Genomic DNA, 141,528 nt, shown 5'->3' on the forward strand with positions numbered 1-141,528 from the left:
CCGTGTTGGACGTTGGAAAAATAGCCCAGGAATTTACATTTCTCCCAGCCCAGCCAGGCATAACCTGGGACTCTTCAAAGCCATATCCTGTGACAATCACAAGGGTTTTCTCCGCCCCGTCGGTGACGGAAAACTCGTGACTCGAAACTGAGCGCAGGGCGGGCGTGGAGAAGCCGGGGGCGGAGCTACAAGTCTGGATCGCGAGGAAGCCCCCGACGGGCGGCGCGTGCGCAGTCTCTCGCCACGGGACCTCCTTCCCGCCGCTGAGACTAGGAAGCGGGACGCCAAATCTGTCCCCGCGCAGCCGCCGCCGCCGGGCGCCGAGCGGGGCAGCCGCCCTCCCCAAGTCGCGCCTGCGCACGTTCCCACGCACGCTCCGGCGTACGGCGGCGGCTAGGGGTCGCGAGCCGGTGGAGGACCCGTGCGCGGAGGAGCCCGGGGAGTCAGCGCTTCTTCCCTCCCTCCCCCATTCCCCTCCCCGCTCCCTCCCCCCCCTCCCCAAGAATGTTCCGCTACGAGGTGAGCTGTGGCGACCGGAAGTGACCCCTCCCTCCCTCTCTCCCGCGCCCCTCTCTCTTTTTCTTTCTCACCCCCCCCGCGCGTCCGTCCCGAGCTCCTGTGGGGGAGGGGGCGGGCGGCGGGACCCGAGGGACCGAGAGGAGTGCTTAGGGTCTGGGGTCACAGGTTTAATCCGAGGGCTGGGAGCTGGCTTCGGGGGGCGGGACTGGCTTATCAGTTGCTGCTGGGGAGAGCTGACCTCTGTTTTGGGGTAGGGAGGGCCGTTAAGTGCTGTAACCAGACCACCCCCCCACACCCCTGGAGGATAGCGGAGTGCAGAGCATTGCACCCACCTGGTGTCTCTCGAGGAAGAGTCACCCGTGAGAGCCCAGAAACGTGTTTCCCGCCCTGGACCCGAAACCACCTCCCCTCCAATTACTTACACCCTCTACACACAGACAACCATCGGGTCACGGGGGCCTGGACTTGCCCTTTGACTGGGGCCGAAGACTGTTTACTAAAGAGGCCTCCGAGTTGGGAGGGGGCGTGTCCAGCAGAAGTTCTTCTGGGCAAGTGGAGGGAGACGTGGTTTTGGTGCCGGTCCCGGGGATGTAGCAACAGTCGAGAGCCCTGACGTCGTCACTAGTTCGCTGTATGACCTTTAGCGACTCCTAATCACTGGACATAGTTTCTGGATTTGTAGAATTAAAGGGTTTGTCTAGATGATCCCTAAGAATCTTTCCAATTTAAAACGCAGTGCTTTGATTAAGTAGATCTTTGTGATTTGGGAGTGCTTTTGAAAGTTGCCTCTGATGTGAAAGTAGTTGCATGCTTGCTTTATGAGTTTGGGAGGACTTCAGATGGGTAGAAGGGCCCTTTGGCCTAACCTTTCCTTTGGGAACAGCCTAGCTAAGAGGTAGCCAGGCAAGATACATCACAAATATGCCTGCAAAGAGGGTGTGGAATTCCTATTCTGTCTTTGAAAACTGGGGACACATATACTTGATATTTGATAGGGATGGCCCATGATTAAACTGACTTTATATATGCATGGAGAGAGGTGATGAGATGCCTTAGGCAAAGTTGGCAAAAGACAAGAAAACTGGGAAAATAAATCAGATTAAAACTGAGATGGAAGGGAGGGCATATTTAAAATAGAAAACACCTAAATTGTTATGGTGATACCTAGCATTGTTGAGCGATACACACTGCCTAAATATTTGCCTCATTTGATCCTCACAACAGCTCTCCAAGGTGGGTGGTATTGTCCCTGCATTACCACTTAAGAGGCTGTGGTTTAGAGCCTAACACAGAGCTTGAGATGCTCAAGGGGTATTTAATGAATTAATCAGAAAAAATGTGACTTGCCCAGGTTGGCACCACTTGTAAGAGTAGAGCCAGAACTTGAACTGGCCACAGCACAGCTTTTTGAGAATTCACTTAATTGTGATTGAAAACTTAGCTTTCTGTTTTATCACCAAAGTTTGGACCCATAGGAAAGCAGAAGGGAAGAAGAATGAAAAGTGAAAAGAAAGCTTTAAAAGGGAATAATAAAATAGTTGGAAAGATGACATGAATATGGGGAAGATGAGAATTTCATTGAAAAATACATATAAAACTCGAGCAAAATAGTAAAGTGTTCATTTTTCAGTTGCCATTACTATTCTAACCAATGATGGAAAGGAAGTTGCAGACCTAATTTCTTGGTTGCATAAGGAAATGCTATTATTAGTCTCTTGATAAAGAGAGAAATGAAAGTTTGGGGTGGGGGGAAGTTAACTGAAATAGGATAGGCTAGAAAAACTCAAAAGATACCAAAATCTTCCAATGTCAGAGAAATTGGGGGATGGAAAAAATGCCATCTTTACAAAAAGTCATAATAAAGCTATTGTGTTGACTGGGAAGGTAAGAATATTTTTATAACATTTAAAAAATGAGATTGTGAACTTCATAAGTAGCTAATAACCTCTTTCCCTTTGTTTTAGTCTTTGGAGGATTGTCCTCTGGATGAAGATGAAGATGCATTTCAGGGCCTGGGAGAGGAAGATGAAGAGATTGATCAATTCAACGACGATACATTTGGGTCAGGTGCAGTTGGTAAGTGACATATTTCTTTTCAGATGTCATCTTGGTCTCTTGCTCTTTTCAAATACTTCTTTCATAAGTGCTTTTGTCTTAGAAATAACCTTGTTCACAGAGTTGGCAAAACTGTTCTGTTCTTGGTCTCAGTCAGAATAGTCTAGTCTTGCGGGGGAGAGTAAAGCTCAGTGGTAGAGTTCAATCCCCAGTACTTCCATTAAGATAAACAAACAAATAAATAAATAAGTAAGCCTAATTACCCCTCCCCAACCCCCAAAAAAGAATAGTCTAGTCTTCACTCAAAACACCTACCCTGCTCCTCTGGCCTCTTTTTGCTTCACTTATAAAACCAAGTGTTTTCCAAGCCTTGACCCTTCCAACTTTGTGATCTATGGCTCTAAGTTGATACTATAGGAATTCAAATGGTTAGGGAAGTAGACATTTTACAAAGGCTTAAAAGAATTCTAAAAGAGGGATATTTTTGTTTGTGGAACATGTAACTTAAGGAAAACTAATGGACTAGGAAAAAGCTTAGATTCAGATATATATGTTTTAAAATTCAGTTGATCAATAGTATGTTGCATGACCCAGCTCTTGTCATATAATATATTCAGTAGAGTAAAGTTTTTTATTCCAAGAATTTTGGTGATGGAAAGTCTTCACGAGTTAGAAAAGTGCTATGCACAGATGAAATTTTCTCATCCCTGGATATAAATAAATATTCTGAGAGTTGGAAAAGTTTAAAAAATTAAAGATCCACACTAAACTAGAGGCCACAGAGTTATAATTAGAGATGGGAGATTTAGGGAGCCATCTTACATGATAAAGATCGAGAATTAGGGATCCTAGAACAAGTATACTAATTAGTTAAAATTAAACTGTTCTTTTAAAAAATGAACAGGTGAGGGTGAATGCAAATATCTTTGACTTTGGTGTTGAAAAGCAGCAGTAATTGTGTTTATATTGGGTTGTGTGAATATGTGGGAGCTCTTTGGAATATGCAACAAATATTCAAAGTTAAGTAATAAGGAAGAAGAGGAAATTTAGCAGTAGTAGGGTATCCTAAAAGTTGAAATATCAAAAACAAGTAAGAGATCTTAAAGGTATTGTAATGGTTACTGGTTTTGCAGCAGACCTAAACAGTTTAAATTTATTAAAGCTTAGACTGAGTTGAATTACTTGGCAAAAATGAAAGTGTATACTATTTCCAATCAGGGTTTACAAAATTCAGTGGAGAGCTAAAACTGCCGCTATTGGGAACAGCAAGAGAAGCATTTAAGGTAGAAGCGAGACTCACTACAAAAGGGAACCAAAGACCTTTTGGATTACTGCCATAGTTTAAGAGATGAGATCGTCCAAGAGGATGACATGAGCTAAGATGCTGTTCTCTCTCCATGGAGATCACAGGGAAAGGGACGTAGAATAGAATTACAAAAGCAGGGAACTGATGTGAATTGCAAATGTATTTGAAACTTGAGTAATAACCTATAGAATACAATAGAAGCTTCAAACAGTGTGTGCTTCTTTCTTGAACTCTTTTTCTCAAAATACTATACTGAATGCTACCATTTTTCTAGTAAATTTGTCTGTATTAAAATGAAATTTGTTCAAATGGAATATATTAAGATTAGGCGACATAGTAAATGTCCTCAGTCTTGAGCCTGGACAGAAGAGGAATAGTCTTGCCCTCTCATTGACTTCCAGAGTGTTGCAGATGGTCTTTTTTTTTCCGAGTTTCCACGTTTCTCACAAGGTGGGAAAACTGTTGCCTTTAAAGGATTTTAGAGTGTGCAGAACTGTGTTTTGTATGATGGAAAAGAGAAAAGTACACATACATTGAAGAAGCCCCCTAAGGTTACATGGTAAAAGAAAAGGTGTTAAAAAGTAAAGGCGGTGAAATAGCATACGGTTGGCCCACTTGGTGGCCTAAGGCGTAAGGGTGATTAAGGACTTCTTGGTCAACAAAGTTTATAATGGAGAAAAGATTGCCCTTTCCATTGAGAGTATAATATACTTAAATTGTAAAGTTAAGATCTTTGTTTCTTACAACATCTTGATGTAAATACTATACAGATTTATAAAAAGAAAATTACTTTCTAAGCCACCTATAACTTGTGTAATATACCTCTACAGGTATACAGCTGGTATAGAGAATTTAAACCAGGAGGTCAAATGTCAGATGGATGACATATGTTTTGGCCTAATGGTTTTTAACTCAAGGAGTGAATGTTTAAATAATTCCTGTTAGAGCAGTAGTTATTTAAAGTCATTGCCTACAAATGCTCTTGTCACCTTTCCTTAAGAAACTAGTCACTGTCTTCTGCGTAGAGAAGTGTTTGCATCATCTTTGAGCAATAAATGGGCCACAGTAATCTCAACTCATTTTCCAAAAATAAAAGCTTACACTTACGGGGTGCTTATTATATGCTAGGGACCATTCTAAATATTCTACGTATATTTTTAACCCTCATAGCAACCTTGTGAGGTAGGCACTATTATTATCCTCATTTTAACAAATGCAGAAGGAAAGTGCCAGAGAGGTTAAGTAACTATAAATGCAATCATTGTGAACTACCAGTTAAGTTTAAACAGTCGTTGAGGAATCTTTGGGAATCTCCTGCCTCTACTTGGAAGGGCTCCCTATTCTTTCTACTTCCCTTTTTTTGATAGCTACTAGAATCTTTGGGGACTGAGATTGCCATAAAATTAAATCACCTCTGCTTCTTTTTCATTTTGTTTTTATTCAGAAATCTTCCTGAGACAGACTTCAGGGAAATTACTGCAAGTTTAAGTTTATAGAAGCAGCCAGGAATTCAGTAACCCACACCAGGGTATAGGTTAATTAATTGAAGGAAAACAGGCATCTCTTTCCCTTCATATCTCTGTTATTTTTTTTTCATACCCTTTATCATTTTGACCAGTATGGGTTGAGATCAAGCATTGACATATCTAAGTAACTATATTTCTAGGTCATTTGAAAAAGATGGAGAGTTAAGTATCCTCCTATACTAAGAGCATGTGATCTCTGATATTATTGCTTCAGATGGTTTTTCACAAGAGCTAGAAGTACCTAAAATGGTGATGATGGTATTCTATGGCATAGGTTTCTTTGCTTACATATTTGAAAAAGTAACAGTTCACAACAGAGCCATTCTCACAAATTATGGCTATTTAACCAGTATTTTTTAAATTAATTATTAAGGACAAATAGATTACGCATCTTTGATAGGATCCAGTAAGGTTAGTAAACAGTACAAGAAGTGATGAATAAAGACAATGCAAATTAGAACTCTACTGCATTAGAATCACTCCATCAAAAAATAGATTTCTTAAATTTGGGAAATAAATGTTTTAAAAAAATTCCTAAATTCAGAATTATAAACTCCCATTTTTTAGCATTGCTGAGTCAGTAAAATTGCAAAAAACAATTGATCCTTCAAAACGGGACTTCCTTAGCAAAGATGACACAAATATTAATGTCACAATTGATTTTTTAATTACACTGTTCTTTAAGAATTTTTTTTAAATAACTGATGATTTAAATTAGTACTGTAATTTTCATCTAAAGAAGGTTTTTTCCCTTTACCACAAGTAGTATATTCAAATGTACCACAGTGCCCAAAGGCTAGACGGTGGTTCTGATCATACCAAATTACAGATTTGGAAGTCCCACTTCCCTCACTTTTTGGATCACTATTGTTATGTGATACATTGTTGTGTAATAAAAATAGCAAATTTTAAATGTTTATAATCTGACCCTGAAAGAGACTTAGCCTACTTAAATATTTGCTTATGATGTTAAAATATGTATAATATTCATTGCAGTATTAATTATTATACCTGAAATTAATATACTGCTGTAAATCAACTATACTGCAATATAAAAAAATTAATAAAAATTTGCAAATAATCCAAATTTCCATCAGTAAGAGATAAGTTAATCAACAGAATAGAATCTTATATAGATATGAAAAAGAATGAGATAACATTATTAATAGTAGTTATGTGTTTGCACTGTAAAAAATTTAACATACCTGTAGAGTTATGGGGAACTTCCAGTTTCTGGGGTATGTATTTGTGGGATGTTTAAATTTTTTAACAAACATGTATTTGTAAATGGGAAAAAAGAATAAAGATAATTTTAACAAATTGTGCATGAGCACCTCAGAAAGCCTAAGTCTTTTTTTTTTTCTAAGTGGCTACTGTTTATTACGCCCTTAATATACACCAGGCACTTTTTTCTTGTCTTGCTTCCAGTTCTTCCTTCTCCTTTAAATGAGACATACAGAAAAATTATATGGGAAGGATTGTCATGAAGGACACTTCTTCAGAATCCTGTGTTTCTATGTTAATTATGGAGGGAATTACCTGTTATCTCTCTCTGTTGAATTTTATAGGACGTACAAGACAAAACTAAAGTAAAAATAAAAATATGTAACATATACAAAGAATGCATGGGTTTGGGGTGAAAGGGTTCTGAAGATTTTCATCTGTCCTGTAGTGGGACTCAAAAAAATGCGTAATCAGCATTAAAAAACATTAGGAAGCAACTTAGTGTCAGTGCTTCAGACTATATCGTAAGTGTGTAGGAATAGCAAAGACAGTTAACATAGAGCAGGAGCTGACCCTGGTCGCAGTTACCTTCACCTTTCCCCTGGCAGACTTGCAGAAGCTTCCTAACAGACGTTCATGCTTCCAATATCGCTGCCTCTTTCCCCTAAAATTTGTTTCATCACAGCATCCAGAATGATTCTTTCAAAAAGTCAAGCCACATCCAAACCTCCAGTGGCCCCCATTTCCGAGTAGCTCTAAGGGCCTGAAGGAGCTCCCCCATTTTGACCTTATTTTTCTTCTGCTCTCCCCCCTTGATCATTCCAACCCAAACACAGTCCTTGCTGCTTCTCAAAATTGTCAGTCTCTGCTCTTAAGGCCTTTTTACTGACTGTCCCTCTGCCTGAGACACTCTTCTCCTAGGTATCCACATGGCTAATGGTCTTATTCTTGAATCTTTGTTCACATGTCACCTTCTAGGTGAGACATACCTCTGACCATCCTATTTAAAGTTTTCAATCTGCCTCTCTTCCCCCATGTTCCTGTAGTATATCATCTTCTAATATAGAGTCTAATTTACTTATTCATTGTGTTTATTGTTTGCTATCTGTCTCTTCCCTGCTTAAAAGAAAGTTGTAGGAGGGCAGGGATCCATGTGTGTTTTGTACACTGAGATATCCCATGCACCTGAAACAACACTTGTCATGTAATAGATGCTCAACAAATATTAATTGAATGAACTGAATGAATTTAAAAGCTTGTGAAGAAGATGGCAATTATAATCTAAGAGAAAGTTGTGTGCTCATGCAGTGAGCTTTTGCCTGAAATGTTGCAGAATCTCAACCCAACAGGTTATAGCGTACTTATCTATCACCAGTTGAGAAATCGGTTTCAGAATATGGCTTGGACACCATTGATAATATATTAAGCTATTACTCTAAATGCCTGAATTTTATTCCTGGTGGAATGTTAGTTGTTCTCAATAGTGAAAAGCCCACTTTAAGTGTGCCCCTTAGTTTAAACCTTATTTCATGTCTCTCTTCATTTGGTTAACAGAAGAATTTATGAAACTTTTTCATTCCAATCCAACATGAACTCTGTTTTTTATGGTTTCCTTGTAGATGATGACTGGCAGGAAGCCCATGAGCGCCTGGCTGAATTGGAAGAGAAGCTGCCTGTGGCCGTTAGTGAACAAACAGGCAATGGAGGAAGGGATGAGATGGACTTGTTGGGTGACCATGAGGAGAATCTGGCAGAAAGGCTCAGTAAGATGGTGATCGAAAATGAACTAGAAGATCCAGCTATCATGAGGGCAGTGCAGACCAGGCCAGTGTTGCAAGTAAGTCACTGTGATTTGAGAACTCTAGCAGAATCACAGTCAGAGTGAAGTATTGAGCTTTGCCATTTTATTTAATCTACCATGCTGAGAGAATTACATGTACCCCATCGAAATTTGGTGATATAATTCCTGGTGGTATAGCAAATCTAGAGATGAGGTTGGGAAATAAGGTATGTTCTAGAACACTATGGTTTCTTATTCTTAAGCTATTAAGCTCCCTTGGGGCACTGTTCATCAAAAGCAGAGAAGTTGCCCAGAGAGCCCACACTGTTCCAGACTTTGTGTATGTGTTTTCTTTTCCTGTTAGCCCCAACCAGGAAGTCTCAATTCCAGCATCTGGGATGGATCTGAAGTTCTGAGGCGAATCCGAGGACCACTGCTTGCTCAGGTATTAAGTTTTTCTCTTTATACAGAGTTCCTAGTTTCCGAAAGTTGGCTCCTGTTTTTACCCTGCCCTTACTGAAGCAACGTAGAGGTGAATGTCGTTTGCCAGTCTTAGGCTGAGTCCATCCCCCAGCACCCACAGCCGTGCCTGTCGGTTGTAGCCTCCCTCCAACTCTGTGGTGACGCTCACTTGACTGTGCTTTCCTTTGAATTGGTTGGAAGGGAGCCATTGGAACTCAAATTTGACAGCTTATGATTTGAATGACTTAAGGTCATTTTTAGGCAAAACTACAGGGATAGAGAACAGATCAGTGTCCACCAGCGGTTGGAGTGGTGGGAGAGGTTGACTAGAAAGGGACAACAGAGCGGGAGTTTGGGAGTGATGAAACTTCTGTATCTTGACTTTGGTGGTAGATCTATGACTGTGCATTTATCAGAATTCAGTTCTACATATCTAAAGAGGGTAAATTTTACTGGATGTGAAATAAAAATAAATGAAAGTTTAAAAAATAATCTCTCAAAATATTTGGCATCTGTTTTGGTTATTGAAACATTTCAAGCTAGCTAACTTTTTTTTTAACACTGCTTCCTCAATTAGGAAATGCCTACAGTGTCTGTATTAGAATATGCCTTGCCTCAGAGGCCTGCACAGGGCCCAGAAGATGATCGGGACCTTTCTGAGCGTGCGTTACCAAGGCGGTCCACGTCGCCTGTCATTGGGAGTCCTCCTGTTAGAGCTGTCCCCATAGGCACCCCACCTAAGCAGATGGCTGTACCCAGCTTCAACCAGCAGGTACCTCTCATTAACAGGCACTCAGCCCAGGATATTGGGAATCTGGGCAAAATTATTTGGGAAATCGGTGATGCTGGGAGGAGGGTGGAAGTTTTGGGTAGGCATTAGATTAGAAAGAAAAATAGCCAACTAGAGGAGAAGTTAGAGCAAGTAAGAGACACATTCCCCGATGCCCTGTGCTGGTGCTGCTCCTGTTGCTGCTGCCTTTTAATTGGGGGAGAAAAGGGTAGTTAGCCACATTTAGTGTAAATATCCTTTTTAAAGTGTTCTGCTGGCTGCCCAAAACATCGGCAGAGAGGTAGCTGAAAGCCGGGGGGAGCGGGGACACAGCACTGTCCACGTCCCTTTTTACCTTGAAGATGTCCCTGCTTTCCCTAGAGCCTGTGCAGTCCTGTTCCATAGACTTTCCTCCACCTGAAACCAGCAGCTGAAAAGGAAGGCCAATTGGAAGGTATGGGGGGAGGGTGGTGTCGGTATGGCCTAATGAGGCTCAGTGTCCTCTCAAGTGGTGGAGTCATGATGTATCACGAAGAGCTGAGCATGGCGGCCATATCACAGGGGCTTCAGAATAGGGCTTAGTTAATCCTCCAGCTCTCTTATCATTCCATCTCCCTCGCTGCTACCAAAAGTTATCCTCTTGGAGAGAATTTGCAAGTCAGAATATCTGCTGGCACCTCCCTCAGATAGCATGGAAGGGTGGGGATAACTGGAGAATTAGCTAAATCTTCGCCAGTTAAAGGTGGCACGTTGCTTGATACTCGTGAGAGGAAGTGACCAGAGGTTCTGTGTGTGAGTCCACAGTCATAGCAGTTTGCGTAGATGTAGGGCTTTGCATTGAGTTCTGTGTCTCTGCCAGTACTTGAGGGGAGGGAGTACAGGGAGAGAAAAACTCATTTCATTGAGTGTAGTTGTGTATATTTTTGTCCTGGTAGATTCTGTGTCCGAAACCTGTCCATGTTCGGCCCCCGATGCCACCGCGGTATCCTGCTCCCTATGGTGAGAGGATGTCTCCGAACCAGCTCTGCAGTGTCCCGGTACGTCTGTCCCTTCACAGCCTAACGAAAGTTAGGTGTGCAGCACCTGCTTTCTGGTTGCTACCGTGTGATCACTATTAGTATACAGACATCTCCCAAATTATACCTGTTATTTACAATCTCCATACTCGAGTTTCTGGATCTTACAGTCCCCAGGTCAGAAGACGTGGTTCATCCTGTTCAGCTGTTTCCAACCTCAACTCTTGTCTTTAGAAATCCAAACTTGAGGCAATCGTCTGGTTTCCTGCTACTACAGTCCCTCATTTTGTTGCTTTCTTTTTCGTGTTACATGATCATTGTGGTTTATAGCATCTAGCGTTACTCTCCTTCATATTCCTTTAGTGGGTGGCTCAACCGCAGTTTGAGAATTTTTCTAGCCAAGTTTATTCTGCATTTCTATTGCGTTCCCCTATTACATTGATTCACCTGTTTTCATAGTATGAATACAATTTTTTCTTTTCTAGAATTCTTCCCTACTGGGTCACCCTTTCCCCGCTAGTGTTCCTCCTGTTCTCAGTCCCCTCCAGAGAGCACAGCTTCTTGGAGGAGCACAGGTAAGCCCATGAAGAGCTTAACCCCTAAAGCACTTTCTTCCTTTCCTAAGGGTCACCAGCTGATATCCCTTTTGTTGTTGTTAATCAGTCACTGCTGCCTCTTATGTTTTAGTTTCCTGAACAAAATTATTGATGGGAACAGTATTTGTTTATCTGTGGATAAAAGCAAGGGGGCCTGCTGATTAACTAAATCTAAGAACTCGTCCCTCTCTAGCTACAGCCTGGACGAATGTCTCCCAGCCAGTTTGCACGGGTCCCTGGATTTGTTGGCAGTCCACTGGCTGCCATGAATCCCAAGTTGCTGCAAGGGCGAGTTGGGCAGATGCTTCCCCCAGCACCAGGCTTCCGTGCCTTCTTCAGTGCTCCACCCCCTGCTACACCGCCTCCTCCGCAGCACCCCCCTGGCCCAGGACCTCACCTGCAAAACCTGAGGTATATGGAACAAATGCCACTGTTTATCCATTGTCAGCCAAGTCTCTTGATCATTGACATTTAGTATTACAACATAGAAGTCCCTTGATATCTGCAGGTGATATATTTTGAAATGTTATTTGATCCTCCAGTTACCAAACACAGAAATGTTTGACAGTCTCCAGCTTTCTTATGAATCACATTTCCCTTGAGTCACATGCTTCCTTTGTACATTTGCACATTGCTAGTTAATCACCTTTTTTTATTTCTTGTAAAGTTTCTTATGTCTCACTTAAATCCATTTTACAAACACATGGATGCTTACATATATACAAAGTACTTATCACATAACAAGAATGATCTTGTACTAAGGAACAGAGATGCAGGTGCTGAGTTGTCAGCTAATCTCAGTGCTGGCTAGTTGCTTGCTTCTACTCTCATTTTATAACGGGGGTTCACATTCCTGCCTCAAAGAAATTATGTTTTATTACGTATCATACTGTATCAGTCAGGGTTCTCCAGAGAAGCAGAACCAATAGGATATAGATAAATAAAGAAGAGATCGACTTTTAGGCATATGGGGCTGGCAAGTCCAGAATCCATAGGGCAGGCTAGCAAGTTTGAAATTCTGTTATAAGTTGAAGTTGCAGTCTTGAGTCTGAAATTTGTAGGGCAGGCAAGCAGGCTGGAAACTCAGGCCCGACTTCTGTGTTCCAGTCTTGAGGCAGAATTCCTTCTCTGGGAAACCTGTTTTTCCTCTTAAGGCCTTCAACTGATTGGATAAAGCCCACCCACACTATTGCTGGTGATGTTTTCTTAAAGTCAACCAATTGTAAATGTTAATTGCATCTACTGAATACCTTCACAGCATCATCTAGACAAGTGATTGTCCAAATAGCTGGGCAGCTTAGCCAAGTTGACATATAAAATTAATCATCACACATATATTTTCAATGTCATTCCTATATAGTTAAAACTAAGTACATTAAATCTATTTAGAGACTTCTGTTTAACAATTAGGAGCAAAAAGAAAAAGAATTTAACTGCTTTACTGCTGATTCACTCAGATTTTATGATTGTCCTGTTAGGGGTTGAGAATCAGCATTTTTGGAAGACATTAAAAATACAGCTCTGTCTTCCTTCTGAAAGATCTCCTTAGAGTAGACTTCAGCATTCCTTTTGGGTGAACCTGTATGAAATCGCCCTATATTGACAACATTCTTTAAAACTGCAAATCATCAGGACAACAGAATTGAACATCTTTTCCCTTTTTTCTTAGATCTCAGGCCCCAATGTTTAGACCAGACACAACTCACCTTCATCCACAGCACCGTCGACTCTTACATCAGAGACAGCAACAGAACAGAAAGTAAGTACTTTTCTGCTCTTTTGTGGTTTCTTCATTTAGCTTTCCATTTTGACACTGTAACTGGGTGCTGATTTAGCTTACCTTTTTTAAGATTAGTATTGAGTTTATTTTAATTGGTGAAGTCAGATCATATATGCTGTTGCTTTATGATTTTGATGCACAAGCTTTAAATGATGAGAGCTTATCAACTTATTTCCAAATTACTAGAATTCTGAAATATAGTTTAGATCTGATTTTTTTTTTTGAGGGATTAACGTTTTTATACTCACTCCTTATCAAGTCCTTACCATACTTTTAACTACCTTTGTTTACCATCTCAGCTCACAGGTAATCTCGAAATAGTCTCTAGCATTACATTTGGGTCTTATGTAAAGCCTGTCTTTAGTTTTACCTCTAATTATTTAGTCCTCATTCAAATATGTATTTATATATGTAGCCCCAGCTGTGTACCAGGCACTCTGGTCAGTTTTGGGGATTGAAAGAATCAGACATATCAAATCCCTGCCTTCTTGGAGCTTGTAATCCATCAGTCATTCTTATATATAAGATAAGATTTCTTCAACCTTCAGTTTTATGATACTGAGTTGGAAATTTGGTAGGCATTGGATATGTCTGCTTATGCTAATGGTATCGCAAGTGTTTGCATACATCCAAACTTAACCAAATTCTACACATTAAATATGTGCAGTTCTTTGTATATCAATTACCATTAAATAAAGGTGTTTAAAAATATTTTTTATAAAATTGTAAAAATATATTGAATTTCTATGCAACAAAAGACATCATACACAAGCATGCAGTTTTCAATAGAGGAAGCCTACGTGGCTCATAAAAATGAGAAGATTTTCAAGCTCACTTGTAATCAGAACAGTGCAGATTGAAATTAGATAACCATGTTGCATCATCAGACAGGCAGAACTTGATGTGTCTCAGCACTGTCACTGCTGGCAGGAATAGACATGTAGCCTTTTGAGAGAGAATTTGGCAGTAAATAACAGAGTTTATCAACACTACTAGGTTACACCACTTCCTGACAGTTCTCCTTCTCAGTACATGCTTGAGTATGTTGTCAGAATGATTAAATATGGAAAACATGATGCTGAGTGAGAAGCAAGGAGCAGAATTGTATGTCCAGTACCATTTATATAAAACTTAGAGGCATGTGGAAAAGTTCTGTTTAATATTGAAAGGTGGATGCACAAGTAATAAAGATATAAAAACGTGTCAGGGAGCAAGCATACCGAGGCCAGGATAGTGGTTCCTGTAGGAGGGAAGGGGAGCTGGAAACTGGGATCCAGGAGGGCATACGTAAGCAGGCTTTCAGCTGTAAACCTAACACTTGCTGCTTTAATATTCCCTGTTAGTATCTGAAGCAAATTTGACCAAGTAACCTTTTTTCATTAAGTCTAGATGATGAGTCAATGGATGTTTTCATAGTATTTGCTGGGCTTTTCTCTATATTTGAAGTACATCATGATTTTCAATAGATTTTTAAGAAGCATATAGACTTGGAGTCAAATTGGCCTGTGTTCAAATCTTTAACAGAAGCAAAGGAGAATCTTCTTTTTTTTAATTGGCCTGGTTTACTCTTGTATCGTTACGAGGCATAATTCACGTATCCAGGGGAAGTGAATGTGGCATGTGTGTCTCTTTCAGTCAGCATCGGAATCTCAATGGTGCAGGAGACAGAGGAAGTCACCGGAGCAGCCATCAGGATCATCTCCGGAAGGATCCATATGCCAATCTCATGTTGCAGCGAGAGAAGGATTGGGTCTCTAAAATCCAGATGATGCAACTGCAAAGCACTGATCCCTACCTGGATGACTTTTATTACCAGGTAAGTACTCTGTGCCAGTTTTGAGGATGATCGTCTAGTCCCTTACCCTGGTGAAGACACTCATTTAAGTATTGGTAGGATTAAATATTGATGGAGTTTTCTTTTGAGGCCGTCTTCAAGTGGGTAAGAATTGACTGAGCAAATTCTGTCCTCTTTTCAAGCTGGAGAACCTCACACTGTTCGCTAGAAGGTCTGAATGTATGCCTTTTGTTTCTTACATACAGAAGCTCTCAGACCAATATTTTCAAATCCCTTTGTCATCAGTAATCTGGTTCTTTCAATTCAGAATATTGGCAGCCTAACATTAATGGTATTTCTGTTGATGATTACTTTGAAGGCTGGGGTTTTTGATTAAATTTATAGCAATCTGACAAAAATTAGAAGTCAGTACATTTGTAGAGTACAAGTAGTGTTACTACCAGGGGTATGAACTAATTATTCAGTGATAAGGGGCAGCCGTATTCGGTGCCTGTTGCAACTGAAACATCTCCTCCTGTGGTAGAATTACTTTGAAAAACTGGAGAAACTGTCAGCTGCTGAAGAAGTGCAAGGCGATGGCCCTAAAAAGGAGCGCACCAAGCTCATTACCCCTCAGGTGGCCAGACTGGAGCACGCCTATAAGCCAGGTAAGGTCCCCGTCCCCTCGCCCGTAAAGAGAAGTGTGACTGCTGCTGACAGGATATAATAAAGATGACTGTCCAGACAGTTGGATGGAGATGTTTGAAACTGATTTATAAAGTCCCATTGTCCTTGACGAATGCAGAGATAAGCCTGTTCAAGCCTGGGATGAATGACTGGACGGATGGCCTTTTGATCCTTTTCTACCTAAGATTCCATGACTTTTTAAAACCTGTTAAAATTTCCAGTATCCTTAAAATGGCTTAGGGGAGAATACTTCAGGTTTTTATTTGGTTATTATTGCAACTCCCCAAAATGGGAGAGGATGAATTTTGATAAGAGATTGCTTTAGATAATACACATTTTTGTAGTAACTTGTTAGCTATGAGTAGAGAATAGAGACTCTCAAGATCTCATTTGAAAACTGCCAACTTGTGTTGCTGACTGTTCATTTGTTGTAATTTTTTGTCCTTGCAGTGCAGTTTGAGGGCTCTTTGGGAAAGCTTACTGTCTCTAGTGTGAACAACCCCCGAAAAATGATTGATGCTGTTGTGACATCTCGGAGTGAGGATGATGTAAGTGTCCACAGGATGGTGTGTTCAAGCTCATCACTGCTTCTTTTGGGGTCACTAGAATCAGGCGAGGTAGACTTGTCTTTAGTCTAACCTGGACCTTCCCACCTGGCATGTCACACCTCCTGGGTTTCCACAGATGTGCTAAGATATTAACACCTTCATGCCTAAGGCAGCCAGGCAGGACCAGGGGTGGCAAAAATTTTTGAACTGGGCCACTCGCTGCAGACAGCATCAGCTTTTGGCTCCGGTTTTTAAAATTACCACTTTCTATGTGTTTTAAGATTTTCCTGTATGTGCATCTTCTACAGCATTCTGCATTATCTTTTGCCTATCTGTGAATTCAGTTCAGTAGTTTGTATGTGGGTATGTAGGTTGCTTCAGTCAACTCTGTGACCTTTGTCCACATTAGTTTGTTTTAGATTATTGACTTTCAAAGAGTCAAGATTCTCAAAGTATTATCACATGTGGAATTACATATGCACACTTAGTAAATTACTTTTAGCATGGGTGAAGATTTCACACTGAATAGTCTTTTTTTTTTTTTTTTTTTTTTTTTTAGGAGACAAAAGAAAAACAGGTTCGGGACAAAAGACGAAAAACCCTTGTCATAATTGAGAAAGTAAGTTGTGGAATATGTTGCTATGGTTTCGAGTAAGAAACTGTTAAATGTATGTGTGCCTGACAAGTAAACAATCGGTGTTCTATGATTTTAATGTAATGGATGCATTCATGTTAAGTGCCTATTGTGTACAGGGCACGCTAGAAAGAAAGGTGGTGTTTTGTACCTATGGCCTCACGGAAGGAACTTCGCAGTTACAGTTAGACGTCCTGGGGTTTTGTCCAGGCTTGTTCAGTTAACAGCTGAGTGTTTGGGGGCAGGCCACCTTTCTAAGAAAACAATAAAAATTACACTGTTCTGCCCATGAATTTAAGGAAGTCTATTAAATAATCAGTTCACATGTATTTATTGGACACTCGCTGGGTGCTGGGCATTGTCCTCGGTTCTAAGGAAAATGAGGTAATGTATAGACTGTTAGTTTATAAGGCATAAGGACCACTTTGCCAGGCCGTAGAGCGTAGACTTTGGAACCAGGCTACGAATCATGTCTTCCATTTCTCACTGAGTCTGTGAACTTAGGCAAGTTACTTAACCTTTCTCTGCTGTCCTCAGTTTCTTCATCTGTAAAAATGAAAATGATAGAGTCCCTTTCCCACTGGGCTGTGGTGAGTGAGTACTCAGTAAAGGAGTACTTGCAGAGTGCTTAGATCAGTGCCTGGCACCCAGGAGCAAGATTAACTGTCACCATCTTTGTAGATGTAAGGCATCACTTGGAGCAGTGGTGCAGATTGTTTGTGTTATGGTGCTGTTGTTGCAGCTAGAAAATTTAGAAAGCGTGTAATCATTTCCCTGCCACTGCCTTCTGGCTTTAGAGGTCCAGGAGGGACAGAAAACGATGTTTGAAGAATTTTTTAAGTTATTTCATTATGTTTTTCTGGGTTCAAAAGAACACCTTTTTTTCTCTCCATCCTTATGAGTTTCACTCTCTTGTCTTTATCTGGTAGTCCTAAACTGCGAGGTGGGTTATGTAATACTCTGGGATGCTGACCCACTTGCTTTGTCTCTCACTTAGACCTATAGTCTCCTCCTCGACGTGGAGGATTATGAAAGGCGTTACCTCCTAAGTCTGGAAGAAGAGCGACCTGCTCTGACGGATGAAAGAAAGCACAAAATTTGTAGCATGTATGACAACTTAAGAGGGAAATTGCCTGGACAAGAGAGGTAAGAATTGTGCACTTAGGTGAAAACCTGAGACTAGCTGAACTCCTTCCTCTGCTAAATTGAGCTTTATACATTTCTACCCTTTGGACCTCCTTTCTGACCCTCTGAGTAAGCTCAGAGTCTTTCAGTTTGGCCTAATAACTCAAATGCCACTTCATATAAAACATTTCATAATTCCTTCCAGCCAGGAAAAAAAAAATCTATTTATTCTGAATTTATTTATTCAACCAGTACATATTCAGTATCTACCAGGAACTGTGCTAGGTGCTGGAGATGCCGGGGGAACATTATTTCATTTCTGTTGTTGAGCTGACAGATTGTACCTGGTTTGTGCTTGCTAATGTTCAACCTTGTAATCTTCATGTTTTCTTTCCTACTAAGAGAAAAGTATAAACGCTTATCCTTCCTTGGGGTTTCTATAGAATGCTCACTTGCTATGGAAACCAGTCAGTCGTCCAGTGGAGACTAAGCTCCTTAATACATCATCTTCTCTGTATCTCTGTCATCTCTCTCCCACCCAGTTTCTGGAACAGAATTTTGCTAGTGGTAAATGTTCTATAAATCCCAAATATTTATTTGATGAATGCAAGAGGATTGTGTCTCCTGATAGCTCCCTTTTTTTCTTTCCCTATTCAAGAGAATTGGTGATTCTTCTAAGCCAGGACATACACAAAACAGAACATAAGAAAAAGCACCTTCTTTTCAACATGCTTTTTCCAGAGATGGGCTGACAGGGAACTGGTTGAATAAATTTGGGTTTATCCATAGATTGGAATTTTATACCACCATTAAAATGTATGTAGTTAAAGTATATTTATAGTCATGGAAACGTGTTCACAAGAAGTTGTTGAGTGAAAAAAGTCAAGTAGCAAAGCCATATGAATTATATAGACCCTATTTTGTGAAAGATAAAAATATCCAATACACAGCAAAAATATCTTCAGAATAGTAACTAATAAATTAACTCTGAGATTATGAATATTTGTGTCCTTTTTTCTTACATTTATTTTTAGATTTTGCTATATTAACCATGTCATTTGTGTACTTACTGAAAAGTTAATAAAGGAAATCAGTACATACAGTTTGATTAAATTTTTGATACACAGTTTTTGAAATGATGATTTTTAATACTTGTGAAACTTGAAAAATTACTTTGTGTTATTTGATTGAGAGTTAGAAATGATTCTCACTGTTTTATAGTACAGATTATTGTAGAGCAAAAATAAATGCAGTATATTCATTCAGTAACATGTAAGAGGGAAAAGGGGACTTTTCACATTGTTCTTGCTGACCTAAGTTAGCATTGTCTTCCCCTGCAGGCCGAGTGATGACCACTTTGTACAGATCATGTGTATCCGAAAAGGGAAGAGGATGGTTGCCCGTATTCTTCCTTTCCTCTCCACAGAGCAAGCAGCTGACATTCTCATGACAACAGCCAGGAACCTCCCTTTCCTTATCAAGAAAGATGCACAAGACGAGGTGATCCACCGTGTGGGGGACATCTTTCCTTTGGGTCTTCGTAATTGATAAGATTTCTAGAACCCAGATATCTTTTACTCCCCTTTTGTGTTGTTTTGTCTAACCTCTGGCAGAATGATCTGATTATTTAAAGTGAAAAGCGTACTCCAGGCCTGTATTTTTAATGTCATTTTTGATCCAACAGATCATGTTACAAAGTATAAGGAAAGCAGTAATTCTGTCGTATTTGACATAGTTGTAAAGCTGTGGTCTGTATCAGAATTGCTTGGAAAGCAGATAATTCAGCCCTACCCCAGACCTGCTGAATCAGATTTTACAGAGGAAAGATCAGGGCTTCTGTGTTTGTAAGAAGGTCCCCAGCTGAGTCTGCTGTTCACTCAACTTGCAATTTAGGATCTTGGTTACTTTGTTGGATATAAAGTATCACTCACTGGGCTGTTATTAGTAGCTTAACATTGACCTGTGGACTTCAGTTGAATGGTGTCCCACAGGAGTTGGGCCAATACTTCTAAATAATTTTATCTAAACTGGGCTGGAAATTGAAACATGACCATCAGGTTTACAAGTTATCTCTTGGTAAGAATTGCTCTCTGCTTATCCCTGTCATAACACTTGAAAGATTAGCGATATTTAGAATAGCCTTAGAAGTTCAAAACAGGAAGTCGGTAAGGTTAGCACAAAGGGCTAGTATTATTACGTGTGCAGTTTAGAATAATAGAATTTATGAGAGTGAACCTGAAAGAATTGAAAATTATTCCTTCTGAAATAATAATTGAGTTAAAAGAACTTCTTGATATCTTAGCTTCTGCAGAAGAAATGCAGAGAAGTGTAGGTCTCATTGAAAAAAGTGAAGTGAGTTGAGACAAGTGTGTGTGTGTGTGTGTGTGTATATATATATATATATATATTATTATTATTATTTTTTTTTTAAGATTTCAAGAATGAGTAATGGGTGGGAGAAAAGTTTAAGGATTTAAGGCTAATCCCAGAAAGCAGAAGCCAAGACTAAAAGTCACAGCTACCTTACAGCATATAAAGTGTAGGAATGAGGCAGGTGCTCACCAGTTACCCTCAGAGGATCTCATCAGCAGAAAGAAGTCTGGGAGAGCTTTATCCATTCAGCAAATATTTGTTGAACACTTCGATGTACTAGGCATGGTTTAGATCCTAGAAATACAGCACCTAGTTCTAGGTGCTAGGAGGTAGGAATCCAAAGATGCCTGCTTCAGTGGAGCTTACATACCAGTGAGGAAAGCTGGGTTAAATATAGGGGCTAAGTTTTTTACCTATAGATGTTAAAGAGTAACAGACCACATGTAAATGCCATTTCTTTGAAGTAATAACAGTCTCTAGGTCTGAGGCATAAAATATACAAGATAATCCTGGAATATCTTGTGTCAGAAGGCACGGAAGCTGAAAGATTGTTAAGGTTCTATGTAAAAGATGTGCAGACCAACTTGAAGGGGCCTCTTTTTGGTCACAAAGGGGTAATTTGCATCAGAAAGAAAAATTATAGCCATGGATTGAAATAGATCAAATACATTTAACTTAATGAATTCATAATGATACAAAAAAATATATTAGTCACCTTCAGAGATTGCCAGGCCATCAACTCATTATTCTAAAAATTGATATATAAAGAAAGAATTAAGCATTTAGCCTGCCCCATTACAACCAAATGTCATCATGACCAACGAGTTGATAATAGAAAATTCTTAACAGAAGAATATCAGTTAATAAATTCAAAAGAAATGATAAAATTAGAAAATTGCTGTTTTACAACTCTTAACTGAAAAGCAGTCGATCTCACCAGCAACCATTACTGGTACTAAAAGCATTAAGTAAAAGCTGAATGGAGCAGGCTGACACCACCTGAACGCACTGATGACTGCTAACAGCACTAAGCGGGAACAGCCAGGCACTCGGCGCATGTTGATCTGATGCAGCAGGAGCACACAGCACCACCCTGACCCTCCAGTGAACTTGAGTTTAATCAAACCCTAACCCTAACCCTTCTAATTGTCAGTTTTTGTGGGAAGAAACACAGGATACTGAAACCTGTTGAGTGACACCACAGAGGTGCAGTTAGCCAGATCCAAACTATGGGATGAATGACCCAGTTTCTTCAGCAAAAATAAATAGCGTGAGAAAAGGAGATGGGCAGTGATGAAGGACTGTTAACAGACTTTAAAAGGCTTACCAGCCAAGTGCAACGTGTGGGTCTTATTTGAATTATGGTTAAAAAACATCAGCTGCTAAAAGACATTTTGAGACAGTTGGACAAATAAGAATTTGGAAAGGATATTAGATGATATTAAAGAATTACATTTTGTTAGGTATGATAATATTGTGAGAGATTTTGCTAAAGAAACAAGTTGAAGTTTTTATGGATGAAATGATATGATATAGGAGGAACACAGATTTAATAAGATTGGCAGCCTCTTGATGGAATTGTTGTTGAAGTGGGGTTATGGATACATGGACTTCATCATACTGTTCTTTGTACTTTTTGTGTATGTTTAAAGGTGCTTTAATTTTTTAAGCTTTGTTTATGTAGAGCAGTAGATGATGAAAAGGAGTCCACTCTCCATCCTTGGATGCTACTTAAAGTAGAACCAATCATCACTTTTTATATACCCTGGGCATTTGGTGCTGGAAGCACTCTTGATTTCATGTGTCGAAACCTAGCTGTATTGGTGGCTCTGTATTGTAACTTCCCAGTCAGCAAGGAATGAGTGGACTAGCAGGCTGGAATCCAGCAGCCGTGGAGTCTGGTTCTAGCCGCTAGCTTTGTAACTGAACGCTGATCACTTAGCTTTTCTAATACTCTATCAAAATTGATTAATCATTTCTCTATTTCCTCATTGAGCTTTTATAAAGGTAAAACAAGATACAGTTAAGTCTGAAGATGATTCTCCGACTCTGTAGCACTCAGAATGGACCTGTGTTGGAGTGCTCCTCACGATGTATCAAAATTGCAGTTTACTTGTGGCTCCTCCACTGTACTTTAGATCCCCCAGGGTCTGTCCTGTTTACCATTTATTTTTAGCCCACGGTGCCTGGTACATGGCAGGCATTTAAATATTTGTGGGATGAATACAGATGTCTTACCATCCACCTGGCTGTATTGGGGAAGTGATTTTACACTCTCCATCCTTCGTTCACACAAGTCATGACATTTCCTGTGCAAATTGAGTTGGAATAATTCGCAGATGCCGTGAGTCCGTTGTTAAGACACTAATAGTATCTGCAGAACTTGTCTGCCCTTCATCGTTCAGCCTTGCCGCGGGCAGCAGAGTGTGCAGCCGAGCATCCCTCCCTCCGTGCCCGTGGATCGAGGGGACCGAGGGGACCTTTGCCAGGCTGTGATGCTTGCTGCTTCTTTTTTTGTAGGTGCTGCCATGCTTATTGAGTCCCTTCTCCCTCCTTCTCTATCATCTTCCGTCAGTGACCGTCACCAGCCTTCTGCAACAGCTAATGAACCTACCTCAGAGTGCAGCTGCACCAGCGCCCTCCAATCCTCACCTCACTGCTGTGCTCCAGAACAAGGTGGGCTTGCCTTTTATCTCCCTGAACTTGGCGCGGCTTCTAAATGTGAATTATGTGTGAAAATAATGGCTGCTGTGGCAATTGTTTAAACAAAAAAAAACGTTTCTTTCAGTTAGGAGTTACGTTAAGCTCATGGTGACACAGGCTAGAAATAACAGTGATTTCAACAAAATAGAATGTCCTGTGCCTCATGTGGAACAAGTCTGGTATCGTGACTCCACAGTGTCAGGGTTGCAGCTCCTTCAGTTTCCCTTCTCCGCCGTCCAGCAGTGGCTGCAGGCTCATGACCTCTCAGGCCCACGGTGGTGGTGGAATTCAAGGCTCCACTTTGCATCAGAAAGACAGGCGTGTGCAGAGGGCCAGAAGGTGTAAGGACCGTCCCATCCTCCCTATTTGGACCTTTTCCAGGTGCTCTAACTACCAACTTCCACTTAATCTCAATGGCCAGGTCTTAGTCACATGCCACAGCTAACTGCAAGGAGGCTGGAAAACATCTTTTAGTTCACACCAGTGTTACCACAAGTAAAATCAGATCTAATACGAAGAAGAAAGCATGTTGAGTAGGTAGGTAGTGGTCCCTGTCATAAGATACCGCATTTCATATTACATTCGTATTTTATTTCAATCACAATAGAACATCCCATTTCATGTTTCATTTATATCAGGTTAAAAATCCAGAAACCCAAGGGGAAAGGATAATATGGAATAAAGAACATGAGCTTTTTAGACAGAGCAGGTTTCTACTCCTTATCTGCCACATTCTACGTTTGTGACCCTGAGTGGGTTATTTCACTCTGCTGAGCCACAGTTCCCTTATCTACAAGGTGGAGGTGATGATGTCGACTTCAGATTGTCCTGTTACTTAGATGAGAGAACGGTTGTGAACGGTTCAGTGTAACAGCTGCTACAGAGTGGGCATTGTTAAGGGCCGTCTGTTGCAGTAGATGACAGCGTAGACCCAGGGCCTCTCCTCTTGCACCTGCAAACCTGCCAGCATGGCCCTAAAGGGCGGGAAGTACGTCAGAGGCTGAGAGAGGGGACAGAAGACGGGGGTTCTGGGGTGATTAGTTATGTGCCTTCCGTGGTATGTGGTCTCTTAGCTTCAGTTTTGGTAAAGGCAGTGGACGAGCATGAAGTCGGACAAGATTCTGTAGCTGGTTATTTTTCGGACAGCGACATGAAGGGCACTTTGGTGGAAAGGCGAGGTCAGCCTCTGCAAGGTGCTCTCGGAGAGGAGGGGTGGAATCCCCGAATGCCCGCAGCTTCTCCTTGTGGTCCGCTGTAGCTGTGATGTATGCACTGAACCTGGTTCTTGCCCGTTTGTGTTTGCATCCTGTGCTGCTTTAGGCCACATGTTTTCTGCTGTTCGTCCCCACTGAGTAAAACAAATCTTTACATGTCTTAGTCTGTACGGCATGTTGCTATATTTTAATAATCCTAGATACGGTGGCTATATCTTCATCCTTCCTCTCTTTCTTTTCCTTTAGACTCTTACTAACATACTTTCTAAGCCTGTATTTCCAGATAGGTGTGTCCTTCTTTAAGGAGATTTTCTTTGTACCCTGATCATTCGTTACTGTTTTTGTACATTTTCCCACAGATCTTAACACCTTTTTTCTTAATTTAAACTCTTTATTTAGTGTTTATTTTTTCTATGAACTTTAATTTTCTGTATCAGAGTTTGTCTTCGTTTAACTTTCCTATTTAATCCATTTCTGTTGTATTAAATGGGAATCCCGCACTATCCATGGCAGGGAAAAGCTGTCTTTCCCCTACAGTGGGTGGGGAGCAGAGGCCGGCGGGACGGAGGGGCTTCCCGCTCCCACTGAGTGTGCTTGCTGCTGCTGTGCCGGCAGCAGCCCTGGCCTCAGCTCACGGGTGTCTGATCCTGCCTGGTTTCGCGGAAGAGCACAGCTGTGGGGTTGTTCTGATTCTGTGCCGTATCCCGTCCAGGGCTGGGACCCTCCGCGTGGGGCGGGATGAGATGAGTATTGTCTGATGCCCCCTGTCTCCTCCCACAGTTCGGCCTGTCACTGCTCCTTGTCGTCCTGAGCCGCGGGGAAGACCTGCAGAGTTCAGACCCCGCAACAGAATCAATGCAGAGCAACCAGTGGTCAGTCTGGGCTGTGTTTCTTCTTTTATTTTAAGTTGTGTTGGGTAATCTTTTCATTTTTTTGTTTTTTTTGTTTTTTCTTACTACGTTGTTGTCGGCTTTCCCTGTCAGGACGGAGGTGATGTTCATGGCAACCCGAGAACTTCTGCGGATTCCCCAGGCAGCCCTAGCCAAGCCAATCTCTATCCCCACAAACCTAGTGTCCCTCTTCTCTCGTTATGTTGACCGACAGAAACTGAACTTGCTGGAGACAAAACTGCAGTAAGTTTGAAACAGGACAGTTCACATCTCACTGAAGTTGGCACTTTAGAAGTTACGTTGAGGAGATCTGGGGGCATAAACCTGAATTTGGTGGAAGAGACGAAAAGACTTCTGTCAGATATATGAGTATCATCTCCCCGATGTAAAGCACTGTGCTGCGTGCAGCAGAACCCTCGTGGCTGAATAAATGCTACGGGTAGAAATATCTTAGGTGTTTTGTTATGAGAGTTCATACAAGGATGTAACTCTAATACAGGAAACTGCTTCTTTCTGTTTTAACTCATTCATACAGGTTTCCTTTCTCTCTCTCTACATCGTAGGCTAGTTCAGGGGATACGATAAAAGACCTCCACGCGTGTCCTGTTCGTCCTTCTGGCTGCCGCCTGCACTGCTGCCGTCACCGATGGAGTGTTGATTTTAATGAGGGAGGGAAGGTAGCTTATTCCCCCAAAGCGTCCTGTTCACAGGGGTGGTCATTGAATGCTAGGTGTTTCCCCTCTGCTCTGGGAGTTTGGCTGGGTGGTACTTCTACTGTTTTCTTCTTACCGTCTATGTTACAATTCTGCATGTCCTGCTTTTACTCAATTCTTCTCAATTTTGCATTTTCTTTGCCCTAGAGACACAAATATAATCTCTCCCTTTATCCCACCACCACTACTCCAGTTGAGAGTAGATTGTAGCCTGCCAAAGGATTCCTTTCCTCATCCTGTTGAAGTCTTTTTTCATTGCCCCGTGTTAATAAGACTGTAGGAGAGCCGATTACTTAGAGATCAGTTTATATATAAGCGCACCACACACCCCTATACGTACATTTATGTGGTCTCCAGAGGGTTCTTAAAGAACGAGTTTTAGATTAAGAAATATTTAGTTGACACATCCCTTCTCTAACTGCAGACTAGCTGATGTATTTTTAATCTGTTTGTTGTCCATCTTGTAATTAATTTGGTGGGTTCTACTTACTTTAATATAAATATAGGGTATGCAGCACGTTTAATAAAATTGGAACTCTTAATTGGCTAATGCCCACTCTAGGCTGCGAAGTCCTGTATCTCCTCGCCACTTTCCTTTCCGCTGTCTCTGCCCGCCTTGGCGGGAACAGCACGCGGTTAAGCCTTTTTCCTGCTGCAGCTACAGTGTACTTGAGCCTGTCCCCTCAAGTGCGTGGAGGATTGCCCGAGAGGACCCTAACTTGGAGTCTGTTTCACAGCATAGCTTTCGCACACTCACTCCGTCTTCCCGAGACTACATCAGTAAGCCATGCTCTTACTTCTCTCTTCCCTGTTTTTATTTGGCATCTTGGGTAGAAACCTCCAAACCTAGCCTTGGAAGCCAGGTTCGGCCCGCGTTGCTCGTCAGTCTCGTCCATGCTGTGCACAGGACTGCTGTCCTCGCTGCTTCGCCTCACCCGGGTCCCATTCCCAGGCAGCCGGGGCCTGGGTTTGAACCTAGCAGGGACAGCCTGCCATGAGCCTTTTCGCTCAGCCCTCTCCCGTTCAGCAATCGACCAGAATATGGGGTTTTCATCTCTAGTGATTATGGCCCTCAAGAATATTAAATCAGAATTAACTGTCCATGGCTGTCCCGGTAGACATTTTGCTATTCTCACCATTTCGAATGTAGTGGGGGGGACAGGTTGTGATATTTAAGGAGAAGCATTTTGCACATACACGTATTGTACAACAGTGAGCCCTCCCTGACAGCCAGCTGTCCTGTCCCCCATCTCCGCTTCTTCCCGTCTGTGGCCCAGGCCCCACCGGTGCCTCCCTCTGCCCTGATCTACTGACTGTGCCCCTGCGCGCCTTTCCTCCCTCCCCTTCACAGCCGATCAAGTGAACACTTGATTATTATTTCTTCCTTTCTGTGCTTTATCTTTTTTGTTTAGTTCTAATTAATAAAAATTAAAAGTTTCTAAATTTACATTTTTATAGGGTATTGTAAATAAAAAATTGTATACTTGAAAAAAAAAGTGCGCCTACATTTCTACTTGTTGCTTCCGAACACGCTTCTTCGTGTGTTTCTCGATCTAGGTGGACCGCAAACCTCCTGCTGTTGGGAATTGGTAAGGATATTACTACTTGATGGCTTTACCTTTTTTATTTTGTCGTAAGGGAGACAGGAAAAGATCTTAATGTTTACATGACAATTTTCTTTTAAAAGTGGACCTTCAGTCTGTTTCCGACCCCTTCCCCCTACCCGGCATTTTAACTGCAAAACAGAATGATAGACTTTAGTAGATACACTACACTTCATCTTCTTCATCTCCAGGCATATGAAACTTTTTAAAGAAACTTCTCGTAGACCAGTTTGACCTAAAGCTGCCTTCATGGTTTATATTTCCTTAGTTCTCACATCTCAGAGGAGATGGGGAAAAGTTGGTCACTCTTTATTGTAAATTCATGTTAATTGTTTCAAACTTGGGTATCATTGTTACTCTAAAGTGCTCAAGATGAAAGTCAGCTCTCCCTCCCTTTCTTCACCCTTGTGGGGTGTGCAGTTAATTCTTTTCCCCGCTGTGTCTTCTCATAAGTCTCACCAGACTTTGAGGATCAAGCGATTGCTCGCCAAAAAACAAAAGCAGAATCGTCCCCTTCCCCAGTGGGTTCTCATGAAAACTGGTAATGGAATGAGGTACAGCTCCAAGAGGAGACACTGTCAAGGGGCCGAGCCAGGTCTGTAAGGACTCACACGTGAGGTGACACACACACACACGCTGCGTCAGGTCACTGGCATCTTCCTGTGTCAGGCTGAGGCCTCACCACCATCTGGACAGTTAGACGTGTTTTATTGGGAAGATGATTTTCTTCTTTGTTTCTATGCTTCACTAGTATGTCGGATTGAAAATAAATACGTGAGACCTTTTGTTTGAAAACTAAAATTCAAACAAGTAGAGAAAGGCAGGAAAAGAAAGTTTAAAATGATGAAGAGGGAAATAATTTAACATTACTGGGTGCTCACTGACACAAAGCTCAGTTTTTCCTGATGAGTGGACAGTCTCCTTGAGGTGACGTAGCTCTCCGGAGGTGACACAGCTAATGAGCAGCAGGGCAGGAGGCCCACTCGGGGTGTTCTTACTGCTCTGAGGGAGTAAGACTGTCTTAAGGTGGAAGATTGATTCTCACACTTACGTGAAAAACATAGGTCTCATGAGAGCTCTGTTTCATTGGTGGGGGAACTGCCCCTGCACCCCCAGAAGACTAGATTCAGAGGGAGACCAGAGATCCCGTGGACCAGCACCGCAGGTGCGAGGGAACGGCGGCCCTGAGGGCAGGGACAGCTGGCTTGTGCCCCTCCCTAGATAACAGCCCCCACGACAGCTTGAGAAATACCAGCCCTAGTCCAGAAAATCTAAGTAGTATGTTTCTTGTGAGGAAAAGACTGAGTTTAAGAAGTAAGTACTTCTACAACAACTACCAGTCGGTTTTTTGAGTCACATAGTGCATACCAGATCATGCTGTTCTAGGTGCTTAAAACGTCATTTGAAGACTCAGAGTAACCAGTGAGAGCAACATTAACCTCCCCGCCAACTGTATGTCAAAAATAATCAAATTAGGTGACGCACTAAAATCGCTTATAACGGTATGGCACAGTTGTAAACTGACGTCAGTGTGTGTAATCTCTGTGTAAGAAAAAGACGACCCTGATAAGTAACAGGTAAGAGACTTGTGAATAATAATTTTCACAAAAGAAAATGGAAATCAATGTTAAAATTGCACTAGTAACCAGAGAAATACATCTTTAACCTATCAAAGTAAGAAAAACTTCTAAAGGAATTCTCTATAAAAGATTTGGAAGTGAGGTTTGGGGACCGCCTCACTCTGGTGGGGTAAGTGCGTACATTTCTGGAAAATGCTTTGGCAAAGTAAAGAGCTTCAAAAGTGTTCATAGTCCTTGACTAGTTTGGCTTTAGAAATCTCCTAAGGAAAGATTCCAAAGTAATTATACTTATCACAGCATTATTTGTAATAGAAAAACCAGAAATAACCTAAATGCCCAATATTGTAATAGTTAAGTCAATGTTAACCCATGTGTTGTAGACAATTAGAATATTTAATCATGGATGGTGAGATACAGTATAGGGGGAAAGCAGAAAGCATATATGCTTTGAATCCAATTCTTTTTTTAAGAAAATGTATATATGCTGGAAAAATATAAGGTGTCCATCTCTAGGTGGTGGGATTATGGGGGACTATTTTCTTTTACTTCTCAGTATTTTCCAGATCTATAGAGAAAATGCTTATCTTCTTAGGAGACACTCTTCTTCTACCAATTTTTAATTTTTTTTTAATTTTGAGGGAAGAGGTAATTAGGTTTTTACTTACTTGTTTTAATGGCAGTTCTGGGGATTGAACCCAGGACCTCGTGCATGCTAAGCACATGCTCTACCACTGAGCTATACCCTCCTCCCGCTTAGGGGGCATTTTTAAGGGGAAAAGTTGTGGAGGATTTTGAGTGTAGGTGAGTGTTTCTGCTTTTCCATAGTCCAAATTGTCTTCAATGAGCATGTACTGCTATTACAACCCAAAGGAGGTTATTTTCTAAAAAACTGCTAAAAATAAAGCCCTCTGCTTTATTAGTGAGGAAGTAAGTTCTAGCAGGGCAAGAATGTCTGATCTACCTGTGCTTGACTTCAGAGCCAGTGCCTTTGACTTTGTAGGAGATGAATCTGCTTGGAGTCTGCAGAAGGCAGTTATCCTGAGAGATGTGGTCAGGCAGTCCATTATTAAACATTTTAAATGATGTACCAGTTGATGTACCAGTTGAGGGATCAAAGAACCACTTTTGATAAGTCCAATCTATGTCTCCCAGTAAGCTTCCATATTTACACTAAATTGCATCCCCCCCCCCCCCAACTGACTGCTGAATCAAGATGAATGGATCCCAGCTCCATCTCCAGAAAAAGCTGCTCAAGTCCATTTTGGCCTGAGTGTCTGTCGGGTGGCTCTCACCAAAGTTGCCTTATCAGTCATCAGGAAGGCCAAGGTGACTTTCTGAATTTGATACAGATCACTGGATGTCATCCACCAACCATCTCCAGATGGAGACCAATAAAGTTCATTGGGTGAAGAATGCAAGTGGGAGGTTGAAGGCATCTTATGTTTTTCTTCACCCTACTAAGTTTAAATATATTGATATTATGATTCTTATGTGATTTTTATTAATCTCTTGAAATTAATATGTGGGCTTCTAGGAAAAATGAGTCTTTAATCTGAAAAATCAGTATCTTAAAAATCACAAGTAGCATTGTTTTGACCATTTACCTTCTAGAAGCGGAGGCGCGGTTATGAGTAGACTGCAGGTCTCATAACAACCTCTGCTTTGCTTTTTATTTTGTGAATGTTGTGAATGTTGCTCATAAGGCTGTTCCAAGGAGCTTGTCATTTATTATTCAACATGATTCTCTAAGCTTCCCAATTCAGCCAAGTTCATTCTCCAAGGGAATGTTAACCAAAATCAGACCTGAGAGCTGGGAAACATCTAGAAGGGGGCTAGGCCATCAGCGATGTGTGCGTGTTGCCAGTTGTGAACAGACTACCTCTCAACTTGCTTAGATTTTGTACCAATCTAAAGGATTCCACCCCCAGCCCCCCAGAAAAACCACAGCTCACAGTTTGGTATGTTGTCCTCCAAGTGATCTCTCTATGCACATGCATACGTAAATAGAATTGTAGATCTTTTTCTCATAATACATCATGGACATCTTTCTATGTCAGTATATAGAGAGGTACCATTTTTTTCATGGCTGTATGGTGTTCTACTGTGGACCCTTTTGCCATAATTTAACTGCTCCCTATTAATAGATTTAATCTTCAAATACTTTGTGCCAGTCATTACTGTTCATCCAATAGTGAACAGAGGTAAACCCACAATATCACCTTACATTTCTATAGCTATTTTATACTATACAAAGAAAACTGACCTTCATTTTCTAATTCAATCTTCTATATAACCTTTTGATATAGAATGGGCAACTATAATTGTGCAGTACCAAAACTAGGCCAGCAAGACCATCCAGCTAGTAAGAGCCAACGCTAGGATTTAAACCGTAAGTTTTAAGCTCACATCTAGCATCCTGGCTACAAGAAGTCTCCCGCTCCTCCACCCAAGCTTCACATAGGAGCAGCTGAAAAGCTACAAGCACTTGCCACTTTTGCAAACTCTTCTGATTGGGTTGCAACGCCTTCATTTTCAGTAGGCAGATTAAACAAGTCCCTCTCAGTAATGTCCAAAAAAAAAAAAACATACATACTAATTCAAGTTTTGATTTTTGGGGCCAACTGCAACATAGAAGGATCAGAGTTACAGAAAGGCAGCTGTCAGGCATCTGTTTGGTTTTCATTTAAACATTTTGAAAAGGAGGGAAAAAAAACTTGCTTCGTCACTTCTCTACCCCAATATTTTGAAATGCACGTTTATCTTAGACATATTCAATCGCAGGAGGTTAGTTCACTAGTTCACTGCATTGATATGTGAACTCCACAAATGTAGCAATCATTTTGCTCACAGCTGTGCCCCAAGGCCCAGCACTGAGGCAACACCTTGCAGGCATCCAACCTGTTCAGGAAATAGCTGGGCCATGAAGAAACAGCTTAAAGGGGTTACTCAGAGAACAGGCCTTAATGTAACAGATTAGTTTGCGTGTACAAGGCCCATTTCAAAATACCTTGTCGCTCATTTTTTAAAAATTTTTTATTGAGTTACAGTCAGTTTACAATGTTGTGTCAATTTCCAGTGTAGTGCACAACTTTTCAGTTATACATGAACATACGTATATTCATTGTCACATGCTTTTTCACCCTGAGCTACCACAAGACCTTGTATATATTTCCCTGTGCTATACAGTATAATCTTATCTATTCCTTGTCGCTCATTTTATCACTACTAGATCAGGCACAATTTGATAAAGGAAATCAGGTGAGCATTTGTTCAATGTACAGCATTACTCCATTCCTGACAAAAACAAGGGCTCTGCTCTGGTGCCGCTTGCAGTCCAAGGGGGATACCTGGTGATAAGTGCTAAGGAGAGAACAGAAGAGGGTAGAGGAATGAAGAGTGATGGGGTGATTCGTACTGTTGACACAGAGGCCAGGAGAGGCCTTGATGTGGCATTTAAGCAGAAATGTGAATAATGAGAAGACAGCCATGCAAAGTTCTCAGAAGAGCATCCGAAGCAATGAAGAAGGGAGCCTCTCTCCCTGAGATGACAATGAGTGAGGAGTTCAAGGGACCACATGGGGTTAATGTTGCCGGAGCGAAGGGTGCCTGTAGACTGACCACCCAGGGCCTTGAAGGGATTTATTCACATCGCAGTGGGAGACTTCGCGGAGTTTTTAAGGAAAAAGTACAAAACAAAACATGGGCTGTATGCTTTTAAATATCACTTTGCTGCATGGAGAAGGAAATAGACAAGAGAAGGGTCACCCCTGAGAGGGTCTCACGACACTATTCCTGGTCTACAGGATGAGGAGACTGAGCCTTTAAAAGGCAAAGTGTCTGAGGGAATAATTTTTAAAAAATAAATCTGGGAAAGAGGTTACCTTTGGTGAGGGAAGGGAAGGAGAATGGGATTGCGATAAAGATGTAGGAAACTGGTCATTTCACATTTCTTATGCCGAGTGGTGGATTGATGGGTATTTGTTTTATTCTTGTGCTTCATAACTTTTATATACCATGCGCTCTGTGTATATTATGAGCTGAACTGTGTCCCTCAAAACTCAAGTCGAAGTCCTAACCCCCAGCACCTCAGCATGTGACTGGATTTGGAGACAGGGCCTTTGAAGAGGTATTCAGTTAAAATGAGGTCATTAGTAACACAACATTGTAAATCGACTCTCCTTCAATTAAAAATAGAAAATTAAAAATTTAAATGAGGTCTTTAGGGTGGGTTCTAATCCAAAATGACTGGTGTTCTTACAAGAAGTGACGATTAGGACAAAGGCACAGAAAGGAGACCATGTGAAGATGCAGGGAAGACAGCCGTCTATAAGTCAAAGAGACTTCAGGGGAAACCAGCCCTACCGACACCTTAATCTGACTTCTAACCTCCAGAATTGTGAGAAAATAAATTTTCGTTGTTTAAGCCACCTCATCTTTGGAACTTTGTTATGGTGACCCTGGCAAACTAATAAATATACGTGTCAAATATTTCATCATTGAATTTTTGTTTAATTTTTAAAAATCCATAAGGAAGTAAAAGAATATGGATCAAAGTGTTAACAATGGTCATTTCTGGAAGGTGCGATTATGAAGAATTCTGATTTTCTATATTTACATTTCTGAACGCTTTATATCTTTTATGAGTATATAATTGGTTTGTATTTGAAGAAAGGAAGAAAAGGGAGAGAGAGAGAACATGGATGTGATCTGTCCAATATTGCAGAAAAGGAAAAAAGAAAAAGAAAACCTGCATTACATTTACAGTCATTTTGCAACATTTTTCCATCTAACAGAGAAGTAAGCAGACATGTGGTATGGAACTTCCAAAAACTCTCCTTAAAAAGAAGGAATTCCCTTTTGTTCTCCCTGCTTCCCTCTTCTTGCTGCCTAGAATGCAGGTGTAATGACTGGACCTCCAGCAGCCATCTTGGAGCGGAAGGTAATTTCAACAACAGTAACAATGCACAGTGGAGGAGAAAGATGCAGGCTGTGTCTCTGAAGACTTCAGTGAGCTACCATTCTAAAACTAAGCTGCTTACCTCTGGATTTCTTTTAGATGTGAGAATACACTTTTGCGTTTAAACCAGCATAAATTGGGCCTCTGTTACTTGCAAATAAACCAAATCCTGATTATTACAAAGGATTTTTTTTTCAGTCATTAGAGTTCATTAAGTGCTATTGAGGAAAAAATTTTTATGTATAACAGTTTTAAAAATTATTACAAATATGAGGGAATTGTTCTCCCACAGCCTCCATTTTCTCTGAAGTGCAACACGTGGTTATCTGGTGTGACCCAGGAGGGTTTGTAAAGCCTAAAGAGGGTGATTTAAGATGTTGGTCTAGTTCCGGGGAGGAACGGGAACAGAGGCAGGCTAGAGATCCTTTCTAAAAATAAAAGAAACTGGTTTTATTTTGTTACCAAATTTAAACCAAACATCAGTTCATTGTGTTGATGACACCTGATTTAACTCTTCGAATTGTTTCTGTTATTAAGGAAAAATAAAAAAACAGTCCAGGGCACGAGTAATATGAAGGACAGCCTGCCAAAACTAAGTAGATTCATATCTGTGTTTGAAAGCTCGCTTTGCTTTTACAAGTTACTTTACTTTTCTGAGTCTCCATTTCCCCATCTGTAAAAGGAATGGTGGAACCCCTTCCATATGTAAGCGATATCATATAATATTTGTTTCTCTGACTTACTTCACTTAGTATGATATCCTCTACGTCCATCCATGTTGCTGTAAATGGCATTATTTCATTCTTTTTTATGGCTGAGTAGTATTCCTGTGTGTGTGTGTGTGTGTGTGTGTGTGTGTGTGTGTGTGTACACCACATCTTTATCCATTTATCTGTTGGTAGACTCTTAGGTTGCTTCCCTGTCTTGGCTACTGTAAATAGTGCTGCTGTGAACATTGGGGTACACGTATCTTTTTAAATTAAGAGTTTTCGTCTTTTCCAAATGTATGTCTGGGAATGGGATTGCCGGATCATATGGTAGCTCTATTTTTGGTTTTTTTAAGGAATCTCCATAGTGTTTTCCAATAGTGATTGTATCAATTTACACTCCCCCCAACAGTGTGGGAGGATTCCCTTTTCTCCAAACCCTCTCCAACATTTATTATTTGTAGACTTTTTCATTATAGCCATTTTGGTTGGTGTGAGGTGATACCTCATTGTAGTTTTGATTTGCATTGCTCTAATAATTAGTGATGTTCAGAATCTTTTCCTGTGTCTGTTGGCCATCTGTATGTCTTCTTTGGATAAACATCAATTTAGGTCTTCTGCCCTTTTTTTGATTGGGTTTTTGTTCTATATGGAATTGTATAACAGCTCCTTTTTAAAAAATTTACTCTCTCTCCCTGCATGATTGTTTACAAAATACACACAGAATGCTGTCCTTGATCTCTCGGAGCAACCATTCCCCTCGTAACCCAAAAATAGAGGATTCAATTACCTCTCCTGAGACCCTGTTGGAGAATCTGTTCTGAAGTGTTGGCAGTTCCCACCTCACCTTTGTGTCTTCCTATTCTCAGCGAATTTCATCATCATCCTGCTGCACAAACTTGAACACAGGAGGAAGACGAGGCTAGGACGTAGCTCTTGCTCCAGGAGAAATGAGACAGCAAGCAAGGGACACCAGGAAGACCACTCCTTGCTGATCACAGAGATAGAATTCATTCCCATTCTGCTCAGGGCAGCGCCTGGAACAAGCAGGCTTTAAGAATTGTTTGGGGAAAGCACGAATGAGTAACGACAACCCTAGTGTCTCTCTGGCAAAATACAACAAGCTGTCACCAGTGTCACCAAGTACAGTATCTACCAGGTGTCCAGCCTGCTGTTACTTCCATGTAGGTTAAAGGAGGCACATGACATAGGTCCTGACCTCCAAGGAAAACATGGTTTAGTGTTGTAGTGGACACTGAAGTGCTGCCAAGGTCCCCTCGCTAGGACGAGGTACTCAGACTCCCAGTGCCAACAGTGTGGGTGGCTGGTGGCCCACAGCTGAGCCTGTCTCCCTCTGGCAGCTGCCCTCTCCCAAAGGGAAGTGCCTTGGGTTATGCCTCCTTCTTCCACGCACCCTGCATGCACTGACTGACCTGTATATGGAACAAGTGCCCGGCTACGTTGTCTCAGGTTTGGACACCTGGGACAATCCAACCCAATTCTGGACCTCCGCACAGCTGAGGCCTCACGCGCATCTCAATTCAACTGCTCCCTTACCTGTTTCCTTCCCCCACTCATAGGTGTTGTCCCTGTGAGCACTCCTCAATAAGCTTCCGAGGCAAACCAGACTTAAACAAATTTGATTTTCTTCTTAATTCAGTTGAGGGAGACACCCTGTTGTCCTTTGAAACCACAAATTACTTTTTCCAAGAAGAATTTTTGAATTGATGACACACACACAGTTAGAGTAAAACTGGGAAACCAAATACCTGCCCTACATTACGTTGATAAAATCTGCACTATTAAACTATTATTTGGCAAAAGTCAGGAGAGTGAGCCAGGGCCAACGTGGAAAATAATAGGAAAAAAAAAGCATGGGGTGGAGGCAGGGTGGGAGGGGGAGGGAGAACATGGGAGCGAAGAAGTGGGAGGTACAAACTATTGGGTGTAAGACAGACTATAAGGATGTATTGTACAACACAGGGAATACAGCCAATATTTCATAATAACTGTAAATGAAATGTAATCTTTTTAAATTGTATAAAAAACAAAAGTTTTTTTTTTTAATTGGGGTCACTTACCCTAATCCCTTCAGTTGCTTCATGATGTGCTTGTAATAAACCTAAACTCCTCTGGGGGGCCTTGCAGGCCTTTGGTAGCTGCCACCTCTTCCTCTTATCCCTCCACCTCAGGTTCTGCCTCCCTTTGTCCTGCTCAGGTCTTCACACAAGAAAGACTGTCTTCATTCTTCACTTTTCTAACTCCTCCCCAGCCCCCAGACTGCTTAAAGAATTGTTTATCCCTTGCGGGAGGTGGAGGGTGTAACTCAGTGATGGAGTGTGTGCTTAGCATGCACCAGGTCCTGGGTTCAATCCCCAGGACCTCCATCAAAAGAAATGATTAAATAAACCTAAAATATTTGTTAAATAGATGAATATGCTAAGCGTCATGAGGATACCAAAGATGAAACAGATACATGATCACGCCCTGGAGGAACTCACCCTCAAGAAAGGGTGAAATGTCAGAAACATAACATTAGGGCAAGACATCCTGATGCAGGGCCATGATTCTAGGCAGGGAAATCGCAGACCCTGGAGGGAGAGTGGAGGGCAAATGTGGATGAAGACACACGGGTCAGCTTAACTGCAGCACAGAGTACATCAAGACAAAGAGAAAGAGACAGGCTGAAAAAGAGGAGTTGCACCGGATTGTCAAAGGCCTCATTTGCCAGGCGAGGAAATCTGGGCTGCATTCTGGAGGCGGTGGTGGGTAACAACATTAACTCAACTCAACTCAGCCTCTGAAAACCTTTAAACAATGTTTTCAGATATACCAGAAAAGTAAAAATAATAGTACAAAAATACCCATATACTCCTCACCAATATTCAGCAATGAACATTTTGCCTAATTGCTTTATAAGTAGATATACAGATACATAGATTTAAATATATAGATATAAATGTGTGTATGCATTTCAAAATTTGTTCATTTTTTTTGGCTTTCTTTCTTTTTTCTTTCTTCCTTTCCTTTTCTGACCATTTCAAAAGAAATTTAAAGAATCCTGACGTTTTTCCAATTTAAAAAATTTATTTATTTATTTATTTTCTTCCAGTTTTATTGAGATATAATTGACATACAGCGCTGTGTAAGCTTAAGGTTTACAGCATAATGATTTCACTTATATACAGCGTGAAATTACCACAATAAGCTTAGTGAACATCCATCATCTCATACAGATACAAAAGTAAAGAAATAGAACAAAAATATTCTTTCCTTGTGATACGAACTCTTAGGAGTTACTCTCTTAACAACTTTCATATATAACATACAGCAGTGTTAATTGTATTCATCAGGTTGTACATTAAACTCCTAGTACTTATTTATCTTATAATTTATCTTGACTGCCTTCTTCGAACTCCTCCTCCCTTACCCCTAGCCCCACTTCTGGTAACCACAAATCTGATCTCTTTTTCTATGAATTGTTTGTTTTCGAAGTATCATTGACCTACAACACTGCGTTAGCTTCTATTACACAAGATAGTGATTCAATACTTCTATTTCAAAATGTTCACCACAGTGTCTAGTTACCATCTGTCACCATACAAAGATATTGTACAATTATTTACTATATTCCCCACACTGTATATTTCATGCAACTAGAAGTTTGTACTTCTTAATCTCCCTTCCCTATTTTCTCTCCTCCTCCCCTCCCCCTCCCCTCTGGCAACCATCTGTTCTCTGTATGACTCTGTTTCTGTTTTGTTATGTTTGTTCATTCGTTTTGTTTTTTAAGATCCCAAGTATAAGTGATAATATATAGTATTTGTCTTTCTCTGTCTCACTTATTTAACTAAGCATAATTCTGTCCAGATCCATCCATGTTATTGTTGTGGCAAATAACAAGATTTCATTCTTTTTTATGGCCAAGTAGTATTCCATTGTATACATATACCACTTCTCCTTTATCCTATCATCTATTGATGGACATTTAGGTTGCTTCCATGTCTTGGCTATTGTCAACAATGCTGCCAGCAACATGGCAGTGCAGATATCTTTTTGAATTAATGTTTTCATTTTCTTCAGATAAATACCCAGAAGTGGGATTTCTGTATCATATGGAAGTTCTATTTTTAGTGTTTTTGAGGAACCTCCATGATGTTTTTCATAGTGGCTTGACCAATTTATATTCCCAACGGTGAACAAGAGCTTCCTTATAGCCATATCCTCACCAACACTTGTTACTTGTTGTCTTTTTGATAATAGCCATTCTGACAGGTGTGAGGCCATATCTCACTATGGTGTTGATTTGTATTTCCCTGATGATTAGCAATGTTGAGCATCTTTTTCTGTGCCCGTTGGCCATCTGTATATCTTCTTTGGAAAAGAAGATATTCTTTTCAGATCCTCTGCCCATTTCTTAATTAGGCTGTTTGGTTTTTTAAGGTTGAGTTGCATGAGTTCTTTGTATATTTTTAGATATTAATCTCTCATTGAATATATCGTTTGCAAATATCTTCTCCAATTTAGTGGGCTGCCTTTTCATTTTGTTGATAGTTTCTGTCACTGTGCAAAAGCTTTTAAGTTTGATTAGGTCCCATTTGTTTATTTTTGCTTTGTTTTCCTTGCCTGAGAAGACATATCCAAAAAATATTGCTAAGACATGTCAATGAACATACTCTCTGTGTTTCCTCCTAGAAGTTTTGTGGTTTCAGGTCTTACATTTAAGTCTTTAATCCACTTTTAACTTATTTTTGTATATGGTATGAGAGGGCAGTTCAGTTTGATTCTTTTGCAGGTAGCTATTCAGTTTTCCCAACAGCATTTCCTGAAGGGACCGATATTTCTCCAGATTTTAAAGTTGCTTTCCTTCATATTCATCATACCAATATTACACTGAAAAAAGGTAGTTAACTGCCTAACATCAACTATCACCAGTCCATTTTCAAATTTCCCATTATTCCCCAAATGTCTAAAAGGCTGATTACTTTTTTTTTTTTTTCACAACCAGAATCCAATCAAGCATTTGGTTGTGGTTTTTAAGTTTTTTTTTAATGACTCTTTGTTATGACATCACTTTTCTTTAATCTTTATATCTTATCTTCTATAAAACCAGTTGTCTTATAGAATGTCTCACATTCTTGATTTATCCATTTGTCTCCTTGGGAGCGTTGTTTAACTGGTTCCTCCAGCTCCCGTAAACTGGAGATTAGATCTAAAGGCTTGATTGGATTCAGGTCCAACATTTTTGGCAAGAAAACTTGATTAAGTGAAGCTATATACTTCATGTTGCAGCACACCAAGGAACTCAAAAATGTTGACTGTCCAGGGTTAATGATGCTAAATTGGATAACTGGGTTAAGGTGGGGACAGCCAGATTTCCCCATTGCAAAAGTCTGTGCTTCTGCTTTGTGGTTGGCATGTAAACTGAGGAATGTGTTTGGCATCACAACTCCCATTTTTGTTGCTGTTTTAGTTTACCAAAAATGTTCATTTGCATTTAATAGCAACAATATCCCTGTAAGGTTATATTCCTATTTAACAGAAATGAAAACTGAGGCTTGGAGTGCTTAAATGACTTTCCCAAGATCAGAGAGCCAGTAAGTAGCAAAGGCAGGACTCAAACATAAAGGGGTTCATTTCAATTCCGTTAAAACAACAACGACAACTAATCCCAAGTAGCCTACAACTAACTGCAGATTTTCAGTATATTCTCTCTCCAGAATTCAACAGCTATTTCTCTTCTTTTAAAAACGTTTTCTGAAAAAGCGTATTTTTATTTTGATACCATGAAGCATATTGCCAGGAAAAAAAAGCAATGTTTTTTTTTTTTTTTACAATGTCTAACAGCTATTTCTATTTTCGGGCAAAACTAGCAAAATGTTAACAGGTGCCGGGTTTCCCAAATCTCCATTTGTAACAATAGTTGACAACATCTAAATGTTACATGAGTTACTGAATTTGTGACTTTCGCAAATGTGTGAACAAACTCAATTTATTTAACGTAACTGTGTGTGTGTGTGTGTTTGCAAAGTTAAGCATACACATGTGCGCTTATGATGCTAAAACCAGCAAGGGCCTTTAGGACTGTTGGAGACACCGGACCAAAGTACCCGTAAAGTCAGGTCCTATTTTCTCCTCACAGCTAGGTCAGCAAAGCTTGGGACAAAATTAGGATAAGCATGTGACAGTCTAGAATCAAGAGATACGGGGTGTGGTGCGATGATGAGCAAACCAGGGAACGGAATTAGGATGGTGGATTCAGGGGGAAACTAGGGAAGCTATTTCTGGGCTCCCCAGGAATTCAGGCCTCCAGTTCAGAGCCAGCTGCTAGAAGAGGGTCTTAGAAAGGAGAAGCTCAGGCAGGCGCTAACTACTGAGAATCATTCTTGCTAACAAGAAACCATGGAGATGTTAACTCAGAAAGGGGGACTGAAACACCGCCCGTTCACAGAAAAGCGCTTTTGAGAAGCTGACCCGCTTTTGCCTCCCACAAACTTCCCCAAACGTGGAAGCAGTTTGGCACGCCCCTCAACCGCACTCCGGGACTTTATTGGCTGCCCCAGCCTGCCCCTTTCTCAATCAGCCTCTTTCATTGGTCAGCACTGCCAACCTCCCTTTTCACAGACAATCCCAAGAACCAATCATCTCTAATCACCGAGCCTTCTCTCCGCCGGCATGTGAATGATATTCATCCCAACCAATAAAAAATGAAAGTGAGAGGCCCCTTTCTCCTCACTTCGTTCAGTAAATGGTAGAAAAGGTTGAGCAGCTGACATCAACCACCAATCCGTAAGGGCGGAAGAGGGACGAGGAGAAGAGTGATGGGAGGGGTGACGTGGCGGTGACGGGAGCATAAACTAAAATGAGTGGCAGAAATACTAGCCAATCGGCAATCAAACTAGCCGGGCCGTCTGCCTCCTAGAGTCCTCCCTGACCGCTAGAGACTTCGGGAAAGCACCAATAAGCTTTACAAGAGTCTGATTGGCCTTCGCCTGCACCAATCAACGGTGAGTCTGGCGGAAGCGTCCCACCCCGGGCTCTCACTGGGCGGTGTGGAATGACAGGCCCCAGAGAAATGCCAATGTCCTGGGGGTCTTCAGCAAGTGACACTCAGCGGCGCCAATCGACTTCTTCCTTCCCAGCGGCCGAGCCCTCCTCCCCACGGCCGGCCTGGCGGGGCGGGGACGCTGCGCGGCGGCTGCTGATGCGCTAGCCGTGTGGGGCCCTCCGCGCGGCGACGGCGGCTCTCGTAGGCGGTTCCGGTCCTGTATCTCCGGGCGGCGGCGACTCATGGCGGCGACGGAGCTGAGAGGAGTGGTGGGCCCGGGCCCGGCGGCCATTGCGGCTCCGGGCGGCGGCGGCGCCGGTCCTCCCATGGTGGGAGGAGGCGGCGCCGGCGGCCGCGGAGACTCGGGGCCAGGCTCCGGGGCAGCTCCAGGCACGGTGGCCGCGGCGGCGGCGGCGGCAGGCGTCCCGGGCCCGGGAGCCGGGGGAGTGACGGCGGCGGGCGCGGCTCCTGCGCCGCCGGCGGGGGGCTCAGGCGGCTCGGGCTCTGGGGGTTCCGGCTCGGCTCGTGAGGGCTGGCTCTTCAAATGGACCAATTATATCAAAGGCTACCAGAGGCGGTGGTTCGTGCTGAGCAACGGGCTCCTGAGCTACTACAGGTAACTGCTTCCGGGGCGCCGTCCCCCACCGCAGCCCGCAGCCCCCGCGCCGTCCCCCTTCTGCCCGCGCGGCAGCCAAGGTCGCCCCAGGCCCCTTTTCGTCACCTGCGCGCACTGACAGCCCTCGACGCGAGCCCAGCATCACAAAAGTGAACGCCCCACGACTTAACCCTCCACCTGCGGACCCACCCTCGGTGCCGTACCTTTCTCTCGGTCCCTGGCTCTTACGATTGTTTGGAGAGCGTCTCCTCTTCCATTGTGTTTCCAGCAGCACCTCGGCGCAATGATTAATTCTGCAAGGAAGGCGCTGTTGTAGATGCTAAGGGACACGTATAGGAGAGCAAAGCCCAGGCGCCGCTCCCGAAGAACTTACTGTGAAAGTCCCAAGGCTTAGCTATCTGTGCCCAGTCTCCAAAATTCAAGGTTATTAGCAGCCCTTGATGTACCCGCCTTTTCTCCCTCCACATTCAGGCACAAGGACACCACGCACAGGGTGGCCTCGGTATCTGTCCCTTGTCTTCTCTATCTCCCCAAGACTTACGTATGCTTTCGCCTTCTGGACAGCCCAGAGTGGACTTGTGCACTCCCGTGTTTCTATTATTTTTGCTTGCCCCATCTCCCATGGGAATGATTAAGTGTTCCATCCAGTAATTCTGGGCTATCTGTGGTTAGTTAATTCAAAGAAGATTCCATGTCCTTGGCATGATTACATCTGTTCAACAATACTTGTTTTGGAATGTTTCATATATATTTATGGTAACTCACAATCTTGCCATAACATAACATGCTTTTGGCTGCTCATCTTACTGTAGATAAATAGGTTAAAGTACTGGATTTGAGGACAGGACATAAACGTTTCCTGAGGGCTGGGCAGTTTGGATAGATGTTCTGCATACAGTATTCTTTGACTCCCAGCGGCAACCAGGGAGTTAGGAGATTCTCTCACCTTAACCATGAGGAAACTGAGACTTCGCTTGGGTGACTTTCACAGGGTCTTGAGTCAGGATTTGAAACTAATTCTTTTCACACCAACATAACCTAAAACCCAGGTTAGTGTTATGTGAATCAATCAAATACAGGGATAAATACCTACAGCAAGTAAGTTTATAGATCGTGGTTACTATGTGTGTTTTATACAAAATGTATAGAAATCTCCTTTAAGGGAGATATTGCTTAATATAATGGCATTTCTGAGTGAAGTCTTTTTATAAAGACCATTCTACTGGGGATCCAAGACACTGCTGTTAATAACAGCTCACTCTGTATCTCTTTTCCTCTGCCAATAGCCACTCTGCCATGGGGACAGTTAGGGTGAACGAATCTCTTTTCCATCAGCTCCACTGTATCATCTCTTAAAGAACTTTTGAGAGGAAATTGAAGATGGGAGTTGGAGGTTGATAAAGGCGGAACACATTCTTATCTGGTCTCTAACACAGTGGAAAATACCTTAGTGCATCCTCCCTGCTTAAGTGACATTAATTATGAACATTTATGTGTATCATTTGCGTTATTATATTCAGAATTGATTTTAATTTTAACCCTTTCTAATTACTCATCCAGAACCATCAGTTTAAGGTTTAATCACAAATCTAAAATTTTAGTTTGCTCCAAAGTTTTTCCCTTACTCACGTTCCTGTTTTCCGGTTACACTGAACATCATTCTGATGTTCAATTGATTCATGTCCTGACTTGGCTTTTAAGTCATTATTAACACTGATACCCTATTTTCAAAAGTTGTATGTCAGCTGAAGGCCTTAATGTGTGGTCATTTTTCCTCATTCAAGTTCTTAATCAAATCCACTTTCCAGGCCAGTTGAGTCTTTGATCAGTCCCAGTCTTGATCAGTATTGATGTCGGTTGGATGTTGCTGTCTCTTCACGTACTTATAACCACTTTTAACTTCGCTCTTACAAGAGCTAGTGGTACCTGTCTGACTACAGCTAAAACTCCTTCCAAAACATACGAAACCACATATTGGGAAATACGCCATTGGCCTGTCCTTGCCAGCTAAGATAGTTCCACCCACAAAACCAACCAAGCAACAGGATCCAAAGTTATCAAATCTATGCACTATCCTCAAAATCACATTGAAGTACTTCCTACCAACCGATCAGTAGTTTATTCTTTTGAACAGGTTCTTTGGGTCCCCATCTCCTTAGAGTTATTTAGCCACATTGTTGTTCGTCCTGCTTCTCATGACTCCAGAACCTGTCATCTCCTATATATGCCTCTTACAAAATACTATTTTCTTTTTAACTGAGTGCTTCCTAGACCCGTCCTCTGAGGGACATGCTCATAGGCTTTGGCAAGCCTTCTATTTTACCTATCCTGTTCTTCCTTACATGCAAAGCTACACAGATGTCCTGTTACTCAGAACCACATGTGGAATCCCAGCCCTCTCAGATGCATGGTGACAAGCCCATAGTATTAGTTTTCCTGGCTAGCTTCTAGAGATTGAGTTACTGTTTTGGCTGGCCTTTTCCGGAAATAACTTTCTAACCAGAAGATACCACCTAATACCGAAGTGTGAGAAGAACCTATCTTGCACCCTGAACACCACCTCTTTCCAACTTCTGCATTAATCATTTATAAGCACAGGTGTATCTGCCCGAACCCACGAGCTCCGAGGTCAAGCCTGCCTTACGCCCAGGGTTCCTTGGCATTTTAAAAACTGCTCCAGGCTCTTGTGATTTGGGAAACTTTCTTTAGTTCCTGAAGATGACGCAGATGGAAGAGAGTCCTAGGAAGTGGCTTGTGAGAAGTAGAAACACATTGTGAGGAATGTGGTAGAAGGTCCAAGTAGCACCTTTGGAGTAGAAAGCAGGGGCGAGCTGGCCTGTCGGCAGTGGGTCTGTAGTTCGCTTGCATTATTCATAATGTAACTGAAGCTGGGGGGGCGGGGGAGGGGAGGTAAGAACAGAAAAAAACAGGGATTCACGTTACAGCGTGGCAGGTGCAGGGGATGGAAAATGGCCCGGTCCACTGAGACCCTGTGGCCATCCCATACTGCTCGTTTGTGCATTTGAGGAAGAAAAACCAGTTTCATGTGACAAACCAAACAATAGCAAATCTGTCTTCCTAAAACACAGTGAACAGCCTCTCTCAAACCTCTGAAATCGCAGTTTCTGGAGATGGAGTGTGTCATTTCTGGCGTGCAGGAATTCTGGATGTGCCCGGTGTGTTGGGCCACTTGGCACGAGCAAAAGGGAAATGGCTCTGATGTGCACGGTGACAGTTGGCAGGGGACTTTGACCTCTTTACGTTCCAAGTTGGTCAGGAAAAACTGCAGCCTCAACACACAGGTCCCCGCGCCCGACCGGCCGGGGCTGGGGGGAAATGAGCACGGTCGGCCCCGTCCCCTCAATTACTCTGGCAGCTTGATTTTTTCACATAAAGTCTCTTGTAGCTTGTTGTCACCAAGCAGTGCTGCAAAGTTCAAAAGTGAGTCTATTAATAGAACTGTCAGTCAAAAGAGATGGGGAAAATTTTTTACACCCAGTCCTCTGAGAACAGATTTGCTGAATCTTTCCTAGCTATTAATAGAATGGCTTAGGAGTTCCCACCAACAGAGGTCAGTGGACCTGAGGAAATATATTCTGGAAAGATTATACTACCTGGTGATTCTTAAATGATTATTCTTTCTTTATGCCCACAGAAAGCAAGTTATCCCTGTTTCATATCATTTGAGCTGCAGTCAAATACAACTCTAAATGCACTCTAAACATCTCAGCGTGCCTTGCACTTGTGCACTGTAATTGTGAGCAGAGTGTGACAATTCTCTTTTGGACTGAGTTACAGTTGTGGGGCTGGGCTGTTTAATATATGTAAAATGGAGCTCTTCTTTCTCTCAATAAGATTATTCTACAAAATTTTGTTACATGAGTTTATAAAGCGCCATTTCACAATTATAACTTGCTAAATAGAAGGTAACTCCTGCCGGCAGAAGGGCACAAAGGAACCCTTTGGGGTGGTAGAAATGTTCTATATCTTGATTGCGGTGATGGTTGCACAATCGTATACGTTTGTCAAACCTCACTCAGTCGTACACTCAGAGTTGCTGAATTGGTATTATATGTAGTTACCCTTCAGTGAAACCTAGTTTTTAAAAGCTAAGGGAGCAAGAGGAACAGCAGAGCAATACAGCCTGACTCAGAGACAACTTATAGGCTCTGGAAGGAAATCCCTACTGATGGTTTTTGGAATTTTAAGGAGCCATTTGAGGGAAATAATAAAACTTACGCCTGAGACTACTGGATTTTCGAAAGGCTTAGACTTAGGAAAAGAAATGGAATATAAGGAAGAATAAACCACCCATCCACTTTCTACTCGGCTTGTCTTTGTCTCGTTATTACAGGTCAAAGGCAGAAATGAGACATACCTGCCGGGGTACCATCAACCTCGCCACAGCCAACATCACCGTGGAGGATTCCTGCAACTTCATCATTTCCAACGGGGGTGCTCAGACCTACCATCTGAAGGCCAGCTCGGAAGTGGAGCGGCAGCGCTGGGTGACAGCCCTGGAGCTGGCCAAGGCCAAGGCTGTGAAGATGCTGGCAGAATCAGGTAGGAAGCGAAGAACACCGCATCTGCGGGACATTCCGTTTGCCCCTCTTAGGCACAAATCTTACTTTGTCCCTCTTTATCGTTTGGTTATCAGCTCTCTCCTGAGTGTGTCAGGTTTCTCCCCATCATGCGGCATTTCTCCTGGCTTGCTGGCTTCCGGCTGGGGGCACTTCTGCCCTGAAGGGGACATTGGTTACAGCTGAGGGGCGGTGGTGCTACTGGCATCCAGGGAGTAGTGTCCTCCTCCACTGCACAGGACAGGCCCCCACAACAGGGGTATCTGGCCCAAAATGTCAGAATTGTTGAGGTTGGGAAACTCTGTCCTAGAAGCGTGACAGTTTTCCTTTCGGCTTTTAATGTCAACTGACTACCTTGAAATTTTGTGAAATAATTATTTTATTAACAAGTTGGTCTTCAGGTTATTACAACTCCCAATTTGATCTAGCCTTACTTTCTTCTTTTCTGCTGACGTCTTCTTACTATTTGCTAGTTGAGTTGAAACCAGCAATCTTCATCAACTGCCAGAAACTTTATATGTGAAACCCCCTGGCAGTGGGCAGAGAGACACCTGACTGGTGGTGTTGCTCTTACATCGGTCAGGGGGAAAGCAGGTGTACAGTCCTTTGTTCATCCTAGCTTGATGCCGGAGTTGGGGGCCAGAGCTGTTTCATTCCTGGAGCACATTAAAAAAAAAAAAAAACATGATATGTGATATCTTTTGTGAAAAATCTTTATTTTGCTACCTTAGTCTTCCCAAAAAGAGCAGTCTAATTATGTTTTGATTTTTCTTAAAGGAAGATGGTAGGATTTCCCTCCAAATACTGATAGTTTAATCACATCGAGTTTGTTCATTTAGACTGACCAAGATGGTCACCTGCTAACTTTTGTTCAGCTCTTGTTTTTCTTACCCCTTGTTATTTCCCACCCTGTATTTAGTATCTACCAAAAGCAGTAAGAGGAGAGTTTACTGCTTTGTAAATTTTGGGCTCACAGGTTCTGTATTGACTTTGGCCCTACCTCCCTGTCTAGCAGATAGGGCAGGTCTTTCCTTGTTTCTTTTGTTCCGATTTTAGTGCTGATTTTAGCTCCCCCAAAGGAAGTGACACTGCTGGAAAAGCACTTTGCAGCTACGGAGTGTTAAGTACAAAGCCGACAGCGAGAGGTACAACAGCTCCCTGCTTGACTTGCTATTTGAAAGTCATGTAACAGAAGACCATGCATTGCTTTCAGTGCAGTGGTGGCTTTGGTGTCAGATGAACTCATCCTGAAGGTCCTGAGTTCTCCTTTAGGAAAGAGAAATTAATGAGTCTCTCGATGATGCAGACTTGGTTTACAAAGGCCAGACAGCAGTTCTCAACCTGTTTCATACAAGACCCACCGATCGCCTGGCAGATGATAGTGGCTTTGCAGTGATACTCAGTGTAACTAGATTGGGACCCTCAGGCTAGGGTTAAAAGGCTCAGTAACTCATTCCCAGTCCCAAGAGCCACTTAGGTCCACCCTGTCCTCTAGGTCACTGGTTCTCTAACCACGGTGTGCAGCAGAATTACCCACCCAAGCAGCTTATTTGAAATGCAGATTCCTGGGCCTTACCTTACAGCAGCCAAATCAAAGTTTTGGGAGGGGTGGAGCCAGAGACTGCACCTTGAAGAACTCAGGGGCGGGACATGAGGGGATCGGATGGAGGGAGTCAAAAGGTACAAGCTTCTAGTTATAAGGTAAGTGGTACTGGGGATGCAGTGTACAGCATGATGACCGTGGTCGACCACTGCTGTGCGGTGTATTTGAAACTTGCTAAGAGAGTAGATCCTCAAAGTCTCATGACAAGGAAAAAAACCTTTTTTGGTATCTATATGAGATGATGGATGTTGACTCACTTGTAATCATTTCACAATATATGTAAGGTGTATATTTTGTACACCTTAAACTTACAACAGTGCTATATGTCAATTATAGATCAATAAAACTGAAAGGAAAAAAAAGCATGAGTTAAAAAAAATGCTTATTGTTGTGCGCCCCAGGAAAAAAAAAATGAAGTACCCTAGGTGTTTGTCATGCAGGTGGGCAGGTGGGCTGTGGACCACACTGCAGGAGAATTACCTCGTCGTGGCGAGCCCTCGGTGGGTCAGAATACACAGCCTGAAGCGTGTCAGGCTTGGTTGTGGGTAGAGCTGGTAGGGTTCCCCCCCTCAGCCCTGGGCCCGGGAGTCACGTGACTCCCCCTTTCTTCGCCCCTCCAGATGAGTCGGGAGATGAAGAGTCCGTCTCCCAAACCGACAAGACTGAGCTGCAGAACACCCTGCGGACCCTGTCCAGCAAAGTGGAGGACCTGAGCACGTGCAACGACCTGATAGCCAAGCACGGCACTGCACTGCAGCGCTCGCTCAGCGAGCTGGAGTCCCTGCGGCTGCCCGCCGAGAGCAACGAGAAGATCAAGCAGGTCAACGAGCGGGCCACGCTCTTCAGGATAACGTCCAATGCCATGATCAACGTGAGTACACGTGGTGCCCACCTCGCTTTTCGCTTCCTCTCCTCTTTGAGATGTAATTCTCCCCAAGCGCTGGGAAACGAGTTAATAAAGCCTAGAAGGACCATCAGGTCCTGCTGTGCTGTTCAGGGGGTTTAAGCCACGTGGTTTGTTGCGTGAAACTGGGACAGGGCGCACGGGTGCAGTGACTTTCACGCTCTGCTCGAATGGTCAGGGGGACACTGCTCCAGCCCGCGAGGTAGTTAGGAGTCCAGGGTTCTAGCCCTGCTTTTGCCGCCGGCAGGACATCTGATGGGGATGTTAGTTGAGTCCCTTCATCTTTCTGGGTTGAAGTTCTGCTTTATTTGTTTAGAGTTCTCTAAGCTTATTTGTTGGAACTGAAAGGTCTTCATGGGTCCTTTCCACTGTCATGTTCTTTGAGTTTAGGCTTTAGGTTGGAGTCTGAACCCTCCTTTGCTAACACATTCTGGGCTACAGTGTGGTAAGTGGGTGCCGAATCTAGTACTAGTGAGAACCCTACAATACTGCTTAGTCCCATCTTGAGTCTTTGATTGGAGGGGTAATGCTGGGTGATGAAATACTCAACATTAAGCACTTCTGTTTTTAAATTTTTCTTGCAACTTTTTTTTTTTTAATGGAGGTACTGAGAACTGAACCCAGGACCTCATGCACTCTACCAGTGAGCTACACCCACTCCCCTGGGCCCTTTTTTTTTTTAAAAGGAAGGGGCCAGCGCTTCTGCCTCCTTCTGACTCCTGCCTCGAGTGGCTGTTTCTGGTTTGTGGAATGCTTCGGCTGCTCAGGTGCACGGCTCTAGGTAAACCCAAAGCACCACTGGCGTTAGTGAGTTGTGTCACATACCAGGTGACAGGGATGAAATGAGAGCATGGTTTAAGCAGTGCTGGGTGTCCTCTGCCGGTAACCGATCCTCACCTGGCAGGGTGTTTTAGTTCACCCCCATTCCACGTCAGAACATGAGAGGACGTTGCACAGGGCATGTGAGAGGCTTCTCTGTGAGACAGGGCTTAGGCAGGTGTGGTGGTGTTTTTCCTGTCTCATTAAATGGTTTGAACTTTCTTCACTGGGGCCAGATTTCTCCTCGTTTCAGGAGTGATAAGACGTCTGCTTAGAACTAGTTTAGATAACGAGGCTCCGAGAGACCGAAGTTCTTTTCCTATGACCGAAGGAAAACTTAGTTTTTCGCATCTAAGGCTCTTTTGTTTCTTAATATTTTCATATCATTTTCCAAAGTGTTGAACACTGTCGTCAGTGCTCTGATTCACACAAAGTAGAAAAGAGAAAATCTTCTGTCCACTTCAGGACCGCAGAGGGGTCAGCCTACTTCCAGTGCCGCCCTGCACATCCGCATGGACGCTTAGGTATCTGAGCTCCAGTTGTCTGCTGTTTTTCCAGACTGTCACCCTGCTTCGTGCCTGTGGGCCTGTTTTTCTGGTCCTCCTGTGATCAGGAAAGCCTCATAAATCATACAGGTCATTTAATCAATAGTAAATACATAACCTTTTAAATAGAGCAGCTCAGGATACAATGGTCTGTTGCCTTTTATCCATGTCAGGTGAGCACCCTTCTCTGTGGCAGTGTTTTTACTACTCTGAAATGAAAAAATTGCTAAATGATATGCCTCTTGATTTAGAAATTTCTCATAGAACTGAAACTTTAGTTTGGACTTTTCTCTTGAAAATACACTTATCTTGGTTCCTCGGGGTGATTCTTTTCCCCTAAGTTCTAGGCATCCAGAGTTCGTGTCGGTTCTCATTCTCCCCTCCCTGGGTGCACTGCCTGGGCCCCTTTCATAGCCGTTTATTGCTGGAAATGCATTTCTTATCCCTGTGTCATTTCCTTTGTACCTTTCAGTGATGATGGTGAAGCCTTAAAACTAACATGCCAGCACATCACATCTCTAAATAGGCAAAGTTGTATCAAAGGAAGAATGCATTCATTTCACTCAACTGCCTGGTTGCTTGGGATATAGTTTTTCTTGCTACCAAAGTGAATCTGAGCAGGGGAGTGCCTCTGACGCTGTGTTACTGTATCCATTGGCTAGTTCAGTGGCCGTCTGCCAGGGGATATGAAACTAGTGTGGATGAGGGCCCTCCCCTCGGGGAGATTACTCTCCAGTGAGGGGACAGAGGAGTGAGCAGATGGTCGTGGAGTGTGCTGAGTCCCGTGAGAGAAGTGAGCACGGGCTGCTGTGGTGGGCGCGGCAGGGGTGTTTAGCTCGGACTGGGAGGATAAGGAAAGGTAACACCTCATCTAAATTCTGAAGGACCTGAGAGAGTCTTCCTGTGACAAAAAGGCAACATGGAGCTTGGGACCCTAGGTCCACCTGCCTCAGTTAACTACCTCTGTAACCTGGGCACCCCTCCTTCCTCTGTGACCCCAGTTCCTTTTCTGTAGATGGTGAGGACACTAGTAGCTGCTCACAGGGTGGCTGAAAGGCTTTTACTAGATACTTGATATAAAGTGTTGAGCAAAGTGCCTGACGGATAGTCACCTGTCACTCACTTGGAGTCATGTTCAGCAAACATCAGAGGAAGTGATGGGAGAGGGTTGATCCAGGTGGAGGTGTGCATATATGGACTCCTCTCTTTCTCCCAAAGTCTGGGAACGCACGCAGTTAACTGTTAGTAGAGCAAGGAAGTAGCCAGAGATAAGGCTGAGGAGGAATTAGTGTGGGGTAGGGTGGGGTGGGGTGGGGAGCGGTGCAGATCCTACTAAATGGACTTGGTACTAGTGGATTAGAAGAGGATGAGACCGATTTTGACTCAGGCTTAACTGTAATAGCTAACACCTTATTGAGTGATTATGTGAGCGCAGTATTTCTAAGTAACAACTTTGAGGTACTCATTCTTTGTTTACAGATGAGGAAGATGAGACACCGAGAGGTTAAATAACTTGCTAAAAATTCCACAGGTAGACAGTAGGATGGAGCTGTGATTTGAGTCCCAACGGTCCGAGTCCAGAGTATGTCCTCTGTGCTGCGTGAGTAGGGAGGGTGGAAGGAAGAGTACAGTTCCCAGAAATATTAAAGAAAAATCGATAGGACTTGATACTTGGATGTGGGGAGGGAAGAAAACCAAAAATCAAGGATTCCTCTTTGTTTTCTGGCTTAGGCAGGTGGAAGGGCCCTGGGACTGTTCTTGGGATGGAGAAGCAGAATCAGAAAGGGGATGTGGTGGTTGGGGACCCACAGATCCTGAGATCACCTCGAGCTATTGAGTGGGCAATTGGCCAGTCTGGTCTGCAGCTCCGTGAGCGCAGAGCTGGAGCTACTGACTTAGAAGGCACTGGTCCGTAGGCAAAGGTTGAAACTGTGGGAGTAGATGCTCTGTTTACCTTTTAGTTTCTCTTTAACAGGGCATAGATTTTAAAGCTTACATCGCTTCCTTCCTTCATTTATTTATTAAGCAAACTTTGTACAGGCTCCCACTATGTACAAAGCAGCTAAGGTAGGACCGGAGAGAAGTATGTGAGCGCACTATAAATGGTGTCTTCCAGTCACTTACAGTCCATCTGGAGAGGAAGAAAGTCAGTCACGAAGCTGCTGTGGCTGGTGTGAAACAGAACCATGAGCACGAGCGGAGGAGAGACTGGCGGCGGCTCAGATGGGAGGGATGGAGGGTGTCACAGAAGAAGGAACATTTGCCATAGATCTTAAAAGCGTGAGGAGGACCTGGCCAAGTAGAGCAAGCGGGCAGGAAGGCATGCTCGGCAGAGCAAATGGCACGTGCTGTGGCAGTCAGGCCTGAGCGAGCCCTGCGTGTCTGGGGAGTGGTGAGCCGTTCGGTGCGGCAGGCAGGTACCGGAGCCTGGAGAGGAGGAGGCCCGGGCCCCTTATGTCCATAACCGGTAGTCGGGGTTTGGTCCTAGTCTCAGTGGGGAGGCCGTGAAGGGACCAATATGATCAGGTTTGTGTTTTGTCTCTTTCTTTGATTCCACAGGTAGGCTTCTAATTTTTGAGGTTGGTTGTTTCTCTAAGGGACCAAAATAGAAACCAATTTAATTTCCTCCTGTTTGGTCTGATTCAGAGAAGACTCTGTTCTCGATGTCTGAATTTCTCAGCTTCAGGTGACTTGAGTTTAGTCAAGAACTTATTGAAAGTTGTGCGGGTGGGTGTAGCTCAGTGGTAGAGTGTGTGCTTAGCATGCACAAAATCCTGGGTTTAATCCCTGGTATGGTACCCCTATTAAAAAATAAAAATAATAAAAATATTTTTTAAAAAATTTATTGAAAGCACTTACCCTACACTTTTCCTCGTCTTTCCGTCAGTAGGTTTCTTTCTTTGGTGCAGTTCACACAGCTGCCCTTTGTGATGTGGCCACAAATACTTTGTCTGGGTTTACTGCTCACTTGGCATTTGTTTGGTCCTCATGAGCAGGAGAATAGAAGAGAACCGTGACAACCACGTTCACCTTTTCCCCCTGGGGTTGACCATGATTACTTCACAGGGCTGGCTGCCCCCGGATGCTGTGGAAGAACAGGAAAAGCCTTTCATTGTAATTTGCGTTGTAATTGTTACAGTTCCCAGAGTGAGGTTACTTGATGAGCTTACAGAAGCCTGGGGGGACATCTCTGACAAGTTGGGTGGAGGTGACACACACAATGACTCTTTCTCATACAGGCCTGCCGAGATTTCCTCTTGTTAGCCCAGACCCACAGTAAGAAATGGCAGAAATCCCTCCAGTATGAGAGGGACCAGCGGATCCGGCTGGAAGAGACCCTGGAGCAGCTGGCGAAGCAGCATAATCACCTGGAGAGGGCCTTCCGCGGGGCCACGGTGCTGCCGGCCAACACCCCCGGCAACACCGGTTCGGGGAAAGGTGAGACGCCACCTTGGTTCTTGGTTGGCCTGTTCTGATCTGTGCCGGGTGGTGTTCTGCAGCGGGTAGAAGGAACTCCTGAGTCTCCGCAATCAGTGACTCATGGGAAATGGAATTCGAGCCGTTTACTTCTTCTGACTTGTCCACGGCTTTCCACCATTTGTTGCTATGTTTGTGGTCAGTAGTGAAAAAAGCCTGTCATGCCAGGTTGTGGTCAGTGTAGCCAAAGTAAACAGAAGAGGCTTTCCTCCTTGTAGACCAGTGCTGCTCTGGCAAAGGAGACATGAGTGACGAGGATGACGAGAATGAATTTTTTGATGCTCCTGAGATCATCACTATGCCCGAAAACTTGGGCCACAAGTAAGTTACTCTGGACTCCCGAGAAACACGAACATCATCGTGTCTGACCGTCAAAGGGTTGGAAGTGCTCTCAGTGAGAGTATCGTAGTGTTTCCTGAGACCTGGACTCATTTCCTTAAGTAAGTAGAAGACTGTCAGCTGTTTTACATGAGCAAGTTCTCCAAAGATGTTTATTCATCTATATCCTTTTCTAAGTGTCATCGTTTGATCACTCGTTAGTAAGTTTGTGCAGCGTGCTTATTAGCATTCTGCTTTGTAAACACATGGTGGGGACCAAACTCTAGTTCTGAGCTTTACTCTAATTCTCGTGTTTCCCATCCGTGTAGACGTACTGGCAGCAACATCAGTGGGGCCAGCAGTGACATCAGCCTTGATGAACAGGTAACTCTTATTTGAAAGTTACCAGGAGTGAGGGACTTAGCTGTCATCCCCAAGGATTTGCTTGTAAAGTACTAAAAGAAACAGAAAATACTGATTTTTTTTTTTAGCGTGGGGGAAGGGAAGCTTGTAAATACTGGGTTTTCTGTTCTTTGTGGGTGATTGAATGGCTTTGTCTTTGGGCTCAGTACAAGCATCAGCTGGAAGAGACCAAGAAGGAAAAGAGAACGAGGATCCCGTACAAGCCCAACTACAGCCTCAATCTGTGGAGCATCATGAAGAACTGCATAGGGAAGGAGCTCTCCAAGATCCCCATGCCGGTGAGGGCCCTTTGTTTTGTTGAATGGAAGTCTAGTCGACTTACAATGTTGTGTTAGTTTCTGGCATACAGCATAGTGATTCAGTTACATGTATATTCCTTTTCACTGTAGGCTACTGGGGAAAGGAGTGGGTGGAGAGATAAATTGGGAGTTCAGGATTTATAGCTGCTAACTATATATATATAAAATAGGTAAATGAGGCCAGTGAGGTTCTTGCACGTCCAGGCTGCTGCCCAGAGGGCCTCTCAGGCCCCAGTCAGGAGAATGCAGCCAGGACAGCCCCGCCCACTTGTGTGGCAGTTTGTGGCGTGGTCCTTGTTACCTTTATAGTCATAAACTATCCCTTCAGGCTTTAAATTTGGCTGTGGATCTCACACATTTCCAGATCACCTAGAATCGGATGCGTTTGTTCAGTAACAGTTATTTAGGAGCAAATTCCTATGCTAGATGTAGGGGGGACATGCAGAGATAAATACAGCATAGTTTCTGTTTTCAGGAAGCATGTAATGCAGAGGAAACAGACATGAAAACAGGTGAAAATACTCCTTTCTTGATGGGGTTGTGGGAAGCGCTGTACACACAAAGGTTTGGGGAGTGCAGAAGCAAAAATGGTTCTTTCCAACCAGGAGGATGTGGACCGTATCCATGGTGAAGATGGTGTGTGGTCTGACCTCCCTCCCTCCCGTCCTGCCCTCCTCTAGTCCGTCCAGTTTTAAAAAGTGATCTTTTTAAAACTGCAAATCTAGTTATGTCATTCTTTAGCTTAAAATTCTTTACTAGGTCCTTCATGCTTTGAGGGTATTCCAGGTTCCTTAGTGGGCTTGGTACTTCCTCCCCAAGGACAGGGTGCCACCCAGATGCATGCAGTGTTCCAGTCCCTGGAGGTTCCCTTCAGGTGCTTACCGGCATCTTGGGTTTTTTCCTCCTCAGGGCATTTGCACACGCTGCTCTTCCCACCCAAACTTTCATCAACTCCCCACCCACCCGTGCCACTTTCCATTTGCCGTAGCTGGTACCCTTTGCTTCAGGATTCAGCTGTAGTGTTGTCTCTTTCAGCAAACCTTCACCCATGTGTGTGAGCAGGGTGTGTTCCCACAGTACCAGTGTTGATTCCCGGGTGGAGGCTCACACGTGCTCGTTCACACCACAAGCATTTACTGACGGCCTATCTGCCTGGGGTGGTATCAGTGTATCAGTCAGGTATAGGTTCAAGTTAAAGAAGCAAATCCCAAATAGATTGGTTTAGACCAGGGGTCAGAGAACTGTGGCCTTGGAGCCAAATCTGGCTGCCATCTGTACAGCCTACAAGCGAAGAATAGTTTTTACATTTTTAGATGGTTGAAAAACATCAAAAGGGAGGGTCATATTCTGTGATGTGAAAATTATATACAATTTAGAGGTTAGTGTCCATGAAGTTTATTGGAGCGCAGTAAATGCTCATTCACTCACCAGTTGTCTGTGGCGCTTTCATCCTACAGCAGAGCAGTGTTGAGTAGGTGTGACAGGCCACATGGCCCTCAAAGCCTAAATATTTACTGTCTAGCCTTTTACAGAAAAAACTGGCCAATCCCTGCCTTAAGTAAATATTAGCTCACCTCATTATCATGTTAAAGGCCAGACATAGGTGGTCCTGGGCTGGTACCCTTCTCCACAGTGTCAGGACCCAGCTCCTTTCTGTCCTGTTGCTCTGCTGCCTGTGGCCCCCATTCCTCAGTCCTAGGTGGCTGCTCCAGCTCCGGCCATCAGGTTGTCATTCCAGCCGGCAGGAAGAGGGAAAGGGGAGAAGGGCATGCCCTGCCTTTTAAGGGTGGCCTGGAAATTGCATAAACCGCTTTCCCTTCAGTCTCTTTGGCCAGAACTTAGTAATATGGCCACAGCTGGCTGGAGAAGAGGCTAAAAATGAAGACTTCTGTTTTCAGTGGCACGGCCTAGTTAAAAATTGGGGGTTCTGCTGCTTGTAGAAGGGGGGAGAATGGGGAAGGGGGGTGGCTGCTGGCTCTGCCCACAGCCGGGTACTTGGCCCGCAGAAACACAGAAGGCCATCTCCCAGCCTCCTGGGGTTTATGGACCAGTGGGTGGGTTCTGCCACTCCACAGACCACGTGGGCAGAGGCTGTTTTATATATTGGTTCTACACCCTTGTTGCTCAGCCAGTTCCTGGCACATACATATCATTAAGCAGATATTGAAGTTATTAATTAACTGGGTCTTAGAAGACAGATTTGTATGTAAGTGTGTAGGATTTTTGTTAGACAATTATTGACCTCCAGACAAAAAAGGCTGTGAGTAAGCACACTGGCAAAACGTAAACCAGTTGGTTCCCTGGCCCCAGAGAAGCCCCACATGTCTGCTTCCTTGAAGGGAGTGGCGGGGAGGTGGGCTGGAAAGGCAAACTGCAGCCTCAGAACTGCAGTTCCGCTTAGAGCCTAAGTCTAGGTGACCTGTCCGTCCTCCTCTGCCATTAGCTCTGGTTGACATGGTGACAAGGAACGTGCCACCCTGGGCCTGTTTGCCTGCAGAGCTAGTCCTCGCCCTCCCCCTGCTCTGTGCTGTGTCATAGGAAAGCCGATCCCTCCGGGCTGTGTGTCTCAGGCTTCCAGGTCTGCCGGTGCTGGCTGGGCTCCAGGTGTGCCAGGCGCCAGGAGGAGCTTCAAGCTGGGAGGAAGGGAGACACCCCGGGGTACTTCCCAGGGCTGCATTCTCTTGGGCAATGCTCTGGCAGCAGCTGGGTGGCTCTGGTTTCACTGGCCAGGCCCCCCACCCCCAGGGTTCAGCTTCTGCCAGATGCCTCTGGGCTCTGTGCTACAGTGACATCACTGCTTCTGTCTCTCCAGCATCCCAGCGTTTATGGCTTCTTGCTGTCACCAGTCTCCAGGGGATCTTCTTTGGCTGTCCAGCTCTCCATCAGCTGTATAACTCGTTCCCTGCTCCCTTCCTCTTTACCTTAGTTGGCTTCAAAACTTGAAAGGCAGGAACACTCACAGCCATCTCTCAGCCCCCAGCATGAGCACGGCAGGTCCAGGAACACAAGGTCCAGCCTCAGAGAAGAACTCAGAGTCCTGGCCTGATGTCGAGCTGACCTGAGACTCAGCCATCATCCAGTCCAGGAGTGGGAGTTAACTTTTGTAATGTTTTTCCCACTAATCAGGGCATGCCTGCACTTAGAATTTACTAGCCTTTCTTCCCTCCCTCAAAAAATTTAAATATCTTCCTTCCTCTCTGGATATACTTACCCTAAAGTACATCTCCTCGTTTATGCATTCATTCAGCACCCATTTTGATGACAGTCCCCTACGGGCCGGGCCTCAGTGGCTCTTGGATATGCAGTGGGGAGCTGAAGAGGCCGGGTTCCCATCTCTGAGAGCTTACAGTTGGTCAAATAGATGAAAATGGTGATTTCCACCGCTCAACGACATGAGCAGTTGATCAGGGAGAACAGGTTGCTTTTGGATTAGATCTCAGTGTTGCTCAACTGAGCAAAGGCCGCGTCTTTTCCCAGTGATTGGCTTTATCATCTTGACATCTCGATACGTGTCTCTACCTGCAAAAAACAGTAGCGCTGTCTCATGTAGATGTGTGGGCACAGTTTTCATACCTGCTCCTTTCCTGACAGGTGAACTTTAATGAGCCCTTGTCCATGCTTCAGCGCCTTACTGAAGACCTGGAATACCACGAGCTGTTAGACCGAGCTGCCAAATGTGAGAACTCTCTAGAACAGCTCTGTTATGTTGCAGCTTTCACCGTGTCCTCCTACTCCACTACTGTCTTCCGTACCAGCAAGCCATTCAACCCACTCCTTGGGGAGACCTTTGAGCTGGACCGATTAGAGGAGAACGGGTACCGATCCCTCTGTGAGCAGGTAAAGGGGCCTCGGGACGGCGACCTGTTTCCTTTTTGAAGAAAGGGATGACTTTTGCATTTGAGCCCCCTGGGTATTACATTTGCAGAAAATTCCAGTCCCTGTCATCCCAGACAGCCTTCTTTTCCTTCAGGACTTCAGCACTGGAAGCCCTGGTGTTCAGCTACTGCCGTGGGTGTGCAAATGTCAAATGGAAATTTGGGGCGTTTATCATCAGTTCATAAGGCAGTAGCTTTTCCCTTCTCCTTTCTCCCTTGTAACGTGAACCGCTGATTTCTTCAAGGTGAGTCACCATCCCCCGGCGGCTGCACACCACGCTGAGTCCAAAAATGGCTGGACGTTGCGTCAGGAAATCAAAATCACCAGCAAGTTTCGAGGCAAATACCTCTCCATTATGCCCCTCGGTAAGGCCACCATCTTGTAAGAATTAGTGCTCCGGGAAGGAGAGCCCTGCTGGCATGATGGGGAGGTCACTGCTTCAGGAGTCAGGAGCCTGGGGGTCTGATCTGGGCCCTGAACCTTCTCCACTAGCTTTGTGCAGGTCATTTCGCGTCTTAGTTGTCAAGTGAGTGAGGGGGCGTGAGACTCTTTAAGGACCCATCCAGTCATAAATCCTTTGTCTTCTTGGCTGTATTTAATGCATCTTTAAGTACTATTTTAGAACAAAATTTTAGCTTGCATTTTTAAAATTCTGTCTCTTTGTGGGTGCTGTTTCCCCCACTGCCCTAGCAGTCAGGTTCTCTATAAATCAGAACTCTTGTGACTGCAAGGTTAGGTTTCTTGTGAAGCCCCTCCCCCTTCTCCTCTCCTTTCTTCCCTCTCTCTTCCCTCTCTAACCTCTACTGGAGAGGTTAGGTATCATTTATGTAACAGCTGAACTCCAGGTAAGATGAAACTTTATTTTAAAAGATCTTAATCTGGATTACAAGTTGATTTTGCACCAAGATCAGAAAGATCAAGCCTGGGAATAGAAATCCTAATATGCAGTGTTAGAGTGTCTATGCTGTAGGGGAAATGACATTATTCAAAAAATGTAGTGGAGATTCTCGACACTCTTTATATTTTTGGCGGGGTTGGGGGTGATGGTAATTAGGTTTATTTATTTATTTGTTATTGGAGGTACTGGGGATCGAACCCAGGACTTCATACATGCTAAACATGCGCTCTACCACTGAGCTCTACCGTCTACCCCACCTCTTGATGCTCTTTTGAACTAGAGCAGCCACATTTGGCCGTGTGTTTACTAAGAGTGAATGCTGGTCTACAGAGAAAGAAACACAAAGTAGGTAGAGAGAAACCTAGTAGCTCCCTAGAGACGGAGCTGTTGGTGATCGCCTGCGTCCTGATGGCTTTCCGTTTCCTGGTCCGAGTCTTTCATGAGTCGTTGCTACAGTGCTGGGTTATTGCAGGGTAGTCTTCTTCTTTAGTAAATCCCCCTTTCTCTCAGAAACACAAACCGTAGCAGGTACAGGTGCACACCAGAAATTAGCCAGAAGAAAATCCAGGGTTGTTAGTAATACATTAAAAGACAAGAAACTGGAGTGTTAACGCTATCATTTCATGCTTAATGTGCAAGAGGCCTTTAGATGAAAAGGAGACTAAGTGATTTTGGTCTTGATCTTTACTGAGAACCATTAATAAGATTCTAATTGCTTAATTATCTTTGAAGCTAATAATTTCAGAAGTGTCAGCTTAAGGATAGGAAACCCCTGGGACGATCACACCTAATTTGCAGAACTAGGGTGTTGGTGGTCACATTGCATTGTAACTTTCATCCATGGAGAAGCATTTCACAGGCCCCCTGAGGATCTCTGAAAGGATGGAGTATTTGTATTTAATTCTAGCGACGATTATATACATTTAGAAAGAAAAATAACAATAAACCTAAATTACCAGTGATGTGCTGTACATTTTCTCTGTAATTTGACTAATCTAGAATTCTTTGAGGGGTAAATAACTATACAAACAGGGAAGAAGTGGTGGATCTAGTTTTTTTAGAGTTAAGAAAATACCTTTGATAGGGTCTCATTCCTATGGGTATTTAACCATTTGGGTTAAATGTATTCGGCCAGGATGTATTATCTCAAGTCACCCCATCTACTAGATACTGAGTATCTACCACATGCTAGGCATCGTTCTAAGGTGCTTGGGAAATGTAAGTGAACAGGAAGTCCCAGCCTTTGTAGGGAGAGTGAACAAAGAATTGACATACTGGCAGGAAACTGAATACAGAAATATGAAGAGTGGGATTTCCAGACATTAGCCTTTGAGGGGACGGCTGTATTTAATATTTAGTTAGTTCCTTCTTTTGTCTTAAGTAGATGGTTTTCGAGTTTACCATTTTAACTCCCTTGTTATTTCTTTTACTATATTTTTTAACATTATTTTTGTAGCAGTTACCCTGGGTATTAACGATTCTCTCTTACTGCCTTCAGGATTCTCTCTCTGTCTTTGTCTTTCAGTAGTTTGATTATGGTGGGTTTCTGTGTGGTGCTCTTTGGGTTTATCCTACTTGGCATTCATTGAACTTCTTGGATGTGTAGATTAAGGTTTTTCATCAAATTTGGGGAATTTTTGGCCATTATTTCTTCAACAGCTCCAACAGTTATCACCACCGCAGGCAGCTGTTGTGTTAAATAATTGCCACTGATTATTTTGATAATCGCCGCAGGGAAAGGGTGTTTGAGGTGAGCAAGTGCCGAGTCAGATCAAATAAAGACAAGCCGTGTGAGTGGGAGTTTACAAGGAGGCACCAGAGAGGTGAGATATGACTGTTCTTTGGGGCTGGAGCTTTTGAGGCTGTTCGGTTTCCTCCACTGTTTGCTAGACTGCCTGCTGGTTTTCACGGCTACTTCCAAGCTCGGGAGGTGGGGATGGGGATAGGGCAAGTTCAAATGCCTCAAAATTCATTTTTCTTACCGAGATTCAGCCCTTTTTCCTGAACAAATGCTTCTTGGATCATTGGAAGCCTTTGGTTAATTTCCGGCATTGTGAAAACGTGTGTCCTGGGCACTTTTGCTGTGTCCTTGCTGGCATTACTGAGGAGCAGACACGTGGATGTCCTTACCCCACCATCCTGCAAGCGGCTGTCTTCTGTCCACATTTTAAATGGCTCGGTTTTGAGATCTTGAACTTACTGTCAGGTTTCCAAGACACAAATAATACATGAGGGAAGGCAGTCATAGGCGTTCTTTGTTTTCCCGCTATCCCTGTGAGCCGGCAGGGACACTGCAGAACAACAGGTCCACAGTGGGACACAGGGTTATGGTGTTGGATGGTACAGACGTTCTGCTCTTATTTTGAACTTCAGCTCCAGTGCTTACTAGCTGTGTGACCTTGTGCAAATTATTTGATCTCTCTAAGCTCAGAGTCTTCACTGGTAAAATGGGGGTGCGGTAGGCTGGATAATGCCTCCCCTTCCCCAAATATATTCACGTCCTAATCTCTGGAACCTGTGAATATGTTACTTCACATAGTGAAAGGAACCTGCAGGTGTGGTTAAGGCTCTGGAGATGGGGAAATAGTCCTGGATTATTCCGTGGGCCTCCTATATGCACAAAGGTTTTATCAGAGGGAGGCTGGAGGATCAGAGTTAGTGACAACAGAAGCAGGAAGTCTGAGTGATGCTATGAAGGCACCACAAGCCAAAGAATGCAGGTGGCCTCTAGAAGCTGGGAAAGACAAGAAAATGGATTCTCCCCTAGAGTCCCTGGTGACAGCTTGAGTTTAGACTTCTGACCCCCAGAACAGAAAGAGGATAAGGTTTGTTATTTTAAGCCACAGAGGTGTCGCGATTGGTTCCAGCAGCCATAGGAAACAAACGTAGGAGATGATAGTGCCTGCACTGGGGGCCGCAGATAACTGAGTGCCCACTATATGTCGGAAACTGTTCTAGGTATTATGGGTATACAAAGGTGAACAGAAGCCGCTTGGCCCTCATTTAGCTTGCATTCTTAAGTAGACAAAAAAGTAAATGAAATGAAAATAATTTCATTTTATATGGGGTGGTTCGTTGGAAAAAACAGAGTAAGTGGAGATAGGGGTTAATGGTGGAGAACGAGCGTGTGTGTTTCCTTGGATAGGGGAGTGAAGGAAGTTCTCTGTAAAGGTTCCCTTTGAGCAGAGGCTAGGTAACAGAAACGAAACCAAAAGATGACTTGCGGGAGTGTTTTCCATCCAGAAAGAACCCCAAAAATAAGGGGTCTGAGGGGGAGCGAGCCTAGCATGCTTGAGAAACAGTAAGGCCACGGCCGCTGCTCAGAGTAAGTTGAGGAGGGCGGGGCGGGGGTGGTGGTGGATGAGATGGGGGGCAGCTCTTGTAGGGCCTTGTACACCAGGGAAAGAAGTTAAATTTTATTCTAATTGCAGTGGGATGTAACAGAGATTTTTTTTAGTGTGGTAAGTTGATACAACATGTTTTAAACAGATCACTGTAACTGAAGACTTGAAGGGGGAAAAGTGGAAGCTGGGAGACCAGAAGTTGTTACAGAGATTCCAGCAAGAGCTGCTGGTGGCTTAGACTGCGGTGGTGGTGAGAGAGCTATTGAACAAGAGATTTAGGACATAATTAGGCAGAGTCAATTCCACCCCCCCTTAACGGAGGTCCTGGGGATTGAACCCAGGACCTCGTGCACACCAAGCACGTGCTCTACCGCTGAGCTCTACCCCCAGCCCCCAGAGTAAATAAGTTTTGAAGATGGTTGTGAAAATTAAATGAGGTGACAGGTGAAGAGAACACAGCACAGTGTCTGATACACAGCAAGTGCTCGCAGCAGAGTGGCTGTTGTTACTAATAGTGTCATTGTCACCATTTTTATGCTCATCAGCCATCAAGGCTCCTTTGTACAAGAAAGACACACCAAAACGACATTTAGTGTTCTTGTCATTCGTCGTTACAGAGGGAGCTTAGACTTATACTGTTACTGGAGTTTTATATATATGTGTTATATTAAAATTTGATATTAATTTTAATATTAATATTTAATGTACATTATTTATATATGAATTTTTGATAATTTTGAATCTCAACTCACCTCTGTTCAAACGACTGATTTGGGTTTGGTATTCATTTAAGATTAACTCATAGGAACAGGAGAAGACTCCCTACTGAGAGCTATAAAGGGTACAAGTCAGGACCAGCCACAGATGAAGGGACACGTAGCATGGGGTGTGGGAGGATCCTGAACGTGGAGTTTCCATGCCGTCTCCCCCTGAAAACCAGAGCACAGCACCTGCCTGGCACATTGGTGTATTTAACAGCCTGGAAGCTCCACCAAGCTTCACTGTCTGGAGATTTTATTGCAGTTTCCTGGTGTGGGCATGATTGCTTAATCTGGAAGGAAGGGAATATCATTCCCAGGAGGTTGGGAGGCCCAGGTCCAGCCCATATCAGGCAGCCCGAAGCACCGACTGCCTAATGACGTGGTTGGTCTTTCTGGTCCGCCGTCATCCTGAGCCGTTTGGTCGGCGTAATCTATCCAGGGGCCCACCATGTGGCACCTCGTTGGCGTAAACTGCCGGGGCCCTCAAGAGTAACAAAGATACTGCCATCACATGGGAACTCGCAAGGGTTTAGAGGTTTTCTCCCAGGGACCACAGACAAAGACCAGACAAATTCTTTATTACACAGCAGACAGGCTCACATGTCTAATGAGTGGTGGAGCCAGTGAATCCAGTTCTGTCTGATTCCAAAGCCCCTGCTCCAGCCACTCCTCCTCTTTTACTGTTAAGGTCGTAGACGGGTGGTTTGCTTAAGGTCACACAGCCAGTTACTCACAACAGGGCTTGTCCCCAGTACTAACTACCGGTGTGTGCTCTTTTCCGCAGTGCAGTTTTGTCTTCTCATGTTGGGACAGATTTGACCTGTTCTGTAAATTTTGCAGCACGTATGGCTACAAAATTTCACAGTTAGTGAAAAGATTGGGGCTTTTGCTTTCCTTTTTGTTTCTACAGTTGCAGAATATCACCCCCTGGCAAGCTGTGTCAGTTGTCCATGTTTGTCATCATGAGTTATATTTTATTCAAAAATGTGAAAATCAAGTGAAAAAAATTGAGTGCTTCCAACATTTAAAAAGATTATAAGTCCTCTTTGACTTGTTTTCTTTTTAAAAGTAGGAAATATTGATAGAAGGAAATCAATGCATCATTCTTTCTAGCTGGCATGGTGCTGTCTTACTAATATTTGACTTAATTTGCGTAACGCTCTCTGCTTCTAGGTAGCATCCACTGTATTTTCCATGCAACTGGGCACCACTACACCTGGAAAAAAGTTACCACAACAGTGCACAACATTATCGTGGGCAAGTTGTGGATCGATCAGGTGAGGAAAGGTTCTCCAAGGGCTTCTAAAGTTCCAAAAAGTACCTCCTTACGTCCATCTTTGTAGTATTTAGGACATGTGTACCGGCCCGAGACTGCTGTCACAGGTATATCAGTTGCCTAGGGAGTTTCTCCCAGGCAGTAGCCCCACCTTAACCTCCCCAAGTTTCTATACCACAAATTACAACATTCATTCAGTGACCACTCTACTAGGACTGTGTTAGGCACGATGAAGGATACAAGAAAATAATAAACATGGCTTCCATCCTCCATCCTTTCGTTATTAGCTAGCATTTATGGCCAGGCAAAGTGCTACGCCCTGGGGATGCAAAGTCAGATGAGGCATGGTCCTTCAGAGAGTTATCGCTGGAGATAGGTGACAAATGGGTGTGCGCTAAAAAATATTTGAGAAAATAGACGAGTGTAAGAGATGTACTACGATAATACCGAATTCAGTGTCAGTTCGCTCTTAAAATAATGGTTGCAGTAAATTCAGGAAGGAGAGGGAATACTGTCTGAGCAGTCATGAAAGGCTCCAGGCTGATGTGGGAATTAAGCTGAGTCTTAAAGAGTGGTTTGGGATTCACAAGATAGAAGGGAGGAGAAAATGAAATGAATAACGTGTAGAAAGGCCCACCATATGTAATCCTGAAACTGAGTAGAATACTTTAATTTAAGCACAGAGTTCATGAAGGGTACCAGCGGAGGACTGGTTTGGAAAGGTAAATTATTACGTGAATATCAGTTTATGTGCTGGAAGTCGAACTATGCCACCTAACATGTGACACACAATTTTAGAAAAGAAGGGTCATTTGGCCTTGATTCCAGCCTGGAGTACCAGGCTTACAGAGGAATCCCAGTGTCTCAAGCTTGGCTACAGCCTGGATCTTAAGCAAGGGAGTGCTAGGGTGTAAGACTGAAAAGTAGAGAATTATGAGGCATGGGGCTTGGCACTCATGCAAGTCATCTGGTCTTAATAAAACAAACCCATGATTCTTTTCATTTTATAGTCTGGTGAAATTGACATTGTGAATCACAAGACGGGAGACAAGTGCAATCTTAAATTTGTTCCTTATAGCTACTTCTCTCGAGATGTGGCAAGAAAGGTAAGAGAAGCTGGAATTAAAACGTTTTTCACTTAGTGTGTATCCCTTAGAAAGGCTACTCCTTTGGAGCTGGCATAGGTGGATGGATGGATGGATGGATGGGGGTGTGTGTGTGTGTATGTATTTTTTAAAAAGAGAGGTAAAGGAGAAAGTCAGCAAAAGACAAGTTAGAAAGTAAAAGTTAAGAGCGAAGAGAGATTGCAAATGGGAAACACTGAGGAAGGACTAATGAAAGGGTTACAGGAAGAAGGCACGGGCAGTTTGACCCCCGTGAGATCTGAGCAAGAGCCCTGTGTTACCACCGCAGTGGAGCTGTGCCGTGAGTTTTGATGGGGGAGTAAAGAAATCTGTTTGTGGCTCTCTGATCTCTGGAGAGAAGAACATAACATAATTCTGGGAACAGTCAGGTCCTTTTTCTCCATACATCATCAAACAAAAATCCCCATACAGCAAAATGGTAATGAAACCTCCAGCTCCTGGTTCTGTTCTCTTAAGCAGCCCAAGAAAATATAACAAAATAATCTGAATGGCTCCATGGTGTTTGTCACAGCAGGATTTAACCTGTCTTTACCCTAGGACTTTAGTTTTTGGAATTGTCAGGTGAGCTAACCCACAGTGAATGCCATCATCCTCCAAAGCCCTGCTCTCCACCCTTGTAGGTGACAGGAGAAGTGACAGATCCATCAGGAAGAGTTCACTTTGCCCTTCTGGGGACGTGGGATGAGAAAATGGATTGTTTCAAAGTACAGCCCGTGGTTGGGGAGAATGGGGGCGATGCTCGGCAGCGAGGCCACGAAGCGGAGGAAAGCCGGGTCATGCTGTGGAAACGGAATCCTTTACCGTGAGTAGCAGTCTGCCTGCCACCCAGTACGGTGGCGACCTCAGCCTCAGAGCAGAGTCGCCGGCATTTCTGCCTGCCTTCCGCTTAATTATGTGAGCAACTGAGTAGGGGAAGTCAAGACCCGGAGAGATGACCAGAAGGTTGTCCCGGTGTGACTGGGGCTGTAACATGCCTTGTCCCGAGAAAGTGCAGACCACTCAGACCACGTCTGCCAAAAATTGGTGCTTTCTAAAGGTCCTTTGGATTGGATTCAGGAGATTTTTTTTTTAAATAAAAATTTTACTTTTTATTTTTACATTGCCGTGTGCAGTATGACATCTCAAAATAACACAGTGAGTGCAAATACAGGCAGGATAAGGATACAAAGACAGAAGGATATTTTTCTATAATTTGGAGCACAGCTATTCAGAAGTGGCCAGGGGAGAGCGATGCCTACTACCTGTGAACGACTGAGCCGAAAGGCCTAGCAGCCCCTGTGTAACGCACAGGACTTTGGAAATAGATGAAGATGGAGGCCATTTGTCTCCTGTCATTTCATGTGTTCAGTCCTTAGTAGTAGCCCAGATTATCCAAGAAAGAGGTTAAAAAGAAGGCAAAGTAAACAGAAAGAAAGTTTTGTTTAGTAGGATGTTTCATTCTTCCCAGTTTCAGCTGAGCAAAAACAGGCCCAGAAAGCTATCAAATTGAGTGATCCTGGGGAGAGGGGGTGGGGAACAGGTCTCTCAATTAGGGGACCCTACATGGTCCCCGAGTCTTTCCATTGGTCGGACAGCCTTGGTGATGTCGTCCTTGGCAGTGAACTTAGTGGTTGCTCCTTAACTAATGAGGGTCGAGGCCCTGGCATCACCCTGTCTCTTTCTCATCCTTCACTTTTAGGAAGAACGCAGAAAACATGTACTACTTCTCAGAGCTCGCTCTCACTCTGAATGCCTGGGAAAGTGGGACTGCCCCCACAGACAGCCGGTTACGGCCCGACCAGAGACTGATGGAAAACGGACGCTGGGATGAAGCCAATGCTGAGAAGCAGCGCCTGGAGGAAAAACAGAGACTCGCCAGAAAGAAGAGAGAAGCGGAAGCTATGAAAGCGTCGGAGGATGGTAGCGAACCCGCCTTTCCCTCTGTTTCCGGACGCATGGAGGATGGCGCTGTGTTTTCAGCTCTAACCTCAGTTTTTCTTTACCTTTAGGCACACCCTACGATCCCTACAAGGCTCTGTGGTTTGAGCGGAAGAAGGACCCCGTCACCAAGGAGCTAACCCATATTTATAGGGGAGGATACTGGGAGTGTAAAGAGAAACAGGACTGGAGCTCGTGCCCAGACATTTTCTGAAAAGGCAGTAGCAAAAGGAGGAGGATGCAAAGGAGAAGAGGACAGAGGACGCGCGGGAAGGCTGGCAACGGTGACTCTCTTACCGCGTGCTTTCCTCCGGTTTGTCTGTCTTAACCAATCATTTTTTCCAAATCAATCACCAGAAGCAGACACCGTTGGTGGTGATTGGCTGGTTGCCTTAGCTGATCGAAACTGAAATCAACATACTAGATACTGTGTTCGCGAGGGAGAGGGTTAGTGGCTGAAAGTTAGTGTTGTTCCACTTCTGCAAAGTCAAGTACTCTTGGCTCTTCTTTCGCCCTCTGCCCCCGTTTAAGATGATGTCATTCACCCCCCTCCCTCACCCCCCCTTACAGTGTCCTGCTCAGCCAAGATCTACAGACGATGACGAGTCAGGAGCATTTTGGTGCTGTTCAGAGCAAGAGCTGAGTTTAGAAATTCCTTTAAAAAGAAACATGTAAGGCTTAAGCAAGGAGGCATCGTGAATGCTCGTGGGCATAACATTATGAAATGTTTCCAAAGGGGGTCAATTTAACGGGGTGTCCGGGTGGAGAAAACCGTGGTATTGGAACACTTTGTGAGAGAACCGTTCCGTGAGACTGGAACGTTCAGAGTTAGATTCTTGGAAGTTTCTATCTTCACTCGCGTAAAACCCCCTGCTGCTGTTCTCCGTCTTCTTTGACAGCAACCAGGGCCACTTGGATGGTCGGTAGGAGGGCTGCGTGGTCCTCGTGATCCTCCTCGCAGAGGGGTTTTACGGACTTCCTCAGGCGGAGAACTTCTGAGAAGAGGAGGCAGGATGGAAGGAGACTGCTGGCCACTTTTGCTGTCCCCCTCCCTCCTCACCCCCATCCTTCACTGCCCTTCTTCTCTCTCCCTCGGCACAGTACCGACGTGGTTTTGTGCCCAGAATTTGGGTTTGTGTGGAGCAAAGCATTACCCGTCCTATTCGAGACCCTTCAGAACCTGAGAGAAGGAGTTTGTCTGGAATAAGTTTTCACCATCTCTCAAGCCCCCTGGACTGGAGCCACCTCTGGAATAATGTGTTAAATATCTGTATATTATATATATGTAGAGAAAAATCTAATTTTTTTGTTTGATTTTCCTTCCTCCCATTAAGAATCTTGGTTTTTGATATCACTTGTCTCCCTGGGCCTCTCTCAGACACACTGACGTGGACTGGAGTCTCCTTTGCTTTCCACGTGTCAGGGGCAGACAGATTCCAAACGTAAGCAGTTACTGAACAGGGACTTGATCCATGGTTTGTGTCACGGGCTGTCTAAACCTCGCTCTCCTAATTCCCTGACTCTTGAAAACGAAATCCTAACCTCTTTCCTACCTTTTTTCCTTCTTTTGCTAGGAAGGGTATGGGTAGAAAGTCAGGAGGGTAATTTCCAGTTTAAGCCTGCCTCTGTCCAGATCACAGCACATACAGCTGATTCCCAAAAGAGCCTTCTTCCTGGGAGATGGGGCTAAAAGCACCGTCCCAGGGAGCGGGCGAGAGAACTGCTCCTGTTGGGCCCTGGTCTCCTTCCTGTTTTGTCCTGTGGTTGTTTTAAGTTGTCTGGTTCAGAAATCTGACCCCTGTGCCACCCACCCTTGGTTGAGGATCACAAATTGAGGTGCCTTCCTTGTATGCTTTTTGTTAGTGTCTTTTTGTTTCTGTTCCTTAACTGCTGAGCCTCAGCCCAGGTGGGTCCTCAGGGGAAGTATCATTCCAGAGGAAGCCATCCCTGCAGGGAGATTGCATTTGTACTGGGTAGATGAGTCCTCATTCCTTCCCACCGGCCCTCCCGTCCCAGCTGTGCTGAAACTTGAGACAGGGGCAACTCCTGGGGAATTTCCTGCTAAGAACCTGATTTTCCATAAGCAAAGCATTATGCCGGGACTTCTTTTCCAGGAGGCCCAGAACAGCAATGACCTAATCAGGGGGCTTTAGACAGAGTGGGAACTCCCTGCTTTATTTCCCCCCACCCGCTTCCTTCCCCCACCATCTGCACTACATTTCCATCCTGATTCCCCAGTCAGATTCCTGCTAATGGAAGAAGCTTCGAGTCCTTCAGGTGAAATAAAGTCACATGAAAACGAAACAAAACTATATATATTTTCGGTTTTTTTGCCTTATTGTTTTTTTTCCAAGAAAACTACTAAATTAAATAATTTTTAAAAAGTCATATGGTGTGTCTGAGTCCTTTCTACCAGGTAGGAGGTGGTGGGAGGAAGGGGAGGATTGGCTCAAGGGAGAATTGTTCTCGGGGAAATTGAAAGAAAACCTGGGCATGGATTTCCAGATTTTGACCTCTCAGCAACATTCTGGAGGGCCCGTGAACAGAAGAGCGGCTTTAACAGCCTGTGATGCTGCAGTGGAGCGTCATCAGTGTCCCACCTTGGCTTAGGGCAGTATTTTCTAGTGTTTTTGATACTGGGCCTGTTTTCACCTCAAAAAAATAAAAGTTTTGAATTTAATTTCTCTTGCCCATTTAGAATCTCAGAATCTTAGCTATTCCATGTAGGGATTCAAATGCTGTATTTTCAAATAAGCAACTGAGTATTTTTTTTACTGTTTACTGAATAATGTATTCTCCCCCAGTAATTTAAATTTCCTTCCATAAGAAGGTATGTGTATGTTTGGGCGCTGTACTTTTTTTTTTTTTTTCAGTTTTATTGAAATATAGTCAGTTTCCAATGTTGTGTCAATTTCTGGTGTACAGCGTAACCAACTGAGTATTGATTTGAAGAGCCTGGAGAGAAGGACAGCAAAAATGCTTGTTTAAGTTCTCTCTAACGTTAAGGGAGGGAAGAAGGTGGGCAAAGTAGTCAAACGGGCCTGGAGAGGCCTCAGATGAGGGCAGGTGCCAATTCCTGCCCTGGTTGTGGGGGGAGGCCATATCCTCTGAGCATCTGCTTCCATGTCTGGAGGGCTGAGATTGGCGCTCTGAACATTGGCTTCCACTTAAACCATTTTAAGAGACGAATGTTACAGTCGTCATGTTGAATATGAAGAAAGGCTTTCAAAAAATTGCCTAATTTGAATAAATTCACTCAAGGTCACATGGCTGATAGGTTAGTCACAGTGTTGGAATTCAAAGCTGAGTTTGTTTAACCCCAGAGTTTGTGACCTTTACAACCTTGTGTTCTGTGTGAAACTGGGTTGGAAGGCAGCCGGTAGCCAAGTCATTTCCTCCTGGGTTATAAACATCACCCAGAAATGCATTTTTCTGTTTCCAAGAAGCTTGTTAATGTGGATAATACCATTTTGGGAGTCCCACCTGAAGGAAGGCCCATTCTTGAAGGTCAGCCTCCTGGCTCCTAGATTCAAGACTCATGCCCACAAAATTAGCTATGTTATCAAGTTCTGGCCTGGTTCTGGGGAAGGCCACTTACCTGCTAAAGTCACTTGCTCGATTCCCATTATCGGGCTTCTTGTTAAGTTTCAGCAATGTTTTTTTTTTTCTAGCAAGCTAAAAACCACTGTAGTAGACCCTTGACACTGGTGAGAGCTGCATTCTGCAATCTTGAAAACCACATAGTATGTGATTTCCTCCGATAGGGGCCGTCAAATTCTCCTGAGACATTTCAATAATCCCTCCTTCAATCCTTTAATGGGCTACTGTGACTTGATGGGTTGGGATCTGGATCCCAAGGAGTCTGTCCCACTCATGATTCAAAATTATGATTCAGCAACATTATAAATCAATACACCCATCAGGGCCCTCTGCATATATAAATGTTAAACCTATACATTTCAAGGGTCTGCTCTATTTTTGGCAAAAGAAGTGAAAACCAAACTATAGAATAGTCCTAAAAAAAATATGTAGAAAAAGCCTTGAAATTTATACACTATAATGCAAATACTTTGTTAAACTCTAAGGTTGTTATCAAAATCAAGAGCTTGCTTCTAAAAGTTTATAACACTTTTGCCCAGTAGTCTGCCCTGCCCTGTGGGAAGCCCTCCCCAAGCCTTTCATGGCTGTCCCTTCCGAACCTCATAAAATCATCTGTGGTTCTCAAGCTTTCCTCCCTACTGTCTTCAAGTAGCATGCACCTCTTGGGGTTCACATTGATCTCCCAGGGGAAGGAAGCACACTGCTCAGATGAGGCATCTTTTAAAAGTAAGGGCTATATGGTGGTGGGGTATAGCTCAGGGCTAGAGATGTGCTTAGCACGCACGAGGTTCTGGGTTCAATCCCCAGCACCTCCATCAAACAAAAACTGTTTAAGCAAAAAAAAAAAAAAAAAAAAGAAAGAAACAAAAACTAAATATTCCACTCATGCATTTATGAAAATATTAGTAAGATAATGGGTGCCACTGTTAATTCTAAAAAAAAAAAAAATAGAAAAATAAAGGCAAGAACTAAAGAGCTCAGAATCTTCTATAAATAGCCTTGCAGAGGTCACATCTTCTGGGTTTGACCAGGCGATTTTAGAAGTTAGTAAAGAACCAGTTGGCCCTGAGATAGATATGACTAGGAATTTCTTCATTCATTCATTCATTCATTCACTCATTCATTCGCTCATTAAACATTTACTTCCAGCCTGTTATGTAACATACATGAGGGATACAAATGGCAAGAAAGAGCTCAGATAAACAGGCAATTACAATCTAGTTTGATAAGTGGTGTGAAAGCACTGTAGGGGGCAACAAGCCTACAGGGGGTGGGGAGGGAGGGGATAAAGACAAGTCAGAGAAGGTTTCTGGAACTCGGAGAACGTATCTGAGTTGAGAGTTGCAGGTCTAATAGGGGTTAAGGGAAGAGCAACGTATAAAATGCTGCATGAAAAAAGAAAATGCTGCATGGACAAAGATGAAGAGCAAAGTCAAGGAAAGCATCCTGAGTTTGGATGGCTGCATGAATGGCTCAAATTTAGGGTCAAGGAGAGAGATCTGATACAGTGCTGGGGAGAGGAAGGGCCTAAGTTATGGAAGTCTTTATCTATCATATAAAGAAACCTTGGTTTTTGTTTTCAACCAGTGAGCCAGTGAAGGACTTTCTAAGCAGGATGATGAGTTCCAGTTTGGAAAATGATTGATAGGTATTAAGATCAAGTAAGAGGTTGGAGAATTTGTGAGAAGGAAGTGCAGGGATTCCAGTAATACTGAACTGGGATGAACAGCACTTCAGTAAGATTATTGGTGGAGAACGGAGGGAGGGAGAGAGGAAGGGATTTGTATTTTTCTGGTCTGGCTTGGAAAACTTAGATGGAAGGTGGTAGTAAGCTAGCAAGTTTAGAGGGGAAGATGGGTTCATTTTTGACATTCTGAGTTGGAGATGCCTGTGGAGAAGTTGAGTAAGCAATTCAAAATATGGGTCCAAGTGTAATGGCTACATTTTTTAAGAACTGAGGAATGAGATGAGAGAGGCTGCACATTAAAACCACCTGCAATTTAAAGACTATATAATCCTGAACCCTAACTGCAGAGATTCTGATTCAATTAGGGCTAATGCAATGGAATAAATATAAATATAAATATAAATATAAATATAAATATAAATATAAATATAAATATAAATATAAATATATGAATGCAAGGGTTTCAAGATTATGAAGTAGGAGGAGGAGGTGGGATAAAACCAGCATTTTAGGGGATATTGTTAAACCACAGCTTGCTTCTCAAAGTTTGAGAGAGGTCTGAGCAAATACCACTTTTTGACTTCTATGTATTTAAAATCTCTTAAATGCCAAGAGAATCCAAAAATTGAGGGGTATTTTAAACATTTAGGTTTAGCTGATCAATGTTTTTAATATACAGTGACTTTATGTATACCTACCTCATAGGAGGTAGCATTGAAAATTCACATTTGAAACATTTACAAATGACCTTCCTGTCTGTCCTCTTCCATACGTTTCTTGAATCCAACGTGACAATATCTGAAAAATTCAAAATGTTCGTATCTTTTGGCCTTGCAAAATCTGCCTTCTCACGGGAAAAACAAACACAAAAGGATAGTCGTTGCAGTACTGTTTTTAATTATGAAAACTGGGGGGGGGATCAGAATGTCCATCATTAGAACTTTGATTAAATGGATTGTATCATATCCATACCATCCAATACTGTGCGTGGGTTAAAAACAATGAAATAGGTCTACATAGCTGACTTTAGAAACTCCATACTTTATTTTTAGATGAAAAAAGCAAATCGCAGGCAGTTAAAAAAAACAAAGCTGATAAATAGGTTATAAAGAGGCCTCAACACATCACCTCTGTAATATTTGTTAAATGCTTACATTTAACAAATGCATATTTGTTACAATAGGACAGACATTATTTCATTACACATTTGCTCAAAATGCTTCTTGAAATAGCTCAGTTGGGAGAGCGCTAGAGTAAAGATTGAAAGCTTGCTGGTTCGATTCCCGATTTTGGCAACGGTTTTAAACCTCAACCTCAAGGGTACTTAGAGTTAGGGTTCCCTGTCTACCTTCCTCTGGATGAGCTCCGTGTACCGATCTCCCCCTGTTCAGTGAGAGTCACAGATTGCCCACCCTATGTTCTCACTCGCACTTGTTTTGGATGGCTATGGGAAGACTGGTCCGGCCTATTTGTTCCCCTCTGGGAAGGAGGAAACTAGAAACCGTACAGAAATTGATGGTGTTGCGTTTAAACTGCTCAATATCAAGCCAGTATCCCTTCTCCGATCTTGGTCTGCCTGGGACCACGCTCGCTCCACGCACTCGCGCCGCTCGCTTTCTTCTTCATCCCAGCTCTCCCTCTTCTTTCCTGTTTCCGACGACGTTCCAGGAGCTGCCGCGGCTGGACCATTAATCAGCTGTTCAGAGGGACAGGCACGCCCGTCCCCCGCTGGGGGATTTCGTGGCCACGGACCCGCCACGTGCGGGGCGCGCGGGGCTGCACAGCTCCCGCCGCCCGCTCGTCCCCAGGGCGGACGTGGGCTCGGAGGGGATGGCCACGGCTGGGTTCCCTCTCGGCCGGGCCAAAGGAATCCTCGATTTTGACTCAGCCCAGCTGGTTTAACAATATCAAGGACCCAGGTCAGCTTTTGGCGATGGTGGCAGTGGCGGGGGTGGGATGGGGTGGGATTGGAATTCCTGTCTGGTTTATGTCCACACTAGGGCTACCGAATCAAATACAGGACGCCCAGTTACGTTTGAATTTCAGAGACACCATTAATATTTTTTGTATAAGCATGTCCCAAATATCCCATGGGACATTCATATTCATGTTTTTTCGGAAATTCAAATTTAACTGTATTCTTACTGTTTTCTTCCTTGCTAAATCGCAAACAACTATTGTACGTCATGTGCTCTCACTGTTCTGAACTGGATGTTCCCCTCACCCCAGCCGCGTTCCGGCAGAGATACTCAGAAACTATATTCAGGACTACTGGGTTTCAGAAGAGACTGGTGATTTCTTATTTTCAGCATCTCACAGGTTTCAAAACGCATTTGTGTCAATCAGCTGATTTTTTTCTCATTACCAAGGGCAAGACTTTGGTGGGGATCACCAGGAAACACGCCAGGAATCAGCCAGCTCACCAGGTCCCAGGCTTCCAGAGTGTCCACACTGGCTCAGCATGCTGGTAGAGGAGAGGAGGATTTAGACACTCTGGACTGGATCCTAAAAAAAAGAAAACAAAAAACCACTAAAAATCTTGTTAAGATGATGAGCCATTCCATTTAAGGCAGTGCAATAGAACACACGCTTGGGGAATGCCTTCTTTTCCGTCAGCTCCCAGGCTGGGATCTGGGGAGAGAGGAATGAGCTCTGGTCCTCACATTCTAAAAATTCGAGGTGTGGTAAAAGGCAAAATGGAGAAATACTGCTGTTGGACCTGTTATATGCCCTCTTCTTTCTGTTACTCTGTACCAAGATGCCTGCTGATGCAGGGCTTCATCCCCCAAATCTTGGGGCTCTTGGGTGGAGGGAGGCATTTTGATAAAGGACTCTGAAAAATCCAATGTTGATCCAAAGGAAGGAAAACAAAGAATAGATAAGGCAGTTCAGACTTTTGAGTGATGTATGTAAGCATCAGTGTATGTCAGTGACGGTGGATTTTACGTGTCACCTTGGCTAGCTACGGTGCCCAGTTGTTCAGTCATAAGCCCGTCAAGACAGTGCTGTGAAGGTATTATTTAGATGTAATTAACATTTGAATCAGTAGACTTTGAGTAAAGCAGATTACCCTCCACAATACAGGTGGATCTCATCCAATCATCTGAAGGTTTAAGAACAAAGACTGGGGTTTCCTGATGAAGATTCCTCAAGACTCTAACATAGAAGAAACTTCCTGGACCACCAGCTTGCTGCCCTGCTGAAGGTGGACTTAAGACCACAACATCAACTCACCTGAATTTCCTGATTATTAGCCTACCCAACAGATTTTAGACTTGTCAGCCCCCACAGTCCTCTGAGCCAATTAAAAATAAATTTCTGTCTATTGACCCCAGATAGCATGCTTTAAAGTGCTACACACAGGTAAAAAGGAAGGATGAGATTGTTATTATAACTCACGGGGAAAAAGTGCTCTGAATTGAAGGTCAACCACCTGGAGACCATGAAGGTGGGCACCAGACTCCTAGGAAAGGTAAACTCTTCTCAGCCTGAAGAATCCCTTTGGGAAATACTTGGGATACAAGCAAGGATCTCCAAGAAGACAGATCTGTCCTCCTGATTCACCAGAGATTGATGTCTGGCAACTCCTACTCACCTTTCTAGGCACAGTTCCCACGTCTTTTTTCCCAGCCAGGTTCTGCTCTGCCCACCTTCTAGTCGTTCCTCCGTGTTACCCAAACAATTGTATGTTTCTCTATTAAAGCACTGATTACGCGGTGTCAGAAAGGTTTGCTGCCTGCTTGAGAGTAGATCCACACTACAGGGGAGGCGAAGACCAGGGATGGTGCAGACCACCAAAAGCTTCCCGGGGTGGGGGATGGCGGTGGAGCTGAGTGCTCAAAAGTGCTTTGGGCAGACGAGGGAGAAGAAGTCAAAGGGAGGTGGCAATAGGTTAGAGGGAACACCACGTGCAAAGGTCCAGAGGATTGAAAAGGCACGGCGAGATCTGTTATATGAAAATAGTGGCTTGTAGGGGAGAGAAGTGCTAGGAGGTGGGTTCAGCCAGCAAAGAGCAGAATGAGCGCGCATGCGCAGAAGCCAGGCCCAGGGGGCGGGGCGGGCAAGGGACGCGGGGGCGGGGCGCGCTCTCCAAACCCAGGGTGGTGGCCGTTGCCACCGCTTCTGGCCGTATCCCAGATTGCCTCTTTCAGCTAATCTGTTTCGTAGGCCATTGGTTTGGGGACAAGGAACTGCGAAGTGGTGCTTCGCGGGAGAAGCGGCAGCCTGGTACATTTAACACGAAACTGTGGTCGCCGGCCCTGTGCGCTTTGGGTTTAGGGCAAGGAAACGCGGAGGGGTGGGGACAGTGAGTAAATGGCTTCTCCTTCCTCTCCAGGGTTTTGCGGACTCAGGATTCACGTTTGCCAAAGGGTCTCTAAAAGGGGACGTATTTTATTTTATTAAAGAAATCTGTAATCAGCTGCCAAAGTACGACTTAGTCACCTTCTTTTTCCCTTACTTCGCCTCCCCGCCCCCGCGGGGTCTGTGGATTGGAATTGGATTGAATCACACACAAAGGAGGAGTCCGGGAACTCGTCCAGCGTTGTGCTCATTAGCTAGCAGCACACATGACAGAGCTTTCAATCAGCTGAATGAAAAACGTTATTGTGAGCCCGGATAGCTCAGTCGGTAGAGCATCAGACTTTTAATCTGAGGGTCCAGGGTTCAAGTCCCTGTTCGGGCGCAGCTCGCGTTTTTTAACAATTATATTTAAAAGTGAGAACCAGTTTTAGGGGCATGCGTTTGTTAACCGGTTGCTTCAGAGAAGGAAGGAAATGCTGGAGCATGTACCCTGCGAGTCCAACCACTTGCCGGGGAAAAGCCGGGCAGACAACACGGGCCTTCGGGCAGAGGGCCCCGGGAGACTCGCAGCGCATCGCTCTGGAATCTCAATAGACTGGGTTACTCTGCAACAGCCGACTGGGCAGCTCGGTCTCAACCACCGCTCTAATTAAAGAAAGGGGAACGGATGCCTCCAGGAAGTCCCTGGGACCCCCGCGGGCGTCGCCTCCCGTCGGTCACCTGCAAATGGCCGCTGAAGACCCTCTCTCTTGGGTTCCCTCCGGCTGGGTGCCTACGGAACATGGGCCGGATCCTGCACCTTTCCACCCGGACTTAACCACTGGTAAAGGAGGAGGTGGCTATCTAAGAACTGAAGCTCCAAGCAGGGCCGCTCCCCGTCTCTAACGAGGTCAGATCTCTCCCCTGACCCCCAAAGTGTGACCCTGAACTCAGGGAGAAGTTGAAGTTCAGATGCCAGCTTCTGCTGGTGGAGGAAAGAGGGTACATATTAGGAAAGAGTGCATTGAAGGAGCTGGCGTTCGAAAAACAAACAAACAAAAAAAGGTTAGCTTCCACCAACTACGAATTAAGAAGGAAAGCATTTGGCTCCTGCGAAGTTTTGAGGAAGTTGGGTTGTGGTCTCCAGAACTCAGGCACAGGGTCACCAAGTCTAAACTAATGTTCCCTGTGAGGTGAAGGGAGCCGGTGCATCCTTGCTTACCTGAAGGCGGAGCCTTCCTTGCTTCTGCCAGGCGACAGAACAAAGTCAATCTTGAGGTCATGAACACGGTGGGGATGTGGGCTGATTGACTCAGACGCCCTCTTAGCTAATGGACCGTGGTACCCGAAGAGTGCTGATTGGAGGGCAGGGCCAACACCAACTAGTTCTCACGTGGGCGGCAGGGCCTTCACCCTCCCAGCGTGAATGCCTTACCCCCGGCCTACACTGACCCACGATTACCTTCTTCTCTCCAAAGCACTCCTCAGGAGAAAGGGAGTAACAGTAATGGCCTCCCTCTCATAAACTTGCGGTGATTAAGTGCGGTAACGATGCATGCACAGTGCTTAGCAGAGTCTTTGCCCCAAAGTGAACATTCAGTTCGTTGAAGATATTATTATTATTAAAGATCTTTCGATCTAGGGAAGAAACAAAAGAAGCATGGGAACAGGTAAGGAACCATTTCAAAGAAATATGTTCCCGACATGTCCGAGATCATAAACCCATATTCACTTGACTCGTGTTGCTTGGTATGTCATGAAGGGACAGCATTGGTCACCTGCCCAAGGAAGAACGGGCTTCTTTCTTGAAGAAAGTGAATCATGGGGCATTTCAGGGAGAGAAACAGGGTCAAGGAGCCATGGCAAACGCTCTAATTTTCCCACTTTTTCCTGAAGGAGTGCTCTGGAAAGTGATCAAGTCCATTTTTGGCAACCTTGAAAAGAGGAGCCTCCGCTCCAATCATTTCCTGACTGAACAAGAACAGACCAGGCGCGGGCAGGAGGGGACGAGGGTGGAGAGCACTGAAATCTTCTGGTTCTTTCCAGCTGCTTCTCCTCAATTTCACGCCCTCCTCTCCCTTTCACCAAGAGATGAAAAGCGAGAAAAGCCAAAACAAAACCAAAAATAAAAAACGAAAAAACAAATCAAAGTCTCTCTCCAGCAAGCCCTTTCGGGCTTTGAAGTTGGATGGCTCTGCTTTAGTTCTGATGATCTGGGGCAAATTAGTTATTTCATTTAAAAATGATCGTATTATCATATTAACCTTAAGGCAGGGATGGGGGGGTGCAGGGATGGAGGGACACCATGTAGATCACGTGCTGGGCACACAGTTGCACTTCGGAAGCGGCTGTCTTTACTCTTATTAGGGTCCTGGGGAGAGGCAGAGAAAGCCATAGGAAGGCAAGGAAAGGTAGCCTGGGACAAGGCAGAAAGTGAAATTTTCCTCACGTGACAGGAATTAGTTATATCCCTCATGATCTTGAAACCTCCGAGCTAAAAAAGGTACAATTTGGAAGGTGAATTTAGGAACTGAAAAGGTGTAGATGGGAAAGAAAGGAATCCCCACTCCCTTAAAATTTCCTCAACAGGATAAAAAAGGTCGCTATCTTCGCCGAAATAGCTCAGTTGGGAGAGCGTTAGACTGAAGATCTAAAGGTCCCTGGTTCGATCCCGGGTTTCGGCAGGGCTTTTGCCCATGCAGCATCCGGGGCTCACCACCCTCCCCAACCCCTAAAACACGAGCGCGCGCGAAGCAGTATTTACAGGTTTTGAACCTCTTAAAGAAATTACAAATGATGGAGTATCTGGACCTAGTCGCATAATCGCTTTCATACACTATTGGGTATTAGGCAGCAGCACGTGGCATGACATTTCACAGTATGGCCAACACGTCTGGCCTTGGGGTTAATCTCCAGTGTAATCAACACTGGGTTTCCAAGTTTTTCTCATCGACAACAGACACGAAGGTAGTTCAAAAACGTTGGTCTAGACAGCAAGACTTGCAAGTCAGTGTCCCATGAGCGCGTTAAAAATCCGGCGAAGGATGGTTCCCAGCTGGAGAGGTGACACAATTTATGCACGTGTCTCGATCAGAACTATTTCTTGGAACCTCAGTTTTCTCAGCGCGCTTTTAATAAACAGTTCGTGATTACTACTCAGTGCCAAAATTTGGACATTTATTTCTAGGAGCTTTACTATCGTGATGACAGCGATGCAATTTTCTTGGCTATATGTTTATTGATGTTTTGAATATAAAATACTACTACATGTTAGTTTTAAGGAAAACATCCGAAGACCAAGAATCCTACAAAGATTGGAAGAGAAAAGACGAGGCTGGAAATCGAAGTTATCAGGTATTTTCCTCACTTTTCGCCTTTTCTGCAAAACCCAGCGTCGCTAGGGCCTGCCCTCTGGGTTGTAAACTCCCCGCGAGGGAATCCAGCTAGGTTTTGCACAACCTCACACCAGCTCAGCACAAGTGGTGTTGACACACACTCAAATTTATATTGGAGTTTAAAATAACCTTCGCCCGAACAGGGACTTGAACCCTGGACCCTCAGATTAAAAGTCTGATGCTCTACCGACTGAGCTATCCGGGCTCGCAGAGGAACCCTTTCTCTCTGTCTATCCGCAGAAAACAGACCACGTGGCCTTATTCTTTTCCTACTGGATTAATTAAAACCCTGAGTCCTTTTGTCGATTCCTTGAAAAACTGCAAACTCAAGATAGAGCGGGAGATGGGCTGAAGAGCCTTTTTGGATCCCATCACAGAGAGACTCTAAAGAAAATAACTGCCTGCCAGACCTCGCTCCCACCCGGGAAGCTCCCCGACTCCTCGCAGCCTAATGGGAGCATTCCAGGGGGCATTCTCCAGATTCAAGACCTCTGGGCGGGCCTCTGGCTGAGCAGCGGGATTTCTAATCCCAGTCCTGGAGTGTCTTGTGGGTGGGGCATCGTGAATAATTCATTAGGTTTCCAATCTTCATTCGTCCAATCCCACCCAGGACCAAGACCCAGATCCGGTCCTCAGTGGGGCTGGCATACACGCAAAACAGAAGCACCCAGTCAAGAGCTTTGTTGGTGGGAATCCGACCAACAGTAGAAGCATGGGTCTGCCAAGTCTTCCAAGGGGTGGTGATGCCCAACTGAAGAGCAAAGGCTTGGGAGGAGAATTCTGAGCAGAGGGAACAGCTAAAGGGAAAGGACATTGGCTAGGGAATCTGAACATTTTCCTTCAAGAGAAACCAAGCAGGATCCTGTGGGGTCCTCCTGGGCACAAAGGCCTTTCAATGTCCCCCCATTTCTTATTTGCAGGAAAGAGGCTTCATTCAGCCTCCTAGACCTTCCTGAGTTCCAAAAGGCTCATTCAAACAGTTGCTAGTCAGGGAAGTGAGGCAATGCAGAAACAAAGGAGGAGTAGTCAGGTCGAGAAATGACAGTGCAGATATTAAAGCAGGATCCTGGTTCCACCTCAAGGATGTACAGAACAATATCTTTGAATTCTGCAGGAAATAAGACCCACCGCCACGCCCCCCCGCCCCAGCCCCACCAGGTGGAGGATGGTAAATGGAGGCTAAGCACAAGATTCCTGGAGCACTGCCCTGTTAACTCACCACCAACCAATCCGAAGGAAGTCACACACCCTGCAGCCCTCACCCCAAATTTTGCCTACAAAAACTTCTCCATGAAAACTACAGGGAGCTGGAGTTTTTTGGAGCACAAGCCACCATTCTTGCTCAGCCCTGCAATAAACTTTTCTTGGCTCCAAACTGTCACGTTTCAGTTAGTTTGGCCTCCCTGTGCATTGGATACAGAAACTTGTGTTTGGTAACAGAAGCTCCCATTGAAAGGTTTTGATCAGGCTGGATTTTATGTTTTTAGGAAGTTCTAATTACCCTGGCATCTCATTCCGGAACATAACTAATGTGGACCCAAAAAATGTTACCTGCAATTTCAGTAAACAAAGCCATCAGCCACTGTATCCTCCCCGAGAGGAATTCAGGAGGGGGAAAAACAGAATACTGGCCCTAGATAGTTAAGATGCATGTCAAAGGAATAATTTCAATGAGCCCAGACTCCTGTTTTTTCCCCATTTTTCGAAAACCACTAAAAGCATTAATCTGAGATGTCTGTTTTTTGTGATTAGCAGTAATCTGTTAATGTTCTACTACGTGTTTTTATTTTTCTTGTTTTTGTTTTTTTGTTGCTGTTATTTGTTTTTTAAGCAAAGAAAGTCCTATATATCCTGGCTCCTCCCTTACCTCCTTGGAAAAGTTCCTCAGAACCATCTGAGAGGCTGATTCCCAGGCTATAGTTCTCTGTGAGATCTCCAAATTAAACGTTATTCCCAGGTTTTAGGTGGTGTGGTTTTTATTTCCAGTCCTCACTAATGAGCCCATTTTTAAATTAGTCCTGCTCCTTCATTGCCACGTCCTCCCTTGAGGCATTGAAAGGAAGGGGATCGTATGGGGTGGAGCCTCCTAACTGTTTTAGCTGTCCCTGGAGTTCAGGGACACTTCACTCTGTAGGGGAACAATGACGTTTGCAGTCTTTTATGGATAAATGTATTGATGTGACCAAGCAGGACGCTAGGGTGCCTTCCTGGGACAGACCCCCCACCCCCAATCCATCATGTCCTCCGCCTGTTTGTGGAAAAGCTTTAGTCTTCCAGGCCTCCCAAGAGTCACAAAAGGTTAGCTCAAGAGTTAAAGATCGGAAATGTGAACATGAGGAAGGCAGGGGCCTAGTGAACCAAAACTCGAACACATTAACTAGAGATTTCTTTAAAAGTTTAAACTTAAAGAGCCTCCTTGAGGGGGAGGGGATAGCTCAGTGATCCAGTGCAAGTTCAGCATGCAGAGGTCCTCGGTTCAATCCCCAGGACCTCCATTAGCGAACAAATCTAATTACCTCCCCCCCAAAATAATAATAAGGAAAAAAAAAAAAAAGCCACCTTGAAGGAACAGAAAGCCCTGAGTTGATCTACTTTATGTGACCACATTGTTTAAGGGTCTTGCTTGCTCAATCTAGCACAATAAAGAGTAGGGTTCCCCCCCCCCTTTATTCTTTGCCTCCATTGTGAATTCTTTCATGGTAGAAAAGCAAGAGCCCATGCTTTGGGGTGGTTCTCCTTGGTAAGTCCTCTGCCCACTTACAAACATACGGTAACAAAAGCCAGCAGCTGGTCCTGGAGAACTGGTAACAATGTGAACAACAGATCAGCCATATAGCAGTCACAGAATCTTCAGTTCCTCTCTGAAGGACATACGTAACAGTGTCTGATGCACATTCCTGAGTTGTTGTGTAGGTACTAAAACCATCACCAGATGGGAAAAGCTGACTGCATGATGACCAGACTGTAGCCATGACACAAGCTGCTCCGTCTGGAGCAGTAGTGAATCTACAACTTGCACAATTCCAGGAACTGGCTTCAAGGAAGTGGGAACAAACTGACCCTGGAGTTGAAGCTGAACCGTGCCTCAAGCACTCAAGGTGACGCTGACCACCACATGACCAGCTAGTTTCACCATGATTGTTGAGGCTGATTGTGCTGTTCTGCATGTAGCTGCCACCTGCATACTCCTGTAACGGCCCGGAGTTTCCCTGTGAAACACTCCTTGTCCCTCTAACCAGCAAGCTGGAGATGGTTTTGGCGACCTTGGTCCACCATCTTCCAAGGTTGCCAGCTTCCAGAATAAACCATCTTTTCCCACCAACCCTGGTCTCTCCAACACTGACTTTTGAGCAAGACCCTCTGAGCTAGTCTGAGCTCGGCTCCGGCTTTTGCTGGTAACATTGGAAACTATGAGAAAAGTTTAAAAAGTAATCCACTACGGAAGGATATTCATGCTGTGCTAAGCAAAAACAACAGAAGGTGCTAAACAATATGTATGGTATAATATTTGTGGAAAAGTCAAAGGACATGTATATGAATATGTACCCTATGGTCATACCTATCTGTATATTTGTTGTTTGCAAATGCGTAAGATATTTAAGGATAGAAAACAAACTGAGAAAAATGACCACCTTTTGAAGAAAGGCAATGAAGTGTTTGAGAAGAGTCTCTCACTGTTTGTTTTCTCTTTTTTTAAAAAAAAATTATTGTGGTGTAGTTGATTTAAAATGTTAGTTTGGTGTACAGCAAAATGATTTAGTTATACATATACATACATATATACTTTTTCTTTTCAAATGCTTTTCTCTCACTATTTTCTGTATTACTAGAGTTTAAAAAAAGCATGTATTGTTTTCATAGTAAAATCAATGAAGAAAAAAAATGTAGACAGATTGTTCCATCCTTGTGGGGTCATAAAGGCAGCCCTTCAGATCAAAGCATCCCTGATTCTCTGTTTTCTACAGATCCCAGTAGAGAAAGGTTAAAAGCAAATTTCCATCCTGGTTAGAGTGGAGTTACTGGTGTGTATATGTGTGGGAGGGGTGGGCAGACGGGGAGGACTTTTTTTCCCTCTATCCTTCTTAGTTCTTCTGGCTGGTCTAAGAATTGAATTGACACGAGACAGACTAACTGGAGAAAATCAAACAAAAGTTTAATGCCATGAGTCCATGAAAGAGACCCAGGAAAACTGAGTAACTCACCCAGATGCCTGACACCCTCACCTGAAATATCATCTTCAGCTAAAGCCAGAAGAGAATGTTGGGGGTTGTGATTTGGGAACCTCAAAGGGGAAGAAGGCAATTGACACAGAGATGGAAAAGCAAACGTATGGGAAACCGATGTTTGCTGAGCCATGCAGAGACCAAGGGACACAGAGGGGAATTCTCACAGACGTTGCCGGGTTCCTCCCTGCCTACACACCCAGGTCATACTGTAGTGATCTACGGGGCTGCTCCCTTCCAGGAACAGGTCCTCCATCTGCAGCTAAGAAGAAGGTCAAAAGTCAAAGTTTTTTTTTTTCTCCCAGGCTTTTGAGCCTTAGTTGCTTTCCGCTCTAAATAATCCACATGCCAAATAGACATTTTGGAATGGCAAATTTTTGCTCCTCTTCACTGGTATTGAAAAACCACCCATGAATTAGATGCAATTCTCACAAATGAAGATGTGGAATCATTAACTCTTACGAATCATATGACAAGTTGGGATTCAACCAAGAAAAGTAAAACCAGTGCCCCTTGGAAAAGAGCTGCCTGTACCATGAAGTTAATCCCAAGGGAGTTAGTGAGCCTTTGGCCCAATCTCAGCTTCTTACAGCAGTTCCAGCTTCAGGAGGGCTGCTGAGTACAGCTCTGAATGCAGGAGAGCTTAAGATCCGTGTCCTGTACTCTTAGGACAGACTAGATTGATAGGCATTGAACACAGAACCAAAGCCTTAAACTGTATATTTACCAAGCGTCAACGGTGTGGACCTGGGCCGCTTCTATGTCTGGCATAAAATTTCAGATTAAAATGTCATTGGCACATTTCTATTTAGGCTGGACGCCTAAGTCTGCAAAACGGACAGCAAACATCGTTAGGACCTCAGAAGTTCGGAAGAGCAAGTATATTAATACCAGAAAGGGGATTTGAACCCACAGAGAGTAGAAACTCACTGGGTTTTAAATCTGAGGCCTTAAGCTGTCAGCCATTCTACAACCCGTCTACCAAAAGCCTATTGTTGTACAACTTGAGTAGTAACTGAGCTACTGAAAAGTTGCACAACTATTTACAAACTTTCATCCTGATATAAAAGAGCAAAGCGAATTAGAGGGGGGAAGAGGAAACTCAGCAGTTTTCATCAGACTCTGCTTGCTCATTTCCTCGTCTCCAGTCACCAGAAACTCTGGAGCCACAGGAAAGTGACTGAGAAGGCTCAAGTAGCGAGATTCCCAACACATTCACACCTTAGCGCACAACAGGGAGCTGGGATGAGTTTCTTTTCACAGTGGGCGAGTTGGATTGGAAATTGTATATTGTTGCTAACTGTTTTCCTAGTTCTCTCCTTACCAAAACAAAAGCGACTCTGGTGGGACTCGAACCCACAACCTTTGAATGCCTCCATCATGTCTAGAAGTCCAATGCGCTATCCATTGCGCCACAGAGCCCGATGCGGGGGGTCTTGTCCGCGTTGGTTACATCAAAGGAGGGGTGGTGTCTGTCTGGGAGACTCTCGCCGGCAGGCCTGGCCATGCTTTCTTTCTTGGAGAAACAGTGGAGCCCGTCGCTAAGGAGAAGCGTGGATGGGAGTTAAGCTTGAAAGTCTGAAATCTGTTTGAAAGTTTCCCTCCGTGAGCGATCGCCCGGCATCAACTCTCAGCCTCCTTCTACAGCGAAAGCAAAAAGTCTTTGTGTGGCTTTATAGTATTTTGGCAAAACACTTTCAGTAAGAGGTTCCATAGTGTAGTGGTTATCACGTCTGCTTTACACGCAGAAGGTCCTGGGTTCGAGCCCCAGTGGAACCACAACGGAATGGTTGCTTTTTTTCAGGGCGTTTTAAGATTTCTTTTTACCAGAACAAACCTTGAGTTTTACTCCTGGGAAGCGGGAGACTCTGCGGTTTCCAATGCAGCTCCGCGCTGCGCCACGAAGCGCAGGCTCCCCTCGTGTGGCGCCCGCTCAGGTAGGCTGCCAAGGCTGCCCTCTCGTGGCTCATCTAGGGAGGTGCAGCCGGCCCCTCCCAGCTCAGGTCACCGCGCCGCTGCGCCTGCGCCCTCCGGGCTGCGGGCAGTTGAGCCTCCCGGAGCTGGGCGGGATGCTGGGTCCACGTCCTGTTCCTTTTAAACCCTGCTTGGCTTCTAAAATTTGCTGCCGCCGCTCAGTTGAAGAATATCTCGGAAGCCACCTCCCTCCTCTCTTCATTAACTGCAAGTCTCCTGACCTCACGTTTTATTTATTTGAATTAAAAATACTGTCTGAAAAATGATATGAACACAGCATTGAAAACCAACTAAACTTCAATTAAAAAAATTAAAAATATTATATGCAGCCCCACGTGTTTTGCAGAATTTCTGAAGACCCCGCCCCTAAAATGACCCTAGCTCCAATTAAAGTGTCTGCCTGAGAAAAAGGAATGCTGACTCGCTCCCCCTCCCCCCGGCCCCGCCCCAGCCCCACAATTTACTGTTTGTTCCAGCTAACAGCCCAAGATAGGGCCTCAGTCTTCCAGCCTTTGTGAGAAGGTATGAGCCTAACTTCCATGAGCAATAAGGGTCACTTAGCAAACCTTGTTGGGTTTCACAGGGACCTACCGCCCCTACCCACCTTTCCAGGTTTTTCTAAGTTTTCACTTCCCTGGCTCTCCTGAGCCCCCATCGCTCCCTTCTCTTTTCCCTCAGTCTCCCTTAAAATATCCAGTCACTGTGGACAAGTCGAAGTTCAGGTCGGTTCATACTGGACTCTTTTCCTTATTGCAATAGTGTATTTCTGATTAATATCTGTGCTTTCAAGATAACTATCGTTTAGCTTTGTTTATCTTTGACACCACCTGCCTTTCAACTGTCCAAAGTTTCAACCTTCTAGAGATAGTCTGTGCATTCACCAGTAGAGCTGTACCTGTTTATAAATCACTTACGATTTTTGTGCAAAAGGTAACGCGCCGTAGGGACTGCTTTCTTACCCGGATAATATTCTAGGCATCGTTCTATTCCCTTTATAAGCCTTCACGCATCCTTTCACTTCCAGGGTTTGGCTAGATCACAATTCTTTAGGCTGCGCTTTTTATTTTTATTTATTTTTTTGAGGGGTGGGGAGACAATTAGGTTTATTTTTTATCTATTTCTTCTAATGGTACCGGGGATGGAATTCAGGACCTCAGGCATGCTAAGTACGCACTCTACTACTGAGCTACGCCCTCCTCCTGATCCGTGCTCTTTGATCAACAATTAAATTGCATTTAGTCTTACAGACATTGCTGTAGTGAATTTCCTTGTTCACTGGTTTTGGTGTGGATCTGTGTGTAGAATAATAATAGGAAAAAAACCTTGAATAGTCATTATCGTCTACCCTATTTTACAAATGAGGAGGAGGAAGCACAGAGAAGTAGTTGCCCAAGGTCGCACCACTGGTCAGGGACAGGATGGGGTACCAACCCAGGCAAGCGGGATATTGCCTTTTTGTCTTAGAAAAGGAATTGCTAAGGAATATGCTATATTCCTGCAAAGTTGCTCCTTTCACTTCCAAAGGGCTTGCACCAAATTACACTCCAACCAACACCAGGGCCCTCCTTTCTCCTTGGTCTCTTCCAAATGAAAACTATTAGTTGGCTTTTGGATCTTTGCTTGTTTGAAAGCCAAAAGTGCTTTAATTTATCTCTTTCATTGTAAGTGTGGCTGTTTTTTCCATAGGCTTAAAAACATTTTCTCTTCCCCCCTTCCTTCCTTCATACTGTCTGCTCACTTCTTTTGTCCAGTTTTCTACTATATTGTTAATGTTTTCTCATTGATTTTTACATAGTATTTGTAGATTTAGATAAATCTATGTCATAATCCTAAAGGGTATGTTTTGCCAATGCAGTTTCCCGACTCACCATTTGCCTCTTAATTTTATTTTTGATATTTTGTGCAATGCAGAAATTTAAAACTTTTAATGTAATCACATTCATCATCCATATATACATATATATTTAAATTTCTACTGGTTTTTTTTTTTTTTTTTTTTGGAGAGGGGAGATAATTAGGTTTATTTTTTCATGGAGATACTCAAGACTGAACCCAAGACCTCATGCTTGCTAAGTATGCACTCTACCACTGAGCTATACCCTCCTCCCCATCATTCTTATATTTATTTATTTTTTTTTTTTTGAGGGGGGAAGGAGATTTTAAAAGTTCCCGCTTAGAAAGTGCTTCCCTAGTCTGAGATCATATTCCAAAAATTATACTATGCTTTTTTCTGATTATTATTTAGTTACAGTTTTTCTAATGTTTATCCTTGGTCCACTTGAAATTTCTCTAAATAGGTGCTATGGGCTGAATGTTTGTATCAACCCAAGGTCATAGGTTGAATCCTAACCCCAAATGTGATGGTGTTTGGAGGTGGGGACTTTGGGGGTGCTTAGGTTATGAGGTGAAGCCCTCATGATGAGATTATTAGCCCTTAAGGAAAGGGTCCCAGCGAGGTCCCTTCCTCGGTGTGAGGGCGTAGCTGGAAAGACAGCCGTCTATGAACCAGGAAGCGGTCTTCCACCAGACGCTGACTCTGCCTTGATCTTGGACTTCCCACTCCATGACCATGAGAAAGCAATTTTTCTTTTTCCTTCCTTTCTTCCTTTTTTTTTTTTTTTCTTTTAACGGAGGTATTGAGCCCACGACCTCGTGTATGCCAAGTGTGCGCTCTGCTGCTGAGCTATACCCCAGAATGAACTTCTGATATACGTATGCAACAACATGGATTAATTTCAAAAATGTTAAGTGAAATGAGCCATGTACAAAAGGTTGCACGCTGTATGACTGCATTTTTTGACTTTCTGGAAAAGGGAAAACTATAGAGACAGAAGACAGATTAGTGATTCCATTCTGGAAGCCTGAGTAGGATTTGACATGATGCCCCAAGATCTCAGAGAGCGGAGGATATTTTTTGCTTGCAAATGAAGATGGCCGAGTTGGGTAAGTATTACTGCAAAGTGTCGTGATGGAAACATTCTGTATCTTGGTTACAACGGTGCTCACGTGACCTTATGTATTTGTCAAATCTCCTAGAATTATACACCTGAAAAGGGTGAACTTTATATAAATTGTGCCTCAATAAACAAACATCAACTACACTTCAATAAAAAACAAAATTAAAAGAAAACCCAAACAAAGAAAAATGTTAAGATTTACAGCGCATTGCAGGCTCCTCAATAAGAAAAACATAATAAATAAGTAAATACATAAATATACAAATAAATAAGGATTTGTCGGAGAAATGATGGGATGAAGCAAGAACTGGATTTCAGATTGAGGTAACAGTCTTACTTGATCACAATTTTGTGAATAGTATTTTTTTGGTAGGCATTTCCTATTTCTAGGGGGATAGATGCACAATACAAACTGGTCAATATATCAGCCTGAATCACAACTATCAAACCCCAAGACACTCTCCTCTTAGAGAAGTGGTCTCTAGCCCATTGTGTTTAAAATGTAGGAAAAAACAATTTCTCTTGTAATATTTAAGAAGGAAAGCAGCAGCTCGGCGAGGGGGTAAGGAAAAGAGATGCATTCAAGGCATCAGAAATGGTATCGTTTTCCAAAATACCCACGGGGAGTTAGGGCTCAAAGACGGACGGTGAAGTCAGAACTGTCAGGCAGTGAGTGGCTGCCGGTCTGACTCCCACACAGCGCCGCGGGGAGGCGGCGCCAGACTCCTCTTCAGCTTGAGAGTCCGTGGTCCGCAGGGTGACTTCCGGCAGGGCAGAAAGCAGAGGAAAAACCAAACACAAAGAAAAGATGAGGCGGGAAGGAGGAGAGAGAGAGAAGAAAAAGAAGAAGGAGAAGAGAAGGAAAAGAAAGTGAAGGAGAAAAATGAGGAGGAAGAGCGGGAGGAAGGGAAGGGGCAGAAGAGACGTCCAGTGCCCCCGGCCAGTCCTTCAAGGTCACTCACTGGTCCAGTTGAACAACTTGCTCCGCTTCATCCACCGGCCTCTGAGCCTTTGCTGTTTAGGGATGGCCTCCCTTTGGACAGATTCTATGTTAAAAAGCATGTAAAAAAAAAAAACTTTTGAAATGGTTTGGTGCACGTTTTCATTTCTTTAGCAAAGCGGCATGTGGCCTTTGACTTCAGTTCTTTCTCAGACGCTGTTTTACGGTGTGATTTCTCAGGGCCAAGGGGTTGGTTCAACACCTGGTGCTGATGAAGGTGTGAAGACCCTCAGGCCTTGGACCTCATATCCTGTTTCAGACTTGCTGAAATCTCCTGTTTTGTTTTTTTTTTTTTTTTTTTCAGAGAGACCCACTGACCTTAGGATCTAGGACACGGCTCTTTTTGGGGCTGTTCCGTGTTCACTGAGTCTTGACATTGGATGGGTGCCGGAAGGGGTCGGGGGCACGTAGCTCCATATCAATGGATCTGAGGGTTTGGTACCTGGACCTGATGGGTCAGAGGCTTCACTACGTCCAAGCAGAGAGTTCATCCTTGCCTAGTGGCTTTCAGACTTTTTTCAATGAAACATGTGCTAATAAATATATTTTACTTACATCAAGACTTGTAGACTCCTGTACATTAAAAAAAAGAATATGGAATTTATTAGATATTGAATATAAAAATAAACCCATCTAAATAGGGACCCAGAGAGCTCCCTTTATTTCTCTCCTGAAATAACGATTCCAGGAAACAATACTTTTCATTATATGAAGAATTCTGTGATTTTTTCTGTCCCACCCTAGACCATTCAATTTCATTAAAAAAAAAAAAAATCCACGTCCAGAACCACTGATGACATCACACCTCTTAGAGTTTCAGGATCTGCAGTTTGAAAAACACTGACTTGGACCTTTGAGTGTTTCGCAAATTCTGGACACACACAGAACATTCCATCAGAATCACTGGGACATGCTGGTTAGAAATGAGACTCCTGGTAGCCCCGAGGGAACTACTGAATCTCTTAAAAATAGTGCTTGGAATTTTTTTTTTTATTTAATTGCTGGGTGATTCTTATGCCCACTGAGGTTTGGGACCACTGGCCCCGTAGCCTACAGGATGCCTGAACAGAGGTTTCCAGCTCTCATCTGAGAGGTCCAAGAGGTCTACCTGAGATGTCCCTCAGGGAACTGTCTACAGAGCCGCTTCTCTTGATCCGTGTGAGAGGTCATGTGTGCATATGTTCCTGCTCCTGGGAAAAAGGTCTGAGACTTTTGGGAGAGAAAGTGAGTATGATATGGCTGTGGACTCAGACTGGCACCTGCCACTTCAGTAAACGAAGGGTTTTGCAGCCATCAAGCCATCAGCCACTGCAGTGGCTGGGTCGGCGCACCCAGAGGGAAGCTCAGGATGCAGATAAACAGGACACTGGCCCTAGACAGCTAAGGTGCACATCAAAGGGATAATTTCAGTAAGCCCAGGCTTTTGCACCTTCCCATACACAGAAAAGTGATAAATTCAGTAACCTGAGATGTTTTCTTCTTTAAATAGCAGTAATCTTTTGTTGTTTGACTATGATTTATTTTAGTGGAGGTACTGGGGATTGAACCTAGGACCTCATGCATGCTAAGCATGTGCTCTGCCACTGAGCTATACCTTCCCCCACTATTTCATTTTTTTTGCAAAAAAAAAAAAAAAAAAAAAAAAAAAAAAAAGCCTGTATAACCTGTCGCCTCCCTTACCTCTTTGAAACAGTCCCTCAGAGCTACCTGAGAGGCTGTCTCCCAGGCTTAAGTCCTCAGTAAGTCAGCTGAATACAACATATTTCTCGACCTTTAGGTTGCGCTTTTTTTTTTTTTTTTTTTTTTTTTTTTTCAGTCGACATGGGTTTTGAGGCTTCATCTCTGGAAATAAAACAAATCTCAGTTAACTAATTCTTAACCAGCTGCCGAAGGAAGAATCATGGAAAGGAATGGCTCCCCCTAGTGGTAAGAGGACATTTTCCTGTGAAGACACTGCTCCTAATTCAAGGGCAGGTTCTTTAGAAACGCAGCTTTCTTACCTCCCCTCTACTGAAATAAAATAATTGAATAATACAATAATAAAGAAGATTAAGAAAAAGAAATACCGCTTTCCAAGGTGGGAGATGTTGAACAATTTAGCCAAAATGCAAATACCCTGTATTAGAATTTGTATGTTAAAAGATTATTGTCAAGCAAAACGTTCACGTTATTTCGAAGGAGAAGGAACACATTTTCGTGGAAATAGATTTTAATGTGTACTGGTTGTCTCCAAAGTACTTTTGGGATATACATCCCAAACACACACACATATTTATTATTTTTTTTCTGGAAATAGTCTCTTGTGAATCCTGGATTCACTATTTGCCTCTAGAAAGTAAAGACTAAATGTGAAAAAAATGTATAAGAAAAGGAATTTTTTTTTTGTAATAAAAAATGACTTGCAAGGAAGGAAAGAGCTGCTTTGTTGATAAAGGAACATACTGGTTGTGGCAGAATGTGACCCCTTACTCTGGTTCAATGGGAAGGTTGAATTGTTTTTGACATTTTTGTTATACGGGTAATTAGGTACAAAATTCATGGCTGAAGTCAGAAGTGTGGTGAAGAATTTTAATTCTAGGTAACAACCATCCCAAGAAGCAAATGTAGATTTTTAAAAGCTCTCCCACCTTTAGCAAGGCACCCATGCATCCAGGACCAGACATGAGCAAATGAGAATTTTTGTCAGTAGTGTCAGGTTTGCTTTGCCCCGCCGCCTTGCTGAAGTGTTCCATCCTTCTCTGCCTTTGACACCCTGGGCTGGGATTTATCCCCTTCCTGCGCACCCGGTGCAGCTTTCCTGTTCTGCACCTCCTCCACTCCAGCACGACCCCTGGTGCCTTTGACTAGTCCAGCGGACCATCTGAGATGAACCCCTAGCGAGATGCTACTGAGAATGGGCTTAGAGATGGCTTCTCCCCTCGGTCACCACCACCAGATGGCCATGGCCTTCCAGGGAGGTATCTAACTTTTGCAGCGGTGGCATTGTATCTGGCTTGAACCCCATGGATTACGTCTGCTTTCTGAAATATCCCAAGAGGAGGAATTTCAAGCCAACACCCAGGGAGCAGCAGTAGGCAAGGACGGCGCTGGCTGGGGTGGGCTGGGCTTGGGAGCAGGTCTCCCTTGCTTGTGTTTCCCTCCTAAATCATACGATGGAAATGGCTCTTTCCTTCCCTTACATCGGTCTATCAGCGCTTGGGTGGGAGAGAGGCACATCCAGTCCAAATTTTAGTTGACTGCCATTCTCATCTACTTACTTGACAAAATCATAGGTTGCCAGGAGACCAACAGGTATTTATTATTGTTTTCTAATCTCTTAATGAGGAAGCACTCAAGAAAATTGCAGAATGAAGAATGAGGAGGAATTTAGAATGGGCTGATTTATAATCCTTTAAATAATCAGTCCCTGAATCATGGAAAGTCAATTTGTTCTTAAGGCTTTGCATCTCGGAGACGTGTGACTCAGGCACATTCTAGTGATGCAGACAGGCTGGTATTCCTCTCTCCCCCGAGGGCTGGCCCGGAATGAATGGCTGGAAAATGATGTTGAAATTTTTAGAGGGACCTGAAGCCTTACCCTCTGAACTTGATCAGATAAAGACAACCAAGTGCCTTTCGTAACACCAGAATAGAGGACGCATTTTTATAGCCGCGCTTGTGTTAGACGCCAGCAAGTCCTGCCCAAGGCAGCAGCACCAGCACAAGCAATGCACTGGGTGGAGGGTCAGAGCTCTCAGATCCAGCCTTGTCTCAGCCACTCATCAGCTGTGAAAACTTTGATCAAACACAAAACTCATCTCAGCTTCTGCAAGGGAAACCCAGAGGTTTCCTTAGAAAAACAGAACTCATATTCTCCAAGGTTGGCAATGGAAAATTTCCACCTAGGGAGTGGTGGCTGGATTTTATAGCCTTGACTCCTGCTCCCTGGAGATCATTTTACTGATTGTTGCTTGGGTTACACCTGGTACAGCCACAACTCAAGAACTGAGAGGTAGTGTTTTTCAGATTCATTTTCTCACCTGTAAAATGAGGCGTTTGAGTGATCTAAGATTTAGAGTCCTTTAAGATCCGACAGTTCACAGATCTGAGACTCTAGGCTGCCGACAATTTCGCCATGAGAAAACCTCACAGAGATGACTGTTTCAGGCCATCCTTATGAGAGGATTCTTCTGTGGGGCAAAGGGAAAGCTCTGGCCCCAAGATGGTCTGTTGGTTGGGATTTTCTATTGTGCGGTGAGAAAATACGTTTCCGTTCTGACTCTGCAATCTGGGCTTCACATCTGTTCCTTTTCAGAAGGTGCAAGTCTTCTCTTCAGCCTCTTCATGGCTGACTTCATCTCATGGTTCCTCAGGGTGTAGATCATGGGGTTCAGGACAGGAATGATGACAGTGAAGGTGATGGAGACAGCTCTGTCCATGGGGAGGGCGGTGAAGGGCCGGGCATAGACGTAGATGCAGGGCACAAAGTGCAGGGTCACCACCGTGATGTGGGAGGTGCAGGTGGAGATGGCTTTCCTCCCGCCCTCCCCAGTGTGGGACCTCAGCATCGTCAAGATGACTGTGTAGGACACAAGAAGGAAGGCGAACCACAGTGTAGAGATCAAGCCATTGTTGGAAATCATTAAGATCTCGAGGTCAAAGGTGTCAGTGCAGGCGAGTTTGAGGACCTGAGGGACATCACAGTAGAAGCCATCCACAATGTTAGGTCCACAGAAGGGGAGTGGGAGCACCAAGGAAATCTGCACGATGGAGTGGACAAAGCCCCCCACCCAGGAGGCCACAATGAGGGCAGTGCATCGCCCCCTACTCATGATGGTCACGTAGTGCAGGGGCTTGGAGATGGCCACGTAGCGGTCAAAGGCCATGACAGAGAGGGAAAAAATATCTGCCCCACCGAGGAGGTGGAAGAAAAACATCTGTGTAATGCAGCTATTGAAGGAAATGGTCTTTCTCCTTGAAAGAAGGTCCACGAGGACTTTCGGAGCCGTGATGGAGGAGAAGCAGATGTCCAAGACAGAGAGATTGCGGAGCAGGAAGTACATGGGGGTGTGAAGGCGAGGCTCGCAGGTCACGGTGACCATGATGAGGAGGTTCCCCATCACGGTGGCTGTGTACACCAAGAGTAGGAAAAGAAATAAGAGCAAGCTCAGCTCTTGGGACTGGGTCAGTCCTTGAAAAATAAATTCTTTCACCCTGGTGTGATTTCCCTGCTCCATTGGATCACGTTTCCTCTTCAATTACCTGGGGAGAAAACAGAAAGTCAAACGTAGAAAATAAATTGTTAAAAACAAAAGCAGTGTGAGTTATGTGATTGGGGTAACTTGGGGGTTATGTTTATGATCCTTTTCCTTTTGGGCAGGGGTGCCTAAAATTTAGTAAGCTATCCCCAGCAGATGGTGGTTTTCTAGTTCTCTCAGAGTAGATTTCCAACGGTAACCCACTGTAATTGGGTGTAATTAATGGACACACCTAAATCAGGAAGTTATTAAGTTCTTTTTAAAAATTCTTACAGACTCATAATTTATATATCCTAAATCCCTCTTAAAAAGTCACTGAGTGCTTTGAGAAGTGAAGGGACTGGGTTTTTGTTTTAGTTTTCAATGAACACTCATGTATCTATTGTGGGAAACACATGCAGGGGAAAAGATATAAAACCCAGTCGGTGGCTCTAATGGAAACCTGTAGTCTCTTCTTTCACCCCCTTCCCCAGCAGACAACCTGCTTGGCATAGTCTGGTCAAAGTTTCATGATGCCAAATGATTAGCACTGATGATACTGAAACTCAGGTCCGGCTGCTCACTGCTTGGAAGCCAATACAAGAGAGGCAAGTGTTGGTAGAAAGGAAAGTTTGCTTTATTCTGGAGGCCAGCTACTAGAGGAGGGTGGATTCATGTCCAGAGGCCAACCCCCACCCCTGCTGATCAGTGGGCAAGACATTTTAAAGGGGGGTTTCAGGGCGTACAGGAGGAGGGAGAGGGCTATGTGCAGAACAGCACAGTCAGCCCTGATGGTCATCTTGAAATTAGTCATGAGGTGGTCTGGTCAGTGTCATCTTGATTGTCTTAAGTACAGTTAGTCTTCAGTTCCAGGGTCAGTTTGTTCCCATTCTTTTGAAGCCAGTTCTGGGAATTGTGGCAGCTTCTGTCATTCTGTCATGGCTACAGGCTGGTCATCCTGTAGTTAAATTCCTCAACCTGGTGGGGGTTTCCGTATCCACAAAACAGCTCCAAGGATACCGCTCAGAGTATTATCTATAGCTCTTGAGGAGGAACTAAAGGTCCTTGACTTTGTTTAATGACTCTACTGTTAATATTTTGTTTTGCTTGACTCTTTCCCTTTGTTTCTGTATTTTCTTATTTCCCTGATTAAACTGATTGTTTGACTAAAGTTTTCCCACAGACAAAATGCAGGCAGAGCACACGGGGTGGGGGTCCTGCTCTGTTTCACAAATTTAAGGCCAGAAAAACCATGTACGGTTTACTTTCCCCCAGGATAAATAGCTTTGCAGCGACTAAGACAATGTAATTGAGCGCATCACTGTTTCTTTCCTTTTTTTCCCCAGTCTTCCTTCTCTTTGGTGTCTTAGGTTCTTTTTATTTCTGTGGCCCAAGATCAGGACCTGGGAGCTGAGAGCTGCAGCCCCTGCTCCTCATGACCCTCTCAGCAAAGACTTCATCGTCCAGGCCCCTGGACAAATGCTTTTCCTTTCTCAGGCTCCTTCCCTTTCACCATCTACATGTGCATGTCACTCCCTCTCCCCTCAGTGTTGGTTACAGCTTCAGTTCTGTGCCAAGAGCAGAGATGTTAATATCAGGAGACCTGAGTTTGAATATTGACTCTGCCACCTAATTGGTAGGTGATGCTGAGCCTCAGTTTATCATCAGTAAAAATGGGTATAACATGTTTGTTTGATAGGATTGTGAAGCTTGAAGAGACTTTTTAAATTTACTTCATCTGAGTTCATCGCACACCACAATTCCCCCCACATCGATAGCACAATTAACATTTTCCAGAGCCAGTCTTTACACACGTTACTCAGGAAATGCTGACCAAAACTCACTTTTATACTTTTCTCATAAAATATAATTCTTGGAAATAATTGCAACTATTAGCAAAGCTAGCATTTAAAAAGCAGTTATGTCCTGTATGGAGGTTCCTTAAAGACTAAAAGTAAACTTACCATATGATCCAGCAATCCCAATCCTAGGCGTATATCTGGAGAAAAATAATTCAAAAAGACACCTGCACCCCAATGTTCACAGCAGCACAATTTACAATAGGCAAGACATGGAAACAAGCTAAATGTCCATAGACAGGTGACTGGATAAAAAAGATGTGGGGGGTGTGTGTGTGTGTGTGTGTATATATATATGCAATGGAATACTACTCAGCCATAAAAAGAATAAAATAATGCCATTTGCAGTAATATGGATGGAACTGGAGATTGTCATTTTAAGTGAAGCAAGCCAGAAAGAAAAAGAAAAATACCATATGAGATCACTTACATGTGGAAACCAAAAAAAAAAAAAAAAAAAAAAGACAGAAGTGAGCTTATCTACAAAACTGAAACAGACTCACAGATATAGAGAACAAACTTATAGTTACCAGTGAGTAAAGGGAGTGGGAAGGGATAAATTGGGAATTCAAAAATTGCACCTCTTGGGGAGTGATGGAAATGTTAGCTATCTTGATTGTGGTGGTGGCTTCATGGCTATATACATCTATCAAAATTCATCAAATTGTACATCTAAAATACGTGTAGTTTACTGTATAGGAACCACACCACAATAAAGGTGTTAAAAAAGCAGATATTTTTTGTACAATGAAATACTATTCAGTAATAAAAGGGAATGACCTTTCAAGCAATGAAAAGACAAGGAGGAATCTTTAGTCATGTTACTAAGTAAAAGAAGCCAATCTGAAAAGGTACATACCATATGATTCCAACTATATTACATTCTGGAAAAGATAAAACTATGGTAAAAAGAGTAATGGTTGTGTGGGGATGGGATGTGGAAGTTGGGGGTTGAATAGGTGAGACACAGGGGAGTTTTAGGGCACTGAAACTAATCCATATGATGCCCTAATCATGGACACATGATATTCATGCATTTGTCAAAACCCACAGGAGGCACAGCGCTGGGAGTGAGACCTTATGCAACCTGTGGGCTTCAGTAAATAATAATGTATCAGTATTGGTTCATCAGTCGTTAACAAATGCAAGATGTTAGTACTAGAGGAAACTGGTGCTGGCTGGGACAGGGTGTGTGCGAAACAGCTCCAGACCTTCTAATCTTTCTGTAACCCTAAACCTGCTCCAAGAAATAAAATCTCTTACTTAATATGAAAACGAATATATGTGTATATATGCACGACTGGGACATTGTGCTGTACACCAGAAATTGACACCTTGTAACTGACCGTATTTCAATTAAAAAAAAATATGAAAAAATCTCTTGCTTAAAAAAATGCATCCCAAAGGATGAAATGACTTAGAACATTTCTAATTTGCAAAGGAGCACACTTTTTCACTTTTTTAAATTTCCTATATATCCTAATCGGATACTTTTCTCCTGTTTCCCACCCCGTTTTAAAGAGGACATTTACAGTAAGTACTGCTTTGGGTGTTGGCAGGCATCTGGCTACTGTGATTTCACCAACTGCTTAAAACAAAATTGCCCTGTGCAGCCTTTTTTAAAAATCAGCTTTGTGGAGTTGTCACTTGCATACAATAAACTGTACACATTTAAAGGTAGAATTTGTTGAGCTTTGCCATATGGCATATGGGTACACCCTTGAAACCATCACCACAATCAGGATAGGGACCGTCTCCATCACGCCCCAGTTTCCTTGTGCTCCTGAGAACTGCAGAATCTAGGTACCTAACAACTCCATCCAAACCTGCACCGAGAGATGAGCAGACTGTGGCTCGGCTTCCCAAGGCGTAAGGCGGTGTCCCTGGGATGACCCCAGCCTCATGAAAATGTCCGCCTGGGGAAGCACAAAGCTGCTGGGAGAATTTACTGTTTGTCCCAGCCAACATCTGAGATGCCTGACTGCCTCTTCTTTAGGCATTTACAGTAAGGGGCTTGCAATTGTGAACGTAGATCTCTTGCAACTGACAAGTGCCTGCCTCCAGGACCCAGAGCCGTTCCGTGATTGTACTCATCAGGAAGGATGGGGCCTCTGTTGTCCCGTCTCCGTGGGGGGATAGAACCCTACCATCCATACCTGCCGGCTGGCGGACACGACCAGCCCGATCGCATTGACATTGACCAGCTCTGCAATTTTTCACTTTCCTGACTCTACTGAGCCCCAGCTTGTCCCCTGCAGTCACTCTGTGTAAAACATTGCTTTCATCAGCGTCAGGCTGTGTTCATCTTTGACACTTCTTTGTCTCCCTTATTCTGTTTGTATAGAAGCCACCTTCTTGTCCTGCTGTTAATTACTGACTTTTCCAGATCCCGCTGTAACTTCCGTCTCATTTTCTCATCAGAGCAGAACTCCCTCCTCACTAACCTTCCTCCTATTCTCTTTCCTTCGAAGCCCAAGCAACACAAAGCTAATTTTCTTGGCTCACTCCCCACAATGTATTAATCCATCAATAACTCCCAGAGGATTTCATCCTTTTCAAATGTTTTTAGTATTTAAAAGGGCCAGTTATTTTCTGCAGAGTAACTAATTTGAAAGATTTTAAACATAAAATGATCAGAACACGTGCAGTTTTTTTAGATAATACACAGAGGTTGTTTGTTTGTTTGTTTTTTGATTTTGAACTATGGTGGGAAGTAAGGAGGCACAGAGGAAGGGTACCAGCTTGGAAGACATGAGCCTTGATGCCTTCATGAAACAACAGTGGAATCTTTAAAGGCATCTGAACTCCAGGGTTTTCAAGTTTTTCATCAGTAAGATGGGAGCATTTACCCCTCAAGTCAAGGCAAGGTCTGCACCATATTAAACGCTATTAAATGGATCCATTGGTCTAGGTGATTTCTAGACTTTTGGCGATTTAATGCTTAATTGTTTTAAATACTGTTGGCCTCAGCTACCACGTAGCTAGTCTAAGCTTGTCTTCTGTCAATTGCTCACCAACAGGTGAGGCTCAGTTCACTATAAATCTCAACTGTTCCTTGATATGAAACTAAGAGCTGATTGGTAGCAGCAAGGAACGCTGCTCAGATCAAGTATTTCCAGAGGCAGTTTACCGTTGTGGTCTTAACCACTCTTAAGTGTCAACTGAGAAAAAAAAAGTCACAGTGTGAGAAATGTGAGTTAAGTTTTCTTTGGGGCAAAATGAGGGCTATAGCCTGGGAGACGGCATTTCAGACAGCTCTGAGTAACTGTTCCGAAGAGGCAGGGGAGGAGGTCAGTATTGTATGTGATTTCAGTGAAGGGGGCGTGTGCAGCCAAGCACACACTTAGGCAGAGGCTTGCTGCTCGTCATGAGGAGCAGATGTCACCATTAATGATTTTAGTGCTTTTCTAGATATGAGGAGAGGCAGGAATTAGAGCTCATGAAATTTTCTTCTGAAAATGTCTAACTCCCTGAAGGCCTGTTCCACCAGTTTTCCTAGAGCATTGAGCGCCTCATTCCAGGTCTCCATCCTGAACTTTCAGGGAGTGTGGGAGGTCACCAGCTGCAGCGGCTCCTGATTTAATCCTTATAGAGGCGGATGGCAAGTGACAAGTTTTAGTTGGCAAGGGAAGGGGCTTTGAAACCCAAAGGCACGAGGTTCTGTGCAGAAATTAGTCTTGAAAGTAATCAAATCAGTGCTACAACTGAGAAAGGCTGACAGTGGTGCTTGTCCATGCACACAATGTACGCACGGTGAAGAAAGTAAAGACGGAGGGTTGGGGGTAAAATGAGAATCCTTGTGGAAGTGTGTCTGTTTGCAGTAGCAGAGAAGAAAACAGAGAACAGAAAACTCCCAACCCACTGTCGACCAAGCACTGGCTGCCCCATCTCTCTCAACAACCTGGCCTTTTCTTTATGCCCTTCAAGCCACTTTCCTAATATTGAAGGGCTAATTTATTCTGCTCTGCTTTACTAAAGTTTTTAGCTTTACTATGCCACATCCTCCACCTTCCAGGAACATTATTAACATTCAAAAGATTTCTGAAATCCACAATAATATGTAAAAACTGGTAGCACATGGGCACACGTGCACGGACGTACAACCAGACATACAAGCACACGCCAAAAAGCCGCAACGTCACAAAAAGACCTCGCTTAAAGCTCCCAGCCCTCTAGTCCCTACGCAAGAAGTAGTGTGGGACATTCAGTTGCACACACTGCCCTTAGGAGCCATTGGTTGTCAGGGAATATTCCTCTTTAAGGTAGACATGCATCTACCTGAGAGTTGGTTGGTACGGTACCTCCTCTCCTGTTGTCAGAGGCAGAGGGCAGGCTCCAAGAACCACCTCCACGTGGTCCTACCATGCTGCCCCACCATGCTGCTGCCATGAGCACTTCTCTCCGAGCCCCAGACTCAATGGAAGGATCACCAAAGGCAGTACTTTTCGATGTGATTTTTGAACTCGAGTAGCCAGACTCTCCTACTGGGATGCAGCTCCCTCGAGTGCTGTTAAGAAGTTGAACTTGAGCTGGAAGGTGGGTGCAAACACGCACCTTTTGGTTTGGAAATTCTCCTAATGCAGGGGAGGCGATGACCCCCTCACAGACCTTGTGATTAGAACCCAACTCTCTTTGTCTGAAGGGCTCACAGGGCACAGACCGAGGAGTCTGTCTCCTTAAGGGGTAATAACTCAGGGGAAATAAATAGAACTCCCAGGAGGGGGTGTTTCAGCCCATTCGCGTTTTTTTTTTTTAATTTTATTGAGGGTAGATGGTTTGCTTGTCCTAATAATATACATAATCAGACGCATCATAAAGACTGGGAAATGCAGCTTCTCCTTGTTTTCCACCAAACTTCTCACACAGAGGGTATATAAGCAGACAAAGTGTGTGGGTGCCATTCGTTTATTAAACACTTAATTATGAGATATTTACTGAACTCCTCCCACGTTCCAGGCCCTGTGATCCCAGAGTCCCATTTCCCCCTCGTCTTGTTCTCAGCATCGTTTCTGAAAGCTTGTCTCTCGCCATGGGTCCATGGATTGCCTCCCATGAGTATACTGCACCCCTTCAACACAGAATGTCTCAAATTGATCTGATCACTGTTATCATGCACACATTGCTGTAGCTGACACTATCATTCCCCTTGTCACAAGGGCTCAGAATCTCTGAAATGCCTCTGACACTTCTTACCATGCCCTGTCACCACCCCCCCTTTTTTGTCTTTTGAAACCCTTCCTGAATAAATTACTTTTAGGTTTCGTCCATAATTTGCAATGGTTTTTCATAGTTTACTTGTAGAACTTGTCAGTCCCTGCTCTGAGACTCACCTTCTTGGGCAACGCTCCCCCCATCCCCGCCCCCTTGTGTGTGAACTGGACTCAGTGACTTGCGTCTAATGAAAAGAATACAGCAAAAGTGATAGGATGTCACCTTCCATCTTCCAGACCGTGCCTTCTGTCCTGCTGACCCACTCTTCTCTGCCTTGACTGCCTTCTCTGATGAAGTAAGTGGCCATGTGGGAGAGGCCCACAAGGCTAGGGCCTGGGGGTGGCCGCCAGCCAACAGCCAGGAAGGGACAGAAGCCCTCAGGCCAATGGCTCAAGATTCTGGCTTCTGTGCATGAACTTGGAAGCAGATCCTTCCCCAGCTGAACCTTGAGTTGAGACTGCAACTCCCTGCTGACACCTTGACTGTAGCCTTGAGAGAGGCTCTATGCAGAAGACTTAGCGAAGCCGTGCCTGGATTCCCATCCCACACAACTGTGACTTAAGAACTACGTGTTGTTTTAAGCCAGTAAGTTTTGGGGTAATATGTTAGGCAGCAAGAGATATTCTGCCATTGAGTAAGAGCTATGTGTGAAATGGAGCAGGACCCTATGAGGTCTTCCCAGGATGACCTCCCACCCTGCCGTGTCCTCCGCCTGCCTCTTGTCTGTAGAAAAACTTTAGTCAAACAATAAGTTTAATCAGAGAAATAAGAAAATACAGAAACAAAGGGAAAGAGTCAAGCAAAACAAAATAATAACAGTAAAGTCGTTAAACAAAGTCAAGGACCTTTAGTTCCTCCTCAAGGGCTATAGATAACATTCTGAGCTGTATCCTTGGAGCTGCTTTGTGGATACGGAAACCCCACCAGGTGGAGGAAGTTAACTACATGGTGACCAGGCTGTAGCCATGACAGAAGCTGCCACAATTCTCAGAACTGGCCTCAAAAAATGGAAACAAACTGGCCCTGGGACTGATGATTGACTATACTTAAACCTACCAAGATGACACTGATCAGATCACTTCATGACTGAGTTCAAGAAGATTGTCAGAGCGGATGGTCCTGTTCTGCACGTAGCCCCCTCCCTCCTCCTGTACACCCTGAACCCCCCCTTTAAAAGCTCTTGCCCACTGATCAGCAAGGAGGGTAGCTGGTCTTTGGACAGGAGTCCCACCTCCCCCACCTCTGCCTCCCTGGTCGCCGGCTTCCAGAATAAAGCAAACTTTCCTTTCCAGCAACCTCTATTGCCTCTCTTGGCTTTCCAGCAGCGAGCAGCCAGACCTGTGTTGTGGTGACAGATGGACAGCATTCTTTTTCAAACTTGAAAGACAGATCATGCAACAGTAACAAGGACAAAGCAACAAAACTGCAGACCCCTCCAGGGTGCTTAAATATAGTTTCTTTGCTGCCGAATATAGTAGCATCTTTGAAATGAAGCTGGAACAACCTGAATCTTCCTTGAATTTGTCAAAGAAGTCCAGAATGATGAGATCACTCCTAAACCAGCCAGTTCATGTATATAAATACATTTATTCACTTATGAAAAATATTGTGGAAGTTTAAAATTAGTGTTCCTTATGTAGAAAAAAATCATAGATGGTAGGACCAAATATATGGGATCTGTGTAGGATAAGCTAGAATCAGTGTAATATCTAACAGTTCCCTAAGAAAGTGTCCCTATCTGGAGAAAAAAAAATTAATCCGAGTAATTATTTGATGTCATGCAGAAAAGTAAATTTAATGGTGTTCTCCTGAATTCAATTGCTTTTCCTCACTGTGTTTTATCACGTTGTTTTGCATGTTGTAAACAGTCCAAGGCAGTTTCATGGCAGCTTTTGTGGGGTGCTGTCATTTATGGGGTCTTATACTTGGGAACATAAACTCTGATTGTATAGATCTTTGGTTACTTAAAATTTTGCCCAGTTACAAAGGTTTTGCTGGAGGTAAGGTCAACAGAGAGGCAGGGAAAAAAAGGCATCCTTGTGATCCTTGTGATAAATATAGAGGGTCTGGAGAACCATGATATCAGAGCAAAGATGGAACCAGGCAGTAAATGGGGATTTGTTCTACAGATGGATCCAGCTGGAGACAAACCTATGTCTTTATTGGAATTTTTTTTTTGGAGGTACTGGGAATTGAATCCAGGACCCTGAGCATGCTAAGCACACACTCTACCAATAAGCTATACCCCTTCTCCCCTTTATTGGAATTTTTATGCTTGAGGGAAGCATGTCTAATACTGGAAAATAATTCAGAACATTTCTGAGTGGTGGGATTAGAACAGAACACAGAAAAGGACAATCAGTAAGGAATAAGGCCCTCATCTCTATAGGAGCTTCTGCATCAGTGTATGTTTGTTTACAACCAGCCTATGGAAAGTCTGGGAATAAGTGATGGCTGTCTTCTGTGAGACATCTTCTTTGGGCACGCTACTCCAGTGTTCTGTCATTTGGAATCTGACCTGCTAGGCTAGGTCATCCTCATCCCCAGATCACTTCCCTCTTCCTTTAAATTAAGTTTCTTTTCCTCATATCTCATTTTGATTTGGTTCTCTGTGCCTTCCAAGAGTCCAGTAGTACTACCAAGCAAACATTTCTGTGTACGAAGAGAAATCTTTTCAGAGGCAATGTCTTAGTCCTTGCAATCTGATCCAATCGTGATTTCTTAGCAATGAGTCATGTATGTGGAAGAGATCCCTCAAGTTCACCGGTCTGCATGTTCTCCTCTTCTTGCTGGGAACAGAGCAAGATTACATTCTCCAGACTCCCTTGCCGTTAATCAGGGCTACAGGACTGAGGGCTAGCCCAGAGCCCAGGGAATATGGTCAGAAGTGATGCACACTGTTCCCAGGACTGGCTCATAACCACCCCTCTCCTCTCTGCATCATTTTTTTCTTTTTATTTAAGTATAGTCAGTTTACAGTGTTGTGTCAATTTCTGGTGTACAGCATAACATTTCAGTCATACAGATATGTACATATATTCCTTTTCATATTCTTTTTCATTATGTGTTACTACAAGATATTGAATATAGTTCCCTGTGCCATACAGTAGAAATGTGTTTATTTCATATACAATGGTTAGTATCTGCAAATCTCAAACTCCCAATTTATCCCACCCTACTCCCTTTCCCCTCTGGTAACCATAAGTTTGCTTTCTATGTCTGCAAGTGTGTTTCTGTTTTGTAAATATATTCATTTTTTTTAAGATCCCACATATGAGTGATATCATATGGTAGTTTTCTTTCTCTTTCTGGCTTACTTCACTTTAGAATGACGATCTCCAGGTCAGTCCATGTTGCTGCAATGGCATTATTTCATTCTTTTTTATGGCTGAATAGTATTCCATCCCATGTGATTCTTAACCCTCTCCTCCTTCCTCCATTTGCTGGATAAAGGTAGAGGAGTCTCAGGATCTAGAGAAAGGCAGAGCCCAACATGGAAGAAACCTGCCTCTTTAAATGACTGCATGGAACAGCTCTTTCTAAAGACCAGCATTGGCCTGTAACATGAGCAGGAAATACATTTTTATTGTGTTTAACTACTTCAAATTTGGATGTTTTTTAAACATAGTATTTAATCCACTTTGATTAGACGTGAGTGCTGGCTTCTATGGCTTGAACTTTATCATAACTGGAGACATAGTACAGTGATGTGAATACAGCCCAGCAAAACATTAGCTGGATCATTAGAAAAGCCTTCTCTTAGCACTGTTCTCATTCCTTTTCGTTAGAGAGATGAGCAAAATGTCAGATTCACGGATTAAAACGCCATGCTTTTTATTAGCCTTTCTTTAGCTTCTAATGGGTTGAGTGGAAAGTGCCAAGGAGTTGGGAGGTCCCATGTGCAGAAACAATGAGAAATTTGGGTCTGGCTGGTCTACGATTGGGATAACGTGCTACTTGATGGGGAGTCACCTCCTTCCCACAGGAGTGCTTAGCATCTGGTGAGCATCCTTACAGCTGCTACATCAGTGTATTTCTGTATGAATAGTCCCTTGTACCTCCTTCTGCCCAGGAGGAAACCACGGTCTTGGAGTGATCTGGGGATCCTCTCTCCCCAGTAGAAAGTGCAGATTTGTGTTGCTCAGGGGACCATGTATGGAATTCTTCCATCTCAGTTTTCCTTTTAAATGTCAAGCACTGGTCTTCACTCCACGAGTGTGCTACTTTGTGGCTATAACGGGTTCACTGTCACACAAATGTGACACACTCTTACACCGTTCTTTCCCTCTGCACACACTGGTTTATTTGCTTGAACTGTCCCTCTCTGCCTTTTTACCCTTGGAAAGATCTACTTATTGCCAAATGTCTTTTGAAACTCCCAAGTAAAGTGCTTACAATATTTCCCCAACACTTTGTTCATATCTTCGTGAAAGCATCTTGCTGTATGCCTCTAAGACAGTATGTTTAATCTTTTTGCAGCAGTTTGAATCCTGGCACTGTCAGGCACATAATACGTGCTCTGTAAATACTCACGGAATGAATAATTGAAAGTGGGTAGTAGGAGACATAGACGGACCTCACCTTGAATCAATGTCTCCCTTAGTTCCCCAGCACATGCTCTGGGACCAACCTCTTTAAGACTCCACGGAGGGATGGGTAGAGCTCAGTGGTGGAGCACATGCTTAGCATGCACAAGGTCCTGGGTTCAATCCCCAGCACCTTCACTGAAAAAAAAAAAAGCCTCCATGGTATCCGTAGATGTTAATTGTTTTTGGCATTAAGATGATCTCCCATTTTGAGAAAGTAAAATTTAGTATTTATTTTAAAATGTTGGTATTATCTCATCCTCAAAGAATTTAAATCTTTTCCGAATGCCCGAGTCGTTTCTTTAATTTCCTCATGGCGGACTTCATTTCCTGATTTCTCAGGGTGTAGATCATAGGGTTGAGCAGAGGGGAGATGACAGTGAAGGTGACAGAGATGGCCTTATCCGTGGGGAGGGCAGTGAAGGGCCGGGCATAGACGTAGATGCAGGGCACAAAGTGCAGGGTCACCACTGTGATGTGGGAGGTGCAGGTGGAGATGGCTTTCTTCCTGCCCTCCCCTGCCTGGGACCTCAGCATCATGAGGATGACTGTGTAAGATATGAGGAGAAAGAAGAATATAAACCAACTGACAAGTCCGTTATTGGAAATCATCAGGAGCTCCAGAGTGAAGGTGTCAGTGCAGGCGAGTTTGAGGACCTGGGGGACATCACAGTAGAATGTGTCAAGAACATTGGGACCACAGAAGGGGAGTGGGAGCAACAGGGAAATCTGCACGATGGAGTGGACAAAGCCCCCCACCCAGGAGGCCACCACCAGGCTGGTGCATCTCTCCTTACTCATGACAGTCATATAGTGGAGGGGTCTTGAGATGGCTATGTAGCGATCAAAGGCCATCACAGAGAGAGAAAAAACATCCGCTCCACCCAGAAGGTGGAAGAAGAACATTTGAGTGACACAGCCATTGAAGGAGATGGTCTTTCTCTCTGATAGAAGATCAGCTAGGACCTTAGGAGCTGTGATGGAGGAGAAGCAGATGTCAAGCACAGAGAGATTGCGGAGCAGGAAGTACATGGGGGTGTGAAGGCGAGATTCACAGGTCACCGTGACCATGATGAGGAGGTTTCCCATCAGAGTCGTCATGTACACCGAAAACAAGAAGACAAATAAGACCCAGCTTAGCTCTCGAGACTGGGTAATTCCTAGGAAAATAATTTCTTTCACTCTGGTATAATTTCCCTGATCCATTGGGGCACAGATTCTTTTTCAGGTATATCTCTGTAAGAAATAACAGTGCCGTTAAATAACGTGTTATGAAATCTACTGTTGTCCTTTCTGTCCCATGTATTTGGTGTTCGCCTAGGAAATTCCTTTTACATGTACGGGCTCTGCCTGCAATTCTGTATTCTGCCATTAGGTAGAAGATGACCTGGGTTTTGACTGGAGTCATTCAAACAGATAGGTTCTATCACTGTGACCACTGAAACACAGGTGGCAGGTCTGTGAACCTACTCAATTCTACTTTTACTGTAACATATGATACTTAGTAAATAATAAGCATCAATTTTACAACACGAAGAATTTGTGTTCACAAAAAGCATCGTTAAGAGAATTAAAATAGAACTCACAAATGGGAGAAGACATTTACAATATGTCTAAGAAAAGAGTCACATCCAGAATATATACAGAACTTCTACAAATCAGTAAAACAAGGTAGATACCCAAACCAGAAAATGGCAAAAGGCACAAACCAAAACTTCACTTGGAATATCCAAATGCCAGTTCAACTTCATTACTGGGGAAATGAAAATTAAAATTATGGCAAGAAACTACTGCTTACACACCAAAATGGCTAAGTTGAAAAAGATGAAAAATACCAAGTGATGGTGAAGATGTGGAACAACTGAAACCCTCACACATGCTGGGGGTTGTATAAAATAACCAGTTTACTGTTTGATTATATCTACTAATGCTAATATCTATATCTTTATTATTCATTATCTTAAGATGGAGATTGATCTATCTGTTTATCAATCAATCAATCAATCTACCTATTTATCTACTTATCTCCCTGTTAAGAACAATCTTTGCCACCCCTGGGAAGTATGTGCACTATGTTATGTTCACCAAAAGACATATCCTAGAATATTCACAGCAGCACTGTTTGGAATTACTTAAAACTGAGGAATGACACCAATGCCCATTAACAGTAAAAAAGATAAGTGAATTGTGTTAAACTCACACACTACTATGCGACAATGGGAATAATCTACCCTGGATGTTCCCAACACTGGGAACAATATATATGAATCTCACAAACATAATATTAAGCCAAATAATCCAGACACAAAAGGGTGCACACACCCTTATTCTTTCACATGAAGAACAAAAATACACAAAACTAAAGGGAACATGAGGGAGACTTTTGAGGTGCTGATAATGTTCTGTTTTTTTTGTTTTCTGTTTTTTTTTTTGATCTGGGTGCTTGTTGCAAAGATACATTCAGCTTGTGTGACAATTCATGGAACTGTAGGCTCATGTGAGTTTTTCTGTTGTACTTTGGTAAAATGTTAAAAACAAGTATGGAGATTGCTATATAACATTTTAATCTCATGTCTAAAGAGTGAATTTCACTTAAGGTAAAAGTTAATTGACCACTCACTTTCCTAATGGTTATTTTATAATAAGTCAAGTTATAGCCTTTACCAGCTACAACCAGAGAGCTGTCTTCTTCTTCTTTTTTTTTTTTTTAACATTTTTTTTACTGAGTTATAGTCATTTTACAATGTTGTGTCAAATTCCAGTGTAGAGCACAATTTTTCAGTTATACATGAACATACATATATTCATTGTCACATATTTTTTTTGGCTGTGAGCCATAAGATCTTGTATATATTTCCCTGTGCTATACAGTATAATCTTGTTTATCTATTCTACACTTTGAAATCCCAGTCTGTCCCTTCCCACCCCCCCGCCCCCTTGGCAACCACAAGTTTGTATTCTATGTTTATGAGTCTGTTTCTGTTTTGTATTTATTTATTTATTTATTTTAGATTCCACATATGAGTGATCTCATATGGTATTTTCCTTTGTCTTTCTGGCTTACTTCACTTAGAATGACATTCTCCAGGAGCATCCATGTTACTGCAAATGGCGTCATGTTGTTGAGAGCTATCTTCTTATCTCTCTCTCTCTCTTTCTTACTTTAGGTCCTCCCAAATTCTTGTCTTAAGCAGTTGCCCTGCTGTCCACATATAGTTCTTTCTCCAATTCTGGTTTTAATTCTTCTATTTTTTTCTCCAGTTTTGCTCCTCTAATCTTAGAAAAAAAATCTTTTAAAGATCACAGTTCCCCAAGCAGCACTCTCCTTTCTACTCACACCAAAAAATGAGATAAGAGCCCCCTTTCTCATTCCATTGTTATTAATTATTGGTGTTTCATTCAACAATTTGGAGTGATAAGAATGAGTCTTCAGATCAGAAGAACGATCCCAGAGGTTTCAGGTGCCCAGCATCCCAGAATTAAAATTCCCTGAACTAACTACTTGCCATAACTACAAAGTGGAGAAATCATCCCCAAAGTAGTCTTTGGTTAATCTGGAATGCAGAGATATTTTAACTGATGACAGCGTCTTACTCTAGAATCTTTCTTTTGGATATTGGAAGGATAAGGGCATGGTTTTCAAATCTTCTGCTCAAGAAACCACGCGACAAGATTAAGGGTTCCCTGTGTCACCTTCTCTCCCTCCCTCCCTTTTCCTCTCTCCTGTCTTTCTTTACTATTTCTATTTTCTCTCCTTCCTCCAGATGTCTTTCCATGACTGTATGTGGGTTCTCCAGAAATAAGACTAATAGGATTTATATCTATATCTGTATACAGCCTACATTATCTATATGCAAACACATGAGAGAGAGAGAGAGAGAAAGAGACAGGGAGAGAGAGAGAGAATTCCTGTACAGAGCTGGCTCACACCACTGTGGAGGCTAAGTCCCGCCACCTGCCTGCAGGCTAGAGCCCCAGGAGAGCTGATGCTGTAATTCTGTCCAGTTCAGTGATCTGAGAACCAGGGGAGCCCACGGTGTAAATTATGTGATGAGACAAGATGTCCCAACTCAAGCAGTAAGGCAAGAATAAAGGGTATACGTTTCTCCTGCCTCTCCCTCTTTTGTTCTATTTAGGCCCTCAATGGACTGGAGGGAGTCAATCTATGGTAGGGGGGACAATTAATCTGCTTTACTGAGTCCATCAATTCAAATGCTAATCTCATCTGAAAATGCCCAGAAACAATGTCTCATCTGGGTACCCTGCAGCCAGTCCAGCTGACACACAAATTTAACCATCATAATGACATAGAGATGATTTTTTTGAAAGGGAGGTGACTCAAATATAGGTCCTTTCCTTAAGGAATTTACAGTTAAGATAATAAGAGTGTTGCAGTTTGTGGGATCGGCAGAAAGAAAAGCGAGGGGGTACAAAATCATGGGGATATACATGAAAAACAGTTCCATTTGGGCAAATAAGATTTGTAAACCTTGTCCAGGAGGCCTTCTGGGACAGTATCATAACCTACACTTGCATTTTGGAGACACATATGTGGAACATCCAAATTCTTTGTGCAGTTTGGGTTTAACCACTTCCTAGCTGGTTTGGCCCTGGGCAAGTTACTCAGTCATAGTACCAAACTCCTGAGCAACGTGTGTGAGGTTCACAGGACATGGTTGTACTATTGTAATTTATCTACAATATGATGATAGTAAGACCTTTCTCATAAGCCAGGTTCTTCTAAGGCGTAGGCAAGATTGCAAGTCTGTTTTGCAAACTGAAAGCAGCTCAAGATTCTGGTTTGGACAGTGGCTTCCCACCCTCACTAGCTCCAGGTGGGTGTGTCTGCCTCACAGGTCCCTTTGTGGGGACTTAACTGAGAGGAGCTCAACTTGCTACAAATCCTGTGGTTCAAAACCCTCTTCCCAACAATTTGGAATAAGTGTAAAATGCCATTTATCCTCTAGCGGTATTTTTCATTTTTGCTTAGGGATTTGAACTAAGGCATATGTTAAAAAAAGTCAGAATATTGTATCACACATCTGCCTACAGACATAAATAAATTGATTTCTGTATGCAGTTGTAAATACAGGTATTGATATTAAAAAAAAAACCATTACAGAAAAAAAATAAACTATAATCCTTAATCTGAAATCCAGTAGTCTGGCTGTAAGGCTTCGGTGGGTGGGTGGGTAGGAGAGGGTCTAAGCAACTTTCAAGGTCGCAGCATTCTAAAAATATGGGCAGAATAACGGAGGTCTGCTTGGCTTATTTTTTACTTGCTTTTAGTGAATATTTATGTTCATTTTATCGCTTCCAAAACCTGTCGCATCCATGTGAAATAGATAATATTATCCTGATTGCACAGAGGAAGAAACCAAGGCATGGAAAGATTAAGTAACTTGCTCAAAGTTTCTCTGCTGGTAGAGCCACGTCTCAAACTGAGATCTGCCTTATTCCAAAGTCTGATGCTTTTAATTACTGCAACTATATTTCTTCCCAGTGTTGATCAGCCCTTCCCCAAAACTCCTGCAAAGTAAAAAAAAATCCTTTGCAAATCAAGTGAATGTAGAATGTGAGTGTAAGAGAGTGGCGTTAGAAGCCGGCACACGGTGAGAGAAAAGTTTGGTTGAGAGTGACTTACTTACACGAAAGCATGTCAGAAGTAACTTGGGAAAATAAAGCAAAGTTTGAAAAGCAGACTTTGCAGTCCTCAGCGGTACCGTAACCAAGAACCTGCACCAACTACATAGTACTCTAATGTTAGATGCAGAAACGACTTCTGCGTGGCATTACTTCAAAATAATAATGGGTATTGTGGGTTCCTATGGATGCTGTCTTTTTTACAAAGACTGGGAACGATACTTTGAAAGTGCAGAATTATGCACGTTGCATTGAAACCCAAGCACACTAAAGAGGGAAGAGGGGAGACTGGATAAAGGAATACAGTTTTATGTGTTTTTGCAAAGTCAGAAGTAGGATCACGAGGCTTTCTTAGAAATCACCCAAAAGGGAACCACCCTTTGGAAACAAGCTTATCAAACACCTTGGACAGAGCCCACAAACTGAGGGTTACCTGCACACCCCAGGTTCCTACTAAGAATGCTGCTCTGTTCTCTCCACTGAGTTGAATCTCTGCCAGGTCTCCCACGTCTGTTTCCTCTTTCCCAATACTGAACAGCCTCTACTCTTGACTGAATTCCTAAAAGTTTTAGGAGCATTATTCATATTCAGTAGCACATGAGGGCACAGATAAGCTAGCCATTAAAACACCTTGCTCAAAGCCCCTCAAATTCCACTCTAGCCAAGAAGCAAAGCTGGCCAGACTGCATATACTGAATTCAGGAACTGTTCTCTTTAAGTGCTGTTTCTCCAAAGCAGTCAACCTCCTGAGAGCTGGGGATATTCGCATTTTCTCAAGTACCTTCAGAACAGTTCAAACCTCAACATCCTACCAAGTAAAATGCATCACCTCCCCTGGGGCCAACTGACCTTCTTCTGTTTTGCAAGACTCAAGTCCCCTCTTCCTAATAGTGAAAAACTACTGCTTTGCTTCGTTAAGAGCTTTGGTTTCAACAGGAACGTTCTATACACTTGCAGGGTTTCTAAAACATCAACACAAAGAGCTTTTCAGTTTCGGAAGTTCACACATACCAGCACCAACGGACTCAGTCTCCAGGTGAAAAATCGATCCTTTTATGATGCTCCAACTGCATCTCAGAAGGAGTAGGTTCTGGGGAAATTCTGTGTAGTGGACTGCCTACCTTAAGGGTAGTGATTTTGTTACGTTTTTCCTTCAGGTGGGAAAAGGCAGCCTCAGGGAATCACATCATTCTGACTCTTCCACGTTGCCTTACGGTACCTTGGCCACCTCTATTGGTCCCTCAGCCACAAGCCTAATAAAGGAATTAGCAAAGGGAATATTGCTGGGAATGAATGTGGAAGCTGAGTGGCCAATTCAATGGTGCTCTTGTGGGAGTCATTAAAAAGTTGCCAAGCGCTCCTCCTCCGTCTCTCTCCCCCTCCCTCATCTCTTCTCTGCCCCATCTCACAGATACGCGCAGAGACACTAAGTGCACATCCAGGACATAGCTTTTTCTCTTTCTCTAGAGGAACCGCATGAGACAGTGCCTTAGCCCCCTTGGCTGAGGTAGAAAGTGTCGTGTTAAACCACCCTATGGACTGTGCAGTTTCCCTCCTTATCAGAAGTGCTTTGCTTGCAATCAGCTGGGGGAGTGAAACTAAAGTAAGAGGGTAACAATAGAAAAATCAAACCTCTGTGGCTACTGTCAAGGTAGCTCTCAGAGACTGGATGGTGTAGATTTATACATACAATTTCTGTTTAATATGACATGTACATTGTCCCTATGTAATTATTTTCCTCTGCATCTCAGGGATCCGTGGCTCACTTAGAACCTAAGGAGGAAGCATGGTGGCAGTTCTTGATACTCATCAATTTAATTACTTCAGAATTTTTTTTTTGTGTTATGTGGTCCATGAGTACCCAGAGATGCTTATCATGAAAATGTTTGATTCAGGGGAGTAAAGTAGGAAAGGGTAGTTTTAAAGCTATCTATGTGCCCAGAGTCTGTTGAATTTTCTATGACTCTTTGCAGCAGAGCTTAAAAAATAGTAAAAACTGATTTAAATGAGAAAAATGCAGCCCAGCTTGTGATTTTATGTCATCCAGATTAAAAAATATATCTTTGTGTAATGAGATGCAATTGCTTTCCCTTTCTTCTGAATTATTGAATCAGATTATATTGCGTATTTAGATATAGTTTGAGGAAGTATCAGGGACAGTGTTGTGGCTGGGGTTCCTGAGTTCCTGCCTTCGTGGGATTATGCTTCTGAGATGCAGTATTCAGACTCCATAGGTCTTCGGTGCCATCAAGTTCTGACATAGTGATAAAACTATGATCTGAGTGAGTCAAAAGAGACAGAAAGTAAAAGAAAGGACATATTTGCATGAAATGGTTCATAAGGTGATTTGTGGTATGCATTTTTTCATAGGCAAGTTCATAAAGAAAAGCTTAGGAAGTCCAGAGACCAGAGCTACCTGAGTATATATATAAATGGAATACTACTCAGCCATAAAAAAGAATAAAATAATGCCATTTGCAGCAACATGGATGACCTGGAGATTGTCATACTAAGTGAAATAAGCTAGAAAGAGAAAGAAAAATACCATATATCACTTACACATGGACTATAAAAAATGACACAAATGAACTACTTTACAAAACAGAAACAGACTCATAGACACAGAGAACAAAGTTATGGTTACCAAAGGGGAAGATGGGGTCAGTGGAAGGATAAATTGGGAGTCTGGGGTTTACAGATACTAACTACTATATATAAAATAGATAACTTGTAGAGCCCAGGGAGCTAAATTCAATACCTTGTAACAGACTATAATGAAAAAGAATATGAAAAGGAGTGTGTGTGTGTGTATATATATACACACACATACATATATACACATACATATATATGTGTATATATATATATATACACACATACATATATATATATATATATATATATGAGTCACTAGGCAGTACACCAGAAACCAACATAACATTGTAAACTGACTATACTTCGATTAAAAAAATTTCTCCATTTGCCTTTGAGCATTTATTCTCTGCCAGACATTGTGTGTTTCATATATACCATCTTTTTCTATCCCTCACAATAACTCCATGAGACGGACAGTATAAGTACATTTGTGTAGGTGAACTGTGATCTGTTAAGAGTTAAAATAACTCAAGATACCACAGTTGGTGGAGGACAGAGGTAGGGTTTGGACCCAGGTCTGTATGACTCTGAAGTTAGAGCTTTCAACTACAATGTTTCACTTTTTACTTTACTTTTTTAATCATGTTGTTCCAGACAAAAACCACTCACCTGTACTGCCTCTTCACTAACAAATGGAAAAACAGACAGACTGGTTAGAGTTTATCTTCTCTAACACCTTCTCTGTCTCCAGTGGGAAGAATGTAAATCCTCAGTGGAAGCCAATCTGAGATTTGCACTAAGACTGCAGCTGAAAACCAGTTCTTGGATAATGTGACTGATGGTTCTTTGTGTAGGATCCCTGAGGTTGTCTGCCTTTGTCTAAACTTAACATGAGGATGTGAATCTGGCATGTCTAGTTCCGCATAAGATAAATCCCTTGAGGCCATTATGGGAAATCTTCCCAAGCTTCTTCATTCCTGATAGGAATCTGGCGGGGGTGGGGGGACCTCAATTATGTCCCTTTGAGGTTCTTAATAGGTCATAAGACCATATGAAGTTTACCAAAGCAGAAAAACTTTCTTAATCTGTGATGTACTCATATGTGTGTACTTCAGAGGCACTGATCATGAGATCTTTCTAGAAGAAGATTGCAGTTTGGCATGGACAGGCCCAGTAATGTAATAAATTACATTTATATGGTAGAAGAGCAATTAATTATCTGAAGACTTGTCTTTGTAACTAACTCGATGCAAGATCTTGAGCAAATCACTTTATCTTTAGTCTTCTATTTACTGACCTCTTGAAAAAGGGGTTGGATTCAGTCAGTCTCTACACCTGCCATATAGTTTTCATGTTTGACACATCATTACTTTGGTCTTTGAGTGGAAATACATCAATCAGCTCAGTTCTATCACATTAGATACTCATGCTTATCAATAGTTTGGGTTATCAGTAACATATTAAAATGAAAAATAAATTGTTACCTAGTACGTGTAGCTGGTCTATTGACAATATATTTGGGTAAATAAATATGACTCTGTGGAAAGAACAATGAAAGGAGTCTTTGCTGATGAAGAGGTTGGAGAGTCTTACTCTATCCCACTATGGAATGCACGAGTCTTCCCCTCAGTCTCCTCATGGCTGATTTCATCTCCTGGTTCCTCAGGGTGTAGATCATAGGATTGAGCAGAGGGGAGATGACAGTGAAGGTGACAGAGATGGCCTTATCCGTGGGGAGGGCGGTGAAGGGCCGGGCATAGACGTAGATGCAGGGCACAAAGTGCAGGGTCACCACCGTGATGTGGGAGGTGCAGGTGGAAATGGCTTTCTTCCTGCCCTCCCCTGTCTGGGACCTCAGCATCATGAGGATGACTGTGTAGGACACAAGCAAGAAGATAAACCACAGGGTTGTGACCAAGCCATTGTTGGAAATCATCAGCAGCTCAAGGGCAAAGGTGTCAGTGCAGGCGAGTTTGAGGACCTGGGGGACATCACAGTAGAACGTGTCAAGAATATTGGGACCACAGAAGGGGAGTGGGAGCAACAGGGAAATCTGCACGATGGAGTGGACAAAGCCCCCCACCCAGGAGGCCACAATGAGGGCAGCGCATCGCCCTCTGCTCATGATGGTCACGTAGTGCAGGGGCTTGGAGATGGCCATGTAGCGGTCAAAGGCCATGACAGAGAGGGAAAAAATATCTGCCCCACCGAGGAGGTGGAAGAAAAACATCTGCATCATGCAGCTTGTGTATGATATGGTCTTTATCTTGGTCAGGAGGTCTACTAGGACCTTGGGAGCAGTGATGGAGGAGAAGCAGATGTCCAGGATGGCTAGATTGCAGAGCAGGAAGTACATGGGGGTGTGAAGGCGAGACTCACAGGTCACGGTGACCATGATGAGGAGGTTTCCCAGAAGAGTCGTCATGTACACAAAACACAAAACAAGAAATAAGAGCAAGCTTAGGTCTGGGGACTGAGTAAGTCCCAGGAATATAAATTCTTTTACTCTGGTGCCATTTCCCAGCTCCATTGAATCATATTCTCTTCCTCTGTAGTTGGAAAAAATTAAAAATGTTGTTTCACAAAGCGTTTACTCTCCCTTATAGATTCAGGTTTATAGAGCCAGATGTTAGGTCTAAAAACTAATGAAGTATTATCACCACTGAAGAGCTGGAAGTATTGCTATCATGTGCAAAGTGGTATCTTATTACACAGCGTGCATTTAACAATTCTTTCTTCTGTAAATTATAAATATTTTAGAAAATGCATAAAATAATGTTCTAAATCTTTAAGTTCTAAGTTCAGACAGACTGGGTGCCGCATTTAAATGGTTTAAGAACCACTCGCTGCAGAATGGTTTTCTTTGGACTGAATTCTACAAAAGCACTCCTTTCTTTTTTAAAACCACAAATTTAATCCTATGGAAAATAAGAAAATCTTACCGCCATAAAATTCCTCTCTATTGCTCTAGTCTTCCTTAATGGGATTTCTTTGTTTCTGTCTTCACTTTAAACTACTTTATGTACCAAAACCACTGGCTGTTGAAATAACAGCAATAGAAATGAAAGTGTAATCAGAGCTTCTGTTCGTCTCTCTGATTTATTTCTTAAAAATTTTTTTGAGCTGTCATTGACACATAGACTCCGGCACTTGAAGTGGATGCTTTGATAGGTTTTGACATAAGCATATTCCCATGGCATCATCACTGTAGTTAAGACAGGTGATGTATTTATCACCCCAGAGTGTCCTCCTGACCCTTCATAATCTGTCCCCTCTGCCCTCCTTCTTCAGGCAACCACGGAGCTGCTTGCTTTCTGTCACTATACATTAGTCTGTATTTCTGGAATTGTCTGTGAATGGGAATCCTACAATATGTACTCTCTTTTTGTTTGACTTCTTTCACTTATAAAAATTATCCATGTTGTGGTGTAGGACAAGATTTGTTCCTCTTTATTGTACGGATATACCAGTTTGCTTATCCACTCACTTGTTGAATGTTTTGGTTGTTTCTAGTTTTGGGTTCTTACACACAAAGCATCTGTAAACATTTGTGCACAGGTCTTCATGTGGACACATGTTTTCATTTCATTTGGGCAAGTATCCAGGAGTAGAATGGCTGTCACTCTTAAAGAATTCAATAATAAGAAAAAAAAAACTCAATAAAAAGATAAAGGATCAGGGAGGAGGGTATAGCTCAGTGGTAGAGCACGTACTTAACATGCACGAGGTCCTGGGTTCGATCCCCAGTACCTCCATTAAAAATAAATCACTACCCCCCCAAATAAATAAATTATATATATAAAAAAAAGGACAAATGGTTTGAACAGACACCTCAAGGAGAAGATGTAGGGATAGCAAATAAGCATGTGAAAAGATGCTCACCGTCATTTATCACTGGGGAAATGTAAATGGCAACCACAGCAAGATAGGAGCACACACTGATTAGAATGGCTAAAATGAAAAAGACAGCTCTATGAAGAGCAGGCAAAAATGTGGAGGAACTGGAACTCTGGTGGGAACATAAAATGGTCCAATAGCCCTTAAAAAGTTTGGCAGTTTCTTAAAATGTTAAACGTACTCTTACCATATAATATTATGGCTTTTGAAGTCCTATCTTTTTTGTGTGTGTGTGTGTGCGAATCCTTAAAATGGATCTTAATTTCTTTCTTTGCAGTTTATCTCCCTTTTCTTACTATAATCAGAAACAAAAGAAAGGTTAAAGTCACTTCCCTCCTCATTTTGGGGTTTATTTTTTCAGTTCAAATGAAGATACTTCTTTTCCCTCAGCTCACTTCCCCTTCAAGTCCTATTCCTCCGTTTGCAGTTTTGTCCAAAGCCTGCTTAGTATGGGAAACTTAAAAAGCCACTGAGAGGTACCACAGCATGTGGCAGGGACCTGGGGGACTCTGGCTCACACAGCCTGTTCAGATCCCAGCTGGACACTTACCAGTTGTGCAAACACGGGCAAGTGACTTCACCCCTTTGGCCCCAGGCTTCCTTGTGAGGATGCAATGAAGTAATCTATGTAAAGCATCAGTACTCAGAACATCGCTTCATCCACAATGATTGTGTCACCTTCAAGAAAAACGCTGGGTTAGTAACTCTCACAGACACACAACTTCTTTAAATATCCTGACAGTCTTTTGGAGGAGCTGAATATTTCCCAGAACGTGTACTCTACAACTTCATCAAAACCTCCTGTTTTGAGGAAAATGGAAAATATTTCTCTTGGTGGGGGGAGGGCACAGCTCAGTGGTATAGAGCACATGCTTAGATGCACAAGGTCCTAGGTTCAATCCCCAGTACCTCTGTTTAAAACAAAAACCAGAAGATATTTATCTTTCAGTGGTAACCCAGAGCAGCCCAGAAGATGGGGACCGTGTGGCCCTGAGAAACAAGGTGCCCGCTTGTTTTGGTTTCTTGTGTGACATCATCTGAGCAGACCAGGATGTCTAATGCGTGGTCTCTGCAGTGAGAACCACCCGGGCGCAAGTCCTGCCACTGTGCGATTTGGGTGAGTGAGAGACCTCCCCGAGCCTCCACTTCTTCATCCATGGGGTGGGGATCATCACACCCACCTCCCAGGGATGCTATGAGGACCCAGTGAGTTAACACATGCAGCTGTCTCGGCACACAGGTTTTCTGCTGTGACTACAACTCTGCTGAGTAACGTCAACATTGGAGGCTTATTAGTAAATGGAATGTATGGAACTAAATGGAAGCTGTTATCAATCCTGACTAGTTTAAAGAGAGAGGAAATGATCACTCGAAAACACCAGCTCCACTTAGTTAGTAGAAAGATTGAGGGAATCCATCCTAGTTACAAAGGCCTTCCATAGGGCCGCCCTTGTACATAACAGACCATGACCTACACCGGAGGTTGGAAGTTACCCTGGGCCCCAAGTCAGACCCCTTCATCGGAAAGGAATAGGTCCCATGTTCACAAACTGCCTTTGGTCATTCAGACAACATCGTCCAGATTCTGCTCTGTTTTTCTGCTATTTTGAATCCACCTAATTACTTAGCAAGTATTGATGGAAACTTGGCCGAGTTCTAGGTTATTTGAGAGAAAGGAATATAACCCCAAACCAACAGAAAATGGATTCAAACGTAATAGCAATATGGGAGTGGTGGGGACCACCCAAGGACAGGTGAAGAGTTGTGTGTGAGGAGAGGATGAGTTCTCATTAAGAGGATCAGAGAATCCTGCGTGAGGAGGTGACGTTCACATCTGGGGCAGATGGGAAGGGATGGAAAGGGAGCTCTGGCTTCAGGGGACCCCCATGAGTATATGAAAGCAGCTTGGGAATGGGAAGTTTGGCTGGAATGGAAAGATGCAAACATATAGGCGTGGAAAGACAGGAAAAAAATCATTGCTGTACCTTTTTTTTTTTCTTTTTGGTAAATCTAAGGTAGAGTATGTAGACGTTCATTGTATTAGTCTTTCAATTTTTTTGGAGGGTTTGAAAAATTATATTTTTTTCTCTAGTTTTGAATTTAGCATCAGATCTGAAGATTTCAGTCTGAGGAGGTCCGTCTAGAGCAATCAGAAAAATCTCTTTTTGGTATAATTTCAGGGGTGCCAGAAAACAAAAGCTGCCTTTTCTCAATTCCTAACTGGACTTATTTTTATGACTTTTGTTTCGCAATGTCTTCCTTGCTAATATTTCCTGTCTATGCTGTCTGTCACTGAAGGCTCATCCTGGAATGCAGCATCTTGGGTACTCATTACATTATTTGCAGTCAAAATATATCTATAAATATTAACAATTACATCTAGATTTCAGTTTTCCTCACTTTTATTTTCTCACTCTTACGCATAAGCATCCAGACACCACAGACGTACATACTGAGAGTCGTATCTCTTACCTAAGATCTCCAAACTTATTTCCAGGACTCCAGCATCATATATAATGTTCCCAGGAATCATTCAGCTTTGGAATATTCTGTCAAATATCCCTTTGCAGGCAGTGATTTCAATGGCTTTCTTCCACCCTTATGTGGAAAAGGGCAGACTCAGGGAATCATATTATCTTGGTTCTTCATACTGATTCCCAGGGCCCCATCATATTTACCAGTTCCTTAATCCCAACACTAGTGTGGGAATTATCAGGGGGAATATAGTTGGAAGTGGCTCTGGAAAAATTCTGCTGATGGAGAAGTTGTTTCAGTGGGAGTAATTAACAGGCTACTCTGGCACATGCACTTAGGAACACACACTGTCTAGGGTCTACAATTTTCTAGCAGTGATAAAGCTTCTCTCCTTGACCAATCAACCAATGTTGAGCCTCCCCTGAATTTTTTAACGAGGCCTTGACTTTTGGACCTCCATGTTTGTCTCGGCATTGTCCAATTTTAGCAAAACCCCTGCAAAGTCACTTTAGCCAGAATTCTCCAGCCTCCATGCTGACCACCTTCCACATCTCAGCAGGTGCCTCAGGTGCCATCCCCCAGGCCATGTCTAATCGCCCTGGTCTGCCTTCAGCAAGAGTCCTGTTGGGCCAGCTTATCCAGGATGCCCCCTTACCCCGATGTTTCCCTTTGGTAATTTTCCTCTTGGGAAATAAATGTCTATTCTTAGGTATTGTGAACAACTTCCATAGGCAGCTTCATCCCTGCGGGGAGATTTTGAAGTGTGACCCATGAGTATTGGAAGGAACCTTTGGATCGGAAGAGGTACGCAGGTGAGCTTGAAGGAGATCTCGGTGGGCTGATGATCAAAGCGGATGATGGGGTTCTCACAGGAAACACTTGCAGCGAGGAATCCACGCTGGCTCCCTCAGCAAATCCCACTTGCTCAACCTTCAAAGGTTTTCAAGATTCTCACCACCTCCGCCCTTACTACCCTAAGTCATGCCTTCCTTACTTCTACTGTGAGCACGCCTTGACTGGTCTCCTTGTTTTTTTCCTTACCCCTCTTTAGTCTATTCACGACTGTAGCTCCTGCAGTTCTTTTTTTTTTTTTTTAACATTTATTTTTCTTCAAAATTTTTTTGTGGGGGATAATTAGGTTTATTTATTTTAAATAATAATAATGATGATGATGATGATGATGATGATGATGATGATAATTTTTAAAAAGGAGGTACTGGGGATTGAACCCAGGACCTTGTGTATGCTAAGCATGCACTCTACCACTGAGCTACATCCTCCCCCTGCAAGTCTTAAAACATGCATAATTCTTCTACTTTTCAAAGCCCTTCAAAGCCCATCTTACTTAATGTGAAAGTCGGAATCCTTATGATGGTCTGAAAGATCCTAACGACCTGGTCCTGTGGCCCAGTTATCTCTCTGACCTCCAGTACTCCCTCTCTTCTCTTTGCTTCCTCTTGTCTAATTACAAAGACCTCCTTGCTGTTTCTTGGGTGGTCTGGGCACACCCTCACCTCAGGGCCTTTGCATGTCTGATGTGTGAACTGAGATTTGTGCCATGACATGGACATTTTTCTAATTTCAAAAATTTTAAGATCTATAATCCACCTCTAGAAATAGAGGAAAAGAAACCCATTGCCTAGCAATTCTAAATAATGATAATTAAGCAAATAAAAGCCAAATTGATACGTTGAATAATGTTTTCCTCTTCATTCTAATCCTTTTGAATGAATATGCATATTCTGAAGCAGCTTGATAGGTTTATGTCCCTTTTACAGAGTCATGTTATCAGAGAAGGAAAACTAATGCATTGTTTTCTTAACCGTATTCTCCAGTGATTTGAGTAGCAAAAAATGAGTGAGAGGCAATAGTTATTCACTGACTTTTTAAATCGAACATGTTTTATGAGTGTTTTCTATGTTCCACTGGCTGTACCAGGTGCTGGGGTTAAAACAATAAATAAAGCACAATCCTACAGGGAGAAAGAGAGCAAGGAATTGGAGACAGGGTCCTGCGTACTGTGCTGGAGCCAAGGCCGGGGCGCTGAGGGAGAGCAGTGGAGGGTGGCCAGTGGGCCAGGGCTTCAGGGGAAGGTCAGAGTAAGGACCTTCACAGAACTCAGTGTTGGGGAGGTCCACATTCTCATTCAAGCCGTGCTGACTTCAAGGCACCTGCTCTCAACCGCTGGAGCATGGGCTTCAGGTGGAAGACTCTTCAGATAATAGTTACTTAACTTATTCAAATCATAGAGCCAGAGGAGGAATATAATCTGAACGTGTTTACTTCATTAAGATGTGATTACTTTGTGAAAGACCTTATAGAATCCAAATGCCCAAACCACTTTATTTTGTGATATGTTTCAGTTATCTCCCTGTCAACAGTGTAGGAATGTAGTGGGGATGTCTGGATATATATATGTATATATTTGCTGCTTTTAAATTGAAAATTTTATTTAGACAAGTGTAGATGCTCATGCAGTTGTAATAAATGACAAGAGAGATCCCACCTTAACTCATTTCCCCCCAAAGACCACCTCACAGTATACATGTATATCAAAACATCAAGTTGTACACCTTAAATACATGCCATTTTTGTGTGTCAATTATAAGTCCACAGAGCTGAAAAAAAAAAAACAAACTCTGGAACTATCCAATGTGATAAAATTGTCTGAGCGTATTTGGTTTCCATTAAAAAAATTTGTTTTTCTTCCAAGGCTGTATTGCAAAAGCAACTCTTCTCTGGCAAACTATTTGATTTCTCCACTTTTTGATAACATGAAATCCATTATTTTACATCATTGTTGAATTTGTAAGTCATGTATATCTTAGTAGAAATATAAAAATTTATCAGAAATCCTTTAGTAAATATAGTTTATTTGATGTAGCAACATTTTCCAAGGTGGTGAGACAGAGTGAGCTGGTGGTCTATACCCTGTCAGAAGGCACGAGTCTTCCCTTCAGTCTCCTCATGGCTGACTTCATCTCCTGGTTCCTCAGAGTGTAGATCAAGGGGTTGAGCAGAGGGGAGATGACAGTGAAGGTGACAGAGATGGCCTTATCAGTGGGGAGGGCAGTGAAGGGCCGGGCATAGATGTAGATGCAGGGCACAAAGTGCAGGGTCACCACTGTGATGTGGGCTGTGCAGGTGGAGATGGCTTTCCTCCTGCCCTCCCCTGCTTGAGACCTCAGTAATAATAATATGACCGTATAGGACACCAGGAGGAGGAGAAACCACAGTGTGGTGAGCAGTCCATTGTTGGAAATCATCAGCAGCTCAAGCATAAAAATGTCAGTGCAGGCGAGTTTGAGGACCTGGGGGACATCACAGTAGAATGTGTCAAGAACATTGGGTCCACAGAAGGGGAGTGGGAGCAACAGGGAAATCTGCACGATGGAGTGGACAAAGCTCCCCACCCAGGAGGCCACTATTAACCCAATGCAGCAGCCTCTATTCATGATGGTCACATAGTGCAGGGGCTTAGAGATGGCCACATACCGATCTAAGGCCATCAGTGACAGAGAAAATACATCCACCCCTCCAATAAGATGGAAGAAAAACATCTGGGCGAAGCAGCCATTGAAGGAGATGGTCTTTCTCTGTCGCAGAAGGTCCACCAGAACCTTAGGAGCTGTGATGGAGGAAAAGCAGATATCGGCAATAGACAAATTATGGAGCAAAAAATACATGGGGGTGTGAAGGCGAGAGTCACAGGTCACGGTGACCATGATGAGGAGGTTTCCCAGCAGAGTGGTCACATACACCAAAAGTAGGAAAAGAAATAAGACCAAACTCAGTTCTTGATTCTGGGTTAGGCCAAGGAAAACAAATTCTTTTACCCTGGAGCAGTTTCCCAGCTCCATTGAATCTTCTTCTTTTTCTCCTTTCAAGCTATTTCATACGAACGTGCATTTTCTTCTTAAGTGCTATGAATGCAAATCAGAATGTTTCCCATGTGGTGGTAGTGGTTGCAATTTGTTGAGTTGTCCAGATTTTTAAGATTACAATCTGTTTAGTGATCAAATCAAAAAATCACAGGCAAAATCATTCAATAATTCTTTTCCTATAAAACTAACTTTTGTGTCTATTGACAGATGACTGAATAAAGAAGCTATAGTACATTTATACAACGGAATACTACTCAGCCATAAAAATGATAAAATCATGCCATTTGCAGCAACATGGATGGACCTGGAGATTGCCATTCTAAGTGAAGTAAGCCAGAAAGAGAAAGAAAAATACCATATGATATCACTTATATGTGGAACCTAAAAAAAAAAGACAAAGGAACTTGTTTGCAAAACAGAAACAGACTCACAGACATAGAAATAAAGTTACGGTTACCAGGGGTGGGGAGGAAGGTGGGAAGGAATAAACTGGGAATTCTAGATTTGCAGATACTAAATAATGTATATAAAATACATAAACAAGTTTATACTGTATAGCACAGGGAACTATATTTAATATCTTGTAGTAACTTATGGTGAAAAATAATATGAAAATAAATATATATATGTTCCTGTATGACTGAAGCATTGTGCTGTACGCCAGAAATTGATGTAACAGTGTAAACTGACTATACTTCAATAAAAAAAATATAAAATTAAATAAAATAAAGGGAAAAAACTATTTTTTGGAAAAAATAAGCATTTGTGTTAAGTGGTGATACTTACATAGCTTATTTTATTTAATTAATTTATTTCAGTTTTAAAATTTTATTATTTTTAATTTCATACGAATTTATTGATGTCAGGAGCTTGTTGGAGCATTTTTTTGTATTCAAATCATATCTCTGTATTCAAAGATAAGTAAGACATGACTCCAACAATTGTGGACTTATTGTGTACAAGTTTATTTATGTAAATTTATTATTTATTCATTTATTTATTATTTTTTCATTTTTTTGTGGGGGAGGTAATTAGGTTATTCATTTTTTATAAAATGGAGGTACTGGGGATTGAACCCAGGACCTTAGGCATGCAAGGCCTTCACTCTACCACTGAGCTATACCCTCACCTTCCCTACAAGTTTAGTACTCATATTAGCAAGTATTCTATTGACTTCAAGAGGTTATTGTCTTGCCAAAAAAGATGTTGCCTGTTTCTTATTACAATGTTCTGTGCTTTGAGTCAGTTTCCTTGCTCTTGGCTGTTTTATGTCAAATTTCTTAAAATTGTGTCCTATTATTTCATGCAGGTGACTTATTGTGACTACACTAATGAAATTATTTGCTTAGTTATTTAAAAAACTTTAAATTTGCTGTTGGAAAGCAGGTTGAAACAATGTGTAAATCCAAATCTCAAAGAAAAGCATAATTTTTCTTATTGTGGTTAAAACACAAACATGAGAGCTACCTTCTTTAAGTGTACAATACAGTATTGTTAACTGTGGTCACAGTATTGAACAGCAAATCTCTAGAATTTATTCATCTTGTATCACTGTTGTGAAGGATGCAAAGGAGGCAATATATACAGTGACTCACTTCTAGGGGTGCTCCATACTGTATCAGGCACACTCTCCTCTGTCTCTTTTGTAGATCAAAGATAAGAGTGGAGGGGTCACACAGCAGGGAGAGACAGGGGTCATCAGAACAATGCTCATTCTTTACATAAGCTATTATTGATTGATAATTCTTAGGAAATTTTATACTTTTATTTGTTCCTCCTTATAATTAGCAATCCTCAAATGCGTATAGACAAAGTGGACCATGTTGTCAAAGTGCTTACAGCCTCACAAAATGAGTGATTTGTGCAAACTGACGAACATAGTGCATGGTAAAATGTGAAATGTGCTATGAGAAGAGAAGTAAATTTAGCTGGGATGAGAGATCTGATCGGAGATGCCATGATTTTCAGCAGTAACAAAAAACACTGTTTTTTGAGAGCCTCACTACATGTGGAGAGGCACTAAAAGTTGATTTATTTAATTTTGCCACCATCCTTTAGTAAGTGTTAATGTTATACTTGGTTTTCATATGGAATATATTATTTTGGAGGGGAGTTTTTTTCAATTGAATGAAATATCATTTAAATTCTGTAGTCATATGGAATATATTATGACTCTAGGTTTGGCTGAAGGGAAGGAAGAGATGGAAATAGAATGGAAGAAACAATGTCTTTATTTTTAACCTTTGGTCATATATATATGTGTGTGTAAACATAAAAACACACATGTATATATGTATGTATGATTTAATTTTACATAACAATAATCTTTGATAAAGTTTGAAGATAAGAATTTGGCAGAAAGGAGCTCTGAAAATCCAACTTACTTTGACCTTAGTTTGACGTTGCCTCACCAGTAAGCAACTCAGTGTCACAATGAATGCATGATGCCGTCTCTCACATCGAATGGACTACATTTCTGCATTCCTCTTAACACAACATCCCTCTTCCCAATGGCTAACACCTACCTTTTTTGTCTGTCACTGAGACGATCGTCTTGGCTCTGAAACATTTAATATAACTGAGAAATATTAAAGTCAAAGTAATTATACAAAATCAAAAGTAACATCTCAATTTCAGTATGCATAAGCTTAATCTTAGCTAGAAGTTTAATGTCTTTACCTAATTCTTTTGATCCTGAAACTCCAAGTACCAATTGTATGCCATTAGGTAGGGTACAGAACAAAGCACTGGTGACATTAATTCTTGAAAATTTTGTTTCTGAAGATAAAGCCCTTTGGAGGACTAAATATTGTAGTGTCTTTTCTCCCCTTTCAGGAGAGAAAGGGCAGGTTCAATGAATCACATCCTGATGGTTCTTTCACTGTGTTCCTGTCTTCGCACAAATCTCTCAGTCTCAGGACTCATATAAAAGTTGGAAAGGGAATATTACTGGACAAGGAAGTGAAAGTCAGGTGCCTGATTCTGCTGCTGGTGACGAATTTTCAGTGGGAGTTATTAAAAATCACTGAGACATCCACATGTGTACACACACACACATGGACACATTTTGGTTGGTGTCCAAATTATTTAGAGGCAGTAGATGAAACCTGTGACTTTATCCACGGCTCAATCAGAACTTTGTTAAAATATGCCAATTGCTGTTCCCAAGAGACTAAAAAGGTCCAATTCTGATGGCTTGCAAGGCTCAGAGGATATCATAGACAAAGGAGTTTTAATTATATTGCCAAAAAGCTAGAAGAAGAGAGCTGGACCTCAAATCATTTGCTATTAGTCCAGTTTCTGATTATACACTGGATGATTATGTCTCATGAGTCTCCTCACGTAGAGAAACATGACTTAGGTGGTGTCTGGGGAATGCACAGTTTTCCTGTTTTCCAACACTCTACTCAAAGGAATTTCTCAATTTCGATACAGCTATCAGATAAGTACTAATGTAAAGCTGTCCACACAATTGCAGTAGTTATTTAAGTTGAACTCAGTTTATTAGATGGTTTCATCTTATATAGAATCTGATTTCACTGTTTCCCTGAATGATGATGAATTTAACTGCTTTTCGATTTTGTTTTTGTACATTCAACTAGTCTACAAAGATAAAAACTGCATGGTACAGATTGTGTGTTTGAGATGGGTATTTTTTCCACCTCTATTTTGATGTAATTGGCATACATTGTGTATGTATAAGGTATACAATGTGTTGACTTGATACATTTATATACTGCAAAAATGGTTATCCTAGTAATGTTAGCTAACAACTCCATCATCTTACGTATATACCAATTCTTTTTTTTGTGGTGAGATCATTTAAGATCTACTCTTTCATCAACTTTCTTTTTTTGTGTATATATATATATATTATATATATATATATATTGTTGAAGTATATTCAGTTTACAATGTTGTGTCAATTTCTGATGTACAGTACAATGCTTCAGTCATACATGAACATACATATATTTGTTTTCATATTCTTTTTCACCATAAGTTACTACGAATTATTGAATATAGTTCCCTGTGCTATACAGTATGAATTTGTTGTTTATCTTAGCAACTTTCAAGAACACAACACAGTACTGTGAACTATAATCACCATACTGTGATCCTCAAAATGTATTTATATTATACCTGGAAGTTTATGCTCTTTGACCAACATCTACCCATTTTTCCCATCCCCAGCTCCTGGCAAGCATCTCTGTTTCTATAAATTCAGATTTTTAGATTTCACATTTAAATGAGACTGTACAGTATTTGTCTTTCTCTGCCTGACTTATTTCATTAGGACTTATTTCACAAGGTCCATCCTTGTTTTTGCAAATGGCAGGATTTCCTTCCTTTTTTTGGTTGATAAAATTTGATTTTATGTGTATGTATATATATATGGTCACATCTTTATCCATTTATTCATCAATGGACACTTAGATTGTTTCCCTATCTCAGATATTATGACTAACGTTATGATGACCATGGGAGTTCTGATACCTCTTCTACATTCTGATTTCATTTCCTTTGGATATATACCCAGGATGGACTTGCTGGATCATATGGTCGTTCCATTTTCAATTTTTTTGAGAAACATCTATATTGTTTTTCATAGTGGCTGTACCAATCTATATTTCCATCAACATTGTACATTCCTTTTTTCCACATCCTTGCCAGTACTTATCTCTTGTTCTTTTGATGGCAGCCATTCTGATAGGTGTTAAGTGATAGCTCATTGTGGTTTTGATTTGCATTTCTCTGACGCTTAGTGATGTAGAGCACCTTTTCATGTACCTGTTGGCCATTTGTGTGTCTTGTTTGGAAAAATATCTATTCAGTTTGTCTGCCAATTTTTAAATTGATTTGTTTGCTTTCCTACAGTTGAGTTGTATGAGTTCTTTATATATCTTAGATATTAATGTCTTATCTGGTATATGGTTTGCAAATATTATCTCCCATTCTGTAGGCTGTCCTTTCATTTGTCAGTTATGTCTTTTGCCATGCAGAAGCTTTTTAGCTTGTGTATCTCCACTTACTAGATTTTGCTTGTGCTTTTGGTGTAATATCCAAAAAATCGTTGCCAAGACCAATGTCAAGGAGTTTTCCTCTTATTTTCCTTCTAGAAGTTTTATGATTTAAGGTCTTAATACTTAATCTATTCAAGTTAATTTTGGTGAGTGGTGTAAAATAGGAGTCTAATTTCATTATTATGCATGTAGTTATCTGGTTTTCTCAACACCATTTATTGAAGAGACTATCCTTTTCTCATTGCATATTCTTGGATTTTTCCCATATATTAATTGATTGTGCACGCATGGATTTATTTCTGGAGTCTCATTCTGTTCCATTGGTCTATATGTCTGTTTTATGCCAGTATTATGCTGTTTGATTACTATAGCTTTGTAGTATAATCTCAAATCACAAGTGTGATGTCTCTATCTTTGTTCTTCTTTCTCAGGATTGCTTTGGTCTTTTGTGGTACCACACAAATTTTAGAATTGTCTTTTTCTATGTCTGTAAAAATTGCTTTTGGAATTTTGATGGGAATTGCATTGAATCTGTAGATATCTTTGAGTACAATGGACGTTCTGTAATATTAATTCTTTCAACCCATGAGCATGGAATATCTTCCCACTTACTTGTATCTTCATCAATTTCTTTCATCTGTATCTTATGGTTTTCAGTGAACAGATCTTTCACCTTCTTGGTTAAATGTATTCCTAAGTATTTTATCCTTTCAATGTAGTTGTAAATGGAATTGTTTTCTTAATTTATCTTTCCGATAGTTTGTGCTAGTGTACAGAAATGATGTACTTTTTGACTTTGGTTATTTGCAGTTTTGCTACAGTGTGACTAAATGTGGATAACTTCTTATGCATTCCATGGTGATTTGTTATGAATCTGAGAATTTGTATTTTTCACCAGTTGTGGAAATCTCCCAATTATATCCAGTAAAATTGTGCCCCTTCCTCATCTGTATTATTTTTTCATTCTGGAACTCATGTCAAATCTGTTATTTATTAGATTTGTTCATTTTCTTCTCTAAATCTCTTAACCATCTTCCTATGTGTTCTCTTTGTCTATATGTGATTTGTTTCAGGGAGTTTCTTCAGTTCATTATAGTTTTCATTTCTAGAAGTTCTGTTTCATTCTTTTTACAAATCTGCTTTGTTAATCTTTTTTTCTTGTTCATTAAAAAAAGCCTTTATTTTTTTTAGCTCCTTATTTACATTACATTCTGTATCTGATTACTTCAGTATTCAAAGTCCTTGAGTGATTGTGTTTTGGTTGTTCCTTTTGATTTTTGCTAATAATGGCTTGTTTCTGCATGCAGCTTTTTTTTTTATGTTGAATTAAGAATTCATGCTCAGCTGTTTATGTGAAGGTCTTGGAAGGCTCGGGTTCAGTATGCATTCCTTCAGAGAAGGCGTATATTTATTTGTTTCTTTCAGACATCATAAGGAATTATTAACCCTGCATTACTCTTAGTTAATTTTTCCCTTTGGAGTTCCCCATTTCATGGAGGCAATAAAAACTTGAATCCTAGACTTGTATCTTGAATTCTCAGAACAGATAATCTTTATTCCACTCAAATCTCAGGTTGGGACAGACAAGTGTCATTGTTATCTTTGCTGGTGGGAAGATTTTTTATCCAGCTTACCCTTCCACTGGTGGAGGAGTATTCAAATCTCTGGTTTTCTGCTTTGTATCTATTTTTGGTCCTGAGCCTTTCCCTTCCCTTTGTGTGAGTTCTGATATCCTCTTAAGTGGATATTTGCAGGAAGCATTTCTAACGTTTGTGTGCATGATTAAATCAAGACTTTATATTTCATGATATGTGGTCTTTCATTTTGCCTAAAATAGCTCTACTATATTTTCCTCACAAATATTGGTGATGTACAGGAAAACAGTGATGTGTGTAATTTGATTTTATATGTGAATACCTAGTTGAATTCTTTTAGTATTTTCAGTGATCTTTCAGTGAACTCTTTTATATTATTTTGGGTATATCATCTCAATATCTGAGAATAATGACTTTTTTCCTCCAGCTTTCCCTAGTTTATAAAATTTCATATTTTTTCCTTGTGTTTTTGAGTTGTAAGTGAATTCAAGCTTAATGATTAATGTTAGTGGTGATAGTGGACACTGTTGTCCATTTATGGATGTAATAAAAATTATTTTAATTTTTAATCATTAAGTGTAATGTTTCTTATATCATTCTTATTGATATTCTTTATCAAGATGGTACATTTTTCCCCCCTCAGTTCCTGGTTTCTCAGGTGTTTTGTTCCCCAGCAATGTGGGTTGAATTGTACTGAGTATTTTCTGCATCACTGAGATAATCACATTGTTTCTTCTTCTAATCTGTATTGCAGTGAATTGCATTAACATTTCTTTTTGAATTTCTGGTATAAACTCTACTGGGTCTTGATTTGTTGTTATTTTAATACATTGCTATGGAATTTGCTACTGTTTTATAAGAATTTTATATGTATCTTTAATGATCTAGTTGTTGTGTATACATATATTAGATACGTAATATTACTAGATATATTAGGTGCTATTACCTAGTTATCTATTTCATCAATAGGATTATGTTGTCCTTATAGAATGAGTTAAGAAGATTTCTAAATTTTATGAGAAAGTTGAGAATTAAGAATAATGTTGAATATTTATTGGAAATCACCCACAAAATTATGTGGACCTGGCACCATTTCAGAGGCTCTACCTTTGGCAATTTTTAAATTCATATTTAATTATTGATTTATTAAGATTTTTCTCTTTCCTTCAGTTAATTTTTATAATCTATATTTTCTATAGAAATTATATGCTCTCTTCCATTATTCAAAATTTAAAACTACATTTCAATGTTCTGAGTCTTTTCTTCTTTTCCTTAATAAGCTCCAAGTCTGTAGGGTGTATTTGTTTATGTATTCAACCAAAGAAGTATAACTCTTGAATGTGCCTGGGTCTTTGGGGAACAAAAGGATGATTCCTAGAAGCAAGTATCTTATCAGCTTCCCATGAGATAAGAGAAATACTTTCATTACTTCCAAAATGAGGAAATGTAGTAGCAGTATCTTTGGTCCCCTAAAGTGAAGAAAAATTGGAGTTTCAAAGTTTCCTTTAATACCAAGAAATGAATGAACTGCATATAAATAAAAATGTGTTACAGATGGTCAAAATTTAGTTATAAAAAGTCTGTTTAGTACCAGTGAATTGATGGTAGTTTTATGTGCTCCTAAAACATAGGGTTGGGGGCAGGGTGTAGCTCAGTGGTAGAGTGCATGCCTAATATGTACAAGGTCCTAGGTTCAATCCCTAGTGCCTCTGTTAAAATAAGTAAATAAATATCCAATTACCATCCCCCAAAGAATAAAAATTTTTAAAAAAGCAAACAAAAAACATAAGGTTGACAAAATAAAACTTGTTTGCCTTTTACATTTCTCTTTGGAAAAGTGTGTGTGTAAGTGTGTAAGTGTGTGAGACAGGGACTGATTATCTTATATTTTTAAATATCGAGTTTCTTAAATTCTAAGATGATATTTTTCTTTCCTTCAAATTTAGATGTTCCTGAAATTAAGATGCGTCTTATCATCAATGAGTACATGTTATGTAGTAGCAATTCTTTTTTTTAACTACGTAGCTGTTATAAACTGGATGATATTTTCAATTAAAATATGGTGAATATAGTTTCTGTACAAAATACTTGAAATTCCATCCCTGTGTCTCATTTCATGGAGTATAGGAAAAATTCACTTGGTATGACATGATCTCACTGTTAACTACTCGTAGAATTTCGGCGAGTGTTCAATTAGACCTCTACTTCAGATTCGAATGCCCCATTCCATCCTACACAGAGTCCATAAAGTGGTGATGGCTTAGGGCTGGCTTCTCCAGCCCATGCACTTGGACTTGAGGTTTGTGCATGAGTGTGGTGCTTAGTCCTTGGCTCTTGGGAGAACCATGTGGCCACCGTCCCTTGGTTGGTCCCCCTCCCTACCCCAGCCTCTTTTCCTTGCATCTGTCTTTCTCTTCCTTTTCCTTTTTGGCTCCCACAGCCTCTTCATCTCCAACTGAGGCACCACCCTTGCACGAGTGTCCTGTGGCTGCTGTAACAAAATCACCACACACTTAGTGGCTTAAAACAACATAAATTTATTATCTGACAATTCTGTAGATCAGAAATCTGACATAGGTCTTTTTGGAGTCTCTAGGGGAGAGTCCATTACCTTGGTATATCTAGCTTCTAGAAGCTGGCCACATTCCTTGGTTGTGGGCCCTTCCATCTTTAAAACCAAATTCTTCTCATATTGTATTTATTACTCCAGCCTTCGCTCCTGTCTTTCTCTTCTACTTTTAGAGACCTTGGTGATTACATTGGGCTTCCTCAGATGATCCAGGATAACCTCCCTATTTGAAGATGAGATCCTTAGCAAACTTCCATTTGCAACCTTAATTTCCTTTGCCATGTAACACACTACACACTCAGATTCTGGGGATTAGGATGTAAATATCTTGCCTACTATAATCCTCTCTTACTCAATTTCTGTATTTGTTGCCAGTCATTCTGAAATCTCCAAACTCAGAATGCTGATTTTTAGAAAGTCATTTGGTAGTAAATCTGATCTGACCTGAACCAATTTTGTGTCGCAACATTTGATTTGAATTAATATGAGGCCATGTGTAGTTTTTATTGATTGCACTTAGTGGGAATATTCACATACTTTATTGCAGAAATTGATTAAAATGTTTGGGTATCAGGTGCTTCCAGTGAGAAAAATGATGTAGTAGAAAATACATGCACTGTGTTATCTTTCTAAAATTGAAGAAATTTGAAATTGCGAAACCTATCTGGTCCCAATAAATTAAAATAAGGGAATGTGGTCCTGTATAAAGCCTAGAGTTTCAGATTGTAGTACACTCTGATTTGATCATTTCCATTTCCTTTGGCTTCCGTGAAGAAGTATCTGTTCAAGAAGTAAAGTCAATTTTAAATACTAAAAATCTAAGATCCAGTCGAATTTGGTGTCATCTTCTTACATACATTCATTCCATTCCTTTCTACATATTTGAAACATATTTATCGGTCAGGCACTATTCTAGACACTGGGAATATAAAAGAGAATTCAATCTACTAATTTGAAGTTTTATGGGGTTTTAAAATACGCGGTGATAAGGAAATGATAAAGAAGTACACATAAGAAAAATAAAAGTATTCTTTGGGTTGGATATAGATTTTTCTTTTTTCAAGCAGTCAAACAAGCTTATGCCAAAGTTGGTGGTTCCAGATTCTTAACATTTCTGTAGTCACGTACATACCAAGGGTTTACAAAATCAGCCTGTGTAAGTTCCAGGTCACATTCAGTTCTGACAAAGTCACAGGGCGTGAAAGGCAATGGAAACTCTTAAAAACCAAGACTTTACATTTCCTGAATGGTTGTGGCAGAAGGTGCTGGTGTATTTTATAGGTGAGTTAATTAAGCAGACAGTCCAAAGTTGCTGACAGGACAGAAGTGATAGTGAAGAATGTTTGCAGACAGTGTTTCATACATAGCATATGATTAGTTAATAATCATAGTCTATTGTTGAACTGGGACCTAGCCACTGGATCCCTGCTGTGTTGAGATAGGTGTCCCTGCTGCCTGCTGCATGCCTGGACAATGCAGTACTAGTCTTTACTCTGTTGCCTGGACACCCAGGTTCTATTATAGTTCACATTTGTGTTCTGCTTGCTGTCAGTTGCTCTGTAAGGACTCTGCTCTTTTTGTGTAACTTCCTGCTGGTGTTCCTTTTTAACACCAGTGTTCCAAGATCCTGGTCCTTTTTGTCTGTGCCATCCTGGTACAGCTAATTGTCTATGTATGTTGAGCCCCAATATATCTCAGCTAATATTTTAAGAAAATAGTTCATCATATACTTGCATCTTGATCCACACTCTATAATGAGATTATTCCTTCTCAGAACGCGTGAGTCTTCTCTTCAGTCTTTTCATGGCTGACTTCATCTCATTGTTCCTCAGGGTGTAGATCATGGGGTTCAGGACAGGGATGATGATGGTGAAGGTGACAGATATGGTCTTATCAGTGGGGAGGGCAGTGAAGGGCCGGGCATAGACGTAGATGCAGGGCACAAAGTGCAGGGTCACCACCGTGATGTGGGCCGTGCAGGTGGAGATGGCTTTCCTCCTGCCCTCCCCTGCTTGAGACCTCAGTAATAATAATATGACTGTATAGGACACCAGGAGGAGGAGAAACCACAGTGTGGTGAGCAGTCCATTGTTGGAAATCATCAGCAGCTCAAGCATAAAAATGTCAGTGCAGGCGAGTTTGAGGACCTGGGGGACATCACAGTAGAAGGTGTCAAGAACATTGGGTCCACAGAAGGGGAGTGGGAGCAACAGGGAAATCTGCACGATGGAGTGGACAAAGCCCCCCACCCAGGAGGCCACTATTAACCCAACGCAGCAGCCTCTATTCATGATGGTCACATAGTGCAGGGGCTTAGAGATGGCCACATACCGATCTAAGGCCATCAGTGACAGAGAAAATACATCCACCCCTCCAATAAGATGGAAGAAAAACATCTGGGCGAAGCAGCCATTGAAGGAGATGGTCTTACTCTGTCGCAGAAGGTCCACCAGAACCTTGGGAGCTGTGATGGAGGAAAAGCAGATATCGGCAATAGACAAATTACGGAGCAAAAAATACATGGGGGTGTGAAGGCGAGAGTCACAGGTCACGGTGACCATGATGGCAATATTTGCTAACACAGTTGTTACATAAACTATAGCTAAAAAGAAAAATAAGAGCAAGCTCAGTTCTTGAGACTGGGTCAGTCCACGAAAAATAAATTCAGACACCCTGGTATGATTTCTCAAGGCCATTGGAAGAATTCCTTTCTCCATGTGCAGCTTTGAACGAAATAATAATATTACTGAGGCAATGAAATCAAGCAAAGGTTTGTCTCATACAGAAATTGAACACACATCATTCAAAAACTCATGTATCTTATTCTTCATGAACTTGCTGTGTTAACTGGAGAAATCCCTCAGTTCCTCTTGTTTCACTCCCTGGTTAGTACAAGTTGTAGGGTCATTTCCTTACTGAGCTTGATGGGGACCTTTGGCTTCTGTTACAGTCCACCTCTAGAAGTTGCCGAGGAAGAGAACTTAAGGAAGGTTTTGTGGAAGCAGTTGTGGGTTCCCTGTGCCTTTGTGAATCAGAGCAACTGTGATTTTATTCACATTCCACTTTGTTCCTATGGCTTAAAAGCCATTAGACTTAAAAGCCGTTAGAGTAAATCAACCCTCAAATGCCTTTCTGTAACAACATGATAGGGATCAACTTCAATAACATATTATATTTTTTACGTATTATATTTTTATTGAAGTAGAGTCAGTTTACAATGTTGTGTCAATTTATAGCTTTAAAAGCGACTGTGCACCTCATTTCAATAAATTTTCCTAACTTCCCTCGGAGGCTAGAGGGGAAGGAGGTGCAGTCATGCCTAGTTCAATAATACTGAAACTGAACTCCATCCAGGTAAGTCAATCTTCCAAGGTCACACAGAAAATCAGTGGCAGAGAGAAAGGAACACAAATTTCTTCTGTCTCTTAGTACTAGGATCTTTCCACAATACCACACTGTCTGCCAGTTTCAGGATACATAAATCCTACAATAATTTGCATAAGGTACTCTTTACAGAATTTTTCTAGCACCGTCAGTGCTGAGTTTCATCACCCCTTTGATTTCCACTCCCCATCACCATGGAATTTCAGACAACGCCCCTTCTACTACCTTTCAGAAGTGATGTCTCTTTAATTTTTAAATTTCATTTCAGGGGTTGGAGTTTAACACAAAGAAGATGATAAGGACGGTGATGGAGATAGTTCTGTTCACAAAGCAGACAGCAAATGTTCCGGGCATGCCTATATAGAGGAAGGGCATGAAATGCAAAGATATCACAGTGATGGAGGCAGGTAAATGCAGATTTCCTCCTGCGCCCTTCCTATAAACTTAAGCAGCTTCTGATGAGCTTGCTATTTGCATTTCCTGATGGAGTGCGAGCTAACACAGGACGGAAGCAATGGCAGCTCCCTGTTCCTGGAGGCCTGCTGGTCCTCTTACTGTACAGTCCTTGTTGGGGAGGAAGGGGCAGATCCAACTGAGAGAATTTTCAGTTCATTCTATTTTGCCCATGTGAGTCAGGATTAGCCAGCCTTTTAATGCTTGAATATTAATCTAGGAAAAATCAAATTCCGGAAGATGCTTAAGTGACATGTGAAAGGTCACACAGGAAGCTAGTGGTGAAATCAATCTTTGACTTTTAGCCCCATACATATTTCTAAGTAGACTTATGATGGTGGCAGCAGTTGAAAAAAATAAGGTTAACTCAAGAGTTAGAGAAAAAAAAGGAATCCTCAGCTTAACATCTGAGTTATCTGAAACCACCATGTAGATAGATGGTCCTTCGATCAGTGCCCAGCTGGGAAGCATTGTGCTTGGCTTGTGTAGAAACAAGCTTTCAGAGTCTTGAGAAATTATGTGGATAAATAAGCAGAAGACAAATGTCGCCTCTCATTTGCTCTGGAGGATATGGTTACTTGTTTTGTTTCCCCAGTTTATTCCGTCTTTATGGACATGGTCACCTCCACAGCATGTATTGCTAGGTTAGCACATTTTATCCAAAAGACTTACCTGAAGCACCTACATTGCCAGCAACCTGGACATTGTGTCAAATCTCTTCTGAGGAATCTACTTTCTACCTGTCTCTCAATGTATCCCCTTTGCTTCATCCTCAGTTAGACCGGTTTCATTTCTTCTTAGATTGTTGCAAGAATTTCCTAACTGGTCTTTTCTTTGGTGTGGTGTTCTCTAATTCATCCTCTCTGTTGTTTCCAAAAGTATATTAATAAGTCACAAATGGAACCATCTGTTCCTTTGTTTGAAACTTTTCAATGGTTCCCCACTGCCTACAGAATAAAGATAGAACTCCTCTTACAGCATTCAAGACTTTTCTCCATCTTGAATATTATCTGGTGCCCTGTTTCCTTTGATCCTGTTTCAGGTCTTCAGATGTTATGCAAATCCTTGCTGGCCCATGCCTTTGGATTTGTGTTCCTGCTGCTTTCTCCACCTACCATGTCCTCCCCACCCGCAGGGTCTCCTCTTTGATGAACATTGATCTCCTAACACTCAGGTTCAGAGTCTCCTCCTCTGTGGAAACTTTCCTGATATCCTTTTATGACTCACAATCCCCTGCATAGACTTCTGGCACCTATTACAGTTTATTTCATCTAATTTCTCATATGTCTGTCTCTCCTTGGTTCACTGTAATTTCCCTGCAATACCTCAAGTTCATCCTGTCCACTCACTATTTCATTCATCCTAATGTAATCAAAGATTTGCTTCACCTGGGGCACATATTAGGTGCTCAATAAATGTTTTTTAAAAAAATTAATGAATAAACTTCGCTGGCGAGTGTACATTACACAGGCATTGGCGCTGGAGTTTGAATAAGTGAGAAGGATGTTGACAAACATAAGCTAAGAGACCCTTTTGTAAATGTCTCTGACTTGGCCTCAGGGATGCCAGATAGAGGTTTGCTTTCTGATCCAGGCTTTAAAATAGCTTTGCGACCCTGAGGAAGTTGTG

General features: G+C 42.6%; 7 protein-coding genes, 2 long non-coding RNA genes and 9 other non-coding genes across 18 annotated transcripts; 8 read left to right on the forward strand and 10 right to left on the reverse strand.

The window, feature by feature from the left end:
• Positions 1-367: 367 nt before the first annotated feature.
• PATL1 (PAT1 homolog 1, processing body mRNA decay factor) lies at positions 368-27,190 on the forward strand. The gene is made up of 19 exons (XM_074371971.1): positions 368-519; positions 2,484-2,595; positions 8,250-8,467; positions 8,775-8,855; positions 9,450-9,644; positions 10,577-10,678; positions 11,143-11,232; positions 11,447-11,664; positions 12,923-13,012; positions 14,669-14,849; positions 15,352-15,475; positions 15,945-16,042; positions 16,602-16,661; positions 17,674-17,822; positions 19,142-19,301; positions 22,695-22,850; positions 24,872-24,963; positions 25,075-25,224; positions 25,545-27,190. The coding sequence occupies exons 1-19, from the start codon at positions 505-507 to the stop codon at positions 25,564-25,566; spliced, it is 2,313 nt and encodes a 770-aa protein (XP_074228072.1). The 5' UTR covers positions 368-504; the 3' UTR covers positions 25,567-27,190.
• A 14,413-nt stretch (positions 27,191-41,603) lies between these two features.
• On the forward strand, positions 41,604-70,779 carry OSBP (oxysterol binding protein). The gene is made up of 14 exons (XM_010956352.3): positions 41,604-42,206; positions 46,561-46,769; positions 49,010-49,260; positions 53,897-54,095; positions 54,353-54,455; positions 54,782-54,836; positions 55,022-55,153; positions 58,766-59,011; positions 59,295-59,415; positions 65,227-65,330; positions 66,340-66,435; positions 67,095-67,276; positions 68,153-68,373; positions 68,463-70,779. The coding sequence occupies exons 1-14, from the start codon at positions 41,833-41,835 to the stop codon at positions 68,603-68,605; spliced, it is 2,436 nt and encodes an 811-aa protein (XP_010954654.2). The 5' UTR covers positions 41,604-41,832; the 3' UTR covers positions 68,606-70,779.
• LOC123617263 (small nucleolar RNA SNORA48) lies at positions 47,311-47,455 on the forward strand. The gene has a single exon (XR_006725398.1). It is a non-coding gene; the product is annotated as a small nucleolar RNA SNORA48 (small nucleolar RNA).
• Positions 63,609-63,680, reverse strand: TRNAT-GGU (transfer RNA threonine (anticodon GGU)). The gene has a single exon. It is a non-coding gene; the product is annotated as a tRNA-Thr (tRNA).
• A 3,916-nt stretch (positions 70,780-74,695) lies between the features above and the next one.
• LOC141578832 (uncharacterized) lies at positions 74,696-78,405 on the reverse strand. Its single transcript, XR_012509581.1, has 2 exons — positions 77,274-78,405; positions 74,696-76,183 (listed from the first exon to the last, which is right to left on the reverse strand). It is a non-coding gene; the product is annotated as an uncharacterized LOC141578832 (long non-coding RNA).
• LOC141578831 (uncharacterized) lies at positions 75,461-77,007 on the forward strand. The gene is made up of 2 exons (XR_012509580.1): positions 75,461-75,597; positions 76,763-77,007. It is a non-coding gene; the product is annotated as an uncharacterized LOC141578831 (long non-coding RNA).
• TRNAK-UUU (transfer RNA lysine (anticodon UUU)) lies at positions 78,290-78,362 on the forward strand. The gene has a single exon. It is a non-coding gene; the product is annotated as a tRNA-Lys (tRNA).
• Positions 78,406-80,570: 2,165 nt separating the features above from the next.
• TRNAF-GAA (transfer RNA phenylalanine (anticodon GAA)) lies at positions 80,571-80,643 on the forward strand. Its single transcript has one exon. It is a non-coding gene; the product is annotated as a tRNA-Phe (tRNA).
• Positions 80,644-81,486: 843 nt separating this feature from the next.
• TRNAK-UUU (transfer RNA lysine (anticodon UUU)) lies at positions 81,487-81,559 on the reverse strand. Its single transcript has one exon. It is a non-coding gene; the product is annotated as a tRNA-Lys (tRNA).
• Positions 81,560-86,912: 5,353 nt separating this feature from the next.
• On the reverse strand, positions 86,913-86,999 carry TRNAR-UCU (transfer RNA arginine (anticodon UCU)). The gene is given in 2 exon segments: positions 86,913-86,948; positions 86,963-86,999. It is a non-coding gene; the product is annotated as a tRNA-Arg (tRNA).
• Positions 87,000-87,283: 284 nt separating this feature from the next.
• Positions 87,284-87,356, forward strand: TRNAV-UAC (transfer RNA valine (anticodon UAC)). Its single transcript has one exon. It is a non-coding gene; the product is annotated as a tRNA-Val (tRNA).
• An 8,426-nt stretch (positions 87,357-95,782) lies between these two features.
• LOC105070168 (olfactory receptor 4D11-like) lies at positions 95,783-96,724 on the reverse strand. Its single transcript, XM_010956484.2, has one exon. The coding sequence runs from the start codon at positions 96,722-96,724 to the stop codon at positions 95,783-95,785; it is 942 nt and encodes a 313-aa protein (XP_010954786.2).
• Positions 96,725-108,650: 11,926 nt separating this feature from the next.
• LOC105070073 (olfactory receptor 4D9) lies at positions 108,651-109,586 on the reverse strand. Its single transcript, XM_010956351.2, has one exon. It carries the CDS (start codon positions 109,584-109,586, stop codon positions 108,651-108,653), a length of 936 nt encoding a protein of 311 aa, XP_010954653.2.
• An 8,626-nt stretch (positions 109,587-118,212) lies between these two features.
• LOC105070072 (olfactory receptor 4D11) lies at positions 118,213-119,148 on the reverse strand. Its single transcript, XM_010956350.1, has one exon. The coding sequence runs from the start codon at positions 119,146-119,148 to the stop codon at positions 118,213-118,215; it is 936 nt and encodes a 311-aa protein (XP_010954652.1).
• A 1,152-nt stretch (positions 119,149-120,300) lies between these two features.
• Positions 120,301-120,373, forward strand: TRNAV-AAC (transfer RNA valine (anticodon AAC)). The gene has a single exon. It is a non-coding gene; the product is annotated as a tRNA-Val (tRNA).
• Positions 120,374-125,914: 5,541 nt separating this feature from the next.
• On the reverse strand, positions 125,915-126,850 carry LOC105070167 (olfactory receptor 4D10). The gene has a single exon (XM_010956483.2). The coding sequence runs from the start codon at positions 126,848-126,850 to the stop codon at positions 125,915-125,917; it is 936 nt and encodes a 311-aa protein (XP_010954785.2).
• Positions 126,851-127,929: 1,079 nt separating this feature from the next.
• Positions 127,930-128,001, reverse strand: TRNAA-UGC (transfer RNA alanine (anticodon UGC)). Its single transcript has one exon. It is a non-coding gene; the product is annotated as a tRNA-Ala (tRNA).
• Positions 128,002-137,822: 9,821 nt separating this feature from the next.
• Positions 137,823-138,758, reverse strand: LOC105070070 (olfactory receptor 4D10-like). The gene has a single exon (XM_010956349.2). The coding sequence runs from the start codon at positions 138,756-138,758 to the stop codon at positions 137,823-137,825; it is 936 nt and encodes a 311-aa protein (XP_010954651.2).
• Between the last annotated feature and the right edge of the window lie 2,770 nt (positions 138,759-141,528).

This window comes from Camelus bactrianus, chromosome 10, assembly GCF_048773025.1.
Source record: "Camelus bactrianus isolate YW-2024 breed Bactrian camel chromosome 10, ASM4877302v1, whole genome shotgun sequence".
Classification (NCBI taxonomy): domain Eukaryota; kingdom Metazoa; phylum Chordata; class Mammalia; order Artiodactyla; family Camelidae; genus Camelus; species Camelus bactrianus.

What these genes read in the sequence shown, in the direction of transcription:
- PATL1 (XM_074371971.1), top strand. An exon ending in ATTTGGGTCAGGTGCAGTTG is followed by an intron (nt 2,596 to 8,249) that starts GTAAGTGACATA and finishes GTTTCCTTGTAG; the next exon opens with ATGATGACTGGCAGGAAGCC. An exon ending in TGGATGACTTTTATTACCAG is followed by an intron (nt 14,850 to 15,351) that starts GTAAGTACTCTG and finishes CTCCTGTGGTAG; the next exon opens with AATTACTTTGAAAAACTGGA.
- OSBP (XM_010956352.3), top strand. Translation starts at nt 41,833, where the DNA reads ATGGCGGCGACGGAGCTGAGAGGAGTGGTGGGCCCGGGCCCGGCGGCC. An exon ending in GAAGATGCTGGCAGAATCAG is followed by an intron (nt 46,770 to 49,009) that starts GTAGGAAGCGAA and finishes TCGCCCCTCCAG; the next exon opens with ATGAGTCGGGAGATGAAGAG. An exon ending in CCCGAAAACTTGGGCCACAA is followed by an intron (nt 54,456 to 54,781) that starts GTAAGTTACTCT and finishes CCATCCGTGTAG; the next exon opens with ACGTACTGGCAGCAACATCA.
- LOC105070168 (XM_010956484.2), bottom strand. Translation starts at nt 96,724, where the DNA reads ATGGAGCAGGGAAATCACACCAGGGTGAAAGAATTTATTTTTCAAGGA.
- LOC105070073 (XM_010956351.2), bottom strand. Translation starts at nt 109,586, where the DNA reads ATGGATCAGGGAAATTATACCAGAGTGAAAGAAATTATTTTCCTAGGA.
- LOC105070072 (XM_010956350.1), bottom strand. Translation starts at nt 119,148, where the DNA reads ATGGAGCTGGGAAATGGCACCAGAGTAAAAGAATTTATATTCCTGGGA.
- LOC105070167 (XM_010956483.2), bottom strand. Translation starts at nt 126,850, where the DNA reads ATGGAGCTGGGAAACTGCTCCAGGGTAAAAGAATTTGTTTTCCTTGGC.
- LOC105070070 (XM_010956349.2), bottom strand. Translation starts at nt 138,758, where the DNA reads ATGGCCTTGAGAAATCATACCAGGGTGTCTGAATTTATTTTTCGTGGA.